Genomic DNA, 144179 nt, shown 5'->3' on the forward strand with positions numbered 1-144179 from the left:
AATAACCAGATTTTCTTGGGCATTTAGTAAATTTGTTTCCTGTTCCCTCTCCTTATTTCAAACTATTTTTATTTCTACTTTAACAACTGTACTGCAATTGTTTCTATTCTTGAAAGCTGCCTTAAACTTTCTGGAAGTTTTATGTAGATATAAATTATGAATAAATAGAACTCCTGTGTCCATTTTCTCCCACACAGCAATCCCTTAACCTTTGCCCTTACTATAGTCACATTGCCTCCTCATTTGGCCTTTCCACAATCTCCATAATTATCCTTTGTTACTGTTCGCTGCAGTCACCAACATACTCCTGGAACCTCTCATTCCCTTCATTTTCTCCTTGATTTCCACTTGCTGGCCTTGAAACTGGTTCCCACGCCTGCCCTGACCCCTAAGTTTAGTGTTCATTGTTCTTCCGTGGCTCTGATGCCTCAACTCTGTGTCCCAGATCTTGGCCACCATGACACCCATTCCACTTGAGTGGAATCAGAGTCACCTTTCTTTCCACAAAGGATTCACCAAGAGAAATTGAGAACTTAGTTGAGGGGACCTAAGAAGGTCTTAGTTCAAGGATCTTACACCTTGGTCCCAAACGCCAAGCAATAAAATAACTTAACTAAGGTTTCCCTTTGGATGCTGAAGAAAAAGAGGTGAAAAGTTGTGCTGAGTTTTTGTCTCTTCCAAAGACCAGGATTGAAGAATATGAGAAAGACATGGAGAAGATGAAGAACATAATTCCATTTGATAAGATGACCATTGAGGACTTGAATGAAATCTTCCCAGAAACCAAATTAGGCAAGAAGAAGTACCCCTACCAGCCTCACAAGCCAAATGAAAATTTATAAACTCAACTCTGAGAGAAAGCTCTGGCCCTCGAATTATAAACTCTGTACATTAAAAATAATTATATACTGCAAATAGTCATTTAAAATAATTTCAAAGAGACAGAAAGCCTGGATCAGATGGGCATTTTCTGTTAATCTTGGATGATAGATTTCTGTCTTATGAGATTCTCTCATATATGAGAACACCTTAGTTACCCACAAAAGGCTCTGGTAAACAATAAATAATCCAGTGTGTTGGTGCAGGGAGCATCAATAAAACATTAAAGTGAGCATTACTGGTAACTAGAATGTACTTTGGTAAGGCCTCCCTTTGTATGAAGAATTTTATGAGCACATGCTGTTCCACATGTGTTCTTTTCTACTTTAAGAAAAGATTATTCATAAATGTGTGTTATTTTGAATGTGTATTTATCTGGCTTTCCGGCGCCATTGAGTCTTCATTCTCCCTAAGACTGAACACTTGAGGGAAATGGACGCAGCTCCATGGCTATTTTTCCCCAGCTGCCAGTGATCTCTTCATCCTTGGAAGTTCTAGCACTTTGTATCTTTCAGTTTTACTCTTTTCATATTATACTTTGCAGAGCAGCCATTATGTACTTTCTTATCTCCTCTGGCAGACTCAAGTAGAGGACACAATTCTCTTGCTGTCTTGAACATACTAAGCACTCAGTAAATATTTGTTGAAATGATGCCAGTGGAATCTCCAAAATCTATCCCAGTGAATCTCAGGGGTAAAAAAAAAAAAAAATGGATGCTTTATAAACATTCTACTCTTTCATATATTTTTCTCATGTTAACAGAATCTTCAGATATAACCAGATGTTATTTTACTTATTTGTTCATTTTCACCAAAATAAGACATTTTCCCTCTATTGGCAACTAAAACAGCCTGGCAGAAAATAACTCACAATAATACAATTAGTATTACATCCTTGTATAGCAATAGCAACAACACCAAAATTGCCTCTGAATTTCAGAAGAGCTTTTGGATGCTAAAAGTTAACATTTAGTCACAATGCATGTGTACTGAGCACATACTAAGGAATGGATTGTGTTAGGAATATTGAAAAGAAATTTTTTTTTTACCTCATAGAACTTGGAATCTAGTGGAGGAGACAGACAATAAGATATTACCTGTCAAATATCCTTTAAGTACTCAATGCATAAGAGAGGTTAAACTCAATTTAAAAATTGCCTGCCTCTCCATTTGCCATATGTCAAGGTTGATCCTAGGGGTTCTGTTTCATATCCAGCCAGGAAACACCAGCATTCTTGCATTCTTCACACATTCAATGTTAGGCAAAAGGGAAGAGTTGGGCATCCTGCATGTCAAGGAGATCTTTAGCAACACCTGCTGCCTTCCTGGTCTCCAGAGAAGTATTGCATATGGTCCCCATCACCTAGAAGGAACCAATGATTGAGAGCTGCAGGCATCTTGGGAAAAGGGACATTGTGGGTCATTGTACCCACATGCAAGTTGGTTCAGGAAGTTCAAAAACTGCTCACATATCTGGAGAGAACCTCCAAAAGTAGCTTTGGATTTTCATGTTTTTATATTCATACTGTTCATAGATAATTTTGAATTGTAGGGTCTATTCTAGTATGGACCCAAATTTCTGAGAAAGCCTCAGGTACTGCATGTACTGGTATTTCTTCCAAGCCCTGGAACACTACTAAGAGCTCACTCCAAATTGCAGGGATTTTAAAATTAATTTTTATTGGAGTATGGTTGCCTTACGATATTGTGTTATTTTCTATTGTACAGCAAAATGAATCGGCTACACATATACATATATCCCCTTTTGTATTTCCTTCCCATTTAGGTCACCACAGTACATTAAGTAGAGCTCCCTGTGCTATACAGTATGTTCTCATTAGTTGTCTATTTTATACATAGTATCAATAGCATATATTTGTCAATCTCAATCTCCCAATTCCCAAATTTCAGTTTTAATCTGTGTTTTACATTCTGTTTTAATGACTTAAAGAGGTGTTTTCTAAACTGTGTTTTATGGACCTCTAGTTCCAAGGTGTAGTAATTGGTGATCTCAAATTGGACATAATTTGAGAAATGTTGTATTAAGAGATATTGGTCTATTTAGTGAATAGTTTCTAGAGTGAGGACATCATTTTGAACTCTAAGAGCTGTATCTGCAACAAATGACTGGTCACCAAGGTTACCACTGTGTGCAAATTATGGAAAACATAATAGGGAGATGGATTGTTAGTCAGAGAAGGGAAATTTCATTTGAATTAAGAGACAGGTGGAGATAAATATTCTGTTTGGTAAGGAAGTCACAGGGCTTATATAGCTGACATAAAACACAACCTTAATAATTTTAAGAACTTTCTTCCCTTTTGTTTTTCTACCAATGGTGGCATCATTAGATTTCAGAGAGACACCTGGATAGAGGCCATTCAAAACCTGAGGTTAGCTAATCCAACTATGTCTCATCCCCCAGGTCCTTCGATCATTTATCTTCCCTTGACTTTCAGTCACATTCCACTCTACAGTTCTTCCTTCCCTGATTACAACTGAGTTCTTCCTTGGGTGCCTTTTCCAAATACTCTCTAAAACCAAAAATATGCAATCAGCTACACTAAATTTCTCTCACAACTTTACCTCTACCCCTTGCCCAGCTTGCCTACAGGCACTCAATATATTTTGGGAGACTCTATGGTGAAGCCTAAAATTCTACCACCCAAGGAGCACAGGGCTGATAGATGTATTGGCTTCCTATTACAGCTGTGACACATTAATATTAAAAACTTGGTGGCTTAAAACTATACAAATTTATTATCTTTTAGTTCTGGAGTTGAGAAGTCCAAAATGAGTCTTATGGAGCTAAAATCAAAATGTTGGCAGGGCTGGCTGTATCTGAAGACTCCAGGGGAGCATCTGTTTCCTTGCCAAGAGGAAGGCTCATTGAAACCTCTACTTCTGTCATCACATATCCTGTCTGACTTTGACCCTTCTGCCTCCCTATTAGATTGACCCTTGTGATTATATTGTCCATCCCCAGATAACCTAGAATAATATCCTATCTCAATATCCTTAATTTAATCACATCTGCAAAATCCTTCTTGCCATGTAAAGTAACATATTCACATATTCCAAGGATTTGGATGTTGATATTTTAGGATTAGGGTTAGGGTCAACCTACTACAGTTGGGGAGGAGAAAGAGTCCTGCATTACTCATATTCTCTTACTGATATTTCAAGACCATTACTCTACAACAGGTGAAAGTAAACTTTTTCCGTAACGGGCCAGATAGTAAATATTTTAGGATTTGTGGGCCAAGAGGCAAAATTGAGGCTATTACATAGGTGCTTACATTTAAAATGTATTTTAAGTTGTAAAACCAACCATTCTTAGCTTGCAAGTGGTAGGTATATAAACAGGTGATGGGCTGTATTTGGCCCATGGGTTGTAGTTTGCCAAATCCTGCTCTACAATCTCTTATAAAATACTTTCTTAGATGCTAATGCCATTCAGCTAATCTCCTCTACTTTACTTGATTTGTTACTTACAGATATCCTGGTCACTATTCAATACACATTGATGAACCACCCACTTGGAGAAGTATCCAAATAGGTAGGAACAGTCTCTCGAGTCCTGGATATGCAAAAGTCTAATTCCACAAAGTAACCACAACACCATAAAGAGAAAATATATTCCTGTTTATGCATCTCCCCTATCAAAAGTTCCTGATTCAGAAATGCATTCTTGGGACTTCCTTTGTGGTCCAGTGGTTAAGACTCCATGCTCCCAATGCAGGGGACCTGGTTTCGATCCCTGGTCAGAGAACTAGATCCCGCATGCCACAACTAAGACCCAGTGCAGCCAAACAAACAAATAAATAAATATTTTCTAAAAATGCATTCTTCACATTCACAGAACTCACTTGGAAATACCTGATATTGCACTGAGTGGCAACAGTTTTTCCATTCCAAAGACATATATAAGACTTGGTGTAGTAACATGGTATAAAAGTCACTGTCCCTGGGCTTCCCTGGTGGCGCAGTGGTTGAGAGTCCGCCTGCCGATGCAGGGGACACGGGTTCGTGCCCCGGTCTGGGAGGATCCCACATGCCACGGAGCAGCTGGGCCCGTGAGCCATGGCCGCTGAGCCTGCGCGTCCGGAGCCTGTCCTCCGCAACGGGAGAGGCCACAACAGTGAGAGGCCCGCGTAACGCATAAAAAAAAAAAAAAAAAAAGTCACTGTCCCTGAAAAGACCAGAGACTATGGATAAAAACACAAACTTTCAGGAATTCAAACGAAAAGTTTTAGCTCATCACTTGGTCTTTCAAAAATGTTTTTACTGAAGTATAGTTGATGTACAATATTATATGTTACAGGCGTATAATATAGTGACTCACAATTTTTTAAAGTTATATTCCATTTATAGTTATTATAAAATATGGGCTAAATTACCTGTGTTGTACAATATATCCTGGTAGCTTCTCTTATACATTATACTTTTTATCTCTGAGTCCCTTACCCCTTATTACCCCTCTCTCCTTCCCTCTCCCCACTGGTAACCACTAGTTTGTTCTCTATAAATATGTCTGCTTCTTTTTTGCTACATTCACTAGTTTATTGTATTTTTTAGATTCCACATATAAACACCACCTTTTCTTTTTGACTATGTGAGCTAGTTGCACCTTTCTGAGTCTGAATGGACTCCCAAATATGGGGCCTGACCTGTGGTCCAGAGAAATCTTTCTTCTTAGAAACTCAGAGGTTTCTTGTACTCTTCAAATGGGATCTGGAAGTGTGAATCATTTTTAATTTCATTATCTTCACTGTTAGGCTCAGATCTCTGCCTACTGCCAAGAACGAAAACAAAAAGGAACACATGGCAAGGAAAAGAGACTTTCATATGACAGTTTCCTCTCTCAGTGACTAAATGATGGTTATTCCTATAGAACAGAGATATTATTTTATTTTTTAAAATTTGTGTTATTGAAGCATAGTGGATTTACAATGCTGTGTTAATTTCTACTATACAGCAAAGTGATTCAGTTGTATATATATTTATATATACATTTTTTTCATATTCTTTTCCATTATGGTTTATCACAGGATACTGAATATAGTTCCTTGTGCTATACAAGAGGAACTTGTTTTTTGTCCATTCTATATATAATAGTTTGCATCTGCTAATCCCAGACTCCCAATCCATCCCTCCCTCACCTCATGCCCCCTTGGCAACCACAGGTCTGTTCTCTATGTCTGAGAGTTTGCTTCTGTTTTGTAGATAAGCTCTTTTGTGTCATATTTAATTTATTTATTTATTTTACATCTTTATTGGAGTATAATTGCTTTAAAATGGTGTGTTAGTTTCTGCTTTATAACAAAGTGAATCAGTTATACATATACATATGTTCCCATATCTCCTCCCTCTTGGGTCTCCCTCCCTCCCATCCTCCCTATCGCACCCCTCCAGGCAGTCACAAAGCACCAAGCTGATCTCCCTGTGCTATGCGGCTGCTTCCCACTAGCTATCTACCTTACATTTGGTAGTGTATATATGTCCATGCCTCTCTCTCGCTTTGTCACAGCTTACCCTTCCCCCTCCCCATATCCGCAAGTCCATTCTCTAGTAGGTCTGTGTCTTTATTCCTGTCTTACCCCTAGGTTCTTCATGACATTTTTTTCTTAAATTTCATATATATGTGTTAGCGTACGGTATTTGTCTTTCTCTTTCTGACTTACTTCACTCTGTATGACAGACTCTAGGTCTATCCACCTCATTACAAATAGCTCAATTTCGTTTCTTTTTATGGCTGAGGACTATTCCATTGTACACATGTGCCACAACTTCTTTATCCGTTCATTCGATGATGGACACTTAGGTTGTTTCCATCTCCGGGCTATTGTAAATAGAGCTGCAATGAACATTTTGGTACATGACTCTTTTTGAATTATGGGTTTCTCAGGGTATATGCCCAGTAGTGGGATTGCTGGGTCATATGGTAGTTGTATTTGTAGTATTTTAAGGAACCTCCATAATGTTCTCCATAGTGGCTGTATCAATTCACATTCCCACCAGCAGTGCAAGAGTGTTCCCTTTTCTCCAATCCCTCTCCAGCATTTACTGTTTCTAGATTGTTTGATGATGGCCATTCTGACTGGTGTGAGATGATATCTCATTGTAGTTTAGATTTGCATTTCTCTAATGATTAATGATGTTGAGCATTCTTTCATGTGTTTGTTGGCAGTCTGTATATCTTCTTTGGAGAAATGTCTATTTAGGTCTTGTGTCCATTTTTGGATTGGGTTGTTTGGTTTTTTGTTATTGAGCTGCATGAGCTGCTTGTAAATTTTGGAGATTAATCCTTTGTCAGTTGCTTCATTTACAAGTATTTTCTCCCATTCTGAGGGTTTTCTTTTGGTCTTGTTTATGGTTTCCTTTGCTGTTTAGAAGCTTTGAAGTTTCATTATGTCCCATTTGTTTATTTTTGTTTTTATTTCCATTTCTCTAGGAGACGGGTCAAAAAGGATCTTGTGGTGATTTATGTCATAGAGTGTTCTGCCTATGTTTTCCTCTAAGAGTTTGATAGTTTCTGGCCTTACGTTTAGGTCTTTAATCCATTTTGAGATTATTTTTGTGTCTGGTGTTAGGGAGTGATCTAATCTCATACTTTTACATGTACCTGTCCAGTTTTCCCAGCACCACTTATTGAAGAGGCTGTCCTTTCTCCGCTGTACATTCCTTCCTCCTTTATCAAAGATAAGGTGACCATATGTGTGTGGGTTTATCTCTGGGTGTGTCATATTTTAGATTCCACATATAAATGATATCATATGGTAGTTGTCTTTCTCTTTCTGACTTATTTAACTTAGTGTGATAATCTGTAAGTCCATCCATGTTGCTGCAAATGGCATGATTTCATTCTTTTTTATGGCTGAGTAGTATTCCATTGCATATATATACCACATCTTTTTTATCCATTCTTCTGTCGCTGGACATTTAGGTCATTTCAATGTCTTGGCTGTTGTAAATAGTGCCACAATGAACACTGGGGTGCCTGTATTTTTTAGAATTATAGTTTTCTAAAATGGAGATTTTAAAATGCATTTAAGGGTCAAATGCCTTAGATCAAGTGAGACCAAGATGATCTTGAGAGCAGGAATAATAAAAGGTATCTGATGTGACTATTTTAGAGGCACACTCCCAAGGTAAAGTTTCCCTTTACTTTTTCAACTCTGAGGGGCTAGAAAATTGGTAATCAGCTTAAGAACAATCATTGTAATTTCAAGAAGGAACAATCATTCTTTATTAATTTGTAAGAGTTTTGTAAGACTCTCAGTGCTGAATTGAACTTAGAAAGTGCACTGAAAGCCTGACCACTTCTGAGATAATATAGAAGATGGGAGAGATTAAAGTTAAAAGAGAAAAGGAAATGGTTAACTGTAAAGGAAAAAATAAATGAAGGCAGATAAAGCAGACCTTCATAAACTTAAGAAAATCATCTTTGTCACAAACAACGTTTTGAGGCACTATAGATCAGCACACTGCAATAAGCCCTATTTCCCATTCTCTGAGGCTTTGTGTTGCTTTATTAATACAAAACTATTAAAGGAGAAGCTACTATTAGACAGATCTTGCATGCAACACTGAGTATACCAAGGTGGTTAAGGTATGATACAGGTGTCAGTGGTTCAAAGATTAGACACAGACAAAAACAAGTGCAGAAAAATCACATACAGTGTGAGTGCACAGGGAACAGTGGGGACACCAAGGAATATTTGACTCTCATTTGAAAAATGGAGGCATATATTCTTATCCTAGGGTGAAAGAGCAATTTATATCTTTAAAACTTAAAAAAATTCATGAATTTTCAAATCTACAATTGTTTAGTGATAAAATGAGGTCATGATGCAGATTTTCAAGATGACATTGCAGGTTGATACTTCTGGTACTGTATTTTTCTGTTAAATCCAATATTTAAGGCAAAGAAATAATGTATCCTAATCTATAAAGACCAATTTGGCTGTCAAACAATTAGAATATTGATACCCTTTTTCTGACCACAATTTTCAAGACGAGTCCATTTTGTGTCAATTTGTGCAATCTCAACATAGGTGAGAAGATGAGGAAAGACATAAGGAATGAGGCTAATTTTGCTCTGATCAAAGCTGATTAGAAGAGCAAGTTTAGCTGCTTTTATCAGCTGCCATTTTGCTAAAAATAATGCTGAATCAATACTCTGTAATGACCTATATGGAAAAAGAATCTTTAAAAAAATGGATATATGAATATAAATAACAGATTCACTTTTCTGTACAGCAGAAACTAACACAACATTGTAATTCAACTATACTCTAAAAAAATTTAAAAAAAAATAATGCTGAAGCTTTTGCAACAGCTATGACAATAGGCAGGTATCATTGCTTGACTCATTTCCTCAAGAAAGTGAATATAAGAAATGTATAAATGTATATATTAGGATAAAAGGGAAGAAGTACTATGAGATACATGTAAATAAATTTCAAAATATTTAGCATAAAGAGAGAAAAACATGGAACAATTAACTTTGAATCTAACAAGAATTATTGTAATGGAGCTAGATGGATATTCTTGATGATCAAAAAAGTTACTCCGGTTGAAGCATAAGAACTTTAAAGTATCCTTTCATAATAAAAACTAGCAATAAATACATAATATAGGCCAAATATTACAAGCCCACAGCTAATATCATACTTGACAGTAAATGGTTGAAAACTTTTCCTCTAAGATCAGGAACAAGATAAGGGTTCCCACTTTCACTTCTATTTAACATCGTACTAGAAGTCCTAGCCAAATAGGGGAATGGCTAAATACACTTTAATATATCACTTGAAATAATCCTGCCATTAAAAGACTTAGTTCTGTAAATTTTGGTTCACAAAATAATGTTCAAAATTACATGAAGAAAGATTCTGTAGCGTCATAGATGAGACTAAAAGGTAAAGATTATCCCTCGCCATCCCAGGTCACTGAATTCTCACCTCCCTTAGCCTCTTCTAGTATTTGTCTGTCTCATCTAGGATTTGATGACATGCTGATTTATATCTCTAGCTAGCTGTTTTAATGTATATATCTTGCCTCCTTAGTCCCTTGATGTTTTATATTTTCTCTTCACAATATTAAGGCTTACTCTTTGTGCATAGTAGGCAGACAGGAAATCTTTTTTGATTGATCGGTTGTTTCCCTGAATGTAGCTTGTTAGTATACCACAGGACTGAGGCTTTGGTATTTGTCAGTAAAACCATTTCCTATTCCTGTCCCATTGACCACTGAAGGGTACAGTTACTCCATTCAATTATTCAAGCATTTTGCTGAAAATCTGGAGAGTCTATTTCTTACAGAACATAGTAAAAATGTAAAGTCATCACCACTAATAAATAACAGAATATTTGTGTCTGTTTTCCAGTAGCAAACAGAGTTTAAGTTAGTGTTCATGTCATTCAAGATTAGGTAAATCTCCACAGACAAGGAAAATTATTCCACGGCTTATGGGATCAGATCAAAACAATAGTCATTTTCTCCACCAATGATTCCTATTAAATGAATTGCATGCTGACAATTTCCAGTAATGAGTTGGGTTTAATAAATTATGTACTCTTCATAACTTTTTAATGTACATCCTTCCAAGGTTGGCCTGTCCCCAGAAGGGAATTTATCAAATAGCTTCTGCATATCAGAAATAAAAGCAAAATGGAAAAAAAAATGTCCTAGCCAGAGAAATTAGACAAAAATTAGAAATAAAAGACATCCAAATATGAAAGGAAGAAGTAAAACTGTCTGTTTGCAGATCTCATGAGCTTATTTTAAAAAAGAGTCTACCAAAAAACTTTTAAAACTAATAAACAAATTCAGTGTATTTGCAAGATACAAAATCAAAATACAAAAATCAGTTGTATTTCTATACACTAATAACAAACTATCTGAAAAGGAAAGAAATAAAAATATCCTATTTACATCAAAGGGGAGAAAATATTTAGGAATAAATTTAACCAAGGAGATGATAGATCTGTACATGGAAACCAATAAGACTTTAATGAAAGAAACTGAAGAAGACACAAATAAATGGAGTGATAGCTCATGTTCATGGATTGGAAGAATTAATATTTTTAAAATGTTCATACTACCTAAAGCCATCTAAAGACTCAATGCAATTCTTATCAAAATTCTATTAGCATTTTTCACAGAAGTAGAAAAAATGCTCCTAAAATTCATATGAAATCACAAAAGACCCCAAATAACTAAAGCAAGCTTGAGCAAGAAGAAAAAAGCTGGAGGCATCACACCTCCTGGTTTCAAACTAGATTGCAAAGCTATACTAATCAAAACCGTATAATACTGGCACAGAAACAGGCAAATGGACCAATGGAACAGAATTAAGAGCCCAGAAATAAATACATGCACATAAAACAATAATTGACACAGGAGACAAGAATACTCAATAGGGAAAGGATACTCTCTTGAATAAATAGTGTTGGGAAAATTAGTCACATGCAGAAGAATGAAACTGGACCCTGATCTTACATCACACACAAAAATTAATTCAAAATGGATGATTAAAGTCTTAAATGTAAGACCTTAAATGGTAAAACTCCTAGAAGAAAACTCAGGGGAAAATCTCCTTGACATTTGTCTTGGCAATGATTATTTTTTATGTGAAACCAAAAGCACAAACAACAAAAACAAAGGTAAACAAGTAGACTACATCAAACTAAAAGGCTACTTCACAGAAAAAAAATCTACAAAATAAAAAGGCAACCTATGGAATGGAAGAAAATATGTATATATCATATGTATGTTAATGGGCTAAATTCCAAAACATCTAAGGAACTCATACAATTCAACAGCAAAAAAAAAAAAAACTGATTTAAAATAGCTAAAAAACCCCAAAAAATCTAAACTAAATGGACATTTTTTTCCAAAGAAGATATACAAATGGCCAACATGAAAAAATGTTCAACATCACTAATCATCCAGGCAATGCAAATCAAAACCACAGTGAGATATCACCTCATACATGTTAGGATGGCTAACATCATAAAGATAAGATATACAAAATATTGAGGAGGATCTGAAGAAAAAGGAGCCTTTATGCACTGTTAGTAGGAATGTAAATTGAATACAGCTACTATGCCTTCTGCCTACCAGATACCAATTTCATCCCACCCAACTATTTATGAAAACTAAAATGTCTTCCTGATTTTGTCAATATCTCTTGTAAGAAAACTGCCTCCTGTGGTTGGGGACCAGTGGGCTACATGAGTCTGAAAATTATCCAGTACTGGAGAGAGACATTGCACATCATCAGCGTGTAGGAGGTAATTAGAGACATTGCAATCTGAGATTCCCTGAGGATGTGGAATGAGAAGATCAGTGGTTAGAAACACAGATCCATATTGAAGGGGATAAGGAAAAGAGAGAAAGCTAAAAAAGAAAAAGCATAAGAGTTTAATAGGAAAACCAAGAAAGACAGGAAAGAGTGGTGCACAGTGGTTATTGCTAGTCTCTGTCCAGCATTACTTTCATTTACTTCTTAGCCAGACCCACCCCATTGGCTACAATGACTGATCTGTGGATGGACCAGTCACAGCCAGGCCAAGCAGTCTTTCCCTGTGATTTTAATTTCGAACCTTGAAGCAAGGTGTTTCTTTCATTTTGTGTCCTTATATTTGAGTGATGTAAATCAAGAAGTGCCAAAAGAGATCAAGATGGCAGAGGAGTAGGAAGCAGAGTTCATCTCCTTCCATAGAAACATTGAAAATACATCTACAAGTGGAACGATTCACACAGAACAGCTACTGAGTGCCAACAAAAGACCTCAGACATCTGAAAAGACAAGAAAACACAGGACCAAAGGAAAAAGAAAAAGGAATCAAGACAGAGTTTGTGCCCCAGGGAGGGAGCTGTGAAGGAGGACAGGTCACCTTGGGAAGTCTCCTCTCCAGTAGGGAGATTAGCCTGCACAGAGGGGGAGCTTTGAAGCCTAAGAGGAGAAAGCAGCAACTGGTTTGTGGAAAGCAAACTGGAGAGTAACTTGCACAGAGGGTCAAGAGGACAACCATGTGCTCCCCAACCTGAGACATTCCTCTGTTGGTGGAGATGGGGGTCAGGTGCTGAAACTCAAACTCTGGAGCTTGGTCCCAGGGAGAGGACCAGGGTTAGGTGTGGAAAGAGCCTGAAGAAGTCAGGCTGTGGCAATTGAGGGTGTACTAGGAAGAAACCTGGGCCCACCAGAGAGGCAAGGCACAACACAAGGAGAGGAGTAAGACCACCATAAGAGCTTCTTTCCCTGTGAGTGCTCCCAGGCAACAGGACACAAATTACAGGAGCTCCGGGGTGGGCACGAGTCACTGCTGCCATCTTGGGCTCCAGAGGGAGGCACTGGCCGCATCTTCCAGATCGATGGGCAGACACCAGCCCCATCCCCCACTGGCTCTGTGGAAGGTCATGGACAGCTCCTGTGATTAGGAATTCCACCAGTGGGCCACAGGACCTGCCTCTGCTGACCCAGAAAGGTGAAGGCAGCTCCAGCCACTAGAAATTCTCCCAGTGAGCCCCTGAGAGTCACCAGGGCCAATTGCTGGTATACCCATAGTTAAGGCAGGACTAAGGGCAGTGGCAAAAACAGTGTACCTTGTGAACCTGCAAAATGGACGAAAGGGGACACAACAGAGCTCATTCACAGGTGAATAGCTCCAGAGGAGGAATACTCAGTGGCTTCTCTCCCAGAAGGAGTGCTCCAATCCCACCTACAGATGAGAATCACAGCTGTGAAACAGATCTGGGGGCCTCTGCTCCAACAACTAGGGATCAGACCCTGCCCCTAACAGGGCAGTGACAACAACAGAGCAAAGGGAGGCCCCACTCAATATCTAGGGCTGGCTCTGGTCACCACAAAACCAATCAAACCCACTATCAAGGAGATAATGGCAGAAGCCTCTGGACCAACCCCATCCACCAAGGGACAGACATCTGAAACAAAAGGAATTACGATCCTGCAGCCTGTGGAAAGGAGACCACAAACACAGTAAGTTTCACAAAATGAGATGACAAAGAAATATGTTGAAGACAAAGGAGCAAGATAATAACCTACAAGAACAACTAAAGGAAGAGGAGATAGGCAATCTACCTGAAAAAGAATTCAGAGTAATGATAATAAAGATGATCCAAGATCTCAGAAATAGAATGGAGGTAAGGATCGAGAAGATACAAGTCCAACAATGACAGAAGAATTAAAGAACAAACAAACCGAGATGAACAAGACAATAACTGAAATGGAAAATAAACTAGAAGGAATAAATAACAGAGGCAGAAGTAGATAAGTGACCTGGAAGACAGAATTGTGGAAATCTCTGTGCAAGACAGAATAATAATTTAAAAAAAAGAATGAAGAGAAATGAGGACAGTCTCAGAGTCACTGGGACACCATTATAGGCATCAACATTCGAATTATATGAGTCCCAGAAGAGGAAGAAAAAGAGAAAGGGTCTGAGAAAAGAGATTCAAAGAGGTAACTTCCCAGTCAAAAACTTCCCTAACATTGGAAAGGAAGTAGTCACCCATGTCTAGGAAATGCAGAGAGCCCCATACAGGATAAACCCAAGGAGGAACACATGGAGACACATGTTAATCAAACTAACAAACATTAAATGCAAAGAAAAAATATTAAAAGCAACAAGGGAAAAATAACATATAAGTGAATCCCCATAAGGTTATCAGCTGATTTTTTCAGCAGAAACTCTGCAGGCCAAGAGGGAGTGGCATAATATATTTAAAGTGATGAAAGGGAAAAAACTACACCAAAGAATATTCTAACAAGCAAGGCTCTGATTCAGATTTGATGGAGAAATCAAAAGCTTTACAGAGAAGCAAAAGCTATGAGAATTCAGCGCCACCAAACCAGCTTTACAACGACTGCTACAGAAACTTCTCTAGGCAGGAAACACAAGAGAAGAGATCAAAAGAGGAAGGGAAGAAGAAAGACATACAAAAAGAAACCCAAAACAATTAAGAAAATGGAAATAGGAACATACATATCAATAATTACCTTAAATGTAAATGGATTAAATGCTCCAACCAAAAGACACAAACTGGCTGAATGGATAAAAAAAAAAAAGACCCATATATATGCTGTCTGCAAGGGACCCATTTCAGACCTAGGGACACATACAGACTGAAAGTGAGAGGATGGAAAAAGATATTCCACACAAATGGAAATCAAAATGAATTTGGAGGAGATATATCAGACAAAATAGACTTTAAAATAAAGACTGTTACAAAAGACAAGGAAAAACATGACATAATGATCAAGTGTTCAATGCAAGAAGAAGATACAGCAATTGTAAATATATATGCACGCAACATAGGAGCACCTCAATATATAAGGCAAATGCTAACAGCCATGAAAGGGGAAATTGACAGTAACACAATAATAGTGGGGGACTTTAACACCCCACATACACCAAAGGACAGATCATCCAGACCGAAAATGAGTAAGGAAAACACAACCCTTAAATGACACATAGACCAGGTAGTCTTAATTGATATTTATAGGACATTCCATCTGAAAGCAGCAGAATACACTTTCTTCTCAAGTGCACAAAGAACAGTCTCCAGGATAGATCACATCATGGGTCACAAATCAAGTCTCAGTAAATTAAAGAAAATTGAAATCATATCAAGCATCTTTTCTGACCACATTGCTATGAGATTAGAAATCAATTACAGGGAAAAAAAACCTGTAAAAAACACAAACACATGGAGGTTAAACAATGATACTAAATAACCAATGGATCACTGAAGAAATCAACGAGGAAAAAAAAATACCTAGAGAAAAATGACAAAGAAAAAAATGATGATCCAAAACCTATAGGATGCAGCAAAAGCAGTTATAAGAGAGAAGTTTATGGCAATACAATCTTACCTAAGAAACAAGAAAAATCTCAAATAAACAACCTAACCTTACACCTAAAGCAGAGAAAGAAGAACAAACAAAACCCAAAGTTAGTTGAAGGAAAGAAGTCATAAAGATCAGATATAAATGAAATAGAGATGAAGAAAACAATAGCAAAGATCAATGAAAGTAAAAGCTGTTCTTTGAGAAGATAAAGAAAATTGATAAACTGTTAGCCAGACTCGTGAAGAAAAATAGGGAAAGCACTCAAATCAATAAAATTAGAAATGAAAAAGGAAAAGTTACAATTGACACCACAGAAATACAAAGGATCATAAGATACTATTACAAGCAATTATATGCCAATAAAATGGACAAGCTTGAAGAAATGGACAAATTCTTAGAAAAGTACAACCTTCCAACACTGAACCAGGAAGAAATAGAAGATATGAGCAGAAAAATCACAAGTAATGAAACTGAAACTGTTATTTAAAAAATTTCCAAAAAACAGAAATCCAGGACCAGATGGCTTCGCAGGTGAATTCTATCAAAAATTTAGAGAAGAGCTAACACCTGTCCTTCTCAAACTCTTCCAAAAAATTGCACAGGAAGGAAGACTCCCAAGCTCATTCTACAAAGTCACCATCACCCTGATACCAAAACCAGACAAAGATATCACAAAAAAGAAAATTACAGGCCAATATCACTGATGAACATAGATGTAAAAACCCTCAACAAAATATTAGCACACTGAATCCAACAACACACTAAAAGGATCATACACCATGATCAAGCGGGATTTATCCCAGGGAGGCAAGGATTCTTTAATATACATAAACCAATCAACATGATGTGGCACATCAACAAATTGAAGAATAAAAGTCATAGGATAAGCTCAATAGATGCAGAAAAATCTTTTGACAAAATTCAACACCCATTAATAATAAAAACTCTCCAGAAAATGGGCATAGAGGGAGCCTATCTCAACATAAAAAGGCCACATATGACAAACCCACAGCAAAATCATTATCGATGGTGAAAAACTGAAGGCATTTCCCCTAAGATCAGGAATAAGACAAGGATGTCCACTCTCACCACTTTTATTCAACATAATTTTGGAAGTCCTAACCATGGTAAATAGAGAAGAAAAAGAAATAAAAGGAATCCAAATTGGAAAACAAGAAGTAAAACTGTTACCATTTCCAGATGACATGATACTATACATAGAAAATCCTAAAGATTTTCTTAGGATTTTCTGAACTCCAGAAAACTACTGGAGTTCAGCAAAGAATCTGGTAAAGTTTCAGGATACAAAATTAATACACAGAAAGCTCTTGCATTCCTATATGCTAACAACAAAAGTTCAGAAAGAGAAATCAAGGAAACAAACTCATTTACCATTGCAACAAAAAGAATAAAACAGCTAGGAATAAACCTACCTAAGGAGGCAAAAACCTGTACTCAGAAAACTATAAGATACTGATGAACAATATCAAAGATGACAAAAACAGATGGAGAGACATACCATGTACTTGGATTGCAAGAATCAATATTGTTAAAATGACTATACTACCCAAAGTAATCTACAGATTCAATGCAATCTCTATCAAATTACCAAAGGCATTTTTCACAGAATTAGAACAAAAAATTTTACGGTTTGTTTGGAAACACAACAGACACCGAATAGCCAAAGTGATCTTGAGAGAGAAAAACAGAGCTGGAGGTATCAGGCTCGATGATTTCAGACTATACTACAAAGCTACAGTCATCAAAACAGTATGGTACTGGCACAAAAACAGAAATATAGATCAATGGAACAACATAGAAAGCCCACAAATGAACCCATGCACCTATGATCAACTAATATATGACAACGGAGGCAAGACTATAAAATAGAGGAAAGACAGTCTCTTCAATAAATGGTGCTTGGAAAACTGGACAGCCACTTGTAAAAGAAATGAAATTGGGGGGGGCTTGCCTGGTGGTGCAGTGGTTGAGAGTCAGCCTGTCGATGCAGGGGACACGGGTTCGTGACCTGGTCCGGGAAGATCCCACATGCCATGGAGTGGCTAGGCCTGTGAGCCACGGCCACTGAGCCTGTGCTCCGCAAAGGGAGAGGACACAACAGTGAGAGGCCTGCGTACTCAAAAAAAAAAAAAAAAAAAAAAAAAAAAAAGAAATTGGAACACTCATCACTACACATAAAAATGAACTCAAAATGGATTAAAGACCTAAATGTAAGACTGAATACTATAAAACTCACAGGGAAAAACATAGGCAGAACACTCTCTGACATAAATTGCAGCAATATATTTTTTGACCCATCTCCCAGAGTAATAGAAGTAAAAGCAAAAAGCAAGGAGTGGGACCTAATTAAACTCAAAAGCTTTTGCACAGCAAAAGAAGCCATAATCAAAATGAAAAGGCAACCAACTAAATGGGAGAAAATATTTGCAAGTGATGCGACCAAGAAAGGATTAGTCTCCAAATTTTACAAGCAGCTCCTGTGACTCAATACTATAAAAACAAACAACCCAAGCAAAAAAATAGGCAGAAGACCTAAAAAGATATTTCTCCAAAGAAGACATGCAGATGGCCAAGAGGCACATGAAAATATGTTCAACATCACTCATTATTAGAGAAATGCAAATCAGAACTACAATATCACCTCACATCATTCAGAATGGCCATCATAAAAAAGTCTACAAAACAATAAATGCTGGAAAGGGTATGAAGAAAAGGGAACCCTCCTACACTGTTGGTGGGAATGTAAATTGGTACAGCCACTGTGGAGAACAGTATGGAGGTTCCTTGAAAAACTACAAATAGAGCTACCATATGAACCAGCTCCCACTCCTGGGCATATATCTGGAGAAAAACAAGGTTCAAAAGGATTCATGCACCCTGATGTTCATTGCAGTGTTGTTTACAGTAGTCAAGACTTGGAAACAACCTCAATGTCTATTGACAGATGAATGGATATACATATATACAATGGAATATTACTCAACCACTAATAAGAATGAAGTAATGTTGAATCTTTTTTTTCTTAGGATCATGTTGGCTATTTGGGGCCTTTTGCAGTTTGATACATATTTTAGGTTATTTTTGCTCTGGTTCTGTGAAAAATGCCATTGATATTTTAATACAGTTTGCATTGAATCAGTGGATTGCTTTGGGTAGTATGAACATTTTAACAGTAGTATTCTTCCACTCCATGAGCACAATATATCTTTCTATTTATGTCATCTTCAAATTCTTTCATAAATGTCTTATAGTTTTCAGCGTACAGGTGATTCAAGTACTTGGTTTAATTTATTACTAGGTATAGAATTCTTTTTGATGCAATTCATAAATGGGATTTTCTTATTTTCTTTTTTTGATAGTTCATTACTAGTGTATATCAACACAACAGATTATATATATATATATTTTTATTATCCTGCAAATTTATACTGAATTCATTATTAGTTCTAATAGTTTCGTGTGTGTGTGTGTGTGTGTGGAGTCCTTAGGGTTTTCTATATAAAGTATCTTGTCAGCTGCAAGTAGTGACTGTTTTAATTTTCCTTTCCAATTCATTTCTTTCTTCTCTAATTGCTGTGGCTAGGACTTTGACTAATATGTTGAATAAAAGTGGCATGAGTGGGCATCCTTGTCTTATTCATGGTCTTAGAAGAAATACTTTCAGCTTTCCACCATTGAGTATCATGTTAGTTGTGGGTTTCTCATATATGACCTTTATTATGTTGAGGTATATTCCCTCTTACACCCACTTTCTTGATAGTTTTATCATAAATGAATGTTGTATTTTGTCAAATGCTTTTTCTGCATCTATTGAAATGATCGTGTTTTTATCTTTTGTTAATGTGGAGTCATATTGACTGATTTACAGATTCTGAGCCAGGCTGCATCCTTGGGATAGATCCCACTTGATCATGGTGTATGATCCTTTTAATGAATTGTTGAACTCTGTTTGGTAATATTTTATTGAGGATTTTTGCATCTGTGTTCTTTAGGGATATTGGCCTTTAATTTTTTTTTTTTGTAGTGTCTTTATCTGATTTTGGTTATCATGGTAATGTTGGCCTCATAGAATAAGTTTGTAAGTTTTCCTTCCTCTTCAATATTTAGTAATAGTTTGAGAAGGATAAGTATTAAATGATTTAAAATTTTATAAAATTTACCTGTGAAGTCATCTCTGGTCCTGGACTTTGGTTTGTTGAGAGTTTTTTGATTAATGATTCAATTTTATTAGTAGTGGTAGGTCTGTACAGATTTTTTTCTATTTCTTAGTGATTCAATCTTGGAAGATTGTACATTTCCAGGAATTTATCTATTTCTTCTAAGTTGTCCAATATTGCTGTAGATTTGTTTGTAGTAATCTCTTGTGATCCTTTGTATTTCAGTGGTGTCAGTAGTAACTTATCCTATATCTGATTTTATTTATTTGGACCCTCTCTCTTTTTTCTTGATGAGTCTGGATAAAAGTTTATCAATTTTGATTACATTTTCTAAGAACCAGTTCTTAGTTTCATTTGCCTTTTTTATTGTTTATTTTAGTCTCTTTTTCATTTATTTCTACTCTGATTTTTTTTTTTTTTTTTTTTTTTTTTTGCGGTATGCGGCCTCTCACTGTTGTGGCCTCTCCCATTGCAGAGCACAGGCTCTGGATGCACAGGCTCAGCAGCCATGGCTCACGGGCCCAGCCGCTCCACGGCGTGTGGGATCCTCCTGGACCGGGGCACAAACCCGTGTCCCCTGCATTGGCAGGTGGACTCTCAACCACTGCACCACCAGGGAAGCCCTCTACTCTGATGTTTATTATTTCCTTCCTTCTATTAACTTTGGGATTTGTCTGTTATTTTCTTCTAGTTCCTTTAGGTGTAAGGTTAAATTATTTATTTGACATTTTTCTTGTTTCCTGAGGTAGGCCTATATTGTTATAGGCCTATATAAAATTCCCTCATAGAACTGTTTTTGCTGTGTCCCATAGAGTTTGGAACATTGTATTTCCATTTTTTAATTTGTCTCCAGGGATTTTTTAATTTCCTTTTTTATCTCTTCAGTGGCCCATTTGTTGTTTAGTAGCATGTAGTTTAGCCTCCATGCGTTTGTTTTTTGCAGTATTTTTTTTCTTGTAATTGATTTCTAGTCTCATGGTGTTGAGGTTGGAAAAGATGTTCAATAAGATTTCAGTCTACTTAAATTTACTGAGACTTGTTTTGTGGTCTAACATGTGATCTATTCTAGAGAATATACCATGTGCACTTGAAAGAAAATTCGTATTCTGCCATTTTGGGGTAGAATGTTCTGTAGATATCTATTTAGTTCATCTGACTAAATGTGTCATTTAAGGCTAGTGTTTCCTTACTGATTTTCTCTCTGGATGATATATCCTATGATGTAAGTGGGATGTTAAAACCCCCTACCATCATTGTATTACTGTAAATATGTCCCTTTATGTCTGTTAATATTTGCTTTATTTTGATGTGCCCCTATGTGGGTGCAAGGAAGAGGCTCTTAAGGGAAGTTGTTGGGAGCTTCCAAAGGCACCTACACTTCCTAATGTCTTCTCAGATGTTTAACTGTTAGCTACTGCTTGTCTGTGGAACCATGGAAGACCAGGGAAACTGCACCAAAAATATCCTTTTCTTGCTGTCTTCTGAGCTCAGTAAGCTATGAAACTGTGACACACACACACACACACAACACACACACACACACACACATAGCCTGTGAGCTGTATAGGACTTTGATCAGTGGTGAGCAATTCAGTGCACTATAATGGTACATGTGTGCTACAGTTTCATCTGGTAGAAGAAAATTAGAACAGCAACAGAGTGAAGCAGAGATGAGAGCTGAGAGAGACAAACCTTCTGATAGCATTTGAGCCTCTGGAGCCAGTTATCTCAAGCAAGATCCAAGCCTGCCCTTCTCAGTTATATGAATCAACAAATGTTCTTAAGTTAGATATATTTCTGTTGCAAATGAAGGTGTCTTAACACAGAAACTGGAACCAAACTGTGAGTGACAGACCTAATGTGTAGAACTGCTTAAGTCAAGATAGGAAAGTTTTCCCTATGTTTGACTAAAAATAGGAACTTCACGAACTTGGTAGAAAGGTGTCAGAATATTGGAGTGTGAACTGGGAAAGCCTGATGCCCCAAAGCCTTTCCACACACTTAAACCACTGCAACCCCTGTAGCCTCTGCCTAACATGTCGGTTCCTATCCCTCCTCATTACCAGCTTTGGACACATCTTGGGGGTAAAGGAAGCTCCGCATTGTTATACTTTTTCTAAGAGAGGTAGTTGGAGGAAGGATCAAGATGGTGGAGTAAGAGGACATGGAGCTCACCTCCTCCCACAAATACATCAAAAATACATCTACATGTGGAATAATTCTCACTGAAAACTAACTGGAAGGTCACAAAAGTACTCCTGTACAACCTAGGCTGTAAGAAAGATACACACATAATCAGTAAGAAAGGAAGAAAAACACTTGAGTTGGAACCCCTGCCCCTAGGAGGGGACTCAGAGGAAAAGGGAGATTACACAGGTGGACATCTGCCCTGGGGAGTGAGCGTTTCAAGCCACGTATTAGGCATCCCAATCCTGGAGGCCTAGGCAAAAGAGATAAGCCCCCTTCCCTGCTTGAAGGACCACTGGGACAAATAAAAGGGCTGGGGGAGGGCTGGATTTTGCTAGTGAGGAGCATGCATGCACCGGCTAGCCCCTGAGGCACGGAAGAGAGAGACCTGCTCTAGTGGTTGCCAGTTTCCTATGACTATCTTGCCATGCACCTCAGCCCAAGCCAAAGGAACACTTCAGCCTTGCTCACTCCATGCCACAGTGCAACACTGGATCTGGGGCACCCACTATGAGGGAAAAGACTCAACTACAGGACACAGAGGTGAGTTGGTCCCAGGATAGAACCTGGATGGGACAGTGGCAGCCATTGTTGGTGTTTACTCAAGCAGCACCTCAAAAGAAGGCCAGATCTCTGATGGTGGCCACTCCAACACAGCTCACCTCCTGATACATGCCATGAGTCCACGTGGGCCCCTGCCAGCCCTGTGGAGTGGTTTCACAATAGGCCAGGGACATTGGAAATAAAGGGAAGTGATTGGCTGTGAGGGACAGAGGGGACTGGCACCCGAGGCTGCATCTGAGCAGAGCCACAGGTGCCTACACAAACAGCACATCTGACCTCTGTCTGTACATGGGACCCACTTGCTTCAGCACTTCCCTATTCTGGGACAGAGCTCTCAGTATGGGGAGGGGAAAAACAGACACTTAAAGGGAACAGGACTACCTCAGGCCCGACCCTCAGGGTTTCTGATCCAGCAACTTGGGATCAGACTCCATCCATGACAGGGCAGTGATGGTCACTTAGCAGAAAAAGTCCCACCTCATACCCAGCACTGGCTTTAGATCCTATATCTCCAGCCCTATCCCCTATCAAGGTGATAGCTGCCAGCACACCCTGAGAAAAAGGTGACTTATTTCACATCAAATCCAGCTCTCCCACCAATAGCATTAGAAGCACACAGTCTGTATAGGGACACTCCCACATAAGACACCCCTTCAAGACTGCATAGGGTAACCGTTTTACCTAAACTCTTAGAGGCAAGAAAGTTAAGAAAAATGAAAAGGCAGAGGAACTACTCTCAATAGAAAGAGCAAGAGAAAAGCCCTGAAAAAATAAACAATGAAACAGAAATAAACAATTTACCAAATAAAGAATTCAAAACATTGGGCTTCCCTGGTGGCGCAGTGGTTGAGAGTCCGCCTGCCGATGAAGTGGACATGGGTTCGTGCCCCGGTCTGGGAAGATCCCACATGCCTCGGAGCAGCTAGGCCCGTGAGCCATGGCCACTGATTCTGCATGTCGGGAGCCTGTGCTCCGCAATGGGAGAGGCCACAACAGTGAGAGGCTCGCGTACCGCAAAGAAACAAAAAACAAAAAACATTGGTAATAAAAATGTTAACTGAATTAAGGAAAAGAATTGATGTAAACAGTGAACATTTTAACAAGGAACTAGAAAATATGATAAAGATCCAATCAATCAGAAATGAACACTTCAGTAGCTGAAATAAAAAGCACTCTAGAAGAAATGAATGGCAGACTAAGTGATACAGAAAAACAAAGAAGTGATCTGGAAGATAGAATAATGGCAATCACTCAATCAGAACAGCAGAAAGAAAAACAAAATTTTTAATAATAGAAAGCAATTTAAGAGATCTCTCGGAAAATATTAAGCATACTAGTATTCACATTATAGGAGTCTCAGAAGAAGAGAGAGTAAGGGGATCAAAAAAGTATTTAAGGAAATTAAGGCTGAAAACATCCCAAACCTAAAGAAGAAAAGATATTCAGGCACAAGAAGCACAGAGGGTCCCAAACAAGATGAACATAAACAGATCCATACCAAGACACATCATAATTAACTGGCAAGAGTTAAAGATAAAGATTCTAAAGGCAGCAAGAGAAAAACAAAGAATCATATACAAGAGAATCCTCATAAGGCTATCAGCTGGTTTCTGTACAAGTCAGAAGGAAGTGAAATGATATATTCAAATTCTGAAAGGGAAAACCTTGCAACTTAGGGTACTCTACCCAGAAAGATTGTCATTTAGAATAGAAGGAGAGATAAAGAACTTTCCATACAAGCAGAAACTAAAAGAGCTAATCAATACTAAACCTACCCTAAAAGAAGTGTTGAAGAGTCTTCTCTAAGTGGAAAAGAAGTAAGAATCTATAGGAAAGGGAAAATCTCACCAGAAAAGGGAAATATATAGTAAGGACTGAGGATCAACCACTGAAATAAGCCAGTTTGTAGATTAAAAGACAAAAAAATTGTATAAGCAATTATAACTATAATAAACAGTTAAAGATTAAGCATGAAGATATAAAACATGGCACAAAAACACAAAATGTGGGGAAAGGGGTTAAAAATGTACCTTTTTTAGAGTTTGTTTGAACTTGACTACCAGCTTAAAACAAGCAGATGTAATTATAGGTGAACATATATGAACCACATGGTAACCACAAATCAAAAACCTATAATAGATAAACAGAAACTAAAAAGAAAGGAGCACAAGCATACTACCAAAGAAAATTATCAAACCTCAAAGAAGAAAAAAAAATGAACTACAAAATAACCAGAGAGCAAGTAATAAAACGACAATATGTACCTACCTATCAATAATTACTTTAAAGGCAATGAACTAAATGCTCTGATCAAAAGACATATGCTGGATGACTGGATTAAAAAAAGAGACCCTTCCATATGCAGCCTATAACAGACATCTTAGGACAAAAGACAGAGACAGACTGAAAGTGAGGGAATGGAAAAAGATATTTTATGAAAACAGAAACAACAAGAAAGGAAGAGAAGCAGTACTCACATCAGATAAAATAGACTTTAAAACAAAGTCTATAATAAAAGGCAAAGAAAGGCATTATATAATGATAAAAGGATAAATACAAGAAGAGGATATAACAGTCTTTAACATATATGCACCTAATATAGGAGCACCTAATTACATAAAGCAAATACTAACAGACATAAAGGGAGAAATTGGCAATAATACAATAATAGTAGGGGATTTTAACACCTCACTGACATCAGTGGACAGACTATCCAGAAATCTGGACAGAAAATTAATAAGGAAACAGTGATCTTAAATGACACAGGAGACCAACTGGATTTAATAGATATGTACAGGATATTCAATTCAAAAACAGCATAATACATATTCTTTTCAAGGGCACACTTTCTCCAGGGTAGATCACATGCTAGGCCACAAAAAAATTTCAACAAATTTCAAAGGATAGAAATTATATCAAACATTTTTTCGAACAAAAATGGTATAAAACTGGAAATTAATTACAGAAAGAAAAAACAAACGTGGAGACTAAGCATGCTACTAAAAAACCAAAGGGTAAATGAAGAAATCAAAGAGGAAATCAGAAAATACCTTGAGACAAATGAAAATGGAAACAGAACACTTCAAAATCTATGGGATGCCACAAAATCAGTTCTAAGAGGGATGTGTATAGCAATTCAGGCTTTCCTCTAGAAACAAGAAACATCTCAAGTAAACAACCTAACCTATCACTTAAAGGAATCAGAAAAAGGAAAAAAAAAAAAGCCAAAGGCCAAAGTCAGCAGAAGGAAGGAAATAATAAAGATCAGAAAGGAAATAGAGATCAAAAGAAAAGATCAATGAAACCAAGAACTGGTTTTTTGAAAAGATAAAGTTGATAAACCTCTAGCCAGGTTCACCAAGAAGAAAAGAGAGGACTCAAACAAAATAAGAAATGAAAGAAAAGAAATAATGACTAATGCCACAGAGATATAAAAATATCATAAGAGAATACTAAGAACAGTTATAGGCCAACAAATTGGACAACCTAGAAGAACTGGACAAATTTCTAGAAATATACAACCAGCCAAGACTGAATCAAGAAGAAACAGACAATTGGAACAGACCAATTGCTACTAGTGAAATTGAATTTGTAGTAATTAAAAAAAAAACCTCCCAGCAAACAAAAGTTCAGAACCATATGGTTTCATAGAGGAATTCTACCAAACATATAAGGAAGAACTAGTACCTAACCTTCTCAAGCTAGTCTGAAAAATTGAAGAGGCCACCATTACCCTGACACCAAACCAAAGACACTACAAACAAACAAACAAAATTACAAGCCAATATCTTTGATGAATATAGATGCAAAAACCCTCAATAAAATATTAGCAAAGCAAATTCAATAATATATAAAAAGGATCAGATATGATGATCAAGTGGGATTTATTCCAGGGATGGAATATTCACAAATCAATCAATGTAATATACCACAGTAACAAAAGGAAGGATAAAATCACATGATCATCTCAATAGATGCAGAGAAAGCATTTGACAAAATTCAACACCAATTCATGATAAAAACTCTCATCAAAGTTGGTATAGCAGGAACACACCTCAACATAATAAAGTCCATTTATGACAAATTCACAGCTAATATCATACACAGTGGTAAAATGTTGAAAGTCTTTCTTCTAAATTCATGATCAAGATGCCCAGTTTTGCCACTTCTGTTTAACATAGTATTGGAAGTCCTAGCCACAATAATCAGACAAGAAAAAGAAATAAAAGGCATCCAAATTGGAAGGGAAGAAGTAAAACTGTCACTATTTGCAGATGACATAACACTTTATATAGAGAACCCTAAAGTCTCCACTCCAAAACTATTAGAACTAATAAATAAATTCAGCAATGTCACAGGATACAAGATTAATATACAAAAATCTGTTGCTTTTCTATGCACTAATAATGAACTATCAGAAAGAGAAAGTAAAAAAAAAAATCCTGTTTAAAATTGCATCAAAGAGAATAAAATACCTAGGAATAAACTTAAACAAGGAGTTAAAAGGTCTATACTCTGAAAACTATAAAACACTGATGAAGGAAATTGAATATGTTACAAAGAAATGAAAGATATCCCATGTTCTTAGATTGGAAGAATTAATAATGTCAAAAGTGCCATACTGCCCAAAGCAATCTACAGCTACAATGTGATTCCTATCAAAATACCCATGACATTTTTCACAGTATTAGAACAAATAATCCTAAAATTCATGTGGAACCATAAAGGCCCCAAATTACCAAAGCAATCTTGAGAAAAAGAACAGAGTTGGAGGTATCATGCTCACAGACTTCAAACTATACTGCATGGTACTGGCACAAAAACAGACATATAGATAAATGGAACATAATAGAAGGCCCAAGAATAAACCAACACACCTACGGTCAATTAATCTATGACAACAGAGGCAAGAATTTACAATGGAAAAAAGACAGTGGTCTTCAATAAATTGTGCAGGGAAAACTGGACAGCTACATATAAAAGAATAAAATTAGAACACTTCCACACACCACATACAAAAATAAACTCAAAATAGATTAAATAAAAAAAAAATAGATTAAATACCTAAATGAAAGACCATAAACCATAAAACTCCCAGAAGAGAACATAGGCAGAACACTCTTTGACATAAATGATAGTAATATTTTTTGGAACTGTCTCCTAAGGCAAAATAAATAAAAGCAAAAATAAACAAATAGGACCTAATTAAATTTTTTTTTTTTTTTTGCGGTAGGCGGGCCTCTCACTGCTGTGGCCTCTCCCGCCGCGGAGCACAGGCTCCGGACGCGCAGGCCCAGCGGCCATGGCTCATGGGCCCAGCCGCTCCGCGGCATGTGGGATCCTCCCGGGCCGGGGGCACGAACCCGTGTACCCTGCGCCGGCAGGCGGACTCTCAACCACTGCGCCACCAGGGAAGCCCCCTAATTAAATTTAAAAGCTTTGGCACAGCAAAGGAAACCATCAAAAAAAATGAAAAGACAACCTATGCAATGGGAGAAAATATTTGCAAATGATATGACTGACAAGCAGTTAACATCCAAAATATACAAACAGTTCATACAACTCAATATCAAAGAAACCCAAACAACCCATTCAAAAAATGGGCAGAAAATCTGAATAGATATTTTTCTAAAGAAGACACACAGATAGCGAAATGGCATGTGAAAAGATGCTTGACATCACTAATTATTTGAGAAATGCAAATCAAAAATGAGTTATCACCTAACACCTGTCAGAATGGCTATCATCAAAAAGTCTACAAATAAATGTTGGAGAGAATGGGGAGAAAAGGGAACACTTGTACACTGTTGGTGGACTGTAAATTGGTGCAGCCACTATAGGAAACAGGATGGTGGTTCCTAAATAAACTAAAAATAGGACTACCATATGATCCAGCAATTCCATTCCTGGGTATATATCCAGAGAAAAATGAAAACACTAATTCGAAAAGATACATGCAGCCCATTGTTCACAGCAACACTATTAAAATAGCCAAGATATGTAAGCAACCCCAGTGGCCCTCAACAGATGAATGGATAAAGAAAAGAATAATACTCCATTTTTTATACATACACACACACACACACACACACATATATATATATATATATAAAATGGAGTATTATTGAGCCATAAAGGACAATAAAATTCTGCCACTTGCAGCAATGCAGATGGACCTAGAGAATATTATATTTAGTGAAATAAGTCAGACAGAAAAGACAAATACATATAAGATAGAACTTATATGTGGAATCTAAAAATAATACATAAATGTGTATATATATATATATATATATATATATACATATGTATATGTTGGAATTACATATGCAAAACAAAAACAGACTCACAGATATAGAAAACAAACCAGTGGTTACTAGAGGGGAGAGAAAAGGGGGGAGTGGCAAATTAGAGATATGGAATTAAGAGATACAAACTACTATTTGTAAAATAGGTAAGCAACAAGGATATGTTGTATAGTAAAGGGAATTGCAGACATTATCTTGCAATAACTTTTAATGGAGTATAATCAGTAAAAATACTGAATCACTATGTTGTACACCTGAAACTAATGTAATAATGTAAACCAAGTATACTTCAATTTTTAAAATGAGGCAGAATTGCAACCCTCTTCCCCACCTGTTGGCCCCTGCCTCTACAGGAACTGAGAGGGGTGCACATCTGAGCAAGCTCGCCCCCCCTGATAAGCCAAGGCCTCCTTTTGCTGTGCAGACCCCAGCATGCCTGCATGCCACCCCTGCCAGGGCCTCCTGGGAAGTCAGCCCTAGGCACCCCAGCTTGAGATGGGTGTCGCCTGAGGAGACGGAAATGAGGACCTCCAGGGCTGGGAATGCTCCTGGAGGAAGAAGCGTGGTCTGCCTTGGAAGTGAGGCACCGTTGTTGAGTGGCATGCAAGGGGCAGGGCTGCCATCACAGACTCTCTCCCCACACGCCAGCCCCTGCCTCCGTGGGCACATGGAAGGACTCCCATCAGAGCGAGCACAACCCAGTCTGCTGGCCTCTGCTGCCATGGGCACTAGAGGGGGATCCCAGCAGACTGAGTGCATGCGCCCCAGTCGTGGCTGCCTTGACCCCTCCCCTGCCTGAGTGAGCACATGCCCCCCAGTCTGTCACTGCTTCTTGCCCCTCCCACCTAAGTGAGCAAGCGTGCCCCAGTCAGTCCTGCTTTCACCCCCTATCACCTGGAAGGGGAACAGATGCATGAGGGTGACTCACATGCAGAGGTGGGGTCAAAAGTAAAGCCGAGCCCCAGGGGCTGTGCGACTAAGGAAGAGGAACTGAAATTTCTCTGTGCAGCTGCACAAGCTACAGACTAAACCCTCACAATTGACTTGAGAAACCCAGCATCTGTGGAGCATCTGAATGGACAAAGAGTGCTCCCACAACTGCGACCTGTTTAGCTTTAGCAGCTGTGGACTTTGGGGGCAAGTACATGTGGGAGTTGGCCAGGACAGAGTCTGAGATGCCCCCAAAGTGGGTCCAGAGAACTACCTAAAGGTCTTGTAAGGTCTCCTGGGGAGGCAAGGGTTGGCTGTGTCTCACTGTAGGGGCAAGGACACATAGCAGAGGCCCTAGGAAAATTTTATTTATTTTTTATTTTATTAAAAATTTTTTTCTTAATTTTTATTTTTCTATTTTTTATTTTATTCTACATTTTGTTGTCTTGTTTGGGTGTTTTGCTTGCTTTCTTCTTTTTGCTATTTTTTTTGATTATTTTTCTTCTGGTTTTCTTTGTTTCTTTTTGGTTTTTATCATTTTTTGTCATTTGTGTGTTTTTTGTTTTCTTGCTTTTCTTTTTAGTTTGCTGTTTTTTTTATTTTTACGGTTTTGGTTTTTGAGTTCTTTTGTTTGGTTGTTTTCTTGTTTTTTGTTTCTTTGATTTTTTCATTTGATTTTGTTGTTTTTCTGTTTGTATTTTTGTTTTTGTTTGGTTTTGTTTTTATTATATGTCTTGGGTTTTGTTTGGTTTCTTTGTTTTGTTTTGTTTTTTCTTGTTTGTTTTTGTTATTTGTCTTGGGTTTAGTTTGCCTCTTTGTTTTATTTTCCTTTTTTTTTTTTTTTGGTCCATGCCACTTGACTTACAGTATCCTGGTTCCCAGGCCAGGGGTTGTGCCTGAGCCCCCAGAGTGGGAGCGCCAAATCCCAGCCCCAGGGAATATTAGTCAGTGTGGTCTCTCCCAGAGGTCCCCATCTCAGCACCAAGATCTGGATCCACTGAACTGCCTGCAGGCTCCAGTGATGGACACCTCAGGCCAAACAACCAGTAAGACAAGATACAGCCCCACCCATCAGCAGACAGGCTGCCTAAATTCATACTAAGCTCACAGACACCCCAAAACACACCCCCTGTCGTGGCCCTCCCCATCAGAGGGACACAACTCAGCTCCACCCACCAGAGCACAGGAACGAGTCCCCACCACCAGGGGGGATTACACAAGTCCCTGGACCAACCTCAACCACCAGGGAGCAGACACCAGAAGCAAGAGGAACTATGACCCTGCAGCCTGTGGAAATGAGACCACAAACACAGTAAGTTAGACAAAATGAGATGACAGTGAAATATATTGCAAACGAAGGAGCAAGTTGAAAACCCAAAAAAACAAATAAATGAAGAGGAAGTAGACAATCTACCTGAAAAAGAATTCAGAGTAATGATAATAAAGATGATCCAAGATCTTGGAAATACAGTGGAGGCATGGACTGAGATGATACAAGAAATGTTTAATATGGACATAGAAGAACTAAAAAACAAACAAACAGTGATGAACAATACAATAACTAAATGAAAAATGCACTAGAAGGAATCAATAGCAGAATAACTGAGGCAGAAGAATGGATAAGTGACCTGGAAGACAGGATGGTGGAAATAATTGCTGAGGAGCAGAATAAAGAAAAAACAAAAGAAATGAAGACAGGGATTTCCCCATCCAGTGGTTAAGAATCCACCTTCCAATGCAGGGGATGCAGGTTTGACCCCTGGTCGGGGACTAGAACCCATATGCCACGGGGCAACTAAGCCCATGTGCCACAACTACTGAGCCTGCACACCACAACTCGAGAGCCAGTGTGCCGCAACTACTGAGCCCACGTGCTCTGGAGCCCGTGGGCCACAACTAGAGAAGCGCGCACACCACAATGAAGAGCCCGTGTGCCACAATGAAATATCCCACGTGTCACAACTAAGACCTAATGCAGCCAAGTAAATAAATGAATAAATAAATAAATATTTTTTTAAAAAGAAATGAGGACAGTCTCAGAGACCTCTGGGATAACATTAAATGCACCAACATTTGAATTATAGGGATCTCAGAAGAACAGAAAGAGAAAGGGTCTGAGAAAATATTTGAAGTGATTATAGTTGAAAACTCTCCTAACATGGGAAAGGAAACAACCACCCACATCCAGGAAGTGCAGAGAATCCAATACATGATAAACCCAAGAAGAAACATGCAGAGACACATATTAATCAAACTAAAGAAAGTTAAATACAAAGAAAAAATATTAAAAGCAGCAAGGGAAAACAAACAAAAAACATGGAAGGGAATCTCCATAAGGTTATCAGCTGATTTTTCAGCAGAAACTTTGCAGGCCAGAAGGGAATGGCAAGATATATTTAAAGTGATGAAAGGGAAAAACTGACAACCAAGACTACTCTACCCAGCAAAGACCTCATTCAAAGGAGAAATCAAAAGCTTTACAGACAAGGAAAAGTTAAGAGAATACAGCACCACTAAACCAGCTTTACAACAAATGCTAAAGGAACTTCTCTAGGTGGAAAAGACAAAAGAAGAAGACCTATAAAAACAAACACAAAACAACTAAGAAAATGTCAATAGGAGCATTCATATCAATAATTACCTTAAATGTAAATGGATTAAGTGCTCCAACCAAAAGACACAGACTGGCTGAATGGATACAAGAACAAGACCTGTATATATGCTGTCTACAAGAAACCCACTTCAGACCTAGGGACACATGCAGACTGAAAGTTAGGGGATGGGAAAACGTTACTCCCTGCAAACTGAAATCAAAAGAAAGCCGGAATAGCAATATCAGACAAAATAGACTTTAAAATAAAGACTGTTAGAAGAGACAAGGAGGACACTACATAATGATCAAGGGATCAATCCAAGAAGAAGACATAACAATTCTAAACATGTTACTAAATAGTCAATGGATCACTGAAGAAATCAAGAGAAAATCCAAAAAATACCTAGAGACAAATGACAATGAAAACACAACAATCAAAAACCTATGGCATGCAGCAAAAGCAGTTCTAAGAGGGAAGTTATAGCAATACAATCCTACCTCAAGAAACAAGGAAAAGGACTTTCATGGTGGCACACTAGTTAAGAATCTGCCTGACAATACAGGGGACATGGGTTTGATCCCTGGTCCAGGAAGATCCCACATGCTGTGCAGCAACTAAGCCTGGGCACCACAACTACTGAGCCTGCACTCTAGAGCCCGCAAGCCACAACTACTGAGCCTGTGCACCACAGTTACTGAAGTCTGTGTGCCCTAGAGCCCATGCACCACAACTACTGAGCCCACGTGCTGAAACTACTGAAATCCATGTACACTAGGGCCTGCATGCTGCAACTACTGAGCCCAGGTGCTGCAACTACTGAAGCCTGTGCACCTAGAGCCTCTGCTCTGCAACAAGAGAAGCAACTGCAATGAGAAGCCCACACACCGCAATGAAGAGTAACTCCCACTTGTCACAACTAGAGAAAGCCCGCATGCAGCAATGAAGACCCAACGCAGCCAAAAGAAACCCAAACAAACAAGAAATTTTTCAAATAAACAACTATCCTTACACCTAAAGCAACTAGAGAAAGAAGAACAAAAAAAATCCAAAGTTAGTAGAAGGAAAGAAGTCATAAAGATCAGACCAGAAATAAATGAAATGGAGACAAAGAAAACAATAGCAAAGATCAATGAAACTAAAAGCTGATTCTTTGAGAAGATAAACAAAATTGATAAACCTTTAGCCAGACTCATAAAGAATAAAAGGGAGAGGATGCAAATCAATGAAATTGGAAATGAAAAAGAAGTTACAATGGACACCACAGAAATACAAAGGATCATAAGATATTACTGCAAGCAAAAATATGCCAATAAAATGGAAAACCTAGAAGAAATGGACAAATTCTTAGAAAGATACAACCTTCCAAGGCCGAACCAGGAAGAAATAGAAAATATGAACAGACTAATCACAAGTTCCGAAATTGAAACTGTGATTAAAAATCTTCCAAAAGGGATTACCTTGGTGGTCCAGTGGTTAAGAATCTTCCTTCCAATGCAGGAGACGTGGGTTCAATCCCTAGTCGGGGAACTAAGATCCCACATGCCGTGGGGCAAATAAGCGTACATGCCACAACTACTGAGCCCGCATGCTTTTCTGCCACAACTAGAAAAGCCCACACACTGCAGCTACTGACCTCATGCACTCTAGAGCCTATCACAACTAGAGAAGCCCATGTGCCAGAACTAGAGAGAAGCCCGTGTGCCACAACAAAGACCCAGCACAGACAAAATTTTTTAAAAAACCTTACAACAAACAAAAGCCCAGGGCCAGATGGCTTCACAGGAGAGTTCTATCAAACACTTATAGAAGAGCTAATACCCATCCTTCTCAAACTCTTCCAAAAAATTACAGAGGGAGGAAGACTCCCAAGCTCATTCTACGAGGCCACCATCACCCTGATACCAAAACCAGAAAAAGCTATCACAAAAAAGAAAATTACAGGCCAATATCACTGATGAACATGGACACAAAAATCCTGAACAAAATACTAATAAACCCAATCCAACAACACATTAAAAGGATCATACACCATGATCAAGTGGGGTGTATCCCAGGGATGCAAGGATTCTTCAGTATATGCAAATCAATCAATATGATACACCACATCAACAAATTGAAGAATAAAAGCGATATAATCATCTCAATAGATGCGGAAAAAGCTTCTGACAAAATTCAACACCATTTTTGATTAAAAAAAACTCTCCAGAAAGTGGGCATAGGAGAACCTATCTCAACATAAAAAGGCCACATATGACAAACCCACAGCAAACATCATTCTCAATGGTGAAAAACTGAAAGCCTTTCCTCTAAGATCAGGAACAAGACAAGGATGTCCACTCTCACTGCTTTTATTCAACATAGTTTTGGAAGTCCTAGCCACGGCAATCAGAAAAGAAAAGGAAATAAAAGGAATCTAAGTTGGAAAAGAAGAAGTAAAACTGTCACTGTTTGCAGATAACATGATACTATACATAGAATATCCTAAAGATGCTACCAGAAATCTACTGGAGTTCAGCAATGAATTTGGTAAAGTTGCAGAATACAAAATTAGTACACAGAAGTCTCTTGAATTCCTATACACTAACAGTGAAAGATCAGAAAGAGAGATTAAGGAAACAATCCCATTTACCATTGCATCAAAAAGAATAAAATACCTAGGAATAAACCTACCTAAAGATGCAAAAGACCTGTACTCAGAAAACACTGATGAAAGTAATCAAAGATGTCACGAACAGATGGAGAGATGTACCATGTTCTTGGATTGGAAGAATCAATATTGTGAAAATGACTATACTACTCAAAGCATTCTACAGATTCAGTGCAATCCCTATCAAATTACCAATGGCATTTTTCACAGAATTAGAACAAAAAAATTTTACACTTTGTATGGAAAGACAAATACTCCAAATAGCAAAAGCTATCTTGAGAAAGAAGAATGCAGCTGGAGAAATCAGGCTCCCTGACTTCAGATTATACTACAAAACTACAGCCATCAAAACAGTATGGTACTGGAACAAACATAGAATTATAGATCAATGGAACAGGATAAAAACTCCAGAGATAAACCCATACACCTATGGTCACCTAATCTATGACAAAGGAGGCAAGAATATACAAAGGAGAAACGGCAGGCTCTTCAGTAAGTTGTGCTGGGAAAACAGGACAACTACATGTGAAAAAATGGAATTAGAACACTCCCTAGCACCACACACAAAAATAAACTCAAAATGGATTAAAGACCTAAATGTATGGCCACATACTATAAAACTCATAGAGGAAATGTAGACAGAACACTCTCTGACATAAATCACAGCAAGTTCTTTTTCAATACACCACCTAGAGTAATGGAAATAAAAACAAAAATAAATAAATGGGACTTAATTAAACTTAAGGGCTTTTGCACAGCAAAGGAAACCATAAACAAAACAAAAAGACAACCTTCAGAATGGGAGAATATATTTGCAAATGAAGCAACTGACAAAGGATTGATCTCCAAAATATATAAACAGCACATGCATCTCAATATCAAGAAAACAAACAACCCAATCACAAAATGGGAGGAAGACCTAAATAGATATTTCTCCAAAGAAGACATACAGTGGCCAACAGACACATGAAAAGATGCTCAACATCACTAATTATTAGAGAAATGCAAATCAAAACTGCAATGAGGTATCACCTCACACTGGTCAGAACGGCCATCATCAAAAAATCTAGAAAAAATAAATGCTGGAGAGGGTGTGGAGAAAAGGGAACCCTCCTCATTGTTGGTGGGAATGTAAACTGATACAGCCACTATGAAGAACAGTATGGAGATTCCTTAAAAAACTAAAAATAGAGCTACTATATGATCCAGCAATCCCTCTCCCAGGCATATATCTGCAGAAAGCCATAATTCTAAAGGATACATGCATCCTGTTGTTCACTGCAGCACTATTTACTATAGCCAGGACATGGAAGCAACCTAAATGTTCATCGAGAGAGGAATGGATAAAGATGCAGTACATATATACAATGGAATATTACTCAGCCATAGAAAGGAACAAAATAGTGCCATTTGCAGAGAACTGGATGGACCAGATGATAGACTGTCATACAGAGTGAAGTAAGTCAGAAAGAGAAAAACAAATATTGTATAATATCACTTATATGTGGAGCCTAGAAAAATGGTAGAGATGAACTTATCTGCAAAGCAGAAATAGAGTCACAGATGTAGAGAACAAACTTATGGTTACCAAGCAGGGGAGTAGGGGTGGATGAATTAGGAGATTAGGGCTGACATATATACACTACTATGTATAAATTAGATAAGAAATGAGAACCTAGTTTATAGCACAGGGAACTCTACTCAGTGCTCTGTGGTGACCTAAATGGGAAGGAAATCGAAAAAAGAGTGGATATATTTATACGTATAACTGATTCTCTTTGCTGTACAGCAAGAAACTAACACAACAGTGTAAAGAAACTATACTCCAATAAAAATTAATTTTAAAAAATAAAAACTTTAAAAAGTGGCACAAGCCAATATAGATGGTGTTAATCTAAAGCCCAGGGGAATGGGGTGATTCCTGCACTTGTTACCAAGGGACTGAAACCACAAGGGTAAGAACCCAGATTCAGAGAGGCAGATTTAACAAGATTTTTGGCAGTTGTTACTAGCCAATGAGATCACTCAAAAAGGTATAATCAAGCCAGCCATTGAGGGTTTCAAGCAAACTGTTGCCCCCTTGGGAAACAGATATCTGTAACCGTTCAGTTCTTAAGACAGACTTCCAAGCCCCTATCACAGATAGTGAGTTCCCAAAGTAATAGAGTGTCCAGCTGAGGAAGTCTCCCAACCATCTTCTCAGGTATGATGACAAAGCCAATGAACTGGGGAAATCCACTAGGAAGGCTCTGGAGCATCCAGACAGGCTGACTAAGCAACCCACTGCATGGCCAGAGAAGCGATCTGACAGACTGATAGAATGCATTATTGCCGTCTATCAGGCTGGAGGATGCTGCTTCCTCCTCTGTAACCCATTACTAAATGTGGTTCAGCCTTGCCCCTCTTTCTTCCTTACCAACTTCCCCTCTCAGTATGAGGCCACCATATTATTTCTAGCCTTAGGTAAGTCTTCTATTCCTCTGTCAGCTTAACAATCACTCAACTATTCTGTAATCATAACAGAAACATACAGAAAATGAAAAGCCCCTAGGGGCCATTTCTCCATTCTCCAGTTTCTCACAATTCTCCAGCTATTTGAAGGGCCTGGCAAAAGACCATACCCAACCATATAAAAGGGCTGCTGTTTAGGGTAAGTGTAACCACAGAGATAAACATAAAACAAAAAAAGATCTTATGTAACATTTATTTTTTATCCCAACTTAATTTTGGCTTTATTCCTCACCTCCCATTCCCATTCTTTTATTAGAAATCCAAACGGGATTTTTTTTAAAACAAATTGTTTAAAATCATGATTACCTAGAGTCAAAACAAAATTTTCTTCTCTCCAAAAGGGGGAAAAACACAGCTTTTATTCTTGTGCTGCATTTTCAAATGCATGTAGCATTAATTGCATGTTAATATATTCTTTATAAGCTATTTAAAATAAAACCTTCATCCTTTGAGGTTATTGACATTTTTCTAGTTCACTGACACATCTCCTATAATACATTATTCATTTTCATGAGTGAAGTGGGAACTTTAATAAAAAATAGGATTTTAATCCCTGAGGTTGCCATTGCAACACAAGATTGAAAGAATAGACCTTAAACAATAAGCATTGATCATGCTATCTGGATCAAAATCACCTCCATAGCATGGAGTCATTTAGAAAGTTGCATTTACTGGGTTAAGTTAACCCTGCTCTTCCTAGCCCTCATGCTGTAATAATATTTCCTTTTGTAAAGAAATAACACATAGCAATGAAGTCTGCAGAAACTTCTGAGATCCTCAGAAATCAAGAGAAACCACAAGTTCCATTTCTCTACTCTCCATCCACATTGCTGGAGAAGGGTTTTCAGCACCATTCCAAGACCTGGAAAAGTTGATGAACCAACTTGTTTTTTCTACTTCTCCATAAATTTAGTAAAAAGGGAGAAATCAGTCCTCCTGGCTAGAAAATGGGAATGTCCTGCTTATCTCTGCCACCATAACATTAGCAGAGCTGCGTTCAACTCTTTGTGCCCGCCCTCCTTGTGGAACCCTTTCTCTACCAGGCGGCTAACAGCGGGGTGTGGATTCCTGCTCCTGTCCCTAGTAGTAGCGGTTCAGGCTCCTGGTGCCAGGAACCTCGGGCTGGCCATTCATCCAAATCTCCCTGATGATGCGTTCCCGCTCCTCTAGCCGCTGGGCACGCTCCAGCTCCTCCGCTGAGGTGAAGACGTTCTTGTTCAAAGTCCTCTCGAAGCGACGATGTCTCCTGACTGAGATGTCAGATGCCGCGTAGGAGCTGCCATCCTCGCTGTCGCTGCTGTTGCTGCTGCTTTCTTGGTCCTGCAGGAACTTCTTCTGGGGATGTTGCCGGCAGTCTGTGTGGCAAGAGATCCTCATCACCAGGGCAGCTACGGTGAGGACCAGCCCGATGCACACACCAGAGACAAAGTACAGGGCTGCTCGCTCAGGATTTTCTGGAGGAGGAAGAAGAGAACATTTGAGAGATGACCACTATATATGCAGAGAGCAAATATGACTCCAGCACAGGGTGCACGCCTCTCACCAGACCTCAAAGCTTTGATGGTTACAAATATTGCCTTTCCACGTGACAAACTGCATAATGTTTTTAAAATATAATTTTCAACAAATGGTGAATGTGGGTAAAGAGTGTATGGAATTCTCTTACTATTCCTGTAACTTAACTTCAAAATTATTTCAAAATGAAAAGTTAAAAAGAAAATATTATTTAGCATTTACTAGAAGCAAGTAACTGTGCCATTTGCTTATACCAGAAAAATCTTTGCTTCTGAATTTGCTCCTGCAACCCCTTGAATTACCTTTTAATCATAGTTATAGGTAACTTCTGAGATGACCCCCCACCTCTTGGTATTCATACTCTTATGCAAGCCCTTCCCTCCAAGGGCTGGACATAGTGGGCTGGACCTAGTGACTTACTTCTAACAAAAGTGATGGATGACTCGAGATCAGGGAACCCAAGACTGACTTCTAACTTACTCATGCTCTCTCTCTCTCTAACTTACTCACTTGCTTGCTCTGATGCAGTCAGTTCCCATGCTATGATCTGTACTCCAGAGAGGACTGCATAGGGAGGAACTAAGGGTGGCCTCTAACAGCCTTCAAAGCTTGGAAGTGTATGAATATGTTTTGTGTATTTTATTTTGCTTAGCTGTATTTTTAAGTATTCTATTCTCATTGACATTACTTTTGTAATAAATAACGTTATTTTACTGGAATTTAAAATTTTGAAGTGAATCCTCTCCTGGTAGAGCATTGAGGTGGCCACAACCCTGGTCATGCAGCAGCCTTGTGGGACACCTTGAACCAGAGAACCCAGCTATGCCAATACCAGATTCCTGACTTACAGAAACAGAGAGATAATTCATATGTGTTGTTTTGAGGTACAGATGGTCCCTGAATTGCAATGGCTAGACTTATGATTTTTTAACTTTACAATTTAGTGAAAGCAATATGCACTCAAGTAGAAATTATACTTCTAATTTAAAATTTTGATCTTTCCCTGTGCTATCAATATGCGGTACAATACTCTTTTCTGATGCTGGGCAGCAGCAATGAGCTGTACTCCCAGTCAGCCACATGATCACTTAAGCCATTCTGAACGTAGACAACCATTCAGTTTCTCACTTTCAGTACAGTAGTCAATAAATTACATGAGATATTAAAGACTTTATTAAAAAATAGGGTTTTGGGGGCTTCCCCGGTGGCGCAGTGGTTGAGAGTCCACCTGCCGAGGCAGGGGACATGGGTTCGTGCCCCGGTCAGGGAAGATCCCACATGCCGCAGAGCGGCTGGGCCCGTGAGCCATGGCCACTGAGCCTGCGCATCCGGAGCCTGTGCTCCGCAACGGGAGAGGCCCCAACGGTGAGATGTCCGCGTACCACAAAAAAAAAAAAAAAAAAGAAGCAGGGACTGGAATGGTTCTTCACACCATAAAGTACAATTCTAGTTCTTTGCATTCTAAAAAGAGGGTTTGTGTTAGATGATTTTGCCCAACTGCAGATTAATGTAAGTGTTCTGAACACATTTGAGGTAGGTTAGGCCAAGCTATGATGTTCCACAGGTTAGGTGTATTAAATGCATTTTTGTCAATATCAAAAGAAAAATCCCAGTCAAACAATGGGTAGAAGACCTAAATGAGACACTTCTCCAAAGAAGACCTTCAGATGGCCAAGAGGCACATGAAAAGATGCTCAACATCACTAATTATCAGAGATATAATTACATTGAGATATCACCTCACACCAGTCAGAATGGCCATCATCAAAATGTCTACAAACAATAAATGCTGGAAAGGGTGTGGAGAAAAGGGAACCCTCCTACACTGTTGGTGGGAATGTAAATTGGTACAGCTACTATGGAGAACAGTATGGAAGTTCCTTAAAAAACTAAAAATAGAGCTACCAATGAATCAGCAATCCCACTCCTGGGCATATATCTGGAGAAAACCATGGTTCGAAACGATACATGCACCCCAATGTTCATTGCAGTGCTGCTTATAATAGCCAAGACTTGGAAGCAACCTACATGTCCATTGACGGATGAATGGATATATATATAGATATAGATATAGATATAGATATATACACACACACACATACACACACACACAATGGAATATTAATCATTACAAAGAATGAAATAATGCCATTTGCAGCAATATGGGTGGACTTGGAGATTATCATACTAAGTAAAGTTAAGTCAGACAGAGAAAAGACAAATATGTGATATCGCTTATATGTAGAAGCAAAAAAATACGATACAAATGAGCTTATTTACAAAACAGAAACAGACTCACAGACTTAGAAAAAAACTTATGGTTACTAAAGGGGAAAGGTAGAGGGGAGGGATAAATTGGAAGTGTGGGAATGACATATACAAATTACTATATTTAAAATAGATAACCAACAAGGACCTCCTGTATAGCACAGGGAACTCTGGTTAATATTCCACAATAACCTAAATGGGAAAAGAATTTGAAAAAGGATAGATATATGTATACATATAACTGAATCACTTTGCTGTACACCTGAATCTGATACAACATTGTAAATCAACTATAGTCCAATACAAAATAAAATTTTTTTAAATGCATTTTTGACATGATATTTTAAATTTACAATGGGTAAGTTGAGGAAGATCTGTAATTTGCTGTGCAGCAATAGATAACTTATACAATCACAGATTGAAAGCCAGTGTGGGCATTTTTGCAAACACTCATCAGGTTAATTTGTGGGGGAGTAATTTAAGCCCTTTTGTGGTGAGAGAAGAAAATAATCATTCTGCTGATGAGTAATATACTTAGTGGGCCCAGTGATGATCCCTGTATGATGTGTTCAACAGAATGAGAGCCTCTGAATGAAGAGCTCTCACCTTCTACATGTGAGAGCACTGGGACATGCCTGGCCTTGAGTCAAAGGGCGTGGTCAATCTGACCAGACCCAAGATTGACATCAGTAAATTAGATCCATAATCTATATTCACCTGTAAGTATGAATCAAAATGTATATATTGTTTTGTGCATTTTTAAAGAATATAAGTGGAATCATACATGATTTATATTTGCTTTTTAAATTTAAGAATATTTCTTAGAGAGGTTTCAACATATGTCAATAGTATTCTTTCTGACTGCTGCGTATTTTTCTGTAGTATAGACATCAAAGTTTAACCTTTTCCTTGTTGATAGCATATAAATTGTTTCCTATTTTTCACTATTACAATCAATGCTAAAGTCAGTATCTTTTTGTCCTTGTATATATCTCTTTATGCATTGCAGAATTATTCCTACAGTTTAGTTAATCTAGAAACAGAACAGCTGTATCAAAGGGCTTAGGCATTTTCAGGTTTTATACGTTTCAAATTGTACCCAAAAAAGGTTCTATCAGTCTGAACACAGCATACTGAACACATGTGTTTATGATCCCTCCTTCTCTCTGAAACCTCCACTGAAATGACAGTGATGTGAGTAAAACAGATACAAAGTATAGGTACAAAGAAAAGAATAGAGAAGAAAATAGAAAACACGAATAGTCCAATGTTTACTGCAAGGGAAGAAATGTATGCATATGATTGAATACAAAAAGGGACGATGTGAAATAAAAACTGTTTAAAGAAGAAAAAAGAAAACACGGAGAGTCAACATAAGAGTAGTCAACAAACAATGAAACATAGTAAAAAGGGACTGACGTTAACATCATGGTAGTGTAAGACATCCTTACTTTTTGTACAACTAATGAGGTATCTAGCCATAAACCACAGTGCCTCCGTGGGAATTGTGTGATCTAATATATGCCAAGGGACCAGGGAGAAGTCTTGCTTACCTGTTCATCTGGTAATAGACAGACAAACACTGGTTTGGGCTACAGAATCAGCAGAGCGAGCAAACGTGCCTCAACAACTCCCAGCCGTGATTGGGGAAAACCTGGAGAGTGCTGACTTGGGCAAATACCCACAGATGAGAGAGAATTTGTAAAATTCCAGCCCCCTGGAGGTGATTAGAGCACACCACTGGAGGGAACACACACACACACACATACACACACACATACACACACACACACACGAGTTTGAATGCAGCAGAGAGGGAAAGAGGAACTTTTTCAGCTTTGCCCCTCTCCACAAGTTGACACAATAACAGACTGAACTATCCCATGGTGACCTGTCCACAGGTGAAAAGGAGAGTACAGTGTGAGTGCCCGGCTACCCCAGCTATGCTGGATGCTGCAAGAGAAACCCATTTTTCTCCAGCAACACTAGGAGTACTGGAAACAGGACCTCTATGACTGGGGGAAGGGAGAAGATCAGAAAAGGCTAATAAGAACATCAAAAGGCGTTAAAGGGGCATGGTTCCTGCTGTCTGTGCTCAGGGCTTCAGCAGGAAGTCCACTCAAGAGCCCCTGGGAGAACATCAGCCAAGGATATCCCCACCAGCTGGTGGTTACCCCCAATGCCCCAAGTACTAAACCCACACCTCCCCTCACTCTGTGGTGGCTCCTTGTTTGCACTCAGAGATTGGCAGCAGGAGTGAGCAGGGTGAATGCAGTGCTATTAGAAAAACAGACCGGTATCTGTGGGCAAGAGAGAAAACACAAACTTGAGCCGTAGTGCTACCTTCTGGAAAACAAGAGAGATTTCCAGCAGCCAGCCAGGTGAGTTGTAAGAACCACAGAAGACATAAAAGCTTAAGAATTCTGCCACAAGAGGGAGCAAGAAGTACAGAGCAGGTGTATAAATACAAGGTCAGAGAGAACCCCAGATAGAACAGGATCAACAAACAGTATACCCTATCTGAAAGCAACTAGTAAAGATTTGAGGAGGTGTCTGAACTACAAGAAAGAGGAAGAATCAAGAAAACACATCATCACCAAAAGATAATAATCCTTCAATAACTGAACTCAAAAGCAAAAAATCTTACAATCTAGCTGATAAAGAATTCAAAATAGTTGTTTTGAGGAAACAGTGAGCTACAAGAAACACAGAAGACAATTCAATAAAATCAGGAAAAAAATACATGTACAAAGTGAGAAATTTAGCAAAAAGTTAAAAACCATAAAAAGGAACCAAACAGAAATTATGGAGCTGAAGAATTTGAGGATTAAAATGAAAAATGAAACAGAGAGAATCTGCAGCAGGGTAGATCAAATGGAAGATAAAATAAGCAACCAGGAAGACAGTAATTTTGAAATAACCCAATCAGAGGTGAACATAGAAAAAAAAATGAAAAAGAGGGAAGAAAGTGTACATGATCTATGGGATTCAATCAAACACACAAATATATAGCATAACTGGAGTTCCAGAGGAGAAGAGAGGGGCAGAAAGTTTATTTAAAGAAACGCTAGCTGAGAACTTCACAAACCTAGGGAGAGTCCAAGTTTATGAAACTAATAGATCATCCTACTATCTCAGTGCAAAAGACCGCCAAGAACATTATAATGAAATTGTCAAAAATCAAGGAAGAAGAGAGAATCCTTAAAAATCCAGAGGAAGAAAGATAATAAACTTACAAAGGAACCCTCATTAGGCTATCAGAGGATTTATCAGCAGAAACGCTATAGGCCAGGAGAGAGTGGAATGACCTATTCAAATTGTTGAAAGAAAAATTGCCAGCCAGGAATACTTTACCTGGCAAAATTATCCTTCAGATATGAAGGAGAAAATATGCTAATTAGTGACATGAAAACACATTAAAGTATACAACACACTGGTAAAGGTAAATATACAATAAATATACAGTCTCAGATTTAGAAAACTCTAATTCTGTACTATGAAGCTGTGTTAACCACTTAACTGCAGTATAAAGGTTAAAGGAAAAGGGTACTAAAAATAAGTGAAACCACTATAGTCTGTTAAAAAATACACAATATAAAAACTGGCCAATTGTGACATCAAAAATGTAAAGGGGTTAGTAAAATGGTGGAGGCTTTGTGATCAAAAAGCTTTCATCTTTCACCAATTAGTATGCTGTTAGCTGTGGGCTTGTCATATATTGCCTTTATTATACTGAGATATATTCCTTTTTATACCCAGTTTGAGGGTTTATCATTAAAGAAAGTTGTATTTTGTCAAACGCTTTTTCTGCATCTATTGGGATGATCAAGGAAACAGGAGATGACATCACCATCTTAAAGAGATAGCTGCATTCCCATGTTTACGGCAGCATTATTCATAATAACCAAATTATGGAAACAACCTAAGTATCTATCAACAGATGAATGGATAAAGAAAATGTGATATATATTACAGCATTATTCAGCCGTAAAAGAGAAGGCGATCCTGCGATTTATAACATGGATGGACCTCAAGGGCATTATGCTAAAATGAAATAAGTCAGACAAAGGCAAATAATATATATCAGTAACACGTGGGATCTAAAAAAGTTGAACTCATAAAAACAGAGCAGAACACTGGTTACCAGGGGCTGTGGGGTGGAAGAACTGGGAATATGTTGTTTAAAGGTACACGTTAGCAACTAGTAGATAAATAAGTCCTGGAGACCTAATGCACAGCATAGTCATTATAGACAACAGTATTGTATTATAGACTTCAAAGTTGCTAAGACACTATATCTTAATTGTTCTCACCACAAAAAAAGAAGATAGTAATTATATGACGTGAAAGAGGTGTTAGCTAATGCTACAATGGTGATCATACTGCAATACAGAAATGTATCAAAGCAACATGTTCTCACCTTAAACTTATACAATGTTCTATGTCAAATTATATCTCATTTAAAGAAAGAAAGGAAGGGAGGGAGGGAGAGAGATAGAAGGGAGGGAAGAAGAGAAGGGAAGGGAGAAAGAAAGAGAAAGAAAGAAAGAAAGAAAAGAAAGAAAGAAAGAAAGAAAGAAAGAAAGAAAGAAAGAAAGAAAGAAAGAAAGAGAAAGGAAGGAAGGAGGAAAGGAAGGAAGAAAGAAGGAAAGAAAGAAAGAAGGAAGGAAGAAAGAAAAAGAAAGAAATAAAGAAAGAAAGAAAGGAAGGAAGGAAGAAGGAAAGAGAGAAAGAGAGAAAGAAAGGAGGGAGGGAGGGAAGAAAAGAAAGAAAGGGAGAGAGAAGGAAGCTGAAACTGAACTCTGTCCAGCCAATATCGAGCAAACAGATATTCAGCAAACACTGAGAGGATTGAGTGAGCTCTTTGCCTTGAGAAGCTTAACAGCCCAGCAGGGAAGATGGCCTTATCCGTTGCAGTACCAAAGGGAAGTGCAACTATAGAAACATGAAGAAGGATTTCTGGAAATGCGAAGGTGAGTGGAAAAGCTAAGTTCAAATATGGGAATCTGAAAAGGCTTTCTAGAAAAGATGTACAAATCCATGCTTTTACCAGGGTGGAAAACCATCAGGCAGACCTGTATTTGAAGCCTCATCTCAGACTCTTCTTTTAAACAACGATAACACTACCAACTCTGCTGAATTGTGGTAAAGATATTACAGATGACAAGCATAAAGGGATTATCCCAGATCCTGGCAATAACTGATAACTTATTCTCACTCTATTTATTTTGTTCCCCTCTCTCCCTTCCTTCCTTCCTTCCTTTTCTTCCTTCCTTCCTTCCTTCTTTCCTTCCTTCCTTCCTTCCCTCCTTTCTCTCCCTCTCTTTCCCCCTTCCCTTCCCTCCCTCCCTCTCTCATTCCTTTATCCATCTATCTGTTTTCCTCCCTCTTTCCTTCTCTCCCTTATTCCCTTCCTTTCTTTTCTCATCCCATCCTCCCTTCCCTGTGAATTAATGTCTCTCTTTCACAACCTGCCCTCACCCCACCTATAACATAGGTTAAATTGAAGATGGTTACTGAACTGAATGTTGGAAACCACTATTTTCCCTCTATCGTAACTAGTCCATCCTGTCCTGTCTTAACTTCCCAGATAAGAAAACATCTTTTTTTGCCTACTATTGTCTCAGACACAGATTCCCAGAGAAACCCAGTAAAAGCAACCAGAGAGGGCAAGGAGTTTTTACTGAGTGTCACTGGATCCTGAGCAGGTGACTCAGGACTGATTTTCACAGCTGATATAATTTGTGTTGTTTCTCTTCATCATTCCTTAACAAAAATCAAACTGTAGTTCTATTGTGGTTGCTTTATCTCTCTCTGTTCCAGGTCACTTCCTCTTAGGCAATGATCTACCCTGTCTTGAGGAGATCCAGATAGCTGTTAGTTGACCAAGAAGCAGAATAGAGACAGCTATTGATGGTAGTTTTCCCTCAATAAATAAAAATAAATGTATTGCTATATCTTGCTTCCTGCAGGGTCATTGTTTTCATTGGCAGGAAGAGGACCTATGGGGAGGTCCTGGGGCTAATTTCATTTGCACCCTTGGAAGTCAGATCATGCCCAACAGACGCAGTAGGAGAGAACAGTAACACCAGTCCAGGCCAGTTCAGCTGAGGTCTGTGCAAACATAATCTTTTCCCTGCATGGACTTTCTTGTTGGTCCTACAGCTTACAATCCCTTGAGTGGAAAAGAAAAGATTTTAAAAGATAGGCTTTAAAGAGAACAGTGTGACTTGTGTAGAATCAGGGAGTATTCAGCACAAACTCTTCTCTGAATTCTTAAGGCACTGTGAAGATGTCTCTTTATGGGATTCTGCCCCTCCCTATAGAAAAACAAAGACTCCCATTAAAACTTTTGCCTTCTCTGAAATGCTGGAGAAAGCTTCCTTCCTTCTCTTTCCAGCTCTGATTTTTTCTTCCCCAGGAAGGAGTATTGGAGAATCACTGTGCCCACTAGGCTGGCTCTGGTGCTCCTTCCTTCTGGTGCTGGTTCTCCTTTGCTTTCACTTCTTTCAGCTTCCCCTCTCTTCTCCTACTCCCCCTCTCTTGCCCCCAGGCAAAAACACCCCAGAAGAGGCCTTTCATTATTCCACCTCATCCTAATCCACCCTACTCACTTTTCTTTACCTGCAGTGGGAAAGACCTGCAGTTCTATAGCCCAGGACTCAAGGGCAGCTAGGTAGAAGGCCCTGACACATTATCTGATCTGGCTTATTTACTGGGCAAGTTGATACTGTATTCTGATGCTTTTCTGGCTCCTTGAGTATGGAAGGGAGGAGTGTAATTAGCTCCTCCAATCTAGGCACACTTTATATAGTTGTATTATAATCAGTTATGTAACCACTATATTCCCCATACAACAGTGAGAAATTTGAGAAGAGAATCCACATGATTCACTTTGGATTGCCACAGCATCCAGCCAGTGCTTTGCTCACGGTGCCTATCTCTTAAGTATTTATTGAATTAAATCATGAATACACAATTTCTAAAAGTTCAATTATTATATGTGGATAAATAGATATATGCCAGTATGGATATATGCATATATATGTGACAAATGATTTATGTATAATAATATAATATTAAAAGAGTAGGGAATAGAAAAAAATCTATCAAATCACCATAATCTTACAACCTGAATATAACTACACACTATGAAGTGCAGTGAAGCGAATTTTCTTCTGTTCTTTCTTTCTCTTATATAAATTTATATTTACTTGGTTATAGTCAGTTTATATACAACTTATATTTTTCTCTCTGGATATACTTTCTGTTTATTTTTAAGATGATTTTTTTAGAGCAGTTTTAGGTTCACAGCAAAATTAAGTGGAAGGTACAGAGATTTCCCATATACCTCCCAACCCCACACATGCAATAGCTTCCACCATTATCAACATCTCCCATCAGAGCGGTACATTTGTTACACTTGGTATAATTTGGTACAATTATTATATTTGACACATGAACCTAATAGACATATAATAACCCAAAGCCCAGAGTTTATATTCGGGTTCACTCTTGGTGGTGTACCTTCTATCAGTTTCAAAAAATGTATAATAACATGTATCCATCATACACAGTATTTTCACTGCCCTAAAAATCCTCTATGCTCCACCTATTCATTCTTCGCCCCAAGGATACACATTTCATATAATGTAAATGTCTTTCTGTATTGCTCCACAGTCTCCCAGTCAATCATACTTAACAATGGCTACATAGTATTCTACCCAGTGAATGCACCATAGGCTACAAAAATAGTTTCCTACCTTTGGATACTTAGGTTGTTGCAAATTTCTTTTTTAGTAAAAATGATGGAAGGAACATTTTTGTGCTTAACACTACTTCCTTTTTTGCTTGTTTGTTTCACTTACTGCTTTTATAATGGATTCTCAGAATACAAATCTTCATGTCAAAAGGGTATATATTTTTATACCTCTTGATACAAATTGCTAAATGAATGTTCAAAAATGGTACATTACTTTATCTTGCCAACAGCTGTGTATGAAAGTACCACTTTCACCAAACTCTCCGAAAGGGGATATTCCAACTGTTGGATTTTCTTTTTATTTTATAAGTCAATAAATGATTACTTTATTCCACAAAAATTTACTGTGAGTCAACAGTGCCTTTGGCCTAGAGACATAAAGGTTCTCAGCCTTCACCAGATTCCCATATAAATAAAAGAATAATAATAATAGAAAACAGAAATTACAATACTTTCTTAAATCTCCAAATTTGTGACTATTAGTTGAGTAATGTTGGTCTACTCTCCCTCATTGCTGAGACTACCTCCCTCATGCCAATCTCATAGGAAAAGTGATTCAAATTCTGGTTAAATACTACATGGTCTGCACAGCTATAGTGGCAGTTAAACATCCAAAGAATATTGGTTAAGTAAAAAAATAAATAATCCCCCAAAACTTATTCAATGAAAAAAATTACTGTAAGCAAAGTTAAATGACAAATTGGGAAAAATATTTGAAATATGTAACAGAGACCTAATATATAAAGAGCACCTAGAAAGAGCAAAAAAGACACCAATAAAGTAAATGGACCAAAAAAAGAAAAAAAAAAATCGGGCTGGCCAAAAAGTTTGTTTGTGTTTTTCCATTGCATTTTACAGAAAAACCTGAAAGAACCTTTTTGCCAACCCAATATTAATAGTTCACAGAAAAGTAATGGCTCTTAAACATATGAAAAGATGCTCGCTGAAAGCACGGGCTGGCACACCATGGCTCACAAGCCAAATCTGGCCAGCTGTCTGTTTTGTTATTGGTACAAAGCCATGCCCATTCATTTATGTTTTGTCTATGTCTGCTTGCATGCTACAACACAGAGTTGAGAGTTAGAATAGAAACTGTATGGCCTACAAAGCTGAAAATATTTACTATCTAGCTCTTTAAAGAAAAAGTTTCCTGACCTATGACCTAGAGGAACAAAAATTAAATAACATTTAGATATTATTTTTTATCTACCAGACTCAAAAATCCAACAGTTTGAAAATACTGTAACAGGGTTTTCTCATACATCTTATAAGCAGTAAATCTGTGAAACTCTTTAAATGCCAATTTGGTAATACTTATCATAAATAATAATTATTGTACACTTGATCCAGCAATTCTACTTTTGAGAATTTTCTCTACAAATGCACTTGAACACATATGTATGTCACGGTTATTTATTGCAGGCTTGTTGTCCTGTTTGAAAAGATTTGAACCATTCCCACTGGCCATGACTGGTTAAACTATGATTCATCTGTACAATGGAACAGTGTGTAGTTGTCTAAAAGAATGAGGAAGCTCTCTATACATTGATATTAAATACAATATTTTCAAAATACATTTTTCAGTGAAAAAAGTTAAGTACAAACCTGTGTATAACAGTGGGGAAGGTGAGACTGTATGCTTATATTTTCTTATATCTGCACAAAGAACTCTGGAAAGATGCAGAGAAGCCTGGTATGGATCAAATTTGGGGACTAGAAGTAGGAGACAGCTCTGGAGTAAGACCTCTTACTACATGTCATCTTGTATTGTTTGATCACTGAGCAATATTCATTCACTAACTTGTTGAGCATCTAATAGGTGCCAGGCACTATTCTAGATGCTGAGGATATGGCAGTAAATAAATGAAACACAAATCTCTGTGCTCTTGGGAGTTTACATTCTAGTAAGCTAGCAAGGAGATGGATGATAAACAAGATAAATAAATAAAATAGGTGGTATGTTAGGTGGTGATAAGGAGAAAACAGAAAAAATAGGAAGGAAGATATGATATGTTAAATGTGTGCTGGAGGGAAGGAGGTAGACAAAGTGACCAAAAGGAATCTCACTGAGAAGGTGATTTTTAAAGAAAAATCTAAAAAGAATGGAAGAGTGAGGCTGGAGAATGTATTATCAATTCAAAACATTAAATTAAAAAGAGCAATCATTCAGCTTAATCTTTCTAACAACCTTCCTAGAAGTTATTAATGAGGTTATTATTATTAATGAGATTATCCTCATTTTAAATTGTTATATTATGATACCAAGGGGTTGCTTTCAAGTAGTTAGAACAAGAAGTGTTTACTGCTCCAATCCAAGTGCTGAGATAGAGGAAACCAAACATGTGTAGGGAGAACACATGGATGATTCTTAGGTGGATGGGCACCTAAGCCAGAGTAGGGAATAAGGGGAGAAGATGATTGAGAGAACACTAAAGACTGGGAAGGAGTTAGCCAGTCCAAGACTGAATGGAAGAGTTCCTGGATAAGGAAATAACTGTGCAAAAGAGATGAGAAAAGGCTAGGCAGGTGGTTTAGAATAGTTGAAGTGAGGCCTTGCTCAGGGAGGACTATAATTAAATAAGAGCATGGAGAAGTCAAGGTTAGACAATAAAAGCCCTGGTAAGCCACATAAAAAACTGCATATTGGAGTACCTCAAACCATCCCTAAGTCCGTTGCCTCTTGCTTGTCTCTATTCTAGCATGTTTTCTAAACCTTGGCATGACCTACATCTTGAAAAGTTAATTCTTTGTCATAGGGGTTGCCCTATGCATTGTAGTATGTTTCTCTACCCACTAGATGATACTAGCAGCAACCCTCACCTGTTGTTATAGCCAAAAATGTGTCCAGACATAGGCAGAAATTCCCCTACTGTGCAAAATCACCCCTGATTATGAACCACTGGTCTGGAAGTTGAAAAGGCTAGAATTCTCATTTTTCCAGCCTCTCTTACACCTAGAAATGGCCATATGACACAGGTCTAGCCTATGAAACATGAGATGAGGTCGGCTGGAACCTCCTTCCTTTTTCATATGTCTTTCAATCTTGAATCAAAAGGCAAGAGCAACAGCAGCCATTTTGCAGCCATGAGATGACAAGCATAAAAAAAAGGTCATGAGAATCACAGAGAATCTGGCCCCTATATTTTTGAGCTAATGCTAGCAACCACCTACCTCGAGACTTCTTGTTATGTGGGTAAGATAACTCCTATGTGTTTAGGCCACCAAATTGAAGGTTTCTACTATTTGCAGCTGAAAACAACTCTAACTGTTAAACCATAAAAAAGTGTTTGGATTTTATCCTTGATACAACGAGGATCCACAAAGAGATTCTAAAAAGTAAAAAGAATTGCATCATCACACCTACATTTTAGAAACATCGTTTCACTACAAAACACGGATTGGAGGTTGGTAGACCATAGAAAATGCCATTATGGCAAAGCAGGCAAAAACATGAATGAGCTTAAACCAACTCAGTTACAGTGGGAATAAAGTAGAAGGGAGGCATTTCAGGGACATTGAAAGGTGAAATGGACCAACCGTAAGTGATTGGATATGGGCAGTGAAGAAGATGCATCAAAGGCTAAAAATCATATTTCTAGTATAGGTGATGCCCTAGATGGTAAACAAAATAAGGAGTATATTTAATTTGCAAACAATGTTACTGATAAGGGATTAATTTCCAAAATATACAAACAGCTCATACAGCTTAATATCAAAAAAACAAAAACCCAATCAAAAAACGGGCAGAAGACCTAAATAGACATTTCTCCAAAGAAGACATACAGATGGCCAACAAACACATGAAAAGATACTCCACATCACTAATTATTAGAGAAGTGCAAATCAAAACTCTAATGAGGTATTACCTCACACCAGTCAGAATGGCCGTCATTAAAAAGTCTACAAATAATAAATGCTGGAGGGAGTGTGGAGAAAAAAGAACCCTCCTACGCTGTTGATGAGAATGTTAGTTGGTGCAGCCACTATGGAGAACATTATGGAGGTTCCTTAAAAAACTAAAAATAGTTACCATGTGATCCTGCAATCCCACTCTTGGGCATATATCCGGAGAAAACTCTAATCAAAAAAATATATGCACCCCAATGTTCATAGCAGCACTATTTACAGTAGCCAAGACATGGAAGCAACCTAAATGTCCACTGACAGATGAATGGATAAAGATGTGGTATATATATATATACATATATATATATGTATATATATATACACAATGGGATATCACTCAGCCATAAATAAAGAATGAAATTATGCTATTTGCAGCAACATGGATGGACCTAGAAATCATCATACTAGTGAAGCAAATCAGAAAGAGAAAGACAAATATATGATATCACTTATATGTGGAATCTAAAAAAATGATACAAATGAACTTATTTACAAAACAGAAATAGACTCACAGACATAGAAAACAAACTTATTACCAAAGGGGAAAGGTGGGGAGGGATAAATGAGAAGTCTGGGATTAACATATACACACTACTATATATAAAATAGGTAAACAACAAGGTCCTACTGTATAGCACAGGGAACTATACTCAATATCTTGTGCTAACCTATAATGGAAAAGAATCTAAAAAAGAATATATATATATATTCTTTTTATATATATAAAATATATACATTCTTTTACATGTAAAAGTATATATTTAAATATATATTTTTTATATATTACGTATATTATACATATAATATATATATATCTGAATCACTTTACTGTATACTTGAAACTAACACAAAATTGTAAATTAACTATAGTTCAATTTTTAAAAAAGAAGCATATTTAAAGGGAACAATATTCCATTCCAGGTCAGGTTCAATTTGAAACACTTATGGCACAACTAAGTGGTAACGTTCAGGTCATTTAGATACTCAGCTAGAGAAGTCAGAAAAAGAGTAAGGCAGTGGTAATTATATATATATATATATATATATATTTACTTATTTATTTATATATATATACATGCATATATATATTTCAAATTTTTAAATTTCAATAAAATAACATTACTTATTACAAAACTAATATCAATGAAGTATAGAACACTTATAAATACATCTAAGCAAAAGAGAATTAAAAATACACAGACACATACTCATACAATCCCAGCATCCAGATATAGTTTATAGTAAAATGTGGTTATATATACATATGAATATACACACATAATGGGATTATACTGTATATGCTGTGTGGTAACAGGCTTTGTTTACTTAACAGCACATCATAAACATCTTTCTACTTAAATTAATATTCACCTACATTTTTTTTTTTACTATTATAAACAGTTCTGAGATAAACTGCCTTCACAGTAAAATTTTGACCCATATCCCTAATTATTTCATTAGGATAAATTCCTAGTTGTGGAATTGCTGGCTAAATGTTATATGTAGTTTTTTTTTTTGTTTTTTTTTTTGTTTTTTGCGGTACGCGGGCCTCTCACTGTTGTGGCCTCTCCCGTTGCGGAGCAACAGGCTCCGGACGCGCAGGCTCAGCGGCCATGGCTCACGGGCCCAGCCGCTCCGCGGCATGTGGGATCCTCCCAGACCGGGGCACGAACCCGTGTCCCCTGCATCGGCAGGTGGACTCTCAACCACTGCGCCACCAGGGAAGCCCTATATGTAGTTTTAAGGCTTTTGACATTTGTTCCCAAATCATTTTCTAGAGAGGCTATAGCAATTTATAATCCCATCAGCAATATGTGCAAGTACTCATCTCCCTACGCTTTCTCCAAAATTGAAATTATAAATGTAATCGCTCAAATATTTGAGAATTTTATAAAATTAAAATGTTAACCTTGGGGGCTTCCCTGGTGGTGCAGTGGTTGAGAGTCTGCCTGCCGATGCAGGGGACACGGGTTCGTGCTCCGGTCTGGGAAGATCCCACATGCCACGGAGCGGCTGGGCCCGTGAGCCATGCCCGCTGAGGCTGAGCCTATGCATCCGGAGCCTGTGCTCCTCAACGGGAGAGGCCACAACAGTGAGAGGTCCATGTACCGCAAAAAAAAAAAAAAATGTTAACCTCACTGTTGATTTCATTTTGCATTTGTTTAATTGCTAGACATTGAGCTGCTTATGTTTTACCAGTAATCTGTATTTTTTCTTTGGCAAACTGCTGATTCTTATCCTTTGTCCACTTTTCTTTTGGGACACTTATCCTTTGTTGATTTGTAAGAGCTCTTTATATATTAACTTTAACCCTTCTTCATTAATGCTGCCTTTTTTTCTTAGTTTGCATTTGCCAAATACGGGTACATTTTGATAAACAGATATTTTAAATCATACCTTGGTCAAGGTTTAAAATGGGTATTGTGAAGAATGGGAGCAAGATGTATCCAAAAGCAAATAGAAAGAATGACGCAGTATTACAAAGCCTCAGCTAAGGCCAAATTCCATGAATTTCTTAATGGTTTCAATCTGCAAAGTTGTAACAGTGTTTGGTTACTTGAGTGCAGAGGGAGAAAGGGGAGAAAGAAGGGTTTACTTAAGAGTTGGGATTTTGCCTGTTGGTTTAACCAGAAACTAGACAAAGGAATAAAGGAGTTATGTGTATTAGCAAGTGTGTTCCTGAAATGATGGACCACATGGATGAGGCAACTGATAAACTGGGAGAAAATAGGAGCGGTTAGGGGCTGTTATCTTCACCTTCATATTTTAATTTTTTTTTTTTTTTCTGTGGTACACAGGCCTCTCACTGATGTGGCCTCTCCCGTTGCGGAGCACAGGCTCCAGATGTGCAGGCTCAGCGGCCATGGCTCACGGGCCCAGCCGCTGTGCAGCATGTGGGATCTTCCCGACCGGGGCACGAACCTGTGTCCCCTGCATTGGCAGGTGGACTCTCAACCACTGCACCACCAGGGAAGCCCCCCATATTTTAAATTTTTTAATTCATTTCCTTTATAGTCAGGCAGTGTTCTGAATCACACTCAGAGTGAATTTTTAGCCACCAAGTCTATTTACTTGATCTAATGCAATTTATTTTAGCCAATCCACTTTCCATTTCCTTTCCTTCTCTTTTTATCTCAGCCCATATTTACTTAAAAGAAGCATTATCTTCCTGCATCCTAAGCAATATTTAATTCCAGAATATGGAGTGGGAAGGAAAAAGGTTGAAGGGGAGAGAAAAACAGGGCCATGTACCCTTTCACCTTAACAAGATCATAAGACATGTGGTAAACACCAGGGCATTCAATGATCACAACTCAGGGTCATCCTGGTCAAAATGGAAAAGCCGCCAGGTACTTCTTGTGCTGAGTAGAGTTCCAAAGTCCAGAAGCCTGTTTGCTCTCACCCAAGATATTTTCTTACAACAGCTTATTTGCAAGTGTCATCTGAGGCCTGGAAATTCCAGACCCTCCCTGCCACACCCCACTTCATTTTGGGGTGTCCTCACTATAGAATTGAGGAGATCATCAATTTAATTGCTTGTGAAAACATGATACCAGAGTTTCAAACATCTCTTTTCTAGCTCCAGTGTCCTTTCTCTCCAGAATAGCCTAGAAGAATGAGCAGAACTGAGATTTCACTGATGTGTGGGTGCCCAGGTAAGGAGGCCCCAGGCACTGAACTTCCTTGGGGAGGTGAGGAGCTGACTGATGACCTGAGCCTTTGCTGATCTGAAAAGAGAGAACCCTGGACTTGAGGCATGTGAAGACTACATGCTGCCAGGCTCCTGAGAAGTCCTCCTTTCTAAAATCAGGTTGCACGTCATCCAAGATGCTCTCTCAACAAAAAGCCATGAACTCCCTTTATCCTCAACCCTAGCTCAGATTTGCCATTGTAAATAGAAGTGTCAGGTTTTGTACCTGAACTCTGAGGTCACCACATATCAAGCCTGACCAGAGAACTAGAAAGTAAAACCAGTCCCCCAGGGGAAACCTAATCAGAACCACAGTCTCTTCCTTTTATACAACAAACAGAGACATAAGGCCAAATAAAATAAAGCAAACTACCAAAACCTTAAAAACTCACTCAAGCAGAAGAAAATCAATTTGGTCATTTAAACAATTCAGCATTTTCATGTATTTTTAAAAATTTTAGCTTTATTGGGTATATTTTCATGTATTTTTAAATGACTCCTTTTATGTGAACAGCACCTGTTCTCAAGAAATGATCTTGAGGAGAAAGTCAGCCATCTTTCTAAAAGAAACAACTGTGAACCAAGGAGGGAGCAAATATCAGACTCTCCCAGACTCACATACTTTCTGTCTCTATGTCTCCCAGAAGGTTTTCAAACTTCTCACACAACCCCCCAAACACAGACTACACATACACACACACACACACACACACACACACACACACACACACACACACACACACACACACACACCCTGGGAGGAGTTGAGAACCACTGCATAGAAATAATCAGGCTGAGGATACTCCATTCTGGCCTTACATATCAGTTAAATGCTTAATGACAGAAGCCAACAGTAGCCCCAGGCTATTTCCTTCACCCGAGCCCAAAAGGAAACCGAATATTTTTCAGCAAGATAAAGCTCTTAGAACCCCCCATTTGCCAAATTAGAGAAAGCTTAAGTTTCAAACCAGAAAACGTTTCATCTCAAAACTCAGTACCACAGAATCCCTCTGTTATGAGAGGCATATCTCTCCTGAGTATAAGACCAGAGATGGCCACCCAGGAGATGGCTCTACCCAGCCCCAGGCCTCAGACCTGGCCCAGCTGAGACTGAACAACTACCTGAGACAAAGGAATAGGCCTCTAGGATATTGCTGAGCAAAGCCATGTCCACGAACTCGGGGATCACCAGCTCCGTGTTGTGGTAGAAGGGCAGCCTCGATGTGACATCCAGAAAAGGCCTCCTGGAGATGCTTCAGCTGGATCAAGGTGGCCACCCTCCCTCTCTTCTCTTCTGTTTGGGAACACAAAGTGAGTGATGAGAACACATTCTGATTTCCTGAGGCTGTGCTCCAGGTAGCCTGGGCTCAAGAACAAAATCCAGTCCAACCTTCCCAGCCAGGGGGCTGCAAAGATCTGAGATCTTGTACTCTTTGCTCTAACAGCTTCTTGGCTTTCAAAGAAGCAGCAACTCCTTAAATCTGTTTTTCCTGGCCTTTCTCCTTTCTCTTCCCCATCTCCTCCCAATTTCCCATTTTAACACTTCTCCCTCACCTTTCCTTGATCCTTTTTATTGCATTCTTCCTGGTTTGCCTATGAGGTTCAGTCCATCATCATTTTAATCACTGCATTTTTACCCCAAGCCACAGCCTGCTTTTCACCTGGCTCTGCTTTCCCCTGTACTGATGGCACTTGTGTACTTTGATCAGCTTGCTTCATCCCACGTATCACCAAATGTGCATTCTTGGCAATGGGTCAGAGCTGACTATTTCAGAACTCCCAAAGTGGTTCCTGTTCTAAAATGCCCCCAAGAACTTGGGAGCTCGAGGCTGCTACCTGCCCCTAGCTCCATGACTCCACCTGTGACTGTGATGGGCCAACCAAACACACATGCACTGCAACAAACGGCCCATCAAAGGAACTGATCATCAGGGTTCAGAACAGGAACTTGGGATCTCAGTATTCAGTGGCTCAGCCTCTGGCTGGGGGAGCACATTCTTTCCCCAGCTGCTGCTGCTGTTTAGAACCAGCATTATCATTACCCATTCAGTGAAGCCCTAGCAGAGAGCTGAGGATTTCAAGTGGCAGAGATCTTAATGACTCCTATTCAGTGCCACTCTATCTGAAGACAGGGAACTGAGTCACAGGGTATGGAAGGATGTCAGGTTAGGGAAAGCTAAGGAAGCAGAAGGTTCCAGTCCTTTCAGAAGAAACAGGTTCTCAGGTGGGTCACAGACATTGGTAACATGGATCACATTCAGAGGGCCTGGAGAGCTGCAATTCCATAGGTGGATGGAATGGGTCACAACAGATAAGACAACTCTCACTTTGGTGAATTCCAGTGCGCTCAGGGAAGACCAAAGCAAGAAAAGACAGACCAACCCATAGGTAGGACAGAAACGAACACAAGGTCCTTGGAGTAGCCAGAGGCCCAGATAGTGGCAGATGAGGAGTGGGCTAGCTATTGCTGAGGGACCCCTGTACCTCTGAGTCTTCAACAGCCATTTGAGTTCCTAAAAGGTGACAACTGATGATACAGGTGAAGACTTGGAACCACCACCCTGAGTTCAGAAACTGCTCTGCAGGTCTGAGGACTTCAGGACCTAGGAAGAGAGTGAAGCCACTGGAATATTTCTGAGTATATAGTAGGACAAAGCTGTTTCAGGTCCATTCCCTCCTTTCTATCCCCACTAATCCTACATAGTGCAAGTCTCATCATTTTATTTCTGTGAGTTTTCCAACAGTCTCCTATCTGATGCTTCTGCAAATACCTCTTCCTATTCAATCTAGCACCCACTTTTACCATCAGGGTTATCTTTTATAAAGTACAAATCTGATCACTTCACTCCATAGTCCAACCTTTCATTAATGTTAAGAAGTTTAATCCCCATTAAACTTCTTAACACAAAACACATCCACTTTCACAATATCTGACCTCTATTTTGGCTCTTAATTCATCTCCTACCCAAGTCTACACTCTTACACATATACACAGAGATACAAGTATGCCTAATGCTTCAACAATACCAGATTACTTTCAGTTCCCCAAATACACTAAGCTCTTTTATCTTTTCATGCTTTTGGTTGTGCCCTTCCTTTGCCTAAATGTCCTTCCTCCCTGGCTAACGTTTCCTGTAAGAGAGAATTCAAAAGTTCTACTGTAGTCTCAAAATCCCAAAGACTTCCTTTTTTCCAGAAATATAAAAATCCATACTAAAATTCATATGGAATATCAAGCAATCCAAATTACCAAAACAATCCTAATAAAAAAAAACAAAGCTGGAAGTCTCACACTTCCTCATTTCAAAATGTATTACAAAGCTACAGTAATCAAAACAGTGTTGTACTTGCATAAAGACAGGCATATGGATAAATGGAATAGAGAGCCCAGAAATAAAACCTTACATGTATGGTTAAATTACTTTCAACAAGAGACCATTCAATTTGGAAAGAACAGTCTTGTTGAGAAAACTGGATATCCACATGCAAGAGAATGAAGTTCAATCCTTATCTTACACCATATTAAAAAAAAATTAACTAAAAATGGATAAAAGACCTAAGTGGAAGAGCTAAAACTATAAAGCCCTTAGAAGAAAACATAGAGGAAGAGCTTCATGACACTGGATTTGGAAATGATTTCTTGGACTTGACACCAAAAGCACAGGCAACAAAATAAAAATAGATAAGTTGGACTACATCAAAACTTAAAACTTCTGTGCATCAAAGGATACAATCAACAGAGTGAAAAGCAACCAATGGAATGGGAGAAAATATTTGCAAATCATATATCTGATGAAGGATTAATATCTAGATTATAGAGAACTCCTACAACACAACAACAGCAAAAAACAAACAACCTGATTAAAAAATGGGCAAAGGATTTGAATAGACCTTTCTTCAAGGAAGATTCATGAATGGCCAATAAACATATGAAAAGATGCTCAACATCACTAATCATTAGGGAAACACTAATCAAAAACACAATGAGATACTACCCCACATCCATTAGGATGGCTACTATCAAAAACAAAACAAAACAAAACAGAAAATAGCAAGTGCTGGAGAAGGATTGGAGAGGAACCCTTGTACTGTTGATGGGAAGGTAAAATTGTAGAGGCACTATGGAAAACAGTGTGGCAGTTTCTCAAAAAATTAAAAATAGAATTACCATATGATTCAGCAATTCACCTCTGGGTCTACACCCAAAAGAATTGAAAGCAGGGACTTGAACAGACATTTGTACACAAATTATGATGAAGCATTATTATGGCAGCCTAAAGATAAATCAATCAAAGTGTCCATCCACAGACAAATGGATAAACAAAATGTGGTATATGCATAAAATGGAATATTACCCACAGTCTTTTTTTTTAAACATCTTTATTGGAGTATAATTGCTTTAAGATGGTGTGTTAGTTTCTGCTTTATAACAAAGTGAATCAGTTATACAAATACATATGTTCCCATATCTCTTCCCTCTTGCGTCTCCCTCCCTCCCACCCTCCCTATCCCACCCCTCTAAGGTGGTCACAAAGCACCGAGCTGATCTCCCTCTGCTATGCGGCTGCTTCCCACTAGCGATCTATTATATGTTTGGTAGTGTATATATGTCCATGACACTATCTCACTTTGTCACAGCTTACCCTTCCCCCTCCCCATATCCTCAAGTTCATTGTCTAGTAGGTCTGTGTCTTTATTCCTGTCTTACCCTTAGGTTCTTCATGACATTCTTTTTCTTAGATTCCATATATATGTGTTAGCATACAGTATTTGTCTTTCTCTTTCTGACTTACTTCACTCTGTATGACAGACTCTAGGTCCATCCACCTCACTACAAATAACTCAGTTTCATTTCTTTTTATGGCTGAGTAATATTCCATTGTATATATGTGCCACATCTTCTTTATCCATTCATCCGATGATGGACACTTAGGTTGTTTCCATCTCCGGGCTATTGTAAATAGAGCTGCAATGAACATTTTGGTACATGACTCTTTTTTAATTATGGGTTTCTCAGGGTATATGCCCAGTAGTGGGATTGCTGGGTCGTATGGTCCTTCTATTGTAGTTTTTTAAGGAACCTCCATACTGTTCTCCATAGTGGCTGTATCAATTTACATTCCCACCAGCAGTGCAAGAGTGTTCCCTTTTCTCCACACCCTCTCCAGCATTTATTGTTTCTAGATTTTTTGATGATGGCCATTCTGACTGGTGTGAGATGATATCTCATTGTAGTTTTGATTTGCATTTCTCTAATGATTAATGATCTTGAGCATTTTTTCATGTGTTTGTTGGCAATCTGTATACCTTCTTTGGAGAAATGTCTATTTAGGTCTTCTGCCCATTTTTGGATTGGGTTGTTTGTTTTTTTGTTATTGAGCTGCATGAGCTGCTTGTAAATTTTGGAGATTAATCCTTTGTCAGTTGTTTCATTTGCAAATATTTTCTCCCATTCTGAGGGTTGTCTTTTGGTCTTGTTTATGGTTTCCTTTGCTGTGCAAAAGCTTTTAAGTTTCATTAGGTCTCATTTGTTTATTTTTGTTTTTATTTCCATTTCTCTAGGAGGTGGGTCAAAAAGGATCTTGCTGTGATTTATGTCATAGAGCGTTCTGCCTATGTTTTCCTCTAAGAGTTTGATAGTGTGTGACCTTACATTTAGGTCTTTAATCCATTTTAAGCTTATTTCTGTGTATGGTGTTAGGGAGTATTCTAATACTTTTACATGTACCTGTGAAATTCTGACACATGCACAACATGGATGAACCTTGAGGACATTATGCTAAGTGAAGCAAGCCAGTCACAAAAGAACAAATATGGTATGATTCCACTTATATGAAGTACCTAGAATAGTCAAATTCATAGACAGAAGGCAGAATGGTGGTTGTCAGGGGTTGGGAGAAGGGAGAAATAAGAAATTATTGTTTAATTGGTACAGAGTACAAAGTTTCAGTTTTGCAAGATGAAAAGTGTTCTGGACATGGATAATGATAATGGTTGCACAACAAAGTAAATGTACTTGATGCCACTGAGCTGTACACTTAAAAATGGTTAAAATAGCAAATTTTATGTTATATTTATTTTACCACAATTTTTAAAATTAATAATAATAAATATAAGATGTTGATGAGGTACAATGAATTTTAAAAGTTAAATTTTAAAGATTCTTTAGAGAATCCAGCAATCAAATATTGATTTTCAGTTAATAGGAATGGTAGCAGAATTATAGAGATATTAAAATTAAAGTCAAAATACTATATGATATCACTTATATGTGGAATCTAAAAAATACAACAAACTAGTGAATATAACAAAAAAGAAGACTCGCAGATATAGAGAACAAACTAGTGCATCAGTGGAGAGAGGAAGGGGGGAGGGGCAATATAGAGTAGGGGATTCAGAAGTACAAACTATTATGTATAAAATAAGCTACAAGGATATCTTGTACAACTCAGGGAATATAGCCGATATTTTACAATAATTAAAAATGGAGTATAACCTTTAAAAACTGTGGGGACTTCCCTGGTGGCATTGTGGTTAAGAATCTGCCTGCCAATTCAGAGGACACAGGTTCAATCCCTGGTCCAGGAAGATCCCACGTGCCATGGAGCAACTAAGCCCATGAGCCACAACTACTGAGCCTGCGCTCGAGAGCCTGCGAGCCACAACTACTGAAGTCCGCGCGCCTAGAGAAATCAAGTCTAAAAAAATAAAGAAAGAAAAAGAAGAAAAGACTAACACCTCTTGGCTCTCCATTAAGAAAACAAACTGTGAATAACTATATTGTACACCTGTAATTTACAGAATATTGTACATCAACTACACTTTGATTTAAAAAATTGAAGTCAATAAAATTCTAATTTATATCAAATTATGGATATTGCTTAATTTTAAGTAAAAGATGTTATTATCTCACTTATGAAAACATTGAATGTAAATAATTGTAATCTATCACATTTATAGATTAAGAGGAAAAACATATCATGTCAATGGATGCAAAAATGGGTTTGTGAAAAAATAATAAAAATTCATGTTTTATTTAAAAAGAAAGGTCTAATGCAGTAAAGCTCAAAATCCTCCAGATTCTTTTTTTGTCTATCTAAGTATTAGAATATTTTTCTAATATTGCACCTATGATATTGCAATTGGAATTATTGGTTTACTGAAGAGACTTCTTACAAGTCCTTATTACCCTGGTACCTAGCATGGTGCCTGATGAAAGGAAGTTCTCAGTCAATTCTGGCTGGCTGAAAAACAGAAACAGCAATTAAGCATGAGCTTTGTATGCATGAGGAAGTCCCAGAGAGTATTTCTGAACAGGTCTTAGAGTGAGCCACTTTGAAGACTAAAAGGACACCAGGGCTGACTGGCTCTGAGTGGGGTGCCAAGCAGGGTACTTCTTCAGGACTATGAAAGAACCACATGCAAGACGGAAGCTTAACCATGGCACAGAAATTCTTCCTGCAAGTCTCTCCATGCCCCAGGCACTAATGGAGAGGGTTGCAGGAGCCAGAGGTAAAAGAAAGGGGGACAAAGAAGGCAGGCTGACGGTCAGGAAAAACCACTGCTGGTGGGCCATCCTATAGAGTGAACAGGAAAACCCCCTATGGTCCATGTAGCACAAGTCAACGTAAAGCAGGGGTCAGTACACATTTATAACTTTACTATGAAAGGGCTCTGAGGGCTATATGCTCTCTGTCTCAACTACTCAGCTTTTGCCATCGTGGTGTCAAAACCACCACAAACAGCCACAAAAGAATGAGTGTGGCTGTGTTACAATAAAACCTTATTTTCAAAAGTAGGTGGTGGATCCAGATTGGCCCACGGACCATACATAGTCTGCAGCCCTCTGGCCTAGATTCTTACTACTCAAATTATGGTAAAAGGACCAGCAGGATTGACATCACTTAGGAGCTTTTTAGATCTGCATAATCCTGGGCACCCAGACCTTTGGAATCAGACTCTCATTTTGTAAGATGCCCAATAGAGTTTGCAAAATGCTCTGCCTGACTTCTGTGATCCCCTTCAGCCTGAGCACTCAGATATTATAACAGCATAGGCTTAGGAGGAGTTTCACTTAATTCATCCTTTATAAATCTGATCTAGGGTAGGAGGGCAAGTCCTTCATGAGGACACTGAGACAGAGGGCAGGACTCAGCATAGGAGATTCTGTTCAGGGCAGCTGCCAATGAGACAAGGTCTGCAGAAGTTAGATACCTGATGACTCCCAGAGCCAAACTCCCTGAGCCCTCCCTTAATAGTGATGAAACTACTCCAGGTAGTTCTAGACACTCTCCACTGGTGATTTGCCCTGTAATTAAAGCATTTCTGCATCTCCTACTGTGATGCTTAATTTTATGAGTCAAATTGACTGGCCATGGGATGTCCAGATTAAACATTATGTCTGGGTGTGCCTATGAAGGTATTTCCAGATAAGATTAGCAATAGGTAGACTAACTGAAGTAGACTGCCCTCCCCAATGTGAATGGGCATTACCCAATCCATTGAGAGCTTGAATAGAACAAAAGGCAGAGGAAGGAGGAACTAGCCTCTTTTTTCCTGCCTCACTGCTGAGTTGGAGCATCACATCTCATCTTGTCTTCTCTGGCCTCAGACTGAGATTTGCACCATTTGCTCCCCTGGTTTTCAGGCTTTTGGACTTGGACTGAACTACACCACTGGCTTTCCTGTGTCTCCATGTTGCAAGGTTGTGTATGGCAAATCATAGGACTTCTCAACCTCTATGATTACGTGAACCGATTCTTCTTCATAATAATAATCTACTGTTATATATTTATATAAAAAAATATATGTTTCTGTTTCTCTGGAGAACCCTAATACACTTAACCAATATAAAGGTAAGGGGCATGAAGAACTCATCCACCTACAAGTGAAATTTTATGCTCTAGTCCTCAAGGAAATCCCTTATCACTGGTTAGTTCCTAAAATAGTGATCCTCAACCTTGGGCAGTGTGCTCCCCAGGGTACAGTTGGTTGTCACAACTCCAGTGGAGGTTGATATTGGCATCTAGTAGGAGGCAAGGATACTGCTAAAATCCTACAATGTATAGAACAGCACCCCCACAACAAAGAACTATCTGGCCCCAAATGTTAATGCATCGAGGTTGAGAAACCCTGCTCTAGAACAAACATCATTACCTCATTGATCAACCTAAGAAACTCTCAGTGTTTGTGAACCTCATGCACATCACCATTACAGCAAGAAAGGTGTCAGAGAGAGGTCTGCTTGGCAGCTCCTAGCGGCCTTGCTCAGAACACCACAGGTCCAAGCCCTGGGCCACCAATTCAGTGTTCCATGACCAGAAGTAAATAGACTCTGGGAGAACAAATCACATCAACCAAGCCCTCAAGAAAATACAACATCAGGGGACTTCCCTGGTGACGCAGTGGTTAAGAATCCGCCTGCCAATGCAGGGGACAGGGGTTCAAGCCCTGGTCCGGGAAGATCTCACATGCCGTGGAGCAACTACGCCTGTGCGCCACAACTACTGAAGCCCGTGTGCCTAGAGCCCATGCTCTGCAACAGAGAAGCCACCACAACAAGAGAAGCCACTCCAATGAGAAGCCCATGCACCGCAATGAAGAGTAGCCCCCTCTTGCTGCAACTAAAGAAACCCCACGTGCAGCAATGAAGACCCAATGCAAAAATAAAATAAATAAATTTATTTTTAAAAAAAGAAAGGAAAAAGAAAATACAACATCAACCAATACCAGTTTATTAATTCATAACTGGAGAGCCACCTGGCATAAGATCTAGATCAGATTCTCTTCTAGACAAGTTGACCCTGGGGATTATCTTGGCTAGGGCAGAATTACAACTAAGCAGCCGTATATTTTCAAAGCCAGGGTTTTCTCCCTGTGATTATCCATTGGATTAAACCCACAACATTCTAGGGGAAAATGATGTCTAGAGAACACTCTAGGGCCAGTAAACCAGAATTGCAGCACACTTTCTTTGGACAGCACCTACTAATTCTTATACTTCTTACTCTTTGACAGCTTTTTTTCATCTATGACCCAAAGCTCCTTCACCTAATTACTGAAAATCTGTGGCACAATTGAGGAGACAGCTTCTTTCCATCACCTACCTCTCAGAATTTTGTCTTCCTGTACACATGCTGGCCTCCTGATGAAGATGACAAGCTGGCTTATAAGCACCATCTCTTAAACTGAATGACTAATTGCATGCATTGCATGCCATTTTCACTGGTTTCCATATTAGAGATAACCTATTTCCCAGTGCTGCAAATTCATATTCTCTGGAACCTTGAGTCTACCCACCTATACTAGTGTAACCACTGGATATACAAAATGAAGTATGCCTGGTGATAGTACATTTCATCTTATAGCAGCAGTGCACATCCCTGGTATATAAGCCACCATGCAGATGACTATCTCATAACACGGTGTGTAAAGGGTTATAAAAAAGCCTTATTATCAGGACTTCCCTGGTAGTCCATTGGTTAATACTCTGCACTTCCAATGCAGGGGGCGCCAGTTCAATCAATGGTTGGGGAACTAAGATCCCACATGCCACGCAGCACAGCCAAAAAAACAAAAACGAAAAACAAAACAAAAAAATCTTATTATCCCCTTAGCTACCTGGGAAGAAGTGTACTCTTAAGAGTAGAGGAGTATCTGGTTAGAATGGTTCATCCTTGGAGATGCTAGTGTCAGACAGTAGAGGTTCTGAAACTTGGTTGGCCTCAGTTGGCTTCTCAGGCTCTGAAAGAAAAGAAAAACGGCATAAAACATATCAGAGAGCCATCACATGGCTGAGAGATCACATCATGCCTTAGACCTGGTGTTGTTATGAACTGCTTAGCAGAGAAACCTTGGTGGTCTTTGTCTGGACCCCTGAAGATATGAAATAGCATTCCCTGAAAGGATAAAGCCCACTGCCAGAGTTTAATCTGGAACTTGAACGAGACAGCCAGAGAAACCAACCTCCCAAGATCAGAGCAAAGAGGGAAGCTAAGGGTAAAAAATCAAAAGATGTATGCTTCCTCTTCCCTTCTGTCAGCCAAAACCCACAAAATAGCTACAGTGGCTCCTGTGTGGCTCCTCATCAGTGAAGTTTGCAAGCCAGCCTCTCTGGAACAGGAAGGGGGGAAATTTAGTTTCCAGATAGTAATGCCCAGATGGGCCATGAAATGAAGTCTCATGCAGCTCTGTGGGCACAAAAAACCTGGACATGCTGCCAAGTGGATTCCCACAGCCTGTATCTTCCATGGAGAAATCTCAAGGTCTCTGTTCAACCCAGCTAGAGAAGCCACCAGGGGTCTCTGAAAGACCTAGATTATACACAGCTCCTTTAGGTTGGCAGTTTCATTTAGAATTGTGTAGAAAAAAAATGAAATCAGTCACAGAGGTCCCGGAGTCCTAAGCAGTCCCCTTGCTCCATGCATACACACTCATTCGTCATCACTGCTTCCTGCCAGCTCCTGCAGCATCCGACTTTTGCTTATTTATTTACATCTTTACTTATCCCAGCTGCCTCTGCCTCACAAAGGATTTGTGGCATCTTCCTATCTCCATTTTACTGGTAAGGGCAAAAAAGCACAAGATCAGTAGTTCTTTAGAGACTCATGCACCAAAGCATGGAATCAGTTCTTTGAGTCCCACTCGCTCTCCACTCTACACTAAAGAAAACCATGCAAGGACTGACCTCATTGTGGTCACATGGAGTCTGAGATGCAAAAGCTTGAAAGGAAAAATAACTCCCAGGGACTTCCCTGGGGACTTCCCTTCCCCAGCGGTTAGGACTTTGTGCTTCCACTGTGGGGCCACGGGTTTGATCCCTGGTCAGGGAACTAAGATCCCACAACCACGCAGCATGGCCAAAAAAGAAAAAAAAAGAAAAGAAAAATAGCTCCCACCTCAGAGGATGGTAAGAGGATACACATGGCCCTGGAGAAATGACTGAGCAGAGAGAAACCCTGACCTTCTCTACAGGACTGATAAACTCCTATGGATGACACATCCAACATGCTAGCCTACCAGCTGCGTGGCTTCCTTTGCTCCACCAACCCTCCCCTCCAACCTACTGCAGTAAACCACTTCCAAGAGCATATCCTGGACTTTAGTTTTCACTTAGAAAGGCACCACCTCTGAAGTCTGGGCTGTGAGCTCCTTAAGGGCAGGAACCACCTGGTCTCCATTCTTCTCTTTGTTCCCAGAGCCTCCCACAGTAAATGGACAAAGCCGATGTTCAGTGACTGTTGGATGAATGACTCACACTCAGAAGTCCCACTCTTCAACCAGATCTTTCTGTCTTCCTACTACCCTCATCCCTAGAATCAAAGTAAATGTGCTCTCCAACCTCTCTGGTTCCTCAAGCTTCTTATACTCTCCAGCTCACCCAGTTAAGTCGCATCCTCCATTTACTTTTCTCTACACAGCCTGGCTACTATAACTACACTACACTTGGTTCTTACCAGGACCTTTCTGCTGCCCTCCCACCATCCCCAGGCCTAACCCCAAGACCACTGTAACCCTCACCTCCCAGCTTTCTTGTCCAAAGGCTAAGTGTTTCTGAAAAAAAAAAAACATTCATATTAGCACCATTGTAAATGGTTGGTTTACACCCTCAGTGAGGCCCTTATATTGCTAGGAAAACTTCTAAGTCCCTTGCATTGTCCTTTCTCATTTCCAAGAGAAAATGTACCAAACCACTACCCCTTTCTTTCAGCCCCCTTCTCCATCCTCACCCATCTTGTGCTTCCCATCTTCCCAGAGGAAACAGCAGCCAACTTACATGAACTGTAACTCCCTTCTCTTCCATCTGATCCTGACCTTCCTCCCTCATTTCTCTAAGGGAGTTTTACCTGTGCTTTTGATCAAATCTTTTCCTCCTTCTTCCTATAAGATTTCATTCCATCAGTGATTCATCCTTCTTTTACCTTTCTTGTTTGACTGATCTCCATCTCTATCTATACAGAGGTAGGCAGATAGAAAGATATACTTTACTATATATTATTCACACGGAAAGACAGAGAGAGAAGGAGAGAAAGAGAGATTATATATGTATATAATTCTCTCTCAAGCTTGCAGTTTCTCCCTTTCTCCTTCCCTTCTCTCCCTCACCTCCTCCATGTGTGAGTGTGTGTGTGTGTGTGAGAGAGAGAGAGGTATGTATATATGTCATATATTTACATATATACACACAAGATGTGTTTATACAAAAACATGCATATATGTGCACATACATGTATGTATACACACACACATGTCTTTCTCCTTCAAACATTTTCTCATTCTTTCCTAATCACTGTCAAAATCTCTCTCTTTCAATTTGCTGGTCTTATCCACAATAAACTTGCTTAATTGCCCTCACCCTTTCTAAAAAAAAAAATTTTTTTTTTTTGGCTGAGTTGTGTCTTCGTTGCTGTGTGCAAGCTTTCTCTGGTTGTGGTGAGTGGGGGCTATTCTTCATTGTGGTGCGCAGGCTTCTCATTGCAGTGGCTTCTCTTGTTGTGGAGCATGGGCTCTAGGCATGCAGGCTTCAGTAGTTGCAGCATGTGGGCTCAGTAGTTGTGGCTTGCAGGCTCTAGAGCACAGGCTCAGTAGTTGTGGTACATGGGCTTAGTTGCTCTGCCACATGTGGGATCTTCCTAGACCAGGGATCAAACCCGTGTCCCCTGCAGTGGCAGGTGGATTCTTAACCACTGCACCAACAGGGAAGTCCTGCCCTCACCCTTAAATGACCTTCCCTTTATTCAGCCTCCCTGCTAAACTTATACTTCCTCTCTCCATTTTTTTTTTTTTTACCATCATTCAATCCTTAGGAATCTCATGTCCCATCCTTCTCCATTTATGCTGCCTAGCACAGTGCCTGAGCACATAAGTTCTTTAAAATAAATTCTGTCATGGATATGAGTCAATGTCTTAGACACCTCTGTGATCTAGTGTTTGACTCATAGTGAATGCTTCCATTGACTGAATGAATCTAGAAATGCACAAACATGGTTAGTGAGAGAGATCTGCAACCTAGCTAAGCAAACAGAATGAAGTATAAAAGCAATTTAAGTTAAGTGGCGTGGGTGCAGATGGGAAAGAGTAATTAATTCCAATAATGGGAGAGCAGTGGGCAGAACTCATAAAAACTTCATAGAGAGGTAAGATTTAAATTGAAGCACTGAGTATTAATTTAATACAAATTATACTAATAACTCGTATTTATGGAGACCTTCCTCTGTAACCAGGCAATGCTTTATGTAGAATATTTAAGAATATTTAATTTAAGAATATCAATTTATAACAATCCTGTGCTATTATTATTCCCATTTTTCAGATGGGAAAATTGAGGCACAGAGAGGTAGTGCTATACAAGATCACTCAGCTAGAAAATATTGGAGATGGAATTTAAACTCAGGCAGCCCATCTCTAGTGCTTTTAACTTCTAAACGATACTTCCCAGAGTAAAGAAATGTACTAGAGACAAAGGAATAATGTGAGGGAAGGTATATAGCATGTCTAGAGCAAGAAGGTAGGCAGAAGGATTTACTAGAAATTAAAGATGGAAAGGCAAAGTTGGAATTGGACCTTGGAGGATCTGCAGTGCCTTACAAAGGAGATGGAATTTTATTTTATGAAAAATGGTATTAACAGAAGGGTGACATGGTCAGTTCTGCTTCCTAGGAAGAAAACACTGGCAGAAGTGGAGGCTATGTTGGAGAAGTCAGAGATTATGGGTTACAGTCTGAAAGACTCACTAGGGGTTAAGTCAACAGTCCAGGTAAAGGATGAAAGTACCTGAAACCAAGATGGCTGAAATAAAACGGGGATGAAGCTGCTGAAGAAGTTGGCAACCCAGAAACCAAACCTAACAGATGTAGACCAAAACAAAAGAAAACAAAGCAAAAAACCACCAAATGCATGTTCTCTAGTCAAAAGACCAGTTAAGGGACAGTCTAGCAAGACAGAAAACTCTTAGACAATAACTACTCTACCCCAGCCAAACACCATAGGAAAAACTGTGGCCCCCGCTTACACCCATAACAGCAAAGGCTGAGTGGGGAGCATAGACTTCCATCCTCGAGACACTAAAAGAAGACACCCCAACGTCCGCATCAGAGTGGCATTAGAGAAGACCAAGTAGGGAAAGGGGATTTTCATCCCAGACAGCTGGTAATGAGCCACTCTTCCAGGCAGTATCAGTGGAGAACACACAGGAAGCCTGGACTTCACCCCCACCCAGCTCCTCTCCCTCCTTGCTGGAGTAATGTAATAGGAGGCCTAGTGAAGGGTCAGGTCTTTCACCAACCACCGTGGCTAGAAGCCCCACCATCACCAACATCATGTCAGTGGAGGCCACATGGGATCTGGAACTCTCATTCTCACCCAGCAGTAATAAGAAGCCAGTCAACAGATGCCAACACCAAGATGACAGAGATGTTATAATTATCTGACAAGGATTCTAAAGCAGCCATGATAAAAAAAAAACCACTTCTAATAGCAATGATGAATATGCTTGAAATGAATTTTAAAAAATGGAATGCCTCAGCAAAGAAACAGAAAGCCTTAGCAAAGAAATGGAAGATATAAAGAAAAGAATGAAAATTTTAGGATTGAAAAATATAACCAAAATTAAAAACTAAGTAAATGAGATCAACAGTAGAGTGGAAAGGACAAAGGAAAGAATCAGTGAACTGGAAGGTAGTTCAATAGAACCTACACAGTTGGGCAATAGGGAGAAAGTAGATTAAAAAAAAATTGAACAGAGCCTTAGGAACCTGTGAGACTATAACAAAAGATCTAACATTCGTGTCATTAGAATCAAAGGAGAGGAAAAAACAGGCAGAAATGAAAAAGTGTTTCAAAAAATAAAGAAATAATGGCTGTAAAATCCCCCTATCTAGGAAGAGATAAAAATCTACAGATATGAGAAGCTGACCAAATCTCAACAGGATAGACTCAAAGAAATCCATGCCAATCCGAAGGATCAAGATGGCGGAGGAGCAGAAGGACGTGGAGTTCATCTCTCCCACAAATGCATCAAGAAAACATCTACTAATGAAATAGTTCTCACAGAGCACCTGCTGAACACTAGCAGAGCACCTCAGACACCTAAAAGGGCAAGAAGAATCCCCATGTAACCAGGTAGGATGAAAGAAAGAAGAAGGGAAAATGAAGAGGAGAGGAAGCAGGATGGGACCTGCACCCCTAGAAGGGAGCTGAAGATGAGGAGAGCTTCATGCATCTGGGGAAGCCCCCTCACCAGTGGGGAGATCACCTGGGACAGAAGGGGAGCTTCGGAGTCTTGGAGGAGAGCACAGCAACCAGTCTGTGGCAGGAAGGACAGACTGAAACCTACCCAAATGGTCCATGCCACAGCCCTGCATGCCCCAGCCTGAGACATGTGTCCATCAGGGTGAATGGGGGCTGGGTGCTAAAACGTGGGGTTTGGGGAGCAGACCCGGGAAGGGGACTGCTGTTGGCTGTGAGGAGACAGCCTGTGGGGACGGGAGTGAGGAGCTCTGCAACCTTCCTGGAGGAAGCCCGGACCATGATAGAAGAAAAGCACCATCGTTGAGTGACGTGCAAAGGGCAGGGCCGCCATTGCAGTCTCTCTCCTCACATGCCGGCCCTGCCTCCACAGGCACTAGAGGGGGCTCCCGCCAGAGCAGGCTCACACATCTCCGGTCATTGCCTCCTCTGCACCCACCCCGCCTGGGTAACTTGCTCACCCCAATCGCCTGGGTGGCCCACTCACCAGGATTGCTGCCTCGGCTCCCTCCCACCTGACAGGCTCAGTGTGCTCTGGCAGCCTCAGGAGCAGAGGCTGGTGGGTGGCCCACACTCAGAGGTGGGGCTGAAACAACAGCTGAGCCCCAGGGGTTCTGTGACTAAGAAAGAAGAGCTGAAATCTCTCCTTGTGGCTGTGCAAATTGCAGAGTTAGACCTCCACAGACAGCTTCCTAAATTCAGTGTCTGCAGAACATCCAAATGGACAAGTGCTCCTGCAGCTGAGATGGGTCTGGCTTTAGGACCTGTGGGCTTTATGGGCACATACAGGGGATGGGTAAGGCCAGAGTCTGAGCTGCCTCCATAGCAGGTCCAGGTACACAGTTACTGCAGTCCTGAGACATGACCTCAGTGGATCTGTGATGGTGGCCTGGTGAAAACAACACGTGAGAATCACCAGGGCCAATTGACAGCATACCCACAGTTAAGGTAGGACTGAGAGCAGTGCCAACAACAGTGTACCTTGTGTGCCCACACAATGAATGAAAGGGGACACAACAGAGCACACTCACAGGTAAACAGCTACAGAGGAAGAATATTCAGTGGATTCTCTCCCAGTGGGAGTGCTCCAATCCCACCTAACTCACACCACAGATCAGAATCACAGCTAAGAAACAGATCTGGGGTCCTCTACTCCAACAAGTAGGGAGCAGAACACACCCCTGACAGGGCAGTGACCATCACAGAGCAAAAGGGAGGCTGCACTCCATATCCAGGGCAGGCTCTGGCCATGACAACACCAGTCAAACCCCTTATTCAGGGGCATAACAGCCAGCATACACTGAGAAAAGATGTGGCAGTCATCCATACAAAAACCAGACCTTGGACCAAAAAAAGAAAAAAAAAAATATATATATATATATTTAACCAACAAAGGCTACATAAGGACCTTCCCATATAAAAATAGCTCTCCAAGACAGTCTGACAGTCTGGCATCAGAAGGGAGAACCCCCAGAGCATTTAGCCTTGAAGGCCAGCAGGGCTTGCGTGCAGGAGCTCCACAGGGCTGGAGGAAACAGAGACTCCACTCTTGGAGGGCACACACAAGGTGTCAGCACAAAGCAGTACCTCCATAGGAACCTGGGATACACCTACCTAGGGGTCTTGGAGGGACTCTTGGGGAACCAGGCATTGGCAGTAGCTCAATGTGTGGCAAGGGGACTGGTAGCAGAGGCCCCAGGGAATATGAATTGGCATGTGCTCTCCTGGAGGTCCCCATTTCGACACCAACACCCGGCTCCACCCAACAGCCCAACAGCTCCAGTGCTGGAACAGCTCAGGCCAAACAACCAGCAGGACAGGAACACAGCACCACCCATCAGCAGATAGGCTGCCTAAAGTCATAATAAGCTCACAGACACACCAAAACACACTGCTTGACATGGCCCAGCCCACCAGAGGGACAAGACCCAGCTCCACCCAACAGAGGCAGGAACCTGGCCCTCCCACCAGAAAGCCTGCACAAGCCCCTGGACCAAACTCACTCACCAGGAGGCAGACGCCAGAAGCAAGAGGAAATACGATCCTACCACCTGTGGAAAGGAGACCATGACACCATAAGTTAGAGAAAATGAGATGAAAGAGGAATATGTTGCAGATGAAGGAGCTAGGTAAAAACCTACAAGAACAACTAAATGAAGAGAAGATAGGCAATCTACCTGAAAAAGAATTCAGAGTAATGATAGTAAAGATGATCCAAGATCTCAGAAAAAGAATGGAGGCATGGATCAAGAAGATACAAGAAATGTTTAACAAAGACCTAGAAGAACTAAAGAACAAACAGAGAGGAACAATACAATAATTAAAATGAAGAATACACTAGAAGGAATCAATAGCAGAATAACTGAGGCAGAAGAATGGGTAAGTGAGCTGAAAGACACAATGGTGGAAATCACTGCCACAGAACAGAATGAAGAAAAAAGAATGAAAAGAAATGAGGACTGTCTCAGAGACTTCTGGGACAACATTAAATACACCAACATTCGAATTATAGGGGTCCCAAGGAAGAAGAGAAAAAGAAGGGCCTGAGAAAATATTTGAAGAGATTATAGCCAAAAAATTCCCTAACATGGGAAAGGAAATAATCACCCAAGTCCAGGAAGTGTAGGCAGTCCCATACAGGATAAACCCAAGGACAAACATGCTGAGACACATAGTAATCAAACTAACAAAAATTAAATACAAAGACAAAACATTAAAAGCAACAAGGGAAAATCAACAAATAACATATAAGGGAATCCCCATAAGGTTATCAGCTGACTTTTCAGCAGAAACTCTGCAGGTCAGAAGGGAGTGCCATAATTTATTTAAAGTGATGAAAGGGAAAAAATACAACCAAGAATACTCTACCCAGCAAGGCTCTCATTCAGATTCAACAGAGAAATCAAAAGCTTTACAGAAAAGTAAAAGCTAAGAGACTTCAGGACCACCAAACCAGCTTTATGACAAATGATAGAGTAACTTCTCTAGGCAAAGAAAAAAAAAAGAGGCCACAACTAGAAACAAGAAAATCACAAATGGGAAAGCTCACTGGTAAAAGCAAACACACAGTAACAGCAGGAAATCATCCATACACAAATATGATATCGAAACCAGCAACAGTAAGAAGACAAGAGTACAAATGCAGGAAATGGGAACTGCATTTGAAATTAAGAGACCAGCAACTTAAAACAACCTTGTATAAATAAAGACTGCTATATCAAAACCTCATGCGAGGGACTTCACTTGTGGCACAGTGGTTAAGAATCCGCCTGCCAATGGAGGGGACATAGGTTTGAGTCCTGGTCTGGGAAGATACCACATGCCACAGAGCAACTAAGCCTATGTGCCACAACTACTGAGCCTGTGCTCTACAGCCCATGAGCCACAACTACTTAGCTTGCATGCCACAACTACTGAAGCCCGTGTGCCTAGAGCCCGTGCTCTGCAATAAGAGAAGCCACCACAATGAGAAGCCCATGCACTGCAATGAAGAGTAGCCCCTGCTCACTGCAACTAGAGAAAGCCCATGCACAGCAACAAAGACCCAACACAGCCAAAAATAAATAAATTAATTAATTAAGAAAAAACTCATGGGAAATGCAAACCAAAAAACTACAACAGATACACACACACAAAAGAAAAAGCAACCCAAACACAGCACTAAAGATGGTCATCAAACCAAAAGAGAAGAGAGCAAAGAACAAAAGAGGAAGGGAAGAAAAAAGACCTGCAAAAACAAACCTAAAACAATTAAGAAAATGGCAATAGTAATATGCATATCAATAATTACCTTAAGTGTAAATGGATTAAATTCTCCAACCAAAAGACACAGACTCACTGAATGGATACAACAATAAGAACCATATATATGCTGTCTACAAGAGACCCACTTCAGACCTAAGGACACATGCAGACTGAAAGTGAGGGGATGGAGAAAGATATTCCATGCAAATGGAAATCAAAAGAAAGCTGGAGTAGCAATACTCATTTCAGACAAAATAGACTTTAAAATAAAGACTGTTACAAGAGACAAGGAAGGACATGACATAATGATCAATGCAAGGGTTGAATGGGTTCAATGTAAGAAAAAGGGTTCAATGCATGAAAAAGGCATAGCAATTCAATGCAAGAAAAAGACATAGCAATTCTAATATATATGCACCCAACATAGGATCACCTGAATATATAAGGCAATTGCTAACAGCCATAAAAGGGGAAGTCAGCAGTAACACAGTAACAGTGGGGGACTTTCACCCCTCACTTACACCAAAGGACAGATCATCCAGACAGAAAATGAAGAAGGAAACACAACCCTTAAATGACACATTAGACCAGATGGACTTAATTGATATTTATAAGACATTCCATCCAAAAGCAGCAGAATACACTTTTTTCTCAAGTGCACATGAAACATTCTCCAGGACAGATCACATCTTGGGTCACAAATCAAGCCTTGGTAAATTTAAGAGAATTGAAATCAGATCAAGCATCTTTTCTGACCACAATGCTATGAGATTAGAAATCAATTACAGGAAAAAACTGTAAAAAACAGAAACACATGGAGGCTAAACAATATGTTACTAAACAACCAAGAACTGCTGAAGAAATCAAAGAGAAAATCCAAAATTACCTAGAGAAAAATGACAATGAAAACACAATAATTAAAAACCTATGGGACATGGGACTTCCCTGGTGGCACAGTGGTTAAGAATCTGCTTGCCAATGCAGGGGATATGGGCTCGATCCCTGGTCTGGGAAGATCCCACGTACCATGGAGCAACTAAGCCCATGTGCCACAACTACTGAGCCTGCACACTAGAGTCTGCAAGCCACAACTACTGAGCCCACGTGCTGCCACTACTGAAGCCTGCGTGCCTAGAGCCCATGCTCCACAACAAGAGAAGCCACCACAATGAGAAGCTCACACACTGCAATGAAGAATAGCCCCTGCTCGCCACAACCAGAGAAAGCCAGCAACAGAGACCCAACACAGCCAAAAATGAATTAACCAATTCATTTTAAAAAATAAACAGAACCTATGGGACACCATGGCAAAAGCAGTTCTAAGAGGGAAGTTTATAGCAATACAATTTTACCTCAAGAAACAAGAAAAATCTCAAATAAACAACCTAACCTTACACCTAAAGCAGAGAAAAAGAACAAAACCCAAAGTTGGTAGAAGGAATTAAATCATAAAAATCAGCACAGAAATAAATGAAACAGAGACAAAGAAAACAAGACAAAAGATCAATGAAAATAAAAGGTGGTTCTTTGAGAAGATAAACAAAATTGTTAACCTTTAGCCAGACTTATCAAGAAAAAAAGAGGACTCAAATCAATAAAATTAGAAATAAAAAGGAAAAGTTACAACTAACACCACAGAAATACAAAGGACCATAAGAGACTACTATATACAAGCAACTATATGCCAATAAAATGGACAACCTAGAAGAAATGGACAAATTCTTAGAAAAGTACAAACTTCCAACACTGAACCAGGAAGAAATAGAAGATATGAACAGATCAACCACAAGTACTGAAACTGAATCTGTTATTAAAAACTTCCAACAAACAAAAATCCAGGACCAGTTGGCTTCGCAGGTGAATTCTATCAAACATTTAGAGAAGAGCTAACACCTATCCTTCTGAAACTCTTCCAAAGAAATTGCAGAGGAAGGAACACTCCCAAGCTAATTTATGAGGCCACCATTACGCTGTTACTAAAACCAGACAGAGATATCACAAAAGAAGAAAATTACACGCCAATATCACTGATGAACATAGATGTAAAAATGCTCAACAAAATACTAGCAAGCCGGGGGCTTCCCTGGTGGCGCGGTGGTTGAGAGTCCGCCTGCCGATGCAGGGGACATGGGTTCGTACCCCGGTCCAGGAAGATCCCACATGCTGTGAAGCGGCTGGGCCCGTGAGCCATGGCCACTGAGCCTGCGCGTCCGGAGCCTGTGCTCCGCAACAGGAGAGGCCACAACAGTGAGAGGCCTGCATAACGCAAAAAAAAAAAAAAAAAAAAAAAAATACTAGCAAGCCAAATCTAACCACACATTAAAAGGATAATACAGGATGATCAAGTGGAATTTATCTCAGGGATGCAAGGATTCTTCAGTATATGCAAATCAATCAATGTGATACCTCACATGAACAAACTGAAGAATAAAAACCATATGATCATCTCAATAGATGCAGAAAAAGCTTTACACAAAATTCAACATCCATTTATGTTAAAAAAAAAAAACTGTCCAGAAAGTGGGCACAGAGGGAACTTACCTCAAAATAATAAAGGCCATATATGGTAAACCCACAGCAAACATCATTCTCAATGGTGAAAAACTGAAAGCATTTCCTCTAAGATTAGGAATAAGACAAGGATGTCCACTCTCGCCACTTTTATTCAACATAGTTTTGGAAGTCCTTTCCATGGCAATCAGAGAAGAAAAAGAAATAAAAGGAATACAAACTGGAAAAGAAGAAGTAAAACTGTCACTGTTTGCAGATGACATGATACTATATATAGAAAATCCTAAAGATGCTACCAGAAAACTACTAGAGCTTGTCAGTGAATTTGGTAAGGTCGCAGGATAAAAAATTAATACACAGAAATCTCTAGCATTCCTATACACTACAACAAAAGATCAGAAAGAGAAATTAAGGAAACAATCCCATTTACCACTGCATCAAAAAGGATAAAATACCTAGGAATAAATCTACCTGAGAAGGCAAAATACCTATACTTAGAAAACTATAAGATACTGATGAAAGAAATCAAAGATGATGCAAACAGATGGAGAGATATACCATGTTCTTAGATTGGAAGAATCAATATTGTCAAAATGACTATTCTACTCAATGCAATCTACAGACTCAATGCAATCCCTATCAAATGGCCAATGGTATTTTTCACAGAATTAGAACAAAAATTTTTACAATTTGTATGGAAACACAAAAGATGCCAAGTAGCCAAAGCAATCTTGAGAAAGAAAAACGGAGCTGAGGAATCAGGCTCCCTGACTTCAGACTGTACTACAAAGCTACAGTCATCAAAACTGTAAGGTCTGGCACAAAAACAGAAATACAGATCAATGGAACAGGATAGAAAGTCCAGAGATAAACCCACGCACCTATGGTTACCTAATCTATGACAAAGGAGGCCAGAATATACAATGGAGAAAAGACAGTCTCTTCAATAAGTGGTGCTGGGAAAACAGGACAGCTACATGGAAAAGAATGAAATTAGAATACTCCCTAATACCATACACAAAAATAAGCTCAAAATGGATTAAAGACCTAAATGCAAGGCCAGATATTATAAAACTCTTGGAGGAAAACACAGGTAGAACACTCTATGACATAAGTTGCAGCAAGATCTTTTTTGATCCACCTCCCAGAGTAATGAAAATAAAAACAAAAATAAACCAATGGACCTAATTAAACTTAAAAGCTTTTGCACTGCAAAGGGATCCATAAGCAAAATGAAGACAACCCTCATAATGGGAGAAAATATTTTCAAATGAAGCAACCAACATGGGATTAATCTCAAAATATACAAACAGGTAATACAGCTCCATATCAAATACAAACAACCCAATTAAAAATTGGGGAGAAGATCTAAATAGACATTTCTCAGAAGAAGACATACAGATGTCCAAAAAGCACAGGAAAAGATGCTCAACATCACTAATTATTAGAGAAATGCAAATCAGAACTATACCTCACACTGGTCAGAACGCCTATCATCAAAAAATCGACAACCAATAAATGCTGGAGAGGGTATGGAGAAAAGAGAACCCTCCTACACTGTTGGTGGCAATGTAAATTGGTACAGTCACTATGGAGAACAGTATGGAGGTTCATTAAAAAATGAAAAACAGAGCTACCATATGATCCAGTGATCCCACTCCTGAGCATATATCCAGAGAAAACCATAATTCGAAAAGATACATGCACCCCAACGTTCACTGCAACATTATTTACAATAGGCAGGACATGGAAGCAACCTAAATATCCATCAACAGAGGAATGGATAAAGAAGATGTGTACATATATAGCATGGAATATTACTCAGCCATAAAAAGAACTAATGCCACTTGCAGCAACACGGATGGGCATAGAGATTGTCATACTGAGTGAAGTTAGTCAGACAGAGAAAGACAGATATCACTTGATATCACATATATGTGGAATCTAAAAAAAAATGGTACAAATGACCTTATTTACAAAACAGAAATAGAGTCACAGATGTAGAAAACAAACTTACCAGGGGGAAAGGGGTGGGAGGGAAAAATTGAGAGATTGGGATTGACATATGCACACGACTATATATAAAACAGATAACTAATAAGGACCTACTGTATATTATAGGGAACTCTACTCAATACTGTGTAATGGTCTATATGGGAAAAGCATCTAAAAGAGAGCGGACATATGTATATATATATAACTGATTCACACTGCAGTACAACTGAAACTAACACAACATTGTAAATCAACTATACTCTAAAAAAATTTTAAACATCAATCAATCAATAAATAAAAATAGCTATTATCAAGAAAAAGAGAAAGTCATCCCAAAACACATTTTAATTAAACTTCTGAAAATTAAAAACAAAGAAAGAAATCTTGAAAGCAGACTGAGCTACAGCTATAGATCCTTAGGTATAGATCAGATACAGGTCAGAAAGAAGAAAGAGAACTGTCCCTATTTGCAGATGACATGATGGTCTACATAGACCATACCAAGGAATCTAAAAACCCAAAACAAAAACAAAAAATCAAACAACAGCAACAAACCCCTAAAACTAATAAGTGAGTTCAGCAAGGTCACAGGCAAGATAAACAGAGAAAATATACAAAAATCAAGTTTATCTCTGTATGCTAGTAATGAACATGTGGACACTGAAATTAAAAATACAATACCATTTACAATTGCTCAAAAAATGAAACACTTAGATATAAATGTAACATAACATAATCAGAACTTGAATGCTGAAAACTACATAATCCTATGGAGAGAAATCAAAGATCTAAATAAATGAAAGGGGACCATGGCTGTGGATTGAAACACTCAACGTAGTGTAGATACTAATTTTCCCCAAAGTGATATACAAGTATAATGCAATTCTTATTGAAACCCCAGCCAAAAAAATCCCAAAACCAACAAAACAAAATGAAAAAACCAGCAAGATTTCTGGTAGATATAAATAAGATTATGCTAAATTGATATAAAAATGCAATGGAACTAGAATGGTTAAAATAAGTTTAAAAAGAATAAAGTGGGAGGAATAAGTCCTCCTGATTTCAAAACTTACTAGTATACAGCTACATCAATCAAGACTGTGTGTTACTTCTGAAAGACAGAAACATAGATCTATGGAGCAGAACAGATAACCCAGAAATAGACCCATGCAAATATGCCCAACTGATTTTTGACAAAGGCGCTTTGCAATTCATTGGAGGAAAATGGCTTTTCAACAAATGGTGCTGGAGAAACTGGACAGCCATAGGAAAGAAAGTGAACCTTGACCTAAGCCTTACATCTTATATAAGAATTTACTCAGAGTAGATCAGAAACCAAATGTAAAACATAAAACTACAAAACTTTTAGAAAAAAAAAAGAAAATCTTTGGGATCTAGCACTAGGCAAAGAATTCTTAGACTTGACACCAAAATCACAATGCATAACAGGGCAAATTGATAACCTGGACTTCATCAAAATTAAAAACATTTTTTCTGGGTTAAGAGGATGAAAAGCCAAGCTAGAGAGTGGGGAAAAAATGTGCAAATCATATATCTGCCAAAGGGACTAGTATCTAGAATATATAAAGAATCCTCAGAACTCAACAGTAAAAAAAAGCAAAGAATCCATTTAGAACAGGGATAAAGTCATGAAGAGACATTTCACCAAGGAAGATACTGAAGTAGCAAATAAGCACATGAAAAGATATTCAACATCATTAGTCACTAGGAAAATGCAAATTTAAAACAATGAGATACCACTACTCATCTACCAGAATGGCTAAACTGAAAAATAGAGACAACACCAATTGTTGACAAAGATATGGAGAAACTGGATCACTCATACACTGCTAATGGGAATGTAAAATGAAGCAACTACTCTGGAAAACACTTTGATAGTTTCTCAAAAAACTGGATGTTGCAACTATCACAAAACCCAGCAATTGCACTAATCCTGGGCACTTATTTCCAAATAAATGAAGACTTATATTCACACAAAAACCCACACAAATATTTAAAGCAGTTTTATTTGTAATATCTAAAAACTGTTAACAACCCAAATTTCCTTCAAAGGGAGAAGGTTCAAACAACTGTGGTATTTTCATGCCATAGAACACTACTCAGCAAGAAAAAAGGAACAGACTTTTAATGTACACAACAACCGGTATAAATCTCCAGAAAATTATACTGAGTGAAAAACTCAATCCAAAAATGTTGCATATTTTATGACTTTATTTATATAACATTCTTAGAATGCCAAAATTATAGAAATGGTGAATAAATTAAATAAACGGTTTCAGGGATTAAGGAGGGATTAGAGTCAGAAAGGAAGTGAGTATAGCAATAAAAGGGCAACAGTGGGATTCTTCTGATGATGGAAATGTTCTGTATTTTGAGTGTACCATGTCAACATCCTGGTTGTGATTATTGTACTATAGTCTTGCAAGAATTTATCATTGGGGAAACTGGGTAAATGGAACATGCGATCTCTGCATTATTTCTTGCAACTGCATCTAAATATAAAATTATATACAAAAAAAGTCTAATTTAAAAAAATTTTAATGCATGATCTCCAGAGTTGTCCTGAATAATAATCTTCACATTAAAGTTTAAGAAGCACTAATCCAGAGGACTCAACCAAAATGTTAGGGAAATTCAAAATTCTTTTTCATGAGGAACAGTTGAAGAGACATAGAACATTTCATCTGGGGAAATCTTGGAGAAGGTGGTTATGAGAGTTTTTTTTTTCCAGAATATGAAGGGATTATACAGGAGAAATTAGACTCCATTCATGTGGCAGCAGGAAACGGAACACATGAGTATGTAGGGGAAAGGACACAAGCTTCAGGACTGATCAGGCCTGAGTTTAAACCAAAGCTCTACTCTTTCCTGTCTTTAAGACTGAGCAAGTTAGTTTACCTCTCTGATCCTCTTGTTTCCTCATCCTTAAAATGAGGCTAATGATTCCAGCCTCAATCCATCAACCAGCTTCTAACCAGAGAAACAGAAACTCCTTCAAGTATTTACAACTAAAGAAATTTAATGCAGGGAACTGGTTGCATGTGATAAAGATAGAAATACAGGTTGAAAGTGATAGAGAAGCTGAGATTTGAAGACTGCTGCAATAGATGACAAAGTCAAGAATTTAAAGATCTTTTCAAATTGGTATGAACTTTAAAAAGAGGAAATTAGTTGGAGTAAGATTGTATGAGATGGGACCATGAGGTAAACCAGAGATTAGCAACAACAAGCAGAAGGCAACTGAAGGGGCAAAGGGAGGAGCCAGGGTCACCAGAAAGAATCTGGAACCATGGAGGACTCAAATAGTGGAAGCTGGAACCATGGAGATGCAGCCACTACTGGAGGAGATGCTTGAGGATAAGAGAGAGGAAGGAAATAATCTGCCTTCCTCCTTTCCTCACCCTCCAACCTCACAGGTGACTCTATTTGGCCAAACCTAGCAGGAATCCAGAGCACCCTTAAGCCTGAGAAAGGCAGCCTCCAGTTTAGTCCCTCCTACCCAGGGCAGAGTATGGATCAGAAGGCCAACAGGCCCGGGTTTGGCACACTCACAGGGTGTTTTTGAGGATGCAGAGCATGGTAAAATGTCTGGCACATAGTAGGTACTCAGTAAATGGTAATCCTTTTATATGCCAATGCTATACGATGGGCATTTAGAAACTGCATTTCCTCATCGCTTTATATCTGAGTATACAGAAACACAAGCTGGGATATTTGGTTCATGCCACATGGATTCTGCCAAGAATGCTTATTTTTTTCCAAATGAGCTACATATCTGAGAAATGTAAAAAAAGAAACTCCTGTCCTAAAGTTTCATGGTACAAAGCAAATGTTGAATTTCCACAGCTGCTGGCGTCAGCCTATCCAGAGGAATAATTTCAGTGAAATATTAATTTGTGAGAAAGTCACACTGGGGTAAATGCATAGTAACTCAAGCAGCATGTGCAAAATTTATTTGGTGTTGGCCGGGAATGGTTTTACTTATGTGAAGTCTTCAGAATGAGAAGAAAGTAACTGAAGATGTTTGACGAAGTCAGTCATAGAGGCTCTGGATACTCCCAGATCCCTCCCCAGTTTCAGTTCATTTCTGAAGTCCCCAAACCATAAACACAAAGGAAGTGCCCATGGAATTGGATGATGACACTGTCAGAACCAAGGGGCAACCAGCAGCAAAAACAATCAATATAGAAAATATCAGGACCAGCAATCCAAAGACCCAGTGTACCATGAAGGTCAGGTGTCCAGTTGTGTGGGAGGACAACCAGGGTAGAAGAGAGAGGAGTGATAATCTAAAGGAATGTTCAAAACTTGGGAGGCAGAATGCAAGATGCTTTCATAAAAGGTCCCAGATAGGTACAAGATGCAAAGTGTGCCATGCACATGTTGGACACCTCACATTTCCTAGAAGTCACTGGTGAGATGTGGTGCTGGATTCGAAGTAGCACCTGAGAATGGGGAGAGAACCAGGGCCCATCCCTAAGGATGATACAGGCACTGAAGATTTGACCTTGCAGAGAGGAGAATTGAGTCAACCCTATGGGCCTTAAAAATGGTCAAAATTCAGGAAGTTACCTTTAAAAACTAGCTTTCTGTCTCTGGGTTCTGTCCCTGGATATCAGAACTCTGGCAATAGCCTGGGAGCAGGGGTTTCTGTCCCAGGAGGGCCTACATGAGTGAGAACATAAGAAAGGGGACAAGAATTTGAAAAGAAAACAAACAAAAACTGGTCCTGTGAAGCAGAGCACATGGGTTGAAGATGGGCTACAAAGTTCTCATGATCAGCTCTAGGTTGACCTATTAGGATTGATGCCCCAATATATATGCCCAGCGGGTCAGAGGACCCTCTTAAGTATTTACTGCCTCAAGTCAGATAGGCCTGGGCATACCAAGGTGGGGCTGATCCTAGCTGGGAGGAGTGGGGCAGGAAGCCAGATCATTTTAACCTGAAAGGGAGTCTAGAGTACTGAGGATGGATGAGGTGGGATGGGAGTCTCCACTTGGATTTCCCAGAGATCTCTCCAGCCCAATGTGTCCTAAGTTCATTACCCCACATAACTACTTCCAATTTTCTCTACAGTGTTCACAATATCCTGAGCCTCCCAATCACTCACACTTAAACTTGGGAGTCATCTTAGGCCCTTCCTCTCCCTTGCCCTGAAGATTCTACCTCATATCCCTTCTAACTATTTTGTGCCCATTGTCACTCACCTAACTTAAGAGTTCTTCCCTTTTCTTCTTCCCCTACCCCAAGATCATATATTGGTGCCAGACTGAGCATTCAGAAACGATGTTCTAATAATGCCACTCCTCTGTTCTAAAATCATCACCTACAGACTAAAATTCAAGTGTGAGCCTGTAAATAAGGGCCCTTCAGGGCTTCACTGGTAGCGCAGTGTTGAGAGTCTGCCTGCCAATGCAGGGGACATGGGTTCGTGCCCTGGTCTGGGAAGATCCCACATGCCGCGGAGTGGCTGGGCCATGAGCCATGGCCACTGAGCCTGCGCGTCCAGAGCCTGTGCTCCGCAACGGGAGAGGCCACAACAGTGTGAGGCCCGTGTACAGCACAAAAAAAAAAAAAAAAAAAAAAAAGGCCCTTCATATGTTCTTCCCAACCTACATTTCCAACACAGCCAAAGTCCAAGCAAATGGAATCATGTTCTTCTTCATATACTTCCCACCCAGTTTCTACCTCTGTGTTTTGCTCTGCTGAATGTCCTTCTCCATATTAATGCATTTCTGAGTCCTACCCACCCTTCAAGATCCATGTCACATCACCTCCTGTAAGAACGTTCTCTAATTCTCCCCTCCACACATAATTGCTCCCTCTTTTGCAGCCCTGTAACCCTGTGTGCCAATCTTTTGCATATGGTAAAAGTATGTGTTGTCTATATTTTTGCATTACACTATGATTTCTTCAAAATTAGGGGCCTTACATCAGATTCTCCTTCATGAAGGAAGTGTAGGGAGACCCAAGAACATTGACTTTGGCCAGCTTGAAAGAAATGTAAAGAGGTTTGGGGGAATAACATTCTAAAGGAAGTCTGGAGTCATACTGTGATCCTGGAGTGATAATTAGAGGCATTTGAGAGTCATCAGCTGAAGTATGAAAATAGATGAGGTAACCCTGACAACGAATACCAAAGGTAGAGGAAAAAGCTCATGGCTGAACCCTAGCCTGCCAGTGTCAGATGGAGAAAGAAGAAACTGTCATGGAGACTGGCAGGAAGTAGGCAAACAGAATCACAGCATTCATACCACACTGGGCATGAAAAGAATTTCAGCCCTAATGGTCAGCAACCAACATGTGCTTGAATAATTCTGAACAAATCCTGTGTGATTTTCTCTCTATAATTGCAAGTAGGGCAGGACATGACGGCAAACTTGTGGATCCTTAATCCAGGACATTAAAAAAGGTGACCCACTTGCCATTTTATTCTTAACCAGTATTCCTCAAGCAAATGCTTCAGTCTGTCACTAGTGGGGCCTCCCAAGACCAGTATATCTGAGGCATCTGCAAATGTGGAGAACTCACAAAAATAATGCCCTACCGAGGAACACGCAAATGGGAACAAGAAGCATTCCTGGTCATCTGATTCTTTCCCAATTTGGCCTCCCAGTCCCAAGCTGACTTCTAAATCCATTATAATTATTAAAACCAGAGCATAAGCACAGGGACACTGAGGAAATCAGAAAGAGTAGCTCAAAAACAAGGTAGAGTCTGGAAACCCAGGGATGTCCCTCAGGGAGCCAGAGAAAATGGAAATTCTAGGTAGGGGTGTGCCAGCCTTCCTTGGCAGGAGCTGTGTAGATCCTTGAGAAGATGGATAGCTTCCACCTGAGACCTTCCTGATGGTTCCTCACCAGGGGGAGCTAGTCCATAGCCACACAGGACCTGCTTTGTGCGAATTCAATTCAATGCAAAGCAGATAAACTGCTGAGCACCTGCGAGATGAAAAGCCATGAGTTGGGCAGACAATTATCTGATGCTAACAGGGAGGCCCTCTCAAGTCAGTTCTGCAGCTTCCTTGAAACCACCATTGTCTTACACCATACTCCAATACACTGGAGCTCAATCTATTTGTTTCAAGGGTTCTACAAATGTTTGATTCAGATTACATTTTTTAAAATATTTTTTAAACCATAAACAGATATATTCAGTGTGTGATATGCCAAACGTGAACAATCATAGAATAAAGGTTGAATATGTTTGAACACATTAGATATGTCATTAATTAGGAAAGCTGTAGTTCTGAAGATGTCATTAAATGATTCAGATCAACGCAAGTCTTATGCTATAAAACTCTGGCTCAAGCATGCCATATTCAATTAAATGTCAGGCAAGACTCAGGGATATCCACTGAGTGCATGCTCACATAAAGATATAATAGTAAACTATACAATAATAAGTGACCACATTACCTGTTGCATTGTGGCATTATTGGTATTATTACTGTTTGTTTTATTCTTAGAGTGCTTGGAAGGTTTTTATAAATCCAAATAAGACCAACTCAGCAATGCAGGGCCAGAGTGCCAGTGATGAAAATGACAACTGAAGTTTGGACTCAACATGCCAAATTAAATATTTTTTGCTGTGTTAAGGCTTTAAGTGATTACTAAAAAGAAACAGGCACTGGAGTTCCTCACAATAGTTTTAATAACATAATTAACATCTCATAATGGCACTATATATTTCACGGAAGAATTTTCTATCAAAGGAAGACAAAAATTCGTTGAAGAACTTGTTCATCTATTCCTTTCAATTAGATTCCTTATAATTAAAGAATGCCAACAGCTGTTACATAGTATTAATGAGTCAACATTAAAACCAAATTTTCCTATATTCTTCTTTCCAGTTTCTGGATCATTTTAATCAGAATAACCCACATCTGCAAGGTATCCTGTTTAAAAATGCTATCACTTTGAATGTCTGGCTGCCATAATTTTCTCAAGGCTGTACAGCCAATACAAAATATGTATAACTATATGTTATAAACTAAAATTATCATATAAAATAATTACATATATACAATAAAATTTTGGTTTCTTCTTTTACTCATTGATATTCCATATAAGATTTCATTTGAAGAGTATTAATGCTAAAAAAAAAAATTGAAAATCACTGTGTTATTCAATACATAGGAGAAACCCAATATACTAAGCAGGAAGGAGTAAAAGAAGCAGGTCTTTTTTATCAGAATGGCAGAAACTAGATAAGAGTTAATGTGCTTCAAGCATAACTCAGGTATAAACTTGGGGCTCAAAAAAATACTTGTTGAAATAATCACTGTAGCAGAAATGCTATGTCCCTTGCTTCTAGAATCGAGAGAGGGGGAAACTTTGGAAATGAAGAAACAGAGAAGTCCATGGAAGAAGTTCTGCTTTTCCTATGAGAACCATCTTCCTGCATGCAAGAAAGTAGGACTTCCTTTGTGTGAAGCAGGACAGACCAAAGAGATGGTGGTCAATGGGTAGCCAAATGTATCCACTGACCATAAAGGCCAGCATAGCTGAGGTGTCAGCATATTGGAAAGAATGCCATGAGCTACTGCTCTGGACATGTGGTAGAAAAAAGGTGGTGACTAGACATGATTTTGAGGGAAGGATGCCAAAGGAAAAGTACAGCCTGGAAAGCAGAAGCAAAGTCCAGTCTAGGAATCATTCATTCATTCACTTGTTTATCAATAAAGCACCTATTGGAGGGGGACCTTGAAGATGGCGGAAGAGTAAGACGCGGAGATCGCCTTCCTCCCCACGGATACACCAGAAATACATGACACGTGGAACAACTCCTACAGAACTCCTACTGAAGGCTGGCAGAAGACCTCAGACCTCCCAAAAGGCAAGAAACTCCCCACGTAACTGGGTAGGGCAAAAGAAAAAACAGAGACAAAAGAATAAGGACGGCACCTGCACCAGTGGGAGGGAGCTGTGAAGGAGGAAAAGTTTCCACACACTAGGAAGCCCCTCCGCGGGCGGAGACTGCGGGAGGCAGAGGGGGGAGTTTCGGGACCGCGGAGTAGTGCACAGCGACGGGTGCGGAGGGCAAAGCGGGGAGATTCCTGCACAGACGATCGGTGCTGACCGGCACTCACCAGCCCGAGTGGCTTGTCTGCTCACCCGCCGGGGCGGGCGGGGCTGCGAGCTGAGGCTCGGGTTTTGGTTTTGGACGGAGCTCAGGGAGAGGACTGGGGTTGGCGGCTGGAACATAGCCTGAAGGGGTTAGTGCACCACGACTAGCCGGGAGGGAGTTCGGGGAAAAGCCTGCACCTGCCGAAGAGGCAAGAGACTTTTTCTTCCCTCTTTGTTTCCTGGTGCGCGAGGAGAGGGGTTTAAGAGCGCTGCTTAAAGGAACTCCAGAGACGGGCGCGAGCCGCGGCTGAGGGCGCGAGCCCCCGAGACGGGCGCGAGCCGCGGCTGAAAGCGCAAACCCCAGAGACGGGCGCGAGCCGCGGCTAAAACCGCGGACCCCAGAGACGGGCGGGAGACGCTAAGGCTGCTGCTGCCGCCACCAAGGGCCTGTGTGCGAGCACAGGTCACTCTCCACACCCCTCTTCCGCGGAGCCTGTGCAGCCCGCCACTGCCAGGTTCCCGGGATCCAGGGACAACTTCCCCGGGAGTACGCACGGCGGGTCTCAGGCTGGTGCAACATCACGCCGGCCTCTGCCGCAACGTCACGCTGCCTCTGCAGCTGCAGGCCCGCCCCGCACGTAGTGCCCCTCCTACCCCCATCCCCCAACCCCCGGCCTGAGTGAGCCGGAGGCCCCGAATCAGCGGCTCCTTTAACCCCGTCCTGTCTGAGCGAAAAAACAGACGCCCTCCAGCGACCTACACGCAGAGGCAGGGCCAAATCCAAAGCTGAGCTCCTGTGAGCTGTGAGAACAAAGAAGAGAAAGGGAAATCTCTCCCAGCAGCCACAGAAGCAGCGGATTAAAGCTCCACAATCAACTTGATATACCCTGCATCTGTGGAATACCTGAATAGACAAGGAATGATCCCAAATTGAAGAGGTGGAATTTAGGAGCGAGATCTATGATTTTTTTCCCTTTTCCTCTTTTTGTGAATGTGTACGTGTATGCTTCTGTGTGAGATCCTGTCTGTATACTCTTGCTTCCACCATTTGTCCTAGGGCTCTATCCGTCCATGACTTTTTTTAAAAAATTCTTTTTCTTAATAATTAAGTTTAATTGTGATAACTTTATTATACTTTACCTTCGTTCTTTCTTTCTTTCCTTCCTTCCTTCCCTCCTTTAGACAACGAATCACCCCAAATTGAGGAGGTGGTCTCAGGGAGCAGGATTTATGATCTTTCCCCCTTTACCTCTTTTTGTGAAGGTGTATATGTATGCTTCTGTGTAAGATTTTCTCTGTATAGCTTTGCTTCCAACATTTGTCCTAAGGTTCTATCCGTCCCTTTTTTTTTTATTAAATATTTTTTAATTCAATAACTATATTATACTTTATTTTATTTTTACTGTATCATCTTTCTTTCTGTCTTTTTTCCTTCTTTCCCTCCTTCCTTCCTTCCTCCCTCCCTCCCTCCCTCCCTCCTTTCTTTCCTTCTTTGCTTCTTTCTTCCTTCCTTCCTTTCCTCCTTTCCTTCTTTCTTTACTCATACTTCTACTAATTCTCCCTACTTTTTCTCCCTTTTATTCTGAGCTGTGTGGGTGAAAGGCTCTTGGTGCTCCAGCCAGGAGTCAGGGCTCTGCCTCTGAGGTAGGAGAGCCAACTTCAGGACACTGGTCAACAAGAGACCTCCCAGCTCCACATAATATTAAACGGTGGAAATATCCCAGAGACCTCCATCTTAACACCAGCACCCAGCTTCACTCAACGACCAGCAAGCCACAGTGCTGGACAACCTATGCCAAACAACTAGCAAAACAGGAACACAACCCCACCCATTAGCAGAGAGGCTGCCTAAAATCATAATAAGGCCACAGACACCCCAAAACACACCACCAGACGTGAACCTGCCCACTAGAGAGACAAGATCCAGCCTCATCCAGCACAACACAGGCACTAGTCCCCTCCACCAGGAAGCCTACACAACCCAGTGAAACAACCTTAGCCACTGGAGACAGACATCAAAAACAACGGGAACTACGGAAGTGCAGCCTGCAAAAAGGAGACCCCAAACACAGTAAGATAAGCAAAATGAGAAGACAGAAAAACACACAGCAGATGAAGGAGCAAGATAAAAACCCACCAGACCTAACAAATGAAGAGGAAATAGGCAATCTACCTGAAAAAGAATTCAGAATAATGATAGTAAGGATGATCCGAAATCTTGGAAGTAGAATGGACAAAATGCAAGAAACAGTTAACAAGGACCTACAAGAACTAAAGATGAAAGAAGCAACGATGAACAATGCAATAAATGAAATTAAAATCACTCTAGATAGGATCAATAGCAGAATAACTGAGGCAGAAGAACGGATAAGTGACCTGGAAGATAAAGTAGTGGAAATAACTACTGCAGAGCAGAATAAAGAAAAAAGAATGAAAAGAACTGAGGACAGTCTCAGAGACCTCTGGGACAACATGAAACGCACCAACATTCGAATTATAGGGGTTCCAGAAGAAGAAGAAAGAAAGAAAGGGACTGAGAAAATATTTGAAGAGATTATAGTTGAAAACTTCCCTAATATGGGAAAGGAAATAGTTAATCAAGTCCAGGAAGCACAGAGGGTCCCATACAGGATAAATACAAGGAGAAACATGCCAAGACACATATTAATCAAACTGTCAAAAATTAAATACAAAGAAAGCATATTAAAAGCAGCAAGGGAAAAACAACAAATAACACACAAGGGAATCCCCATAAGGTTAACAGCTGATCTCTCAGCAGAAACCCTACAAGCCAGAAGGGAGTGGCAGGACATACTGAAAGTGATGAAGGAGAATAGCCTGCAACCAAGACTACTCTACCCAGCAAGGGTCTCATTCACATTTGATGGAGAAATTAAAACCTTTACAGACAAGCAAAAGCTGAGAGAGTTCAGCACCACCAAACCAGCTTTACAACAAATGCTAAAGGAACTTCTCTAGACACGAAACACAAGAGAAGGAAATGACCTATAGTAGCGAACCCAAAACAATATATAAAATGGAAATAGGAACATACATATCGATAATTACCTTAAATGTAAATGGACTAAATGCTCCCACCAAAAGACACAGATTGGCTGAATGGATACAAAAACAAGACCCTTATATATGCTGTCTACAAGAGACCCACTTCAGAACTAGAGACACATACAGACTGAAAGTAAGGGGATGGAAAAAGATATTCCATGCAAATGGAAACCAAAAGAAAGCTGGAGTAGCAATTCTCATATCAGACAAAATAGACTTTAAAATAAGGACTATTAAAAGGGACAAAGAAGGACACTACATAATGATCAAGGGATCGATCCAAGAAGAAGATATAACAATTGTAAATATTTATGCACCCAACATAGGAGCACCTCAATACATAAGGCAAATACTAACAACCATAAAAGGGGAGATCAACAGTAACACATTCATAGTAGGGGACTTTAACACCCCACTTTCACCCATGGACAGATCATCCAAAATGAAAATAAATAAGGAAACACAAGCTTTAAATGATACATTAAACAAGATGGACTTAATTGATATTTATAGGACACTCCATCCAAAAACAACAGAATACACATTTTTCTCAAGTGCTCATGGAACATTCTCCAGGATAGATCATATCTTGGGTCACAAATCAAGCCTTGGTAAATTTAAGAAAACTGAAATTGTATCAAGTAACTTTTCCGACCACAACGCCATGAGACTAGATATCAATTACAGGAAAAGATCTTTAAAAAATACAAACACATGGAGGCTAAACAATACACTACTTAATAATGAAGTGATCACTGAAGAACTCAAAGGGGAAATCAAAAAATACCTAGAAACAAATGACAATGGAGACACAACGACCCAAAACCTATGGGATGCAGCAAAAGCAGTTCTAATGGGGAAGTTTATAGCAATACAAGCCCACCTTAAGAAGCAGGAAACATCTCGAATAAACAACCTAACCTTGCACCTCAAGCAATTAGAGAAAGAAGAACAAAAAAACCCCAAAGCTAGCAGAAGGAAAGAAATCATAAAAATCAGATCAGAAATAAATGAAAAAGAAATGAAGGAAACAATAGCAAAGATCAATAAAACTAAAAGCTGGTTCTTTGAGAAGATAAACAAAATAGATAAACCACTAGCCAGACTCATCAAGAAAAAAAGGGAGAAGACTCAAATCAATAGAATTGGAAATGAAAAAGGAGAAGTAACAACTGACACTGCAGAAATAAAAAAAATCATGAGAGATTACTACAAGCAACTCTATGCCAATAAAATGGACAATCTGGAAGAAATGGACAAATTCTTAGAAATGCACAACCTGCCAAGACTGAATCAGGAAGAAATAGAAAATATGAACAGACCAATCACAAGCACTGAAATTGAAACTGTGATTAAAAACCTTCCAACAAACAAAAGCCCAGGACCAGATGGCTTCACAGGTGAATTCTATCAAACGTTTAGAGAAGAGCTAACACCTATCCTTCTCAAACTCTTCCAAAATATAGCAGAGGGAGGAACACTCCCAAATTCCTTCTACGAAGCCACCATCACCTTGATACCAAAACCAGACAAGGATGTCACAAAGAAAGAAAACTACAGGCCAATATCACTGATGAACATAGATGCAAAAATCCTCAACAAAATACTAGCAAACAGAATCCAACAGCACATTAAAAGGATCATACACCATGATCAAGTGGGGTTTATTCCAGGAATGCAAGGATTCTTCAATATACGCAAATCTATCAATGTGATAAACCATATTAACAAATTGAAGGAGAAAAACCATATGATCATCTCAATAGATGCAGAGAAAGCTTTCGACAAAATTCAACACCCATTTATGATAAAAACCCTCCAGAAAGTAGGCATAGAGGGAACTTTCCTAAACATAATAAAAGCCATATATGACAAGCCCACAGCAAACATCATCCTCAATGGTGAAAAACTGAAAGCATTTCCACTAAGATCAGGAACAAGACAAGGTTGCCCACTCTCACCACTCTTATTCAACATAGTTTTGGAAGTTTTAGCCACAGCAATCAGAGAAGAAAAGGAAATAAAAGGAATCCAAATCGGACAAGAAGAAGTAAAGCTGTCACTGTTTGCAGATGACATGATACTATACATAGAGAATCCTAAAGATGCTACCAGAAAACTACTAGAGCTAATCAATGAATTTGGTAAAGTAGCAGGATACAAAATTAATGCACAGAAATCTCTGGCATTCCTATATACTAATGATGAAAAATCTGAAAGTGAAATCAAGAAAACACTCCCATTTACCATTGCAACAAAAAGAATAAAATATCTAGGAATAAACCTACCTAAGGATACGAAAGACCTGTATGCAGAAAATTATAAGACACTGATGAAAGAAATTAAAGATGATACAAATAGATGGAGAGATATACCATGTTCTTGGATGGGAAGAATCAACATTGTGAAAATGACTCTACTACCCAAAGCAATCTACAGATTCAATGCAATCCCTATCAAACTACCACTGGCATTTTTCACAGAACTAGAACAAAAAATTTCGCAATTTGTATGGAAACACAAAAGACCCCGAATAGCCAAAGCAATCTTGAGAACGAAAAAAGGAGCTGGAGGAATAAGGCTCCCTGACTTCAGACTATATTACAAAGCAACAGTAATCAAGACAGTATGGTACTGGCACAAAAACAGAAAGATAGATCAGTGGAACAGGATAGAAAGCCCAGAGATAAACCCACGCACATATGGACACCTTATCTTTGATAAAGGAGGCAGGAATGTACAGTGGAGAAAGGACAGCCTCTTCAATAAATGGTGCTGGGAAAACTGGACAGGTACATGTAAAAGTATGAGATTAGATCACTCCCTAACACCATACACAAAAATAAGCTCAAAATGGATTAAAGACCTAAATGTAAGGCCAGAAACTATCAAACTCTTAGAAGAAAACATAGGAAGAACACTCTATGACATAAATCACAGCAAGATCCTTTCTGACCCACCTCCTAGAGTAATGGAAATAAAAACAAAAATAAACAAATGGGACCTAATGAAACTTCAAAGCTTTTGCACAGCAAAGGAAACCATAACCAAGACCAAAAGACAACCCTCAGAATGGGAGAAAACATTTGCAAATGAAGCAACTGACAAAGGATTAATCTCCAAAATTTACAAGCAGCTCATGCAGCTCAATAACAAAAAAACAAACAACCCCATCCAAAAATGGGCAGAAGACCTAAATAGACATTTCTCCAAAGAAGATATACAGAATGCCAACAAACACATGAAAGAATGCTCAACATCATTAATCATTAGAGAAATGCAAATCAAAACTACAATGAGATATCATCTCACACCAGTCAGAATGGCCATCATCAAAAAATCTAGAAACAATAAATGCTGGAGAGGGTGTGGAGAAAAGGGGACACTCTTGCACTGCTGGTGGGAATGTGAATTGGTTCAGCCACTGTGGAGAACAGTATGGAGGTTCCTTAAAAAACTACAAATAGAATTACCATATGACCCAGCAATCCCACTACTTGGCATATACCCTGAGAAAACCAAAATTCAAAAAGAGTCATGTACCAAAATGTTCATTGCAGCTCTATTTACAATAGCCAGGACATGGAAACAACCTAAGCGCCCATCATCGGATGAATGGATAAAGAAGATGTGGCACATATACACAATGGAATATTACTCAGCCTTAAAAAGAAATGAAATTGAGCTATTTGTAATGAGATGGATAGACCTAGAGTCTGTCATACAGAGTGAAGTAAGTCAGAAAGAAAAAGACAAATACCGTATGCTAACACATATATATGGAATTTAAGGGAAAAAAATGTCATGAAGAACCTAGGGGTAAGATAGGAATAAAGACGCAGACCTACTGGAGAACGGACTTGAGGGTATGGGGAGGGGGAGGGGTGAGTTTTGACAGGGCGAGAGAGAGTCATGGACATATACACACTAACAAACGTAGTAAGGTAGATAGCTGGGGGGAAGCAGCCGCAAGGCACAGGGATATTAGCTCGGTGCTTTGTGACAGCCTGGAAGGGTGGGATGGGGAGAGTGGGAGGGAGGGAGACGCAAGAGGGAAGACGTATGGGAACATATGTATATGTATAGCTGATTCACTTTGTTATAAAGCAGAAACTAACACACCATTGTAAAGCAATTATACCCCAATAAAGATGTTAAAAAAAATAAAAAATAAAAAATAAAGCACCTATTAACAGAGGCATGATACTAGTACTGGGGATATGAAGACAAACAAGCCTTGGTCAGTGTCTCTTTGGGGGAAAGGAGTACTGTTTCCAAAGGTAAGCACAGGGAGCGAAGAGAGGATGGTAGGGGGCCATAGTCGGCTCCCTGGAAGAGGAAGCCCCAGAGATGAGTCTCAAAGAAGAAACATGAGTTAATCAACTGGATAATGGCTGAGGATGGGGGAGGGGAACACATTAAACAGAGACAGCATTCACGTAGAAAGACAAGATTTGAGATGGAAAACTATATAGTTGGAGAAAAGCGTGTGGATCAAAATGGGTGAAGGACAAAGTGAACGGAAAGGAACAGCAAGCAGATGAAGCTGTTGAAGTGACCTGGGGTGCTCTTGTCAGCACTAAGGAGACAAGGCAGACACTATGCTGGGGACAGCACAGTATTCAGAATCCGCACACACACTTCCCTCTTCAACAGTTTCACACTATTTGCTTGTGTAGCCTCCCATGAGAACTCCGAGAGCGGAAACTGTCTTTTTCACCTTTTTCATCCTTACATCCTTGGAGCTTAGCATAGTTCCTGGAATGCAACAGGAACTCAACACTTACTGTTATATGAACACTTACTGTTAAATGAACAAAGTTCAAAGTAAGGAAAGGAGAGGCTGGAAGGACAAATGCAGTGAGTGTGGCCTAAAAAACACTGACAAGTGCAAAGGCTGAGAAGCCATCTGAAATATAATAAACTAGGAATAAACAGAAACAGAATCCCTATGTCCTAAGCAGCATATAGAGGAAGTGAACAGCAAAATGACCACAGATGAAGATAACTTAGAGTAGATGCACTCAATCACCTTGGTAAGAGGAAGGAGTCCTGAACTCTCCCTGAGAAAGGGCTGTGTTATAGGTTGAATTGTGTCCCTCAGAAAAGATATGGTGAAGTCTCAGAATGTGACCTTATTTGGAAGTAGGATCTTTACAGATGTAACCAGGTTAAAATGAGGTCATTACGGTGGGCCCTTCCAGATGACTAGCGTCCTTACAAAAAGGGGAAATTTAAATGCAGACATACACAGAGGGAGGGCAATGTGAAGAGACACAGGGAGAAAACAAAAATGTCTAAGGCTACCAGATGCCAGGGAAGAAACCTGGCACAGATACTTCCCTAGTACCTTCAGAGGGAGCATGACCCTGCTTATATCTTTTCTAGCCACCCCAACTGTGAGACAATAAATTTCTGTTGTTATAAGACATCCAGTTTGTAATACTTTGTTATGGCAGCCCTATGAAACTAATACAGGCTGGTGGTCAAAACAGATCAACAATTGTGGCAGGCACTGGTATTTAACTCCAGCATGCATTCCTCCTTACCCCTTGCTGGAAGAGCCCCACTTTGTTTGTGTGTCCATCCTCCCTGGCCCAAGGTATGGGTCATGCAATTGATTCACTTCAATCACAGAGGTCTCTTTGCCATTCCGTGTACCACGTGATCCAATGCTGTCCAATAGGTATCACTAAAAGGACTGCTGTATCCATCATATAATTCAGTTGTTCTAGGATATTTCTCTGTCCTGTTTGAAATATTTGATGTAGAGACTGTCTCTTACTGAACCTGGACAAGGCACTGAAGTAATGATCAGTGGTGTTACAAGACAACCTGAGGGAGAATGGTAACTGAATTGACTTCCTTGACCATAATTGTCAAGTTTGCCATTTCAGAAGCTAATCTTGACCTCCAAGTTCTCTCTTATCAGATATTATTACCTGAATTTGACAGTTATCTCCTGGGTGATTAGGCAGGGAATAGGACAACGTTCTAATCTAGACACTTAAATTCAGGGATTCCTTAATCCACAACCTAACACCACACTATCTTCTCCAAATTGTAACATGCAAAAATCATCAGGTTAGAACCTCAAGATGGGGTCTGAGTTTTGATGCATGTCCTTTGTCAAACACAGAAGAATCATCTCATACCTAACAGTTTTTTTCAGCTAAAACACAGCTCTAGTCCTTGTTATGCCAGAAGCTGATTGAGAAACTTAAAGGGCTGGGTGGGTCTTAGCAGGGACTGAGAGAAGAGAGAGGAGGGAGTTGCATGGGCTTATGGAGTGGGGCTTCATGACATACCCTGAGAGGTGGGGAGAAGACTCTACATTTTAGGAATGGCACAGGCTTTGATGCCAGATCCAGGTTCAATCTCAGCTCCACCACTTACCAGTTAGATGACTTTGGACAAACAACTTAGCATTTCTGAACTTCAGTTTGAAAAATAGGAAATTAAACTTAATATTCTTAAGAATTCTTAAGAATTATGCTTAATAATCTATATCTATGCACTCAGCATAGTGTCTTGTGACCAACAGGTGACCTCCCAGGATGTGCACTGATTCTGAGTCCCAAATACAGAATGTCTACAATTTTTTTTCTTCACTGGAAGATTCACTCCACTGAGCAACAAAGAAACAACTAGACATGTTCCCATCAAATTGGTTATGTAGCCCTGTCATTTTTACCTTGGAGCATGTCACAAGCCATTTCTCTTCAAGGTCCCTCCTTCTTAGTTCCCCTGAATTAAAGCAATGGCTCCTAAGTGGCCTCCCTGCCTCCATTCTCTCCCCATGCTCCAGTCCAATCTCCAGTGAGCCCCTAGAATTATCATTCTAGAACAGGGATTGGTAAGCTCACAGGTAAATCAAGCCCACTGCCTGTTTGTGTCAATAAAATTTTATTGGAACAGAGCCATGCTCATTTGTTCATGTATCATCTATAACTGCTTTCACACTATAGGGGCAGAGGTGAGTAGTTGCAACAGAAACTGTATGGCCTGCAAAGCTTAAAATATTTACTATCTGATCCTTCACCGAAAAAGTTTGCTGCACCCTTGGTAATTGTTCTAGAACACTCCCCTTGGTAACTCATCACTGCCTCCGGTGACTTGCCTCCAAGATAAAGTCTAATCTGTGTTAGTTGGCCCTTAACCGATCCTTCCTGATGCATCTCTCACTATTCCCCTACTTGAAGCCCAAACTCCTTGCTGAATGAGGGTCCTATAAACACACCAGGTTCTCTTCACGTGGAACAACACTACTCCCTTTCCACATTAAAAAAAAAAAAACAAAAAACTTCCATCTATTCTTCAAGATTCTTCTTAAACATCCCTTCCTTTATGAAGCTTTCTAGAACTGCCCCCTCAGACCTATACAAGGGTCAGACACTTCTTCCTTGGAAACAGTATCCCATCAATAAATGGCATGTCATATACAGTAGATATGGGTCTACATATCTGTCTTCCTCACTAGACACCCCCAAGCTAAACTGTCTCCTCTCTTTCCCTCCTGGAGCACCCTGTTCTTTTCCAACATAGCGCTTACCATAGTTTGTAATCGTATTTCTTTGTGTAATTATTTCTTTAATGTCTGTCCTCTAATAAAGTGAGCTCCAAGAAGACAGGAACTAAGACTATTGGATTCACCACCACATTAACATCACATATCCTGGAGCCAGCCACATAGTATTTGTTTAGTCTGTTGAATGAACGAATGATTGGATGAATGAAAAAAAAAGACAGAGAGAGAGATTTTACTAATGAATCAAATATCAATGAAATAACCTAAGGAATCAGAAAGTGCTGTTGCTTTCTGAGCACACCAGATACTGCCCCTCAGACCCTTCTGGTACTCCCACGGTCCACAAGGTTGGGCATAAGCACCACTAATAGCTTTGATATGGATGTTTGGAGCATGTATACAGCCCTATTCACTCATTCTTGGAATATGTGTGGAACATTTACATAGCCCTTTCCATGAGATCAAATTCAGACCCCATGAAACTAGAGTAAAGCCACATGTACATTTATATCATTGAGTCCACATTTTCACTGAAGCATACAGTGTCCTGACTATGCCCTCCTGGAGAAGGACATCCTCTACTCCTTTCTACTAGGAAAAGGTGGGCAAGACTACTACAACTTCTTCCCTCTGTCCCTAAGGACAGTGTCCTGTCTGTGCATCACACCCATACCCAGCCAAAGGCACTCCACACCATGCCTACATCCAGATGAAAGACCTGCATGGGAAAGTTTGAGGAGGGAGTTAGGTTGGAATGATTCTTCCTTGACTCATACAGAGGGAATCTTCAAGCTCAAAATGTGACTCTTGAAAGTTTTACTGTTCATTTTTCCTAATACCTGAAGCTCAAGATCAAGCAAATAATTCAGCTGAGTTGCTGCTTCATGTGGAAAAAAATATCCCAAGGCCATTTCCTGTGTGGCCTTTCTGATTTTGGACAGTGTCTCTTTGAGAGACAGCCCCATCCATAAAGGCCTTCTGTGGAGGTGTGTGTGCATTTCACTGAGATGTTTCCAAGAAGATTCCAACCATTCCAACCAAGGCAACTTTATGAAGTTGGCAGCCAAACCCTATTTCCAGCCTGTAGCCTCAGGGATGTCAGTTCCATGAACGAAGAAAAAGCTGAATTTCATGTTTAAGTCAAACTTTTAACCCTCTGTGGCATCTACCTCTGGTCTGAACGACAAAAGAATCCTATGTATTAAAACACAGAGATTGTCTTTGGATCTAGATAAACACTTCTTCTCAGAGCTTGCTGGACTTGTCCTTTAAGCCTAGTAACAAACCATTCATAAGGACATGTCAGTCTTTCCCATTATTAAGAACTTAAATTGCAGCAGCCAAATTATCTAGATTCATTTTAAGCATAGGGTTGTTGCCCTAGCAAGCCTCCTTACAAAATATGCTTTCCATTTCCTATAAAATCCAAGCAAATCTCTGTTTCCTTCTATAGATTTATCTTAATCTCCAATCACCTTTCCCTCTGCTCACAGGATCATATGTCTCATGTCCAGTTCAAAATCAGTGTCCCCCTCTCCCGGGCTGCAGTCCTCATTTTGCCCCAAATAAAACTTAACTCACACACACATACACAAAGATCAGTGTCCCCTCCCTTCCACCCACTGTGCTGTGAGTCACTTTCCTTCCTCTCAAGGCTTTCTGCCACCCATCATTCTTACTACTCTGGTATCTATAGAGCAGACACCCCAATTCCACATGATTGACAGGGAGCTCTAGCACACTGTGCTCTCTTGGAATATTTCAAAGATAAATTCAGTAGATGACGTACTGTACATAAATTTGATATGGTCTGGATTTAACAACATGTGATAATGATTCACCATTGGGTAATATGCAAGAAATGTTCTCTACTCCACCTAATAAAAGCTGAAGATCTGAAACATATTTCAGGGGCTTATTTAGTGAGTCCTAACCATCTACACGGAAACTGTCCAGAACATGGGGAGAGATACTAAAAATCTGTATAAAAAAGAAAAGTGAACATAGAGATACTTTCCCCAGTGTGCATACTGCATTTGTGGCCACTCTGTGAGGCCTCCTCTGGTTCTGTCCCTCCCCATAGGTATTTACAGGTCTTTTCCATCTCTAAAATGTTCCCTCTACCTAATACCTTTAGCTATCATCTTCCCTTTCTTGTTGCTTCCACAGCCAAGCATCTGGAAAGAACTGCCTATGTTTGGTATCTCTACCTACTCACCTCACATTTGTTCCTCAACCCACCTCATCTTTCAAATTCCCCTCACCAAGTCATCAATAACTTCCTTATTCCCAAATCCATGGATATTTCATTTCTTTTCTTAATGGATTTCCAGATAATTTGATGCTACTGATCCCTCCTTCCTGGAAACTCTCCTGTATTCCAGTCTCCCATTTCCTCCTACTTTTCTGCCCAGGTCCTACTCCTGTTGCCTTCACTAGAGCCTCTCCTTGCCCTCCCTCAGAGGTCACTGTTACGCCCTAGTCCCCCCACTCTCAGAGGCAGTCTGGCAAAGCCATAAATAGCACAGGCTCTGAATTCTGACTGCCTTGTCTAAAATCCCAGGTCCATTACTATAGTTGTATGACCTTGGGCAAGTTACTTACTATCCCTGTGCGTCAGTTTATTCATTTGTAAAGTAGGTATAATAGTCTTCTCTGGCAATGGCTATTCAGGGCATTAATACACTTAAAATATTTAGAACAAACACATAGTACACACTCAATAAGCACTGGCCATTATAATTCCTCTTTCCATGCTTTATACTCTCCTTGAACACCATGACTTCATTACCTCTTGTTAAAAGTTTGCCCTTGAATCTTCTTTAAGACTTCTCTCCTGGATGCCAAGTCTGCTAAACCATTTGCCCACTAGACGTGTCTCTCTGGCTGTCCCTAAAATTCTTCAAATTCAGTTTGTCTGAAACTGAGCTCATCATCTTTTCCTGCAAATGCTTCTCCTCCTCCATAACCTCTCCTAATGAATAGCTCCACTATACTTACTCTTGGTTGCCCAGGCCAAAATCCCAGACAGCCCTAGACTCCTGCCCCTGCCCCCAAACTCCACTGCACAATCAGTCACCAAATTGTGTCAACTTTATTGCCAAAATATTTCTTGAGTCTGTGCCCAATTCTCCACTCCTATTACCAGTGTCTTAGATAGAGCCTCATTTTTTTTTACCTAGATGATAAGTAACAATAATATTAAAAATAATATTCACCACTACTTTCACATGCCAATTATGGATCAATTACTGCAGTAGACACTTCACATACTTCATCGTCCATAGTCTTGACAGTCATCTCTCCATGAGGGAGGGGATCATCCATCCCTGTTTTCAGATTGAGAAAGACAGAAGCTCAGAGGCGCTTAATAAATAGCCTAAGTTACACAAAGATGTTATGGGGCTGCTATGTAGACTGAGGTCGGTCTGACTCCAAACCCCAGGTCTTTTCTACTCTCTAAACTACAGTGGTGTCCTGACATGGTCTTCCTGCCACCTGTCTTATTATTCTCCAACATCTACTGCCAGAGGGGTCTATTTCTACAACGAAACTCTGACCTAGTCTCTCCTCTGTGTGAAATCCCGTAGTAGCTCCCCCGTGCCTTCAGAGAAAAATTCAAACCCTTTAGCAAGGCTTTTCCTGGTGTGCCACTTTGCCCATTTAGAGATCCGCCTCCCTCCTCTCCAACCACACCTACCTCTCTTCCCTTCCTGGAGCACACCATGCCTGCTCACCTGGCCATGCTGTATTTCTCGCTGGTCCCTCTGCCTGTGATTCTCTTCTCATCAGCCTAGATGCCCCCATCTCAGCCTCCTAGATGCTCTTGGACCCACCTGCTGTCTAAGCTGAGTTTAGCTGTGCCTCCTCTGGACACACAAAGCACTCTGTCTTGCCTCTAGTGATGAGTGAGAGTGATGCAACAGTCATTGATTGAATGTCTACAATATGTAAGAATTCATGGTGGACTCTAGTGATTTAGGAATCAATAAGACATGTCTTGCTTTCAGAGAACTTACTTTAATGAGAGAGATGGATAGCAAAATGTTTCATTACTATCTTTGATTCCCCTGTCTGCACACTGGATTTCAGAGATTCTTGGGCAGGAAGAGTACTTGTTCATCTTTGTGTTTCCAGGGCCTAGAACTATGCCTGGCACACAAGGGAGTCGGTAAACACTAACAGCTTGAGCTAAAGAGACAAACCAAGGCCACCAAGCTATCTCTGTGAACACACAATGCCATCTACAAGCACCATCTTCACTTTCATGTGTATCTTTTCCAGACTCTAATATGTCCAAGTCATTGTTTTCTGATTTTCAGGAGGTCCTCAAAGTTCACTCCAGCAAGGAAGGAAACTAATGTCAGAGGTTGTTCAGCGAAGTGGAACACAGGATAGGCGCTTCAGTAAAGTATTTTATGTGTCTTCCAATAAGAGGCCCTTCCAGTCCCTTCTCGTGGGCTGCTGTGGCCTGTCTTGCCAAGATAAGTGAGTAAAAGGACAAGTCAGCCATATTTGTGTATATCCTTAGGGTAAGACAGGTTTGGGCAGCTCTTCTGAAGGGGGGGTCCCTGTGTAGAAACAAGACCCCCTGAAGTCAGTTCCCTCCGGCTACTGACCATCTGAGTGACACAGGCAGGAGGGCACAGGGCAAAGGGAAAAGGCTTAAATTACAGCAGGTTTTTTGTAAAAAAGACTTCTTTCCTTCAAAAGCTTATGGTTACTTCTCTGCTGAGAAGCATTTCTGCCTCCTCTCACCTTGGAGGACAAAGTACAAGCTGTCTCGGAGATCAAAGAGGGAGCAAGAGGAGGAAGAGAGAGTTGCTGACCCCCAGAGCAGACAGCTTCTAACTGCTTCTAAGTTCTGACAAGGCAAGACCTCAGACATCAGGCAGAGGAGAGGGAAAGGAGGAAGAACATGGAGGAAAAGGCCACTCCCACCTGGACCACAGCAACCCACACACGTGTACTTTCCTTTGTGAAAACGAGATTTTCTAAAAGTGTCTCTGATGATAATATGACCATCCCGACACTGTCTAAAGCAATGGTGAAGGGCTTAGAGTCCGGTGGCCTGGATCTGATCCCAGGTCTGTCTTTTAGCTGAGGGTGGGATCCTGATTCCTCCTCTGATACTGACCTCAGAGGATGGTTGTGAGGATCAATGCAATAAAGGCATACAAAACCCTTACCATGGGTTCTGGCACCTACCCCAGGTGCTCCTATTGTAACTGGCCACCGGAAACCACCTATGGGACCACTTTCTGTGGAGGAAGGATGTTCCTCAAAAGAGACCTCCCTTCTCACTGCCTCTATTCCCTGACCCCTGACTGGATTGAGTCTTCCTCTGCATCTATATCTTCTCTGTCACAGAACTATTCCTCTGTTTTGTGCTGGTTTTCTTGTCTATCTCCCCATTCAGGCCATGAGCATCTTGAGGGTCAAGATGTGACTTTCATGCTAGGGCATTCATTCACTCGTTTATCACTTACTAAGTGTTTCCTACATGCCATGGGGGTCACTAAGTGGTAAATAAATTACTGAAGTCTGGGAATGACCTATAGAATCACCTATATAAATTGTCCAATCAAGAAGCACATGTACCTATCACCTGTGGTGAGCTTTGGCAAAAGACTTTGGGATCAAAGAAAAGGACTGCAACTGTGAACGTGATTCCCAGGAAATGTATCAGTCATGACAGTTGATCTGCTAGGTCACATGCTGGATTTTATGTAAAACAGACCCAAATGATCAAGTACACTCTCACTGTCTCTCTCTGTCTCTGTCTCTGTCTCTCTGCCCCTGCTTTCTTCCTCCCTCTCTAAGTCCAGAGAAACTTAGCAATTACTTACCAATTCATACAGACTTTTGGCTGCTCTAAAGATAATGCTCAAAAGCCCAGACTCGGGAGGAGCCATCCATACAGTTCATCAGCCAGGGTATTATCTTCCTCATGTTTGTCTCTCTGGCGCCCAGCACAGAGCTACTTACCCCACGTGTATTCCAAACTCACCCTAATTCCTCAAGATACCATCACCAGTCTAGTCTAGTCTAATCTAGATTAAATGACCCTTTCAGAACCAAACAGGATTTCACATAGAGTCAAACAATCGAGGTACATTTCACAGAACACAGCCCAAGACCTGAACAGGGTGAGGTGTCTCTCCTTAGAACCAGACACACAAGCAGAACCAGCTTCATTAGGAATCTGCCTGCTGGTCAGTTAAGAGGCAGCCAAACCATGACATCAGAGGCCTGAAAACCTAGTGCCGGGTCTGACATTCCTCTCCTGGGCTAGTTTATCCTCTGGATCAGGCTTTAAATACCTCAGTGAAAATGCAAGTGATGCCCCAAAAATCTTGGGTCAGACTTTTACTCCAGTCATTAATACCCTAGGAGAATCTGTTTCTCAGATCAGCCATCTGGTGACCCAGGAGAGAGGATAATGCCAGAGGCAGTAAGAGTCTGGTATCTGAAGGGGGAAGGCAGTGCGACAGGGGATCTGAGTGGTCTCTGATGTGTTGATGGACAGGGAAGTTCTCACTCTGCTCCATCCTCAAAAGCAGGCTTACTAGAGTATTTCTGTGACCCCCCCCAACAAAACCTCAAGGCCTTGCACACCCAGCTAACCTCATTCCACTAAAATTTGGGAGACAACCTGCCAAAACAAGCAAACTCAGGGGGATTACAACTGTGTGAGTCAGCTGCGGAAGAAGCCAGAGTACACAAATGTGCAGGTGTTTGTGCAAGGTAGTCTGGCCTATACAGCAAGTGGCCAATGGACCAGCAAGGAAGGGGTTCAGCTTTCAAAGGCAGGGCTGCATTCAGGGAAAAAGATTTCAAGTTAGTGAAGTGATCACCTGTAACCTAGTATCCAGTGTCATGCATAACTCAGATAGGGGGTCAGTGACAGGTTCCAAACCTGGTTCTCGAAAACTCCATACGAGTCATTAAATTCTCTTAACGAGTTTTACCTTTAATATATAACAGCGGTCCCCAAATTTTTGGCACCAGGGACTGGTTTCGTGGAAGACAATTCTTCCACAGACCGGGGAAGGGGGATGACCAGTTTCTGGATGATTCAAGAGCATTACATTTATTGTGTACTTTTTTCTATTATTATTACATTTTAATATATAATGAAATAATTATACAACTCACCATAATGCAGAATCAGTGGAGCCCTGAAGTTGTTTTCCTGCAACTAGATGGTTCCATCTGGGGGTGATGGGAGACAGTGACACCCAAAGTGTGTTGCTTATGTCCAGTCTACTCCATAATCTTGCCTTGGTTTCTATCACTACAAAAAAGCCTGCTTCACAAGGATAGGATGTTGGAAATGAAAGCAGGTTTTTCAGTGATTTTGTGGCAATCTCAGGATATTCTGCCTTGACTTTAATCCAGAACGTATGGAGATTTGAAGTTGTCTCAAACATACTTTTAAGGTCACCGTCATTTGCGATCTCAAGAAGTTGCTCCTCTTCTAGCACGGACAAAGTCGATTCACCTGGTTTATTCACAAATGGGTCACGGATCCATTCCTTCCTAGGTCAGGGGTCTTTTGTGATTGGGAAGTAATGCTCAAACTCTTTTGAAAGATGAGATAGGTGATCATGCACCAGCTGGGAGAAAGAAGGTCCTGGCTCAGTCTCTTTCAAAATCTCTGCTAATATTTGAAACATGTCAAAAATCCCAGTGTTCACTCATTGCCCCCATAATTCCAGTTTGGCTTTGAATGTAGCCACTTTATCTGCCAACTTGAACACAGCTGTCGTCCTCCCTTGAAGTGACAGATTGAGTTCATTGAGGAGGTTGAATATGTCACACAGGTAAGCAAGTTTTTCAACCCATTCTGTGTCACTGAAATGTGCTGTCAGTGGTGACTCTTTTTCTAAAAGAAATCTCTGGAGCAGCTCTTATAACTCAAAAACTCTGGCCAGTGATCTACCTTTAGAAAGCCATCTGACTTCTGTGTATAAGAGAAGACGTGTGTGCTCTGCGTCCATCTCCTCACAAAGCTGCACGAACAGACATGAGTTAAGAGCGTGTACTTTACTTATTTATTTATTTGAGAATGAGGTCTAATTTTTTTTTAATTTTTATTTTTTATACAGCAGGTTCTTATTAGTTATATATTTTATACATATTAGTGTATATATATCAATCCCAGTATCCCAATTCATCCCACCCACCACCAACCCACTTTCCTCCCTTGATGTCCATGCGTTTGTTCTCTATATCTGTGTCACTGTTTCTGCCTTGCAAACCGATTCATCTGTACCATTTTTCTGGATTCCACATATATGCATTAATATACGACATTTGATTTTCTCTTTCTGACTTACCTCGCTCTGTATGACAGTCTCTAGGTCCATCCACATCTCTACAAATGACCCAGTTTTGTTCCTTTTTATGGCTGAGTGATATTCCACCATACGTATGTACCACATTTTCTTTATCCATTCATCTCTCAATGGGCATTTAGGTTGCTTCCATGACCTGGCTATTGTAAATAGTGCTGCAATGAACATTGGGGTGCATGTGTCTTTTTGAATTATGGTTTTCTCTGGGTAGATGCCCAGTAGTGGGATTGCTGGGTCATATGGTAGTTCTATTTGTAGTTTTTTAAGGAACCTCCATACTGTTCTCCATAGTGGCTGGATCAATTTACATTCCCACCAACAGTACAAGAGGGTTCCCTTTTCATCATACCCTCTCCAGCATTTGTTGTTTGTAGATTCTCTGATGATGCCCATTCTAACTGGCATGAGGTGATACCTCATTGTAGTTTTGATTTGCATTTCTCTAATAGTTAGTGATGTTGAGCAGCTTTTCATGTGCCTCTTGGCCATCTGTATGTCTTCTTTGGAGAAATGTCTATTTAGGTCTTCTGCCCATTTTTGGATTGGGTTGCTTGTTTTTTTAATATTGAACTGCATGATCTGTTTATATATTCTGGAGATTAATCCTTTGTCCGTTGATTCATCTGTAAATATTTTCTGAGGGTTATCTTTTCATCTTGTATATAGTTTCCTTTGCTGTGCAAAAGCTTTTAAGTTTCATTAGGTCCCATTTGTTTATTTTTGTTTTTATTTCCATTACTCTGGGAGGTGGGTAAAATAAGATCTTGCTGTGATTTATGTCAAAGAGTGTTCTTCCTATGTTTTCCTCTTAAGAGCTTTATAGTGTCTGGTCTTACATTTAGGTCTTTAATCCATTTTGAGTTTACTTTTGTGTATGGTGTTAAGGAGTGTTCTAATTTCATTCTTTTACATGTAGCTGTCCAGTTTTCCCAGCACCACTTATTGGAGAGAATGTCTTTTCTCCATTGTATACCCTTGCCTCCTTTGTCAAAGATAAGGTGACCATAGGTGCATGGGTTTATCTCTGGGCTTTCTATCCTGTTCCATTGATCTATATTTCTGTTTTTGTGCCAGTACCATATTGTCTTGATTACTGTAGCTTTGTAATATAATCTGAAGTCAGGGAGTCTGATTCCTCCAGCTCCGTTTTTTTCCCTCAAGATTGCTTTGGCTATTCGGGGTTTTTTGTGTCTCCATACAAATTTTCAGATTTTTTGTTCTAGTTCTGTTAAAAATGTCAGTGGTAATTTGACAGGGATTGCATTGAATCTGTAGATTGCTTTGGGTAGTATAGTCATTTTCGCAATATTGATTCTTCCAATCCAAGAACATGGTACATCTCTCCATCTGTTTGTGACATCTTTGATATCTTTCATCAGTGTCTTATAGTTTTTTGAGTACTGGTCTTTTACCTCCTCAGCTGGGTTTATTCCTAGGTATTTTATTCTTTTTGTTGCAGTGGTAAATGGGATTGTTTCCTTAATTTCTCTTTCTGATCTTTTGTTGTTATTGTATAGGAATGCAAGAGAATTCTGTGCATTAATCTTGTATCCTGCAACTTTACCAAATTCATTGATAAGCTCTAGTAGTTTTCTGGTGACAACTTTAGGATTCTCTATGTATAGTATCATGTCATCTGCAAACAGTGACAGTTTAACTTCTTCTTTTCCAATTTGTATTCCCTTTATTTCTTTTTCTTCTCTGATTGCCGTGGCTAGGAGTTCCAAAACTATGTTGAATAACAGTGGCAAGAGTGGACGTCCTTGTCTTGTTCCTGATCTTAGAAGAAATGCTTTCAGTTTTTCACCACTGAGAATGATGTTTGCTGTGGGTTTGTCATATATGGCCTTTATTATGTTGAGGTATGTTCCCTCTATGCCAACTTTCTGGAGAGCTTTTATCATAAGTGGCGTTGAATTTTGTCAAAAGTTTTTTCTGCATCTATTGAGATGACCATAAGGGGCATGTACTTTAATGTGGTTGACAATTTTAATCACATCCTGCAAAACATTGTTAAATTCAGGTGACATTTTTTGGCTAGCCAGCATTTCTCTATGGATGACACAGTGCCTAGGTTCACATTCAGAGGCAACCTCTTTGACCTGAGTAGTGAAACAAGAAAGATCTCCAGTCGTGGCAGCCACTCCATCTGCGCATATACCAGCACAAAATGACCAATTCAGTTTTCCTGATATGTAATAATTCAAAGACTTGAATAGTTCTGCAGCTGTGGTATTGGTTGGCAACAAAAGTGCACATGACACATTCTCATGCACATCCTCCTGGAAAATATATTGCACAAAAACAAGCAATTGTTGCCTTGTTGTCAACATCGGTAGACTCGTCAACCTGGATTGCATACCATGGTGACTCATTAATTCTCTAACAGTTGTGCCTCAATATCCTCTGCTATTTCATCAATTTGTCTACTTATGGTGTTGGCCGAAAGAGGAACACATGCCACCTTTTGAACTGCAGCCTCTCCTAAAAGTTCACAACAAATGTCCTTAGCAGCAGGCAGGATCAACTTTTCACCAATAGTAAAGGGCTTCTTAGCTTTAGCAATGCAGTTAGTCACTAAGAATTATGCTCTCAGTGCCGACACATTTGATGAAGTAGTGGCTTTCAATAATCGCTGCTGTTCTTTGTGTTCATGTTTGTTTCTTTTGGAAAACTCCAAAGGCTTGTCTTTTAATGCATGGTGCTTGGTCTCCACGTTTGGCTAGGGTTAGCTTGTGGGCTTACCAAAACTGTGACTGAGACAAGTGTGCAGTGTGGGAAAGAGGTGTGGATGGAAGTGGTAAATAAAATAACGGGCAAGCGACACACAGACTAAAATAAGTGTCGGATTCTGACTTAAAACCTGCCACCAGATGCAGTTGTACTATTGAAGTACATCAACTCACTTGCCCCTATAAAGCCTGCCACCAGATGCAGCTTAATTGTCACTTGCCACTCAGTGATAGGGCTTTGATATGAGTCTGCAAGCAATTGATTTATTATGGTCTCTGTGCAGTCAAACCTCTCTGCTAATGATAATCTGTATTTGCAGCCACTCCCCAGTGCTAGCATCACCACCTCAGCTCCACCTCAGATCATCAGGCATTAGATTCTCATAAGAAGTGCACAACCTAGATCCCTCATGTGCGCAGTTCACGGTAGGGTTTGCACTCATATGAGAATCTAATGCCACTGTTGATCTGACATGAGGCGGAGTTCAGGCGGTAATGCAAGTGATGGGGAGAGGCTGTAAATACAGATGAAGCTTAGCTCGCTCGCCTGCTGTTCACCTCTTGCTACGTGGCCCTGTTCCTAACAGGCCATGGACCAGTACCATTCTGTGGCCCAGGGGTTGGGGACCCCTGACATATAACACTTGGAGAGAAAACATACTCTGCATCATCAAGTATAAGGCAAGAGACCCACCTGGTGCCATTCATCCATCCATCCCACATTCGTTGATTGATTTAACTCAATATTCCTGTGCTAGGTGCACACTGCAAAGGGCACATGCTTAGAAAGGACAAAGCTGGAGTCAGGTAGCTCCTGACCCCTCGTCTGCACCTCTAACCTCAAGCAGGTGTGTTGATCCCATAGGACCACCCCCAAAGAGTTAATGCCATTCTGACTGACCTGGCACACGTAAAGCTCCATTTAGCATCAAGTTCATTGGTACTGACCTAGAACTGTGACAGGAGACTGACCCCAATGTCCTGTCCCTCTGAGACTGGGTTAGGGGCAAGAACGAGAGGGAAGGAACAGGACTGTAAAAATAATGACACAGTCTTAGATCACAAGTGTGGTGCAGTTGAAAAACCCAAGGGACCTTGGCTTTTATCAATGTATACAACAAACTCCAGCTCATATTTATGGAGCACTTACTATATGTGGGGCACTGGTTTAAGCCCTTTACCTGCATAGTGTGAAGAGTGTGTGTTTTGCAGTTCAGACGTCTGTGTGAATACTGGCTTACCACTCATTAGCTGTGTGACTTTGGGCAAACTGCTTAGCCTCTCTGTGCCTCCATTTCTTTGCCTGGAAAATAGGGTAATACCAGTACTAACTTAATAAGGTCCTCATAAAAGTTAAATGACTAAAAATATAAAATGCAAAAATTGAGCCATGTCCTGGCACAGAGTAGCCACTCGGCACTAAGATGAACAATCGTGATCCTATTAGTTAATCACACTTCTCTGCAGAGAAGGCAGACTACTTCTTCCTATTTTGTTAATAAGGCTTTGAGAGACTGAGTCAATGTGCTCAAGGTCACAGAATTAAGTGGCAGAACTAGGATTTGAATGCAGGCAGACTGACTCCAAAGTCAGCAAGCTTAACCACCAGCATGAGGACAGCACTGTGCTAGGTCCAGGTTCAAAGAAACAAGTCAGGGGATGAACAAGAGATCCCTATACAGAACAGTAAACACTGTAAGAAAGAGACACTGAAAGAAAAAATGGGGAAGGATGGCTGGTGCTAGGGTAGCAGGGAGGGACAGAACCGAACCATCTGCAGGAACTGAATAATGCTTCATCCAGCAGGGGACTTGAGCTCTAGTCTCAAAGAATAACAAGCAATTTGTCAGCCATGGAGGAAGAAGGGCATTCCAAAAAGTCAACACCTAGAATACCAGAAGAATAGTGAGTTGGGTGGAATGGAAAGTGCATACAGGAAGTGTCATAAGGTGAGGCTGGGAAGGTAAGTTGAGGCCACAGGCATGTAGGCCAATGTCTGTGGTTAGATTTTATTCTGTAACACAGTGATTCTCAAACTTTAATATGCACAGGATCTACCTCTGGTGCTTGGAAAACATGTTCACATGTGCAGATTCCCATCCCTTCTGTTGGGGGGTAGGGGCAACACTTACATGTTAACAGTCAAAAATGTTTTCAGACATTGCCAGATGTCATTTGGGAGGCAAAATCAAAACCCCAGTTAAGAGCCACTTCTCCCATCCCTACTTTACAGATGAGGAAATCCAGCCACAGAAAACTACAGAAAGTCCTCATCCAGGATTCAAATGCTGGAGGTCCCACTCCAGGGTCTGGGTTAGCCAACAAGCCTAATAGCCTTATGGGGAGAAAGACTCAAGCCAGCCTTCTGGGGAAGAATTACATTATTTGCTGACAGACTGGATGATGGGTAGAGGATGAAAGAGTAAGGCTCCAAGGTGAAACTTCAGTGCTTGTCACTGAATTGTGAGGATAGTAGGTACTAAATAAATCATTTGGATTTGAATAGAACCAAGATGTATTTGCTCAAAATGGAAAAAGCCTGGTTCCTCATGGTATGACCCAGCGGTAGGTGTTGGGATTCTGCTCAGACTGCAGAGAGGAACTCTCTGTAGGGCTGGGTGTGGGTTGTGCGGTACAAACCAGCTGATTCACAAATCCTGGCTGGGCCCCTTCCCAGGTATGTGACCCCGGTAGCATTATTTAACCTCTGTGCGCCTCATTTTGCCCCTACTCAGAGGGGCACAGAGGTTAAAGTAGGGATAGGAGTCCCTACTCAGAGCCTTAATATGAGCACTCAGGCAGTGAATAAGAGCAAAATGGCAAGTTAGCACGAAGTTTCCTCGCCTATCCTTCCAAGCCAGCCTCATTACCGTCACGCGAGTCCCACATCCAGTGTTCCTACCCACCCCCACACCCCAATCCTTGGGAAGCCCAGTCAGAGCTGCAAGAAGCTGACCGCGTCCCTCTCCACGAGCAGAGCGTCTCCCTGAGGATTTAAGGGGCGCCAACGACCTTGTCACTCCCCAATCCGCTTTGATTTCGGGGTCCCGGGGGTCGCCAAAAGCACGCGGCCAGCTGAGTGCCTCGAAAGGTAAATGAGATTGAAGAGAGCCATGGAAATTTCGGACAGATCCGCCTCCGGCAGGCCCGGGGTCAAAGCCAGTCACTGTCGCCGGCCCGCACGCTCAGCCCCTGGTCCCAGGGGCGGAGAAGGAGAGAGGCGCTGAGATTGGGGAAGGACTCGCTCTCGGAAGCCAGGCTGCATTAGCAAGGAGCAGAGAGTTGTTGGGTCCAGAAAAAGGAGCCAGGGGGCGGGGGGAAGGGGCTGGGGAAGCAACAGGAAAGTAAGAGGAAGAGAGAGAGTAAAAACAAGCGCTGGGAAGCAAAGTTCCCTGGGGGACCCAGGCTACAACACCTGGCAGGGGGTCAGGAACAAAGCAGAGGCTACAGGTCAGAAGTGCTCTGGGTGTTTCCGAAGAAGGGGTGTTCCGGGCAGACCAGGGCCCGCTGGGGATGCCAGGAGCCCCTACGCCCTTAGCGCTCTCACCGGCGCCGCTTACCTTCGCCAGAGCCACCGGGGACGCGCACTTCCGGGGTCCTTGCTCTGGGACCAGGAGCCGATCACTAAGGCGAGGACACAACAAAGCTGTGGCCAGGCTTTGGACCGGCACTGGCGCCTCGGAAAGAAATCCCAGGGGAGACACGACGAGGCGGGCGCGGGGCGCTGGGTCTCGGCCTGGGCACTCACGGGCAGCGGTAGTGAGCCCCGCAGACGCTGGAGAAGCACGAGTCAGTGGGAGGAAAAGGTTGTGTCATTTCCTTCGGTCTTCCCCCTCCACTCCACCCACTCCGCTCCGGACCTGCCCTCCTTCCCCCCTCCCCCCTCCCCAAGCCAGTGGCCCATGTGGGCTCTGGAAAGACACGAAACTTCAATGGCTGCCGCAAGCGGCGCCTCCCTCCGCGTCAAGTTAGTTCTAGCTCCGGAACTCCAGCCTGACCCGCGCACTTCTATGGAAGTTTCTCCATCGGCTGTCCGCAGGCTCTTGCCTTTCCCGCTGCGGGGACGAGCCCATATTTGAAAGCAGACCTCCAAGCTGCTTCCAGCATCCATCCTCTCCTTCCTGTCCCATCACCTGCTCTGAGCCCTTTTTTTGTTGTTTGTTTGTTTTTTTGGTTTTTGTTTTGTTTTGGCCGTGCTGCAGAGCATGCGGTATCTTAGTTCCTCCCAGGAGGGATGGAAACCATTGCCCCTGCAGTGGAAGCTTGGAGTCTTAACCACTGGACCGCCGGGAAGTCCCTGAGCCTATATTAAGCTACAGGAAATAATACTTACTTTGTTGAATTTGATCGACTTTTTTTTCTCCAACTGGAGAATTTAAAACCTAAAACATAATTTCGAAGGATTGTTCATTTTGATCCGAAGGAGAGCAGCTGAGGTCTTTGGCCTTACTCATTCAGAGTTGGGGTTTTCTTTCTTAAATTGAACACCTACTTTATTTAAGAGCCTGATAGGTGCTGAGCTGGGCTCTGGGAACTTAGAAAAGAACCAATAGGGCATGTTGCTCCTAGACAATCGTCATATGTAACTAGTGCAGGCAGAGAAGAGGTCCAGGGATTCTGTGGTCTCTTAAGGGATAGGTCAAGGACTGGAAGAGCTTTCCACAGAGTAAAAACGGCATGCACAGAGCCAAGGAGGAATGGGAAAGCCCCATCAGGAGGTGGTCTAGCAGAGAACACAGCCAGGATGGGGAGTGATGGTGGGTGAACATGGAGAATGTTGACCAGTCTACCAAGAAAGGATAGGAGCTGCAGAGAACAGTGGGGTTGAGTTGACAAGAAATAGTGACCAAGAGCGGATAGGGTGCAGATGAGTGGATGAAGGAAAGAGGTAATTTCCAGGCCTCTGGCTGGAGTACCTAGTGAGTGACCAGTGGATAACCAGAATCCAGAGCATCTTCTGGAGATGCTATTCCAAGTGTGGTCTGGGGACTGACAGTATTTTTTTTTTTTTTTTGCAGTATGCGGGCCTCTCACTGTTGTGGCCTCTCCCGTTGCGGAGCACAGGCTCCGGATGCACAGGCTCAGTGGCCACGGCTCACGGGCCCAGCCGCTCCGCGGCATGTGGGATCTTCGCGGATCAGGGCACGAACCCGTGTCCCCTGCATCGGCAGGCGGACTCTCAACCACTGTGCCACCAGGGAAGCCCGGGACTGGCAGTATTAACATGAACTGGGAGCTTGTTAGAAGTGGGAACTTTCCAGCCCCACTTAACCTACTGAATCAGAATCTGAATTTTAACAAGATCCCCAGATAATTCAAATGTGCATTAGAGTTTTGGAAGCACTGATCTCTAGACCACTGTGTATTAGAATGACTGGATATTAGACTGTGGAGCCCTGACCATACTTTAGAAACACATGGAGAGCTTTAAAAACCAATATGAGTGGGCTTCCCTGGTGGCAAGACTAGTTATCTCCCTCTCATACAGAGGCAAGTGGTCTGCTGGAAAGGGCGCTTTATTCCTAAACTAATCAGAACCAGATTCTAGCCTCAGATGGCCACTAAAGTACTGTCTGAACTTGGGGCAAGTACTCCCCTCTCAGGCCTCAGTTTTCTTATATGTAAAATGCACACATGACCAACTCCAGATTTCACCCACAAGGTGCCATGATCAGAGCTCCTCCTAACTCTCTAGCTTTATCAGAAGGCAGATGGAAAAGTGATACTGAGAAGTGGGTTTTCCTGGTGTAACACTATTCGTACCAGCCTGGTGCAACTGCCACGCATAAACACCAGAGATCAGAGAATTGTGTACTGAGCAAGGGCAACACACATAAGTGATGCTCAGTAAATGTGTACTAAGTATATAAATACATGAATGAATAAATAACAGTCAGTGGCATAGACTTTCCATGGATTGGCCCTAACCCAGAACATATTCACTTGCTTCCTAATCTAGAGGAAGGAGTCTGAAATTTGGAAGCACTCTGACCCATGAGCCTAGCTTTGGATTTAAAACTACTACTATTAATAACTACTAACATTTGTTGAATGCCTAGTACACACCAGGCATTGGGCTGAATGCTCTGCTTAGGATAACCTCATTTCATTATAATGAAGAAGATACTGTTGAACCTCTGCTGTCCAACTGGTTTCAGGAATCACAGATATAACAGGATGAGAGCTGCCATCTAGGACAGCTTCTGCCTCTGGTTCTGCAACTGGGCATAAGTGGCCAGAGAGCCCTCTTGGGGGTCTTTGGGGTCACTCTCCAGAGAGATCAACCTGAGGGAAGGGCTTTGGAGTGACTGCTCCAGGGTCCTATAGAAACCAGTGCTCCCAGAAGCTATCTCAGGAGACCTGTGAACTATGGTTAAGCCTTGGACAGGAACTCTTCAAAGCTACCCACTTCATGGTTGCATGTGTGTGCATTTACTGCCTTACTTATAAGAGCCAAACCCGGCACCAGTCCTTTTCACATATATTTTTCTTAACCCTCACAGCATCCTGACATGTTAAGTACTCTTGTTTTCACTTTTTATAAATGAGAAAACTGAGATGTCATGAAGTGAAAATCTGTTTGTCCCTGAAATCCAAGTTTCTCAAGTGGTACACTTTGCTACCACCACTGTCTGCATGTACCACCACCGTTTTGCCGCCACCCTGCTACTTTGATAGAAAGGAGAGTCCTCATTTCAGGTCCTATTCACTTATTACAGTTACACATCATCAAAACTCTCTGTGACCCATTTTCCCACCTGTAAAATAAGTTGTCCTTGATTGCCCTTTTAATAAGACACTATGTGTGCTTTGATCCTCCATAGCCTGAGATGGGATGACAAGAGATAAACCATAGACTGTTACGAGAAACCAAATGTATGGGGGAGATTTATCCCAAAATTAGAGGGGCCAGTACTTCACTAATACCACAACTATCATTAAAGAGGGAATCCTCTATTTTCCATCTCTAGGGGGATATAACTAAAGCATAGCATTACATAGCATTTCAGACTTTAGATCTGATGTAAGGAGGAGCATTAAGTCCCTTTGCTAGACTGTGGCAGATGCTCAGGGGCTATTTTGTGAAGTTTCCCCTGGTTATGGGAGAGCTGACTGGCCTTACGGCTGAAGTGGATAGGAACACAATCTGGGATTGAGATCCACAGGATGAGCAGGCAGGAACAGAGGCAGGAGGGAGTCTATGTGCACAGGAACAGCCTCAGCTCCAGTTATAGGCAGGGGTGGGGAATTAGAAGTGGAAGAGTGTTCATCCCAGGAAACCAGGATCTGAAGTAACTACTTCATGCCTGGGTCCAGGCCCAGGGCTGTGAACTAAGCTCTCAGTGTAAGCATTCTTGGTGATGTGTCAGCAGGCTTGGTCCTCCCTGCACAGTGTGCAGGGCTCCCAAGGCGCTGGTGGTAAGAGCAGGGCTCCACCATCCTGCACACTGGTGTCCTGGCCAGCAGCAGGACCTCTGACTCATGGAAGAGGTCTAGTCCCCAGAGCCCCTTCATTTAACACAAAAGAGAAGTGGTAGTTTTAACCCTCAGTGGCATTTCTTCAGCAGCACTAATGTCATGATGCTGGGATTTGGTAGGAGAATCCCTAAGTCCACATCATTGCTGAACCCTATCGATCAACTTTGACAAGTACCCCAGACACATTTCTGCTGCTTCCACTTCCTAAACTCCCATTTGTGTTTGCATGATAGCAATTTGATGATTTTACACAAAGCTCATTGCGGCGAATTTTTACTGGTACTGGTTTTTGCCTCAAACAAAAATATGACCCCAAACTTTGGTTATTTCCATTTTACAGATGAGGAAACGAAGGCACAGCACCCAAAAGGGGGACAACAAAACAAAACTGATCTACCAACTCAACTAAGGTAAGACCTTCAGGCCCCTGTGGTTTTGCCCCAAAATTATGAGCCACTTAAGGTACTACACAATTCCTGCAGTGGAATATGTCCAGATATGTCCTCACCCAAAATCATATGGCCCTGTGTAGCCTGTTTATCAATGCAGTTCAGTTTAACTGCCATTTCCTGGAGACCACCTGCCCTTCACAAGGAATTGTCCTAGACATTGTAGGTGACCTTACTGCACGTTACACTCAATCCTAACCTGGGGAATATTTTGAAATTACAAGCTGGGCTCTAGACCAGATCAATTGAATCATAATCTCTAGGTGTGGAGCCCATTTTTTTTAACCTCTGCAGATAATTAAAATGTACAGTCAGGATTAAGAACCACTTCCGTAGGAAATGCAGAGATGAAGCCTAGGTCCTAACAGATAAGGAGTTTGCAAAGTAAGTAAGGCGCTCAGTTTAGTAATGGATGATCACCAAAAGTCATCAGGAAAAGGAAAATATCAAAATCTCTCTCTTGACCAAAGCATGTTAAGATAATACCAAACTAACAAAAATCCCTGGATTTATCTCAGCCTTGAGCGGGTAATATCATCATCACATGGTCAAGAGTAGGAAATCTGGTTCTGTCTCAAGAAAGTACAAATGATTGAAACCAGAATTCTTTTCCCTTCTCTTATCGAACTGCTATTTACAAGAAGCATTCAAACATCAAGCACTTATGAATTCCAGAAGTAGTAAATAATCTCTAGGAGCTCAGAGCAAGGCAGTCATGTAAACAAATAATGAAAGACAAAGGAAATTGCCTCATGGCCTGATGAGAGGCTAATGGATGCGCAGACAGCGACATCAATGTGTCACCATTACTGATGTCACTTTAGGAAAATCAGGAGGCTGAGTTTTTTTTTAAATGTTCTATCTTACAGTCATTTCATATTTATTCATCTTAACAAAAGTGAGCCTGAAAATATTGTTTAAAATATTAGGGGAAGCAGGACAATTTATCTCTCTCTTTGCTTCTTTGTTTCTTCCTTCCTTTCATTAACCAGGTGGCATTTAAGAATTCATTCACTTCACAACTACCTGCTGAAATGACACTAGTCATATGATAGTATTAGCTACTAACACCTCCTAGACACCAAAGGTTGAAGAACGCAGCACCATACATTTACAGCCAGACCTTTCACCAACTTTTTACAAGGTCTAATGGATGCCTTTAATCACCAAATAAATCAGGATTGACGGTTATGCTCTCCTTAGTTTCCAGAGGTAGATAATAAAATTAACGTTCCCAGGCCTTCTCTTCCTTTTCAAAAAGTGAAGTTTTGCCTGTACAGAGGAATATAAGGGGGTGCTGGACACACTAGTCAAAAAATTTTTTAGTAAAACCAGAAAGCACAGGGAACTTGAGCCACACAGCTGAGCACCACCCCCGCAACTGGCCCCCCAGTGTTCTAATCACCTCCCCCACCTTTCTTAAAATGTTATGTGTCCAAAAGGGATGAAATAATGAGGAAAAAGCATCAACTAAGGATGTCTTTACTCTATTGCGAAGTGGAAGCTTATCTCTCATTGAATTAATTCCTCATGGGCCCAGTGAGAAGAGTAGAAATCTAAATCCTTTTGGCTCAACCACTTTACCTTGCTTGAGGCAACAGAGTAGAAATCAAAATATTTCTCTCGCCAGTTTCTGCTGCCCAATACAACATTACCTGTGATTAGTGATAGGTTTTTTTTTTTTAAATTGAGGTAAAGTTGTTTTGCGATGTTGTGTTGATTTCTACTGTACAGCAAAGTAGAGTCCCCTGTGCTATCCAGCAGGTTCTCATTAGTTATCTATTTTATATATATTAGTGTATATATGTCAATCCTAGAGTGAAGTAAGTCAGACAGAGAAAAACAAATATCATATATTAATACATATATGTGGAATCTAGAAAAATGGTACAGATGAACCAGTTTGCCAGGCAGAAATAATGATAGGTTTTGAATCAAAACATATTCACCAGTTAAACCATAAACATAGCTGAGTGTAAATTTTGCTTCTTTTATTCCCTCTGTTTTCCATAGGGAGATTCTCATCCTTTTGCTGAAACCTCCTTTACTTTTTTCATCTTGGTTAACAAGGTTAAGTAAGTATGAGTGTAACTTTACTAAATCATTCATACAAAACACTCTCTTTCTAACCTACAGGAAGTCGCTGTAAAACTGAGAGGTTTTAATTATAAGAAATGAGACAATGGAATCATGAAACATGCCTAGTAAAGTTGCTAATAGTTCTGCTTTAAGAAAAAGCAAGTTATGTCTCTATCCACAACTTATATGACCCTAAACAATTGTCTATAATATAAATGTCTTTTTTATAGTGAAAATACCATTGACTCATTATAAAATTAAGACATTCTGCTATAAGTAATTTTAGTCCCACAACCTATTAAAAAGTACACTTCATATGTAGCAAACTACTAAAAGTCATTTTTAGAGGAATAAAAAACAGTAGAGCTCAAAATAAAGTATAAAATTTGTGTTACAGTAGCTCAATCTAACAGCATAACTGAACTAAACTCTGAGCCTTATTCAGTACTCCTTTACGAGACTGCCTACAACTCTTCCAAATTCCTCAAAGACTTGTCTCCTGTGACTCTGTGAAAGGTGTGAGCTTGAGAAATTAGTAGAGTGATTTGGTCTGAAAGATAAATAGGCAAACACAGGACAGATGACAAAACATACCAAACTATACATTTCTTTGAAGACTGTGCACTAACCAGAGCAGATGGTTGAGGTAACCCTGAACTTCTTAAAACCCTACAGTACATTCATTTAATCAGCTCTCTGATTCATAAATTTCATAGTAGCAAGTTCTGGAACATGGTGTCCTTATGCACAGGTGTGCTAGACCTAATCAAACCAAATGGATGACACTCTGTTCATTACCCCAGTGCCCAAATTGGAGTGATTTCCATTCTTAAACTGATGCCCGTATCCAGCAACCAGTCAGCCTCCGGTGTCTGGACACAGCTAATGGAGTTGAGGGACCTACTTTGGATGTACACAAGGAGTCTAAGTTTATGGTCCTAACAGTAGAAGAGATAATAAATGAAAAGCTGATTCATTTGTTTCAACAGAAGGTCCATACTAGGAATCCTTTAAATTAGCAAGTTTGATTACTGCATTTAAAATATGACCCATTTGATTTATGTTTAAATGGTTTACTATACTTCTCAGAAACACAGAGTTTAGTTGTACTGAGATGTGCAGAGTAACAGCTTCCACGCAGATGTATGACCTCAACCCCTTGGGCACATGGGAGGTTTGGTCAGTCAGGGGGTTCTTCTCTGTGCTTCAGGCCTCTGCTTGCCAGACTTCCTTCCTTGTTCTAATTTCTCTTCCCTCATCTCTGATCTTCCCATTCCCTCCTTCCCCTAAATCTTGAAGATGCTTAAGCCCTCCTCATCATTTGAAATACATAAATAAATCACCCATTTATAGGTATTTTTCCATATCTTTATTTCTTTTCCAAATTTCTCAAACAAATGGGTGTATTTATTATCACTTTCTCAACCTCCATCCAATTGTCAACTCACTGTAGTCTGGTTTCTGACCCCCAACACACCACTGAAATTGCCCTCATTCGAGTCAAAAATAGCCTACAAATTTCAAAATCCAGTGGCTGTCCCTGAGCTTGTGTTGGTACCTCTCTGCAGTATTGTCCACCGTTGGCTACTTTCTTCTTCACAAACTCTTCTCCTTCACTTCTGCACTTTCCCATCTCCTAGATTCCTTCCTACCTTTGTGGTCATTCCTCCTTTGTGACCTTCCTTAACTGGCTTTAATTCATAATAAATGCACATATTCACATTACTAGCATCGTTTGGGGGTTGCCCACCTCTTACAGGATAAAGTCTAGACATCTTAGCATGGGATTCAAAGCCCTTCAGGGTCAGCCTCCACCCATTCTATAACAATCTATCATGCTTCGGCTGTATCAACCTCTTTACCGTCTCCCAAACATGTCATGCTATTTCATACTTCTGTACCTTTGTACAGAATGTTCTCAACTCCACCCCCATACTCCACTGAGGAATTCCAGCTCATCTTTTAAGACTCAGAATAAAGATGAGCAATTCTGGAAACACTTCCTTGCCTCCAAATAGAGGCAGTGCTTCCTCCTGATTCCCTGGCATCTGTGACATGTCTTCATTGTGAACTCTGCAATGTGTCTCTTCACCCGTGAGGGCAACAGGTGCTTGTTCATCTCTTTGTCTCCAGAGTTTTCACAGTGCCTAGCACCTAGTAGGTGCTACTACATGATTAGGATGCAAGAACTATCACACTTCTCTTATTTCTCTAAATTGAATTTAATTTTCCCTGAGCGCTTTACTCCCTCCATAGGGAAATTTAATCTCAGTCATTATTAGGTACTTCCCAGAGTCAGGGGTAGGTCCCTGGTGACTTGTACCATACAGAACATGCAAAGAGGGGCCTCTTCTCTCTATACTGATTACCACATCCAGGCTTATTTTCCAAGCCTGCGTGGAACAAGGAGACAGGTACTTCTGAGGCCTGGGACATGAGATTTTTTTCACAGGGGTTCTCAAGGCCACAGACTCTAATGTTTGGTTGTTTCTACTCTACCCCTCTCCCCTCCTGCCCTTCAGCAGCCCTTGTTGTGAGTGCTGTGGGAAAGCAGGGTCCAGACATTCATACTTGATGAACACCCTCTGTGATCTTGTTCTTTCTTTCCTTTACAGGGACTTCCCTAGCTTCCAGTCAGGATGTGTACCCTCAGAAACCCAAAGCTCCCACTCCAGCCCCAGCGCAATTCCCCTCAATCAGCATAGGTGACCAAAGCAAAACCAAAAAACATGGGCTTCTTCTTCTACTAGAATGTCTGTTTTCAACCAGCAACGAAAAAGCCCCCAAAGACAAGGGTCTTCCTACCCTCTTGAGGCAGAGGAGAGAAGAGCACTGACAACAAAGAGAAGAAGACACGAAAACATTTCTCAATAAATTATCATGCCACATAACACTCAATGAATTTGTTCAATTAATTAAAAGCAGAAATGTCCATGAAGAAAACATGAATGAAATTGCTCTCCCAAAGAAAGACACCTCCACTTAGCAGGCCTCCTCACTTAGCCTAAGCCTCTTCATTGCTTCCCTGGGGATGGAGGCCTAAAATCTCTGGATCCCCCCATCTATGGCACAGGGACACCACTCACATGGCTGAGTTAATTTAAGCTGCTGACTTGGATTGCTGACATGGGCATTTGTAACAGCTGTATTAACCCACTTTCTCTCATGGTTGATTTTAATCTCTTTAAATTTTGCCCAGCCAGTGAGAAAACTGAAAGCATAGTTGAGAGGGGATGGGAGATAGAAGTTGCAGGTCATAAGCTGAGTGGTGGTCAAATCCTATGGAAGGAAGCAAACACGTGTATAATCCTTTCAGGAAAACAAGTATTACTGGAGAGGAGAAAGCTGCCAATGTAACTTTGTTCTAAGAATAAATAGCACATTTTTTCCTCAGTGTTTGCTTTTCTCTCTTTGATCCCCTTGAAGCCCTCTGGAACTGCTGACCCAGAAATTTTTCTCCCCTCTGAGGCTGGAGAGAAGGAGCCACAAACCCTCTCTTGAGATTCCTCAAATGGAGACATAAATAGGGGCTCCCAGGCAATGCTGGAGCCAAGAGGCCTATGGAAGCCTAGGATCCAGATATTTTAGTGAAGTTTAATCACCACAAATATGCCACTGTGTTTCCAAACATAGCTGTCATGATACCGAGAAGCTGTTTAAAAGGGAATAATAATGGAAAGGGTCTATGACCAAGGCCACTGAGAGTCATGGGAGTTTGAAAAACAAAAAGAAAAAGCAGATCTCAAGTGGGTTAATGTTTAGCTTTAGTCCTAGGCAGTGGTAAATGTCTGCACGCAGATAAGCTGACTAGAGCATACCCTCACCATGGGAGTTTATGATTCAAATACTCTAGAAACCACAGTCCCTAGTTACATAGTTTTCCCCTTTTTTCCCAGACAGCTTCATTTCAAGGGGGTTGTAGGCAGGATGTTACCAGTGAAAGATAAGGGCCTTGGCCTCAAATAGATCTGCATTCAGTTCTGGTTTTTCTACTTACCAGTTGTAAAATAAAGCAAATTAAGTACTTGGTTTCCTTGTCAGATGGGAATAATAATACTTATAGAATGGTCATCAAAAATATATGAAATGATATATGTAAACTTAGCATTGTGGTTGGCTCTAAGTGTTCAATAAATACCAATTCCCTTCCATCACTCCTCCCCACAATATAACATTCAAATCAGAAAATACTTACTAGGCACTGATCAACGCTCAAAGCCAAGACATATAAATCCCACTCAGTGGGAAACTACATACAAAATGAGTATTCAGATCTGGAAAGTGTCAAGTAACAGGTACACTCAGCCTTCCACATCCACAAGTTCCATATCTGTGGATTCAACCAACTGCAGATTGAAAATACTAAAAAAAAAAAAAAAAAAAGCCACAATGTTCCAAAAAGCAAAACCTGAATTTGCTGCACACTCCAGCAACTATTTACATAGCATTTACATTCTATTAGATATTATAAGTAATCTAGAGATTACACAGGAGACTATGTAATGGTCATATGCAAATACTATGCCATTTTATATAAGGGACTTGAGCCTCCAAAGATTTTGGTATCTGTGAGGGGAACCAGTCCCCTGCAGATACCAATGGATGGTTGTATGGTCATAAAACTTCACAGCACTGATCAATGTCCAATCCTGACAGTCAGTCCTAGGATCCCCCAGAGGGTAGAGGTATCTGAGGGAAAACTTTATGAAGAGGGATAGGCTTGCTCTAGACAGAGAGGTAAGAAAGAATCAGACATATTTTGGAAAGTTCATAGACTTACCTTGCTTCATAGGATCTTCTTGAGTGATTTTGGGAGGTATTTGGAATGGAAATTGGGAAATGTGGTAGCTTAAATATGAGGGCAAATTCTTTGTCTCTATCCCTATCTAAGGGAGACTTTGCTACTCCTAATTTTGAGTCTGGGCTGGTTCTGTGACTGATTAACAAACAGAATGTAGCAGAAATAATGCCATGCCAGTTCTGGGCCTAGGCTTTAAGAGAATAAGTGGTTTTCACTTCCTGCTTCTTGGAACTTTTGCTTTTGAGACGCTGACTCTTTGAATCCAGCCACCATGCTGTGAGATGTTCAAGTCATATGGAAAAGCCATTTGTAGGCTTTTTGATCAAAGCCCCAACTGAGCTCCCAGCCAACAGACAATATTAAGAACAGCCAAGTGAATGAGCCATCTTGCATATCCCAACCCAAAAAAGCCCCCAGATGACTGCAGTCAATACCACATGGAACAGGTCTACTCAACTGATCCCAGTCAACTCACAGAATTGCAAGAGATAATAAAATGGTCTTGTTGTTAGATACAAATTTTAGAAGTGGTGTGTTATACAATAATAGATATTCGAAACAGGAAGGGACTTGAGGGAGGCATTGAATGATAAACACCAAGCTCACACTTTATCATTATCCTCATATCCTCATGATTATCACCATCATCATCATAGAAACCATTAATGAATGATCACTATGGGCCAGACACTACGTTGTAAATTTTTAATATACTTTTAAAATTTAACCTGTTTATAAACCTGTGTGGTAGGTACTATTATTCTTACTTAATAGAAAACTAAAATTTAGAAATCTTTAGAAATTTGCTCAAGATTATACAGCCAGAAAATAGTAGAGGTGGGATTCAACCAGTTACATTCTGACAGCTCTCAAACCTGCCATCTTCTTTCTGCAGGAAGAATAAGCAGTGGACATGCTGAGAACCTTGGGAGATGCAAACAACTCTTCCAGCTGGGAATTGGCAACCAGTTTGAAAAACACAAGATGGCTTGACTTAAATAATTCCAGGCAAGAAAATGACAATGGACCTGACTCACACTGCACAGGGACTGTATAGGTACATAAGACAAATTGAGAAGAATTAAAATGAAAAGTTTTTTTCATAAGCTTTTGTTCAGGAAAATGGAAGCCACTTGTATTAGTTGTCTATTTCTGCATAATCACCTTCCCCCAAAAAACTTAGTTGCTTATAATAACAATAATCAATTATTATCTGTATCCATGGGCCAGGAATTTGCACGTGGCTCAACTGGGAAATACTAGCTTGCTGTCTCTCATGAGGTTGACTGGGGTTTAAGTCATCTGAAGACTTGCTTGGAACTAGAGGGTCCATTCAAAGCAACTCACTCGCATGGCTGACAGGTTGGTGCTGGTTTTTAGTAGAAGGCCTCAGTTCCTCATCAAGTGGGCCTCTCCACAGGGCTGTTTGCGTCTCCTTATGAATTGAAAACTGGCTTCTCCCAGAGCAAACTTTCCAAAGGTCAAGATGCAAGCCACAACACCTTTTCTGACCTAGCTTCAGAAGTCACACACCAGCCCTTCCACCTGATTCTATGGGTTACACAGAGCCATCCCTGATTCAGTCTGGAAGGGAGGTTCACAAGCAATCTTTGGGGGCCATCTTGGAGGCTGACTACCACACTCCTTGATCTACTCCAAGTACTAAAGTTTTAAAATGGGATATTTGAGGGTTTCGTATCTGTTTGCAGGACTAGGGAGCAAAGGTCAAGCAGGCTATTTGTGACAATCTCAGCCTGCATCACCATCGTAAGAGGTTCTAAAGAGCTTACTTGGACACTGCTTCAAATATCAGAAAACTTTGAGAAATTCCTACCATGCATCTTAGCCAGAAACTATGCAGTGAGAGATTCTCTAGAGGCTACTGCTGGCTGTCTCAACTGCCTACAGTATAGTACCCAAGAAGTTCATTCAGAAGAATACCCTGAAGTTGCTGAGAGCCTCACATCTGCTTCCAGAGAGTGTGGCCCTTCCTACTCCTCTGCCTTCCAATCTTATGCAAATGCCTCGCATTGACTGATGCTACCCTGGAATCATAGAGAAAAGGGAATTCTGGGGAATGTCATTTCTAGCTTCTCCTTCTTAATGCAGGGAAGCAGGTGGTAGTATTGCTGAGCTGACCACAGATAATCCAGCTGAGACTTTGGGAAGTTTTCAGTCAATGAAGCACGCATAGTTCTGTTTCAAGCATTTTGGCTTGAACTTCTCCCATCTTTCCCAAAGATAGTAAAAAACAGTTAAAAAAATTTTTAAGTAACATAAAGTGTGCTCACAAACAAGATAAACACTTCTGTGAACAAGATAGTAATGAACAGGAGCGGAAGCCATGAATCTATGGATCCAAAAATTGGCAAAGAGGGTTAGAATTCTACTCCTTTAGACATGTTATGGACTGCATGTTTATGTCCCCCAAAACTCATATGTTGAAGCCCTAATCACCAATGTGATGGCATTAGGAGGTAGAACCTTTGGGAGGTAATTAGGTTTAGATAAGACCATGAGGGTGGAGTCCTCATAATGAGACTAGTGTCCTTACAAGAAGAGAAAGAAAGAACAGAATTCACTCACCAAGAGCACACAAAGAGGTCAAGATGTAGCCAAGATAATTCTGAAACGAAGAACCTACTCCACAAGCTATATAGGTTTACTGAAAAGTAAGACAGCAAGAACAAATTACTAAGATAATAACAGCCTATAAATGGACAAATAGACCAATGGGATAGAATAAAGAGCCCAGAAATAGACCCAAGTAAAAATGAGTCCTTGGTATAAAGTAGAGGGGGGCATTATAAATCATTGGGGGAAAGATGGGCTATTTAATAAGTGGAACTGAGACAACTTGATTTCCATATGGAAATTTCCAAATCTGGAAAATACCATTGAATATCCACCTAACACCATTAAAAAAATAAATTCCAGATTGATTGAAAAAATAACAGTATCTAAAGTGGTAATGAAAGTAGAGCATTTAGCATCAAACCTGCACATACCACTTGCTCAGTGAAAAGTAGTGATGATGATAATGATAATGATTATGATGATGATGGTGATGGTGGTGATTTTTAAGCATTGAGGGAAAATGCAATGATCATTAGGGACTGTGAAATATTTATTAATAGTTGTTCCAGACTAATTTCATGTACTATTTAATTTGGGTTATTAAGCTGATAAACCAAGGAAATACCATTAACCCTAATCTGTCTTCAGCTTCTTAAGCAGAGTCTTTCATTATATCATAATATTTGTATTCAAAATAATATCATGTTATCTATGAGGAGGAATCTTTTGTCTGTGAGCAATCATACCAAGCCCCTAAATTTGGGTCAGTCTTGAGGGTAGCCAGAGTGTTTATGATCAAAGTGCTGCTTTGTTTATTGATGGTTTGTATCAATTCATAATAAAGATATTTATACGTTTAACCCTCCAAAGAATTGAGATCATCTTGACAGATTGGGAAATCCGTATTTTGTTGAAGATAATAACTATATGACTTTCATTATCACACCCCCCCCTTAGGAGAACATTTTACTTTGACTTAATCTCTCCCTGAGAAAAATTAAATACCAAGGAATAAGATTTTATTAGGTAAGGCTGAGCTTTGGAGAACCACAGCCATTGTAACATAGAGATTTTTTTTCACTGTTTACTCCCATTGAGAGTGCATGGGTTAAGACTAGGGTAAATAATCCATGCATTTTATTTCATTTGAATAGGGAATATTCAAATTCTATTATTTATGTCATAAGCATTTCCTCATATTAAAACCAAATTTTTATTTCGTATTAACAATTGATTTGAATAGACATTCAGTCAAGAAAGATACAGCTGCCAAAGGATGTATGAGAATCATGGGCTGTGTCAAAAGCCAAGTGTTGAAGATGGAATGTACTTTGTGTTGGTGAGACATTTTTAAAAATTTATTAATTTATTATTTATTTTTGGCTGCATTGGGTCTTTGTTTCTTTGCCCCTTGGAGGGAGGGGGTGCTGGGAGGCTACTTTTACATTGCGGTTGCGCGGGCTTCTCATTGCGGTGGCTTCTCTTGTTGCGGAGCACGGGCTTTAGGCGCGCGAGCTTCAGTAGTTGTGGCTCCTATGGTCTAGAGCGCAGGCTCAGTAGTTGTGGCGCACAGGCTTAGTTGCTCCGCCGCATTTGGGATCTTCTCAGACCAGGGCTTGAACCCATGTCCCTTGCACTGGCAGGCAGATTCTTAACCACTGTGCCACCAGGGAAGCCCTTGGTGAGACTTCTTGAGTGTTGATCCAGTTCTAGACAGCAAATGACCAGTGAAGTTCTGACAAGCTACAAGCAGTCAGAGCTATGAAACCTTGCCAAATATCATATAAGGAACCAGATCATATGAGGAACCAGATCATAGAAGGAAAACTCAAGGGGCTCTTAATGACTAGACTGAAGAAAAAAAAATGTGTAAGGAACATGATAATATATTCAAATATTTAAAGGAGGAAAACTAAGACTCAAGAATCCCACCCACAACAAGGTTGTCATTTATGACTCAGTAAGAGGAAGACATTGTGAGCTAAGCAAGGATCCAGAAAACACAAAACTCAGCTCCCTTTCTGAATAAGCTGCTGTCACCATTTTCTAAAATTTGAACCCTAAAAACAACATGGTATCCTGGATTGTGTCCTAGAACAGAAAAAAGACATGAGTGAAAAATGGGGAAATACTGAAAAAGTCTATATTTTAGTTAATGTATGGCACCTATGTCAATTTCTTTGTTTTGTTAAATGTACCATGGTTATGTAAGAGGTTTATTCAGATTTCCCTGTTTTTCTCCTTTAAACATTTGAAATTTATGTTGGAGAGACTTCTGGAATTTTGAGTCTAGTTCTAGGCAGCAAACTACCAACCTAAGAAAATAATTTTAAAAATCCATATGCACAAAGATGTTCATTACATCATTATGTGCACTCATGAGCATTTGGAAACAAAATGTTCAACAATATAGGAGTTGTTAAATTATGGTACATCTCTATTATTAAATGTCTTGAAGCCATTACAAATGTTTATGAAGTTCGTATTAACATGAGGAAATGTTTATATTGTAATATGAAATTTGAAATGTGGATACAAATCTGAGTTGTAGCCCTAACTACTACACAATTTAAGTGAATAGAAAAAATTAGGAAAAAAAAACTCTCAAAACTAATGCACATTTTCTCTGGATATTGTGGTTTTTTCCTCTATTTTCTAGCTTTGTCTAATAGATGGATAATACTTTTGTAATAAAAAATTCATTAAAAGATTTGAACTAGTTCTATTATATATAACAGTTTAGAAGTCAACTTCTCTTCTCACTCCTCCAGGCTTTGCCTGACTATAGAATGTTAAAGGACTGAAAATGAAAGTCTTAAAATTGCCCAGCATAAAATAAGTTATAAGGATTTTTTTAAGAACATGAACGGTGGCTTAATCCATTAGAGCTGGAAAAAAATTGTCTACATGCTTCTAAGCAGTCACAAATGGCTTAGAAGCAGGAGGGCCAGCAAGATAGAAATGTGTGCCAAAGATATCTCAACTGGAGATGAGTGTTCCACATATAAAGACAGAAAACAAAGCTAGAGAGAGAGGAGTTAGAATCTGTCACAGACCCTGGACAAAAAAACCCCCAAAATTATATCTTAGTGTACACAATGTTCGTAAAATAAATAAGGCAATAATCCAAGCTAAAAAGCATATACTTACAGATGACATTTATCCAGAACAAAGATTTAGGTCTCATTATCAAAAATGCTTCATGCAACCGTCAAATACAGAGCACAGAAAATCCAAGTTAGGGAGCTGAAATGCCACAGACAAAACTCTGAACACAAAGTATACAGGGATTGCATTGTGTTGTGGAGAGCTTTTGCTTGGATGAGCCAGTCAACCACTCTCCATGAGGGTCCCTCACAGAATGCCGATGAAAACAGTCTCATGCAGAAAGATGAAAGAGAGTATCATCCCTTTTACATGGGAAAAAACGTAGTCTGGCCAGATGATACCAGTGCCTGTGCCCATCTAGCACAACTATCCTTGGGTATTTAGGAATCCAGAAACTGTTGCAGACACTAGTCATAAGTCAGTAACCCTCCAAAGGCACCCCGTCCAGCTGGGCATTTCATTTTTCCAATGATGGGCCACTTATATGTGTGAACTGTTTATAAATTTCATAGTCTGTTTGCTGTCTGTTGCTAGCCCCAAATTTGGGTTTTTTAGCTTTAATACCAAAGCAAATCAAAGCACATTTAGATAAATGTTGTTTCTATAAAACATTTATAGGCCTGTTACTGGTCTCATTTCAATTTTGTCCCTGTTAATTATAGAACTGGTACCAAGAGCCTAAGTTGTTATCAAGCCTTTGGAATATATTCATAGTTTAGTCTAGTATGCATATCCTTTTCTCCAAAACTCCAGGATTATGACTTCTTCCCAGTGGATACAACATACTTTTAACAAACTGTTAGAGCTAATCTTCATCATTTCTGAAGATCCTGATACTTCCATTCTAGGAACTGCTACAGAAACTTAAAGAATGACTTGTATGCACTAAAAAAAGTCTGGGACTGGGACTTCCCTGGTCATCCAGTGGTAAAGAATCCGCCTTCCAATGCAGGGTATGCAGGTTCGATCCCTGGTTGGGGAACTAAGATCCCACATGCCACAGGGTAACCAAGCCCGCGTGCCACAAATTCTGAGCTTGCTCACCTCAATGAGAGAGCCCGTGTGCCACAAACTACAGAGCCCACACGCCCTGGAGCCTGCACACCACAGCTAGAGAGAGAAAACCCACACACCACAACTAGAGAGAAGCCCACGTCCACAGTGAAAGATCCTGCATGCCTCAACAAAGATCCTGCATGCCTCAACAAAGATCCCAACTAAGACCAGATGCAGAAGAAAGAAAGAAAGAAAGAAAGAAAGAAAGAAAGAAAGAAAGAAAGAAAGAAAGAAAGAAAGAAAGAAAGAAAGAAAGAAAGAAAGAAAGAAAGAAAGAAAGAAAGAAAGAAAGAAAGAAAAAGAAAAAGAAAGAAAGAAAGAAAGAAAGAAAGAAAGAAAGAAAGAAAGAAAGGAGAAAGAAAGAAAGAAAATAAAGAACTTTTTAAAAAAGAATACAGAATATTAATAAATAAATAAACTCCTGTGAGGATGAAATGAGAGACTGCATAAAAAAAAATCTGGGACTAACACGGTGAATTCATTTCCATCAAATATTTTTAATTTCCATGCATCTGTATTCTTACTGAACTCAGTGCAGTTTGATAAAAGAAAATATGTCTAGTTTGAATCTAAATAAATTCACTTCCTTCAACAAATGAGAGGTACTCTTGACTTTTTCCCCTTGCAGTTTAAAGGTTAATGTGCTTGAATGTCATGTCATTTCACCAAGGATGAAAAATTCTCCCAGCCATTGAAAGATGGATAAATAGGGTCTCTTAGGGGTAATATTCTTGTTTCAAAATTCTGGATCCAAGAACAAAGTCCAGTAAAACTCCTCTGATTATATTAAATAACATGAACTTCTATTCTCTGTTTCAACTTATTTAAGTATCTCTCAATGTTTAGTCTTAAAGAAAATTCAGCCTTGCTCACTTTTTCTTATCATGTAAGAAAACTGATACAAACACTCATAGGAGAAAATTTCCTGATAGAAGATTAACGAAAGCTGGGGACAACCACAGTCTCTGTTAACATAAATGTAGATGCCAGTTCTACTTTTCATTGTAATGGCCCATGAGAACTAAATTTTTCCAAGGTATTGTGTATATTGGTAAAGAGCAAAATATAGTAGGTGTCACACCAGGATCAAATAACACACTGACTGAAACTCACTGAGATGATTAATCTTTCTGATCCTTTCCCATTCTTATAGGTCCCTTGGCTCTCATAGAGAGCCTGGGTTCCTGAAAGTGAGGGAGACAGAAAGGAAAAATTAAGAGCTGCTTGCTAAGGCCCACAATCCTGCTCAGCGGACCAGAAATCAGGAAAAAAATTACTAAAACCTGGGATACAGATAGGATTGGATTGAAGAAGAAAACCACAACCAAAATGCATACAGGCAGCTACGAAAGGTGAAGCAAAGACAAGGCACAGCCTACCAGGAGGAGTAGGTAGAGAAGGAGGGATCCAGGAATCACTAACTGGGTTAGTATCTAAGTTTCCACAGTAAGAGCCATCAGGTTTGTGGAATCCTTCCTCTCCTTCCACCTTCCCATTTTCCCACCCATTCGTCTTACTTGGACTGATCTACTTGGATCAGGCAGCAGATGACAGAGCTGTCTGCACTCAGAGATGAGCAATGAGCATGTGTGCTTGGACAGGAAAACAGACTTGCCTTGGGCAACTCGCAGCCCCTTGCAAGTATGAGGAGCTCTCCTGCCTAAGAGTCTATCAGAGTAACATACCTGGCAGCAATTTGCTTCTGCCTAGGCTCACTTTATGCACACTAGACGACAAGCACAGCAGCATGCAATGCCCCTCTCTCCTTCCTCTCACCTATCCTATGCAGGCTTGCAAACAAGAATGCGTGCATAGCCGTTAAAAGGGAAAAAAATACAAAGAATCGTTCACAATCACAAATCATTAAACATTTGAGGAAAGCTAACACCATTAAAAAGAGGTGCCAAACTCAAGGAATAGAAGAACTTGACTAATGGAAAACAGAGGTAATGGGGCAAGCAGGAAAACAGCCACAAAGTTAAAAGAGACATACTCAGAGAAAATAATTGCAATGAGTATGACCGACAAAGGAGAGTATGCAGAATATATAAAGAACTGCAATAAATCAATGAGAAAAAGATAATCCAATAGGAAAGTGAGGAAAGATTGTAAAGAAGTAATTTACAGAAATAAAAATATAAAAACAGTTTAATCTCACTATTAATTGGAGAAATGCAAATTAAAATGAAAGATCACTTTTGTCTTCAAGAAGTTTCTTAATGTAGAATTTTGGCAAAAATAGGGGGAAATGGCTGCTGTTATGTAATGATGTAGCCACTTGGAGGGAGATTGAGGAGAATCCATTAAAATGAAAGTTCCAAAACAAAATGAGGTACATGCATACAATAAAATATTGTTCAGCCTTAAAAAGGAAGGAAATTCTGACAAACACTTCAACATAGATGAACACTGAAGACATTATGACAAGTGAGATAAGCCAATAAGAAAAGGACAAATAATGTATGATTCCACCCAAACGAGGTACTTAGAGTAGTCAAATTCAGAATCAGAAAGTAGAATGGTCATGGTCTGGGGATTAGGGTAGGGGGAAATGGGTTTAATGTGTAATAGATACAGAGTTTCAATTTTGCAAGATGAAAAAATTTCCGTGGATAGATTGTGGTGATGGTTACACAGTATGTGAATAAACTTAATGCTACTGAAAATGGTTAAAATTGTAATGTTGTGTATATTTTACATTTTTAAAATAATATTTTTTAATAAAATTAAATGAAAGCTTTGACAAAACTACTACATTTTCCTGTGTCAACTCTAAGTCAACATTCACATATGTGCACAAAGTCACATATATGAAGATGTTTGTGGTCACACTATATATAATACAAAATCTGAGAAATAACCTTAGTGTTTTAAGTAGGGAAATTATTAAATGTACTGTCACATCCACATTATAGAAAACAATGAGATTTCTCTATTTATACTGACTTGAATAACTCTCTAAGATATGTTAAGTGAAGAAAGCAATTTGCAGACAGTATGTACAACAAATTCCATGTATGTAAAGTAAATTAAAACACACAAAAATGCTATATAATTTTGAAGGTACATTTATTATGTATAAATATGTGTATAAAAATTTAAAGACATGCACATAAAATTAGTAACAGCAATCCACCCTGGGAAGGAGAATGGGAAATGGGATGTGGCAAAGAGGGATTTCAACATTATTTGCAATATTTGAATTATTAACAGAATATATACACGTTACTTGAATAAATTGTTAAAACTTCTAAATTCAGAAGCTAAATTCAAGTATAGATCAAGTAGGGAGAGACTTAATTACTTGTTAAATAATAAAAAAAACCTACTACCCAGGATACCAGAAAGCATTGGTGACTATTTTTGCAAACAAGATGAAAGAAAGCATCCCCTCATTTTATGTTCTTTGTCTAAGGAAAAGAATAATAACAAGTCACAGCTGCATAGATGCAGCCCCACGTGCTGGCTCAGGAGACAAAGTAACACTTCCTCCCTTTGAATATCAGGGCTCTCAACTTCTCTACCACAATGTGAGAGAAAAATGATGTCTGAAAATAGTCTTAATATAGAGCACACTATTGCTGGGTGTAGAAAACCTACACTCATTCACTCACAGAGACATTATCTCACACCAGCAGCTTATCAGAAAAATCAGGAAACATGCCTTGTAAGACAGCCTTTTAAAAAGACGATATTTCACATAGTATTTGAAACATCTAAGTAGAATCTTCTATGATTTAGTTTGTGCCCCAGCATTCATAATTATCAGAGTCCCATGGAATAGGCAAACAAAAGCCATCACCTTTCAACAGGTAACATCATGTTCTCAGTACCTACTGTCTGTTCTGAGAATAGACAGGTCCCTGACAAGTTTTCTGGGAGGAAAAGTGTTCGTTCATGCAAGAACGGGAATAGAACTTTGTAATTAATGTCTTTAAAGTGGAAAAACATAAAAATTCAAATTGGTTATAGAGTATGCTTCTAACCAGTAAACATAAGAGAGAGGAGGCTTCAGAGTGATAAGCCTACCATTTCTGGCTATACCAATCAGACTAGTCTGGGTTATGCTACAATAACAAACATCAACAAACCTTGTAGGGTAAACAAGGAGGCTCTGTACATCATTGTCACTCAGGAGCCCGTGTTGATAGAACAACCACCGTCCGGAACATTGCAACTCATAATGCAGATGAAAAGAGAATTCTGGAGGGTCTTGGACTTGTAATAAAATGTGCTGGCCCAAGAGTGACACACATCTTCTGTTCATTTGCCAGAGTTATTTATTTGGTTCTATTCAATTGCAGGGGCCAGGAAATGCAATCCTATTATATGCCAAGAAAAGGAGAGAGCCTCTTCAAATAAATATTTGGCAAACAACACTAATGACTAATTAGTCCCTTCCTTTTATTTACACACATTAGCCTGGTCCAGGGTCATCAGAAACATCTACACTGAGGATCCTAGGCCAACACCAAGTTAAATGAAGGGTAACCATGCTAAGAACTTGGCCTCAGATTGGCTTAACCAGGAAGTAGGAATAACTCATTCTGCCCAGGAATCTTAATACAAATAGAAAAATTCCAGAAATGCCTAGTTTAGGATAATCTGTGCATGTCAGTGATGCTGGGACATTTCTCCAAATTGCTCATGCATGAATCATGATTGATGGTTTCCAAAGCTGGCTGATCATCAGAATCACCTGGGAAGCTTTAAAAAATAGAAATGTCACACACTTAAGGATTCTAATTCAATACACAACTGGGATGGGCCTCAAGAATCTATATACTTAAGCCCCAGATCCCAGGGATTCTCATGATCATTAGGTTTGGTGACTTTTGCTGAAGACCTGCAATCATCGAGCAGTCCTCATGCAGGGTAATGCACCAGTTTTTCCAGCTTCACAGACCACTGAGACTGGTGAGTGGTCTGCACGACCCAAAGGGAGACAGTGAGCACTAGTGTGAAAGAAACATTGGCTGAGGATCAGAGCACCTTCTTCTGATTATCTATTGCTACATAACAAACCATCCCAAACTTAGTGCCTTAAAATAGCAACAAGCATTTAATTTGCTCATAAATCTGCATTTGGGGCAAGGCTATGCAGAGATGGCTGTTCTTGTTCCATGGGTTTTCAGCAGAAGACACTTGACTGGAGCTAGAGGATCCACTTCCAAGTTGGCACAAAATGCTGACTGTCACCAGGCACTGTTGACCAGGGACCTCAATTCCTCTCCTATGTGTCTCTATGGGGTTATTTGGGCTTCCTCAAAGCATGGCATCTGTGTTCAAAGTGTCCATGTTCACAGAGCAGGAAGTGGAAGCTGCTAGCCTCTTAAGACCTGAGTCCAGAAACTGGCACAGTGTCACTTAGGCAGCTTTCTATTAGCTAAGCAGTCATAGAGCCTGTCCAGATTCATGGGGAGGGATATAGTTCTCACTTACAATGGGAGAAGTGTCAAAGAATTTGTAGTCATCTTTAATCTGCCATAGTCCTTGCTCTGCCTTTTCGGCCTCTGGCTTCTCACCTGTGAAATCAGAGTCAAACTGGATTATCTTTGGGGGCCCTGTCAATCCCCATAGGTTATGAGTCACTGGTTCTGATGCATAATTCACTAATTGAAAAAAGGGGCTCAGTCTGTGAGTCCATGTCCTTTGTAGGCCTGCACGTGGTGACAGCTGAACTCAGCCCAGAAGACATGTAGAGCTCACAGGGTAGTGATGACACTGGGTACCCAGGCTCTGCTGCATTTCTTGTTAAATTCACTGTTATTTTTCTCCCCAAAGCCAAAGTTGTATCCTAATTCCTAGAGCATGACAGCAGGCCCCCTGAGGGCTTCCTAACTGTCCACATCATTCTTGTCCCCTCTCTTGGTCTAAACTTGCTAAGTAGACAAGAAATTTCAACAAGAAATTGGCAAAGCTCATGAGTACGATGAAGGGCTTCAATGAGTAGACTCTAGTTCCAGACAGCCTGGGTTCAAACACCCCTAACATGAGTCAAGATGGTCAGCACAAGAGTCCCTTGCAGACACTTACACTCTAACCCTTCCTTCTCAGTCATCTCTTGCATGGGATCCTCTGGCCCTTGCAGCTCCATAACCTTGACTTTCCCAAGGTTTCTCTTCTCAGGCCACTTACGTATTTGCTGTGATTACTTTATGCTGTCTCTTTGCTGGTATATTCTAATTAAAGATATGTAGACCAAGACTCTCCCCTGAACGCTCTATTGAGGCGCCTCCTGGACACCTCCACCAAAGGTCCCACCACCCTTTAAATTCAGTGTAATGGGTTGAATTGAGTCTCCCAAAAATATGTTTTGAAGTCCTAATGCCCAGTACCTGTGTTTGAGACCTTATTTGGAAATAGGGTCTTTGCACATATAATCAGGTTAAGATGAGGTTGGTAGGGGGGGTCCTAATCAAATATGACTAGTCTTTATAAGAAGAGGAAAATTCCATATGGAGATAGAGACACACAGGGAGAAGTTCATTTGATGGCAGAGGCAGAGATTGGAGCTGCAAGCCCAGGAACACTGAAGATTGAGAGCAACCACCCGGAAACTAAGAAGAGGCAAGAAAAGAAGGATCCTCCTCTACAGCCTTTGGAGGGAGCATGGCCCTGCTGACCATCTTGATTTTGGTCTTCCAGCCTCCAGAACTGTGAGAGAGTAAATTTCTGTTGATTTGAGCCATGCAGTGTTTGAACTTAAGCCCTAGGAGATGAATACTCTCAACATGATCCAAACTGAGTTTGTTTTCTACCTTTCTCAGACTTGCTCCTCCTCTGATATTTCTTGTTGTGATATTTCTGAAGTTGCCAAATCAGAAATTTGAGGGGTCACTTTGACTTTTGACCACTCCAGCCCATCAAACACTGAGTCATGTCAACTTGACCTCCTTAGTACTTCACCAATCCCTCCCCTTTGAAGCCTAGTCTCTGTTGTGGTTCAGCCCAGATTACTTCTCCAATAGAAGGTTGTAGTAACCTCCTTTCTGTTGCACTCCTGGCCAATCTCCCCTTATCTGATGATTATCTCCTGCCCCAAACTTCATATCTGTCAGTATGATCTAAAACCTCTCATATCACACTCCTGCTTAAAATCTTCCTCAGTAGTTCCCCATGTAAACTTTAAACTCATGTGCATGGCCAAACAGAGACCTTCATCAATATAGCTGCTTCAATTTATGATCTTTCTTATACTCCTTTTCCCAACCTGAACTTTACACTCAAGCAACACCAAATCTATTGAAGTTTTTCAGAATATGTTTTGCTCTTTCATGCCTCTGTGCTCTTGAAGGGGCTGGTTCTTGGGCCAGAAACATCACTCCATCCTCTTATTTTCCTGGTAAATGTCTATTTATCCTTCTAATCTCTGGTTAAATGTTTCCTCACTTATGAAATCTTCCAGACTTTCTCCAGGTAACTTTAGGTAGCTTATGTTCCCTCTGTCCTATAACAATAATCATCTCTTTCTTTTATAAATGGGCTGTTTACATGCCTGTCTCTCCATCATGCAATTTTGAGAGCACAGACTATGTTTTCTTCTTTGTATCTCTAGTGCCTGACATTCATTCATTTTGTTCTTCTTTCCTTTATTTATTCAACAAATATTTATTGTGTTTAGTACCTACAATGAGCTAGACAAGGCACTGGGGACACCATGACAAAAGCTATTCCTCCATTCTTGTGGGGATAAAACTAAGTAAACAGGCAATATAGCAATACCATCAGGGACATAGGTGCAAGGAGCTCTAGGACCTGTAAGGTGGGTACTTTGCCCAGTCTCAGGGATTCCCATGGGAAGTGAGATCCAGGTGTGTAGGAGGGAATAATGCTGCCAAGAATGCTCCTGGTCCTGCACAGCTGGAGAACAGAGGAAAAAGAGCAGAATAAAGGGGGAAAAGGCTGGTGCTGTAGGCAGACATCAGATTCCAGGGTCCTTGTGAGTCCATTAAAGAGAGTGGACTTTAACCTGAGGGCCCAGTGAGTCATAGAAATATTTTAAGCACTTTGTCCTTTTTTTCACTTTAAAATTGCCTTTAGGGCTTTCCTGGTGGCACAGTGGTTGAGAGTCTGCCTACCGATGCAGGGGACATGGGTTTGTGCCCTGGTCTGGGAAGATCCTACATGCCGTGGAGCAGCTGGGCCCGTGAGCCATGGCCTCTGAGTCTGCGCATCTGGAGCCTGTGCTCCACAATGGGAGAGGCCACAACAGTGAGAGGCCCACATACCGCAAAAAAAAAAAAAAATTGCCTTTAACCACTTCCTTTTAATTAAAAAAGCAAAAACATGATTCTTGTAAAAAGCAGACCAACCAATAGTATAGAAACAATAAGATAAAAATCACTCCCTCTCATTCATATTACCTGAGGGAATTTATGCTGCTAAGCCTTACTTGTCCAAGCTGTTATAAATACATGCCAACCCAGAACAGGCATGATTCTTGAACTTTATTTGCTTATTCAACTTTTTTACAAAAATGCAATTATGGTATACACATTTGGAAAAAACTTGATTTTGCACTTAATATATTAACATTTCTCAATGTGAATATGTTGATAGATCTAACTTATTTATTCTTTGTGATAGTTACATAATATCCCACAGCATGGAGGCACCAAGATTATTTGGCCATTTTATCATTAACGGATATTTTGCCACAGCAAACAGTACTTCCATAAACACCCCTGTCATATATTCTTAGGTACTGGTACTTTTATATCTACTGAAATGACAGCTTAAAATGGGGTTGCTGAAACAATGCAACCAACAAGAGATTGATCTCCAAAATATGCAAACAGCTCATACAGCTCAATATAAAAAACAAACAAACAACCTAATCAAAAAATGCTCATATCTAAATAGACTTTCTTCAAACAAGACATACAGTGGCCAACACACACATGAAAAGATGCTCAATATCACTAATTATTAGAGAAATGCAAATCAAACTACAATAAGGTATCACCACACATAGGTCAGAATGGCTATCATCAAAAAGTCTACAAATAATAAATATTGGAGAGGGTGTGGAGAAAAAGGAACCCTCCTACACTGTTGATGGGAATGTAAGTTGGTTCAGTCACTATGGACGTTCCTTAAAAAAGTAAAAATAAACTACTATATGATCCTGCAAACCCACCCCTGGGCATATAACCACAGAAAACCATAATTTGAAAAGATACTTGCACACCAATGTTCATTTATAATAGTCAAGATATGGAAGCAACCTAAATGTCCATCAACAGATGAAAGGATAAAGAAGATGTGGCATATATATGTACAACGAAATATTACTCAGCCATAAAAAAGAACAAAATAATGCCATTTGCAGCAACATGGATGGACCTAGAGATTATCATACTAAGTGAAGTAAGCCAGACAGCGAGACAAATATCATATGATGTTGCTTGTATGAGCAATCTAAAAGAAAAATGATACAAATTAACTTATATACAAAGCATAAATAGACCCACAGATTTAGAAAACAAACTTATAGTTATCAAAGTGGAAGGGAGGGAGGGATAAATTAGGAGTTTGGGATTAATATATACACACTACTATACATAAAATAAATAACCAACAAAGACCTACTGTATAGCACAGAGAACTATGCTCAATATTTTGTAATAAACTATAAGGGAAAAGAATCTGAAAAAGAGAGCAGAAGCAAGAAAAATTACAATCCTGCAGCCTGGGGAACAAAAAACACATTCACAGAAAGATAGACAAGATGAAAAGGCAGAGGGCTATGTACCAGATGAAGGAACAAGATAAAACCCCAGAAAAACAACTAAAAGAATTGGAGATAGGCAAACTTCCAGAAAAAGAATTCAAAATAATGATAGTGAAGATGATCCAGGTCCTCAGAAAAAGAATGGAGGCAAAGATCCAAAAGATGCAAGAAATGTTTAACAAAGACCTAGAAGAATTAAAGAACAAACAAAAAGAGATGAACAATACAATAACTGAAATGAAAACTACACTAGAAGGAATCAATAGCAGAATAACTGAGGCAGAGGAACGGATAAGTGACCTGGAAGACAGAATGGTGGAATTCACTGCTGCAGAACAGAATAAAGAAAAAAGAATGAAAAGAAATGAAGGCAGCCTAAGAGACCTCTGGGACAACATTAAATGCAACAACATTTGCATTATACAGGTCCCAGTAGGAGAAGAGAGAGAGAAAGGACCCGAGAAAATATTTGAAGAGATTATAGTCAAAAACTTCCCTAACATGGGAAAGGAAATAGCCACCCAAGTCCAGGAAGTGCAGAGAGTCCAATACAGGATAAGTCCAAGGAGAAACACGCTGAGACACATACTAATCAAATTGGCAAAAAATAAGACAAAGAAAAATTATTAAAAGTAGCAAGGGAAAAATGACAAATAACATACAAGGGAACTCCCATAAGGTTAACAGCTGATTTCTCAGCAGAAACTCTACAAGACAGAAGGAAGTAGCATGATATACTTAAAGTGATGAAAGGGGAAAACGTACAACCAAGATTACTCTACCCCGCAAGGAGAAATCAAAAGCT

The 144179-nt window shown here is 40.1% G+C and overlaps 1 protein-coding gene across 5 annotated transcripts; it reads right to left on the minus strand.

Moving 5' to 3' along the window:
• Window positions 1-37850: 37850 nt before the first annotated feature.
• EVA1A (eva-1 homolog A, regulator of programmed cell death) lies at window positions 37851-115954 on the minus strand. 5 transcript variants are annotated; one of them, XM_032653477.1, is made up of 6 exons: window positions 115650-115896; window positions 104216-104326; window positions 67439-67561; window positions 59303-59421; window positions 57941-58112; window positions 37851-39130 (listed from the first exon to the last, which is right to left on the minus strand). In XM_032653477.1, the coding sequence occupies exons 5-6, from the start codon at window positions 57984-57986 to the stop codon at window positions 38757-38759; spliced, it is 420 nt and encodes a 139-aa protein (XP_032509368.1). In that variant the 5' UTR covers window positions 57987-58112; window positions 59303-59421; window positions 67439-67561; window positions 104216-104326; window positions 115650-115896; the 3' UTR covers window positions 37851-38756. The 5 variants fall into 5 exon arrangements, with proteins under 5 accessions (XP_032509368.1, XP_032509369.1, XP_032509366.1 ...); XM_032653478.1 differs by lacking the exons at window positions 104216-104326; window positions 115650-115896 and adding exons at window positions 108156-109012; window positions 109340-109367; XM_032653475.1 differs by lacking the exon at window positions 104216-104326 and having other exon boundaries at window positions 115650-115954.
• Between the last annotated feature and the right edge of the window lie 28225 nt (window positions 115955-144179).

This window comes from Phocoena sinus, chromosome 13 (assembly GCF_008692025.1).
Source record: "Phocoena sinus isolate mPhoSin1 chromosome 13, mPhoSin1.pri, whole genome shotgun sequence".
Classification (NCBI taxonomy): Eukaryota; Metazoa; Chordata; class Mammalia; order Artiodactyla; family Phocoenidae; genus Phocoena; species Phocoena sinus.

What these genes read in the sequence shown, in the direction of transcription:
- EVA1A (XM_032653475.1), bottom strand. Translation starts at nt 57,986, where the DNA reads ATGGCTTTGCTCAGCAATATCCTAGAGGCCTATTCCTTTGTCTCAG. An exon ending in GGCCTATTCCTTTGTCTCAG is followed by an intron (nt 39,131 to 57,940) that starts GTAGTTGTTCAG and finishes TTCCTCCTCCAG; the next exon opens with AAAATCCTGAGCGAGCAGCC.